The sequence below is a fragment of the Gavia stellata genome, chromosome 3 (genome assembly GCF_030936135.1).
Source record: "Gavia stellata isolate bGavSte3 chromosome 3, bGavSte3.hap2, whole genome shotgun sequence".
Lineage (NCBI taxonomy): Eukaryota > Metazoa > Chordata > Aves > Gaviiformes > Gaviidae > Gavia > Gavia stellata.
The window spans coordinates 38,678,978-38,800,873 of NC_082596.1; the positions used below are offsets into that span (position 1 = coordinate 38,678,978).

At 42.5% G+C, this 121,896-nt stretch overlaps 5 protein-coding genes and 1 non-coding gene across 7 annotated transcripts; 3 read left to right on the forward strand and 3 right to left on the reverse strand.

Moving 5' to 3' along the window:
* The first annotated feature begins 4,887 nt into the window (after positions 1–4,887).
* VCPIP1 (valosin containing protein interacting protein 1) lies at positions 4,888–17,142 on the forward strand. The gene is made up of 3 exons (XM_009809898.2): positions 4,888–7,594; positions 13,123–13,209; positions 16,251–17,142. Exons 1-3 carry the CDS (start codon positions 4,888–4,890, stop codon positions 17,120–17,122), a joined length of 3,666 nt encoding a protein of 1,221 aa, XP_009808200.2. The 3' UTR covers positions 17,123–17,142.
* Positions 17,143–30,996: 13,854 nt separating this feature from the next.
* TRNAY-GUA (transfer RNA tyrosine (anticodon GUA)) lies at positions 30,997–31,086 on the forward strand. Its single transcript is given in 2 exon segments — positions 30,997–31,033; positions 31,051–31,086. It is a non-coding gene; the product is annotated as a tRNA-Tyr (tRNA).
* Positions 31,087–31,886: 800 nt separating this feature from the next.
* Positions 31,887–53,754, forward strand: MYBL1 (MYB proto-oncogene like 1). Of its 2 annotated transcripts, XM_059815383.1 has the most exons (16): positions 31,887–31,942; positions 35,851–35,953; positions 36,080–36,151; positions 39,128–39,220; positions 40,257–40,477; positions 42,268–42,451; positions 42,675–42,749; positions 44,265–44,369; positions 45,610–45,843; positions 46,153–46,521; positions 47,009–47,151; positions 47,560–47,674; positions 49,388–49,504; positions 49,591–49,695; positions 51,696–51,875; positions 53,626–53,754. In XM_059815383.1, exons 1-16 carry the CDS (start codon positions 31,923–31,925, stop codon positions 53,752–53,754), a joined length of 2,265 nt encoding a protein of 754 aa, XP_059671366.1. In that variant the 5' UTR covers positions 31,887–31,922. The 2 variants fall into 2 exon arrangements, with proteins under 2 accessions (XP_059671366.1, XP_059671365.1); XM_059815382.1 differs by lacking the exon at positions 51,696–51,875 and having other exon boundaries at positions 31,905–31,942.
* A 17,616-nt stretch (positions 53,755–71,370) lies between these two features.
* VXN (vexin) lies at positions 71,371–87,496 on the reverse strand. Its single transcript, XM_009811046.2, has 6 exons — positions 87,430–87,496; positions 84,341–84,396; positions 78,323–78,485; positions 74,304–74,365; positions 72,542–72,627; positions 71,371–71,557 (listed from the first exon to the last, which is right to left on the reverse strand). Exons 1-6 carry the CDS (start codon positions 87,494–87,496, stop codon positions 71,371–71,373), a joined length of 621 nt encoding a protein of 206 aa, XP_009809348.2.
* A 9,077-nt stretch (positions 87,497–96,573) lies between these two features.
* Positions 96,574–118,132, reverse strand: ADHFE1 (alcohol dehydrogenase iron containing 1). The gene is made up of 15 exons (XM_059815244.1): positions 118,077–118,132; positions 117,530–117,567; positions 115,134–115,177; positions 114,910–114,963; positions 113,511–113,665; positions 113,148–113,344; positions 112,663–112,740; positions 111,393–111,498; positions 109,969–110,121; positions 108,755–108,853; positions 107,721–107,799; positions 107,482–107,578; positions 104,167–104,324; positions 100,333–100,461; positions 96,574–99,705 (listed from the first exon to the last, which is right to left on the reverse strand). The coding sequence occupies exons 1-14, from the start codon at positions 118,130–118,132 to the stop codon at positions 100,378–100,380; spliced, it is 1,398 nt and encodes a 465-aa protein (XP_059671227.1). The 3' UTR covers positions 96,574–99,705; positions 100,333–100,377.
* Positions 118,133–119,947: 1,815 nt separating this feature from the next.
* On the reverse strand, positions 119,948–121,093 carry RRS1 (ribosome biogenesis regulator 1 homolog). The gene has a single exon (XM_059815754.1). It carries the CDS (start codon positions 121,091–121,093, stop codon positions 120,017–120,019), a length of 1,077 nt encoding a protein of 358 aa, XP_059671737.1. The 3' UTR covers positions 119,948–120,016.
* Between the last annotated feature and the right edge of the window lie 803 nt (positions 121,094–121,896).

The following is a 121,896-nucleotide window of genomic DNA, read 5'->3' on the forward strand; positions in this document are numbered from 1 at the left end:
GAAATCAATTTAATTTGCTTGCAAGATAGGGCCTCAGAACCAGATTTTGAGCCAAGAAATAAAAGAAAAGCAAAGGTAAAAAAAACCTGTACCCATTGAGCAGCTTGTCTTGGATGCTGAGATTGTCCCTGCATGGGAGTCAGCTGTAGAGCTATTCTTACTGGACAAGGCTGTACCCGAACAAACATTGGGAACATTGACTTGGCAGCAGCAAAGCCTTTGAGCAGGTTATTTGTATAGCTGTAATTAGTATTAGAACCTCTGCCCAGTATTTCCCTTTTGCATGTTGTTTTCCTAACATGCTTAGGTTTTGCTAACACACATACCACATTTTGAGCAGCCCAAATCTGGTCTGGTGTGTAGGAATGACACCAATGTCAACAAAATGCATCTATTAGTGGCGTGAAATGCAGAACCTGTTGGAATGGCAGCCGTTCAAGCTCTGACTCTGTGAAAGCACTGAAGGAAAACAGTTTTTCGTTTTGGCAGTCATTGGAGGGCAGTAGAGAGGGATATGGGTTACTCAGTTGGATGTATCCAGGACAAGAGTTATCAGCCCAGGTCCTTAAAATAAGCCAGATGCTGTTCTGTAACCACCATCAACTAACTATTAATTAAGCCAAAGGTTTATGAAGGCTGAACTGAAGTTGCTCAGTGGTGATTCCTGTCCTTCCAGAACACGGTGCTGGGCTGCATGCTGCCTCTGAGGCCAAGGACGCGAGGAGGCCTGTGACCAACACCCCTGCGGCATACCGCAGTAAGCGTAGTGGTTACTGCTCAGGCTTTTAATAACGCCTGCTCAAGTGAAGGGCAACAAAATGTATGCAGTTCAGCAGCAGTTTGGAAGCGAGTGCAGAATTGGTTTGACGAGAGTGATAAATAGAAGAGTCCACACAGCATGGGACTCGAAGCTGCTCTGTGCGGTACAGCACATGCTGTTGTTGACTCTTTGTAGATAGCTGGTACTACTAATAGTACTTATGATATCTTAAGTACTATCCAGTCGGTGGCCTACCCATGCTTTTTAGACACTAGGGTGTCATATCTAAATAGAAAAAAGTTGCATTCATTGTGGGTTGTGATGATATTGCCATCTGCCCTCTAGCTCACACTTGCGTTTTCTCTCTCCACTTTCTCAAGCGTGAGGCTGAAATGTAGAGTGCTTTTAGGGTCAGGTCAGGCAAAACCGTGAGTCTTGCAGGCTAAGCAGGATCAGCTCTGCCACGGATTCGATGAAGATAACACCAGACTTTTAGCTATCCTTTCTCCATAATGTATGGTATGGAGAGCACGCTACTGCCTACAGAGTTGTAGCTGGAGGCTGATAATAACTTTCACTTCTTGACAAAATAGAGCACCTTCTAGTTCATCATGATCTGCTCTTTGGCACACTGCACAAGCCTTTTCTTTCTGTTAACTGGAAACTTCTGTCATTGCTATTCCAAACAAACAAGTCCCTGTGAGAAGTAATTGCTTTTACCTGGGAATGACCCATTTCCTGAGGGTGAATGACAAAGAAGAGACGGAGTAGCACTGGGTGAAAATCAAAATTTTAGATCTGAAATTTTCTGACATTTTAGGCCTGAAATGAATGCTTGGTATTTTGCCTGTCAGTGCTCGGTTCTCATCAACAAAGTAGCGTGGGTTCAGATATAACCTGTTGCTGGTAATTAATCCCTCTTCTGACCCATTATAAATAGATTTAACTTTGTAATCAGTGTGATCTTCAAGTATATGGTAGATTTGAAAGTAATCCTGCTTTACTGACTGTGATGTTGCCGTTCGCAGCATTGCCTTTGAAAATAGTGTAGTTATTGCTGTCATCTCTGGTAGGACTCATTGCTATACTTCTGCAGGGTATCTACTAGCAAGGCAGATACTGTATTTCCTGAATTTTCCTTTAAGGCTGCTTAAAGGTTTAGTTACTTGCATGACCTGTATTCAGTGATATAACACAGAACTTCCTTATCCTGTTTGCCAGAGACAGTGTATAAAGCTTGTAAATAAATATGCATTTAGTTTGCATAATTTTTTAGCTTGCCAGAGAATTGTGATTTTTATCAAATATTCTGCAATGAAAGTGTATTGTTGCAGAAATTGCTTGGGCAATTAATCATGATGGTAAGTTTGCATATAGCTGGAATACTTACAAATGTCATTCATTGAAAACATTCATGTTAATTAGGGTCAAGTCACCATAAAAAATAGATTTCTGTATTGAATATCATTTATCAGTGAAATTAATGTAGGGGATAGGAAGGACAAATGCTTTTGACTTTACAGTCATAGTTTATCAAGTGCTTTCATAAAAAATTCTAGCTAGAGAAGTAAACAAAACATCAAAATTTCTGTTGGCTTTGACAGTAAAAGCTAATTATTTCACCAGGGTGCTACCTATTATCTAACACAAAGTACTATTAAACAATGACAGAAGTGTTTATTTCGCATTTGTGAAGAAATGGATTGCTCCAGAGGCCAGCGATGTTACAGAAAAATTCTTTAACATTCCTTCAAAACACAGGCCGGGTTAGCACAGGGTTGTCACCATCCGATGCCCTGAATGGTGCCCATTCTCAATAGCTGCCACACAGTTTCACAGAGGACAGAGGCTTCCCTATTTGCATTTTTATTGCGTTCCTGCTACTCGTGAAGGGAAGACTAAGGAATGAATGGGCACAGACTGCTGATTTATCCCCAAGCACAAGGCACATTGGCAGGATTATGGAGCTGGTGATGCTGCTACCTTACTGTCATACGCATAAAAAAGAATTAGTAGCAGATAAGAATGAAAACCTGTCTCTTAATTTTCACCTTTTCCTCTTCAAACCTGTTCCAGATTTTGAAAGATCAGATAAAAGATTATGCTGTGGAATACATACATTTACACACACATATATATTTTCTATGCTTGACAAATTACTGTAACCAAGAAGGAATGAGCATGCACAGCTCTGCCCCCATCACTGGAAGGTGGCAGTGCTCAGTCTGTCACAGGGCCAGGCCTTGAGCCATTTTTTTCCTTAAGCCTGTGATAAAGCACACAAACAGAATTTTTCTATATGTATTAATCATCTGAATCTTTATAATTTAAATGTCAGCTGCATAAATTACTTTTCATGGCTTAATGAAAATGAAACATGCTCTTTGTATGGGAAAGTACAAGCACAGTATGTTCTCTAGAAGCCTCATTCTAATTTTAAATCATTTGGGTGACTATAGAATAGGTAAGGCCCCGGGGTGTAAATGCCAGGTGTTTGTTTGATGGAACCGGGATGACGGAGGTGGGAGGAAGCAGTCATTTTTGCCCTTGTATTTGTAGGGCTGGGTCACTCTGGTGCTTGGCAATACCCAGTGAGGTGCTACCTCGTCCTCCAGAAGTTGAGCTTCTGTTTTCCTTTATTAAAGGACAAATCTCTATCTGGAATGCTTTCCAGAGAACTTAAGAAGCCCTGTGCGCTGACAGTAACCCTCCCTGAGCTCTCCGCATGAACACGCTGCCGGCCCACTCTAATTCGCTTGGAAATCGTGAACATTATTCCCTTCCATTTTTGTGACGTATCATTTCAGACGGCCACTGGAGATAACGTGAGCGCCAGCTCCATTCCCTCATTATCTCCGTATGTAGCACCAGCAGGAGGGATGGCTTGTGTTAACACCTCGCTCTCGCGTCTCCTCCTGCCTTGTTTCGGTGCTATCAGCAGCCGGCAGCTGGGGAAGACCGCTCACCTCCCGGAGAAGCAGCCTGGCGTGGCTGCTCGGGAAGCGAAACCCCGCCGAGGGTACGCGGAGCCCCAGAAAGCCCGGGGAGAGCAGGCACAGCGCTGCCGCCGCCGCCAGCCCGTGCCAGCCAGGCCTGGCCACGGCGACTGAGGCGGGCGGACGTTCGGGGCCGGAGCCCGCGTGCCCCCATCTGCAGGGGATCGCTGCCTGGAGGGCCCGCTGCTTGTGGGGCTGCCTGAAGACCTCCACGCCCAGGAAGCCCTCGGGGCTCACCCTCAGGCACTCAGACCCTCCCTGGGCAGCAGCAGTGAGGTGCAGGCAGGGGCCTGGCTGCCCTGCCCCTTTCTGTCAGCCCCTTGGCGGCGGCCACCTGCTGCAGCTCGGCCAGGCAGCGCTGCGAGGAGATGGGGGACAAGGCCCGGCGGCGGCGCCGAGCCCCTCGGCTTGAGGCAGCGTGAGCAGCCTCCTTCCCGGGGCGCCTGCCCCAAGGGACAGGTGACACGGCACGGGAGGGAGCCTTGCTTCAGTGTTCGTACGGGGGGGCGGGGGGGGGGGGGGGCTCAGAGGACTGTACGCGTGTGGGTGTCACCTTAAACACAGCAGCCTGCCCTTCCCCCGCACCCTGAAACAGGAAGCGCAACAAGCGCTTGCAAGGCGCCCTAAGTGTGTCCCTCTCGGCTGCCCTCCTCCGCGGCCCACCCGGGAGAAGACTACGCTTCCCAGAAACCCCGCGGGGCGGTGCAGCCGGCCCGGCTCGCCCCGCCCCCGCCCTCCGTCTACCGCCTGGCATCACGGTCCTTGTAGTCTTCGCGCCCTCCCCGCTCCCTTCCCCACGCCGGGCCTTCGCGGCGGAGAAGACTACCGTTCCCGAGAGCTCTTGCGGCGCCGCGCCTGCGCCGTTAGTGTGGAAGTGCGAGAGGCCGTTGCGTTGCGGGCAACGACTAAGGCAGCGAAGAGGCAGTAAGCGGCGGCGCCGGCGGCTTCCGCGTTTGCCGGGGTGGGGGGGCGAGGAGCGGCAGCGGGAGGGCGCTCGGTGGATGGGCGGTTGGCGGACGGCGCCGGTGGCGGCGGCATCTGTCAGGCGCCGGTCGTTAGCCGGAGCGCAGGAGATGAGCCTGTGAGGGCGGAGGAGCGCGGGTGGGGGTAAAGCCCGGCCGGAGCAGAGCGATGTCCCAGCCTCAGCAGCAGCAGCAGCCGCCGCCGCCGCCACCGCCGTCTCCTCAGCAGCAGCCGCAGCCGCCGCCTCCAGCCGCCGCCAAGAAGCGGGACCGGCGCATCTTCTCGGGCACCTGCCCCGACCCCAAATGCCAGGCGCGGCTCTTCTTCCCGGCCCACGGGCCGCAGAGCAGCGGCAGCATCGAGTGCACGGACTGTGGGCAGCGCCACGAGCAGCGGCAGCTGCTGGCCGTGGAGGAGGTGACGGACCCCGACCTGGTGCTGCACAACCTGCTGCGAAACGCGCTGCTGGGCGTCAGCGGTGCCGGCCCGCCCCGCAGGAACACCGAGCTCGTCAAAGTCATGGGCCTCTCCAACTACCACTGCAAGCTCCTGGCCCCCATCCTGGCCCGCTACGGTATGGATAAGCAAACTGGCAAAGCCAAGCTCCTCACCGAGATGAACCAGGGAGACATCTTTGACTGCTCCCTCTTGGGTGACCGCGCCTTCCTCATTGAGCCGGAGCACGTTGAAACCATCGGTTACGGAAAGGACCGCTCTGGCAGCCTCATCTACCTGCATGACACCCTGGAAGATATCAAGAAGGCCAACAACAGTCAGGAGTGCCTCATTCCTGTGCATGTGGATGGAGATGGCCACTGTCTCGTCCACGCAGTCTCACGGGCGCTTGTTGGCAGGGAACTGTTCTGGCATGCTCTGCGAGAGAATCTAAAGAAACATTTTGAGGAGAATCTGAGTCACTACAAGGCGCTTTTCCATGATTTTATTGATGCAGCAGAGTGGGAGGACATTATCAATGAATGTGACCCTTTGTTTGTTCCTCCAGAAGGTGTGCCAATGGGCCTTAGGAATATTCACATCTTTGGTCTGGCCAACGTGCTTCACCGGCCTATCATCCTGTTAGACTCCTTGAGCGGAATGCGAAGCTCTGGAGATTATTCAGCAACGTTCCTCCCTGGTCTGGTACCTCTAGAAAAGTGCATGGGAAAAGACGGCATGTTGAACAAGCCGATCTGCATTGCATGGAGTAGCTCAGGACGTAACCATTATATTCCTCTAGTTGGAATAAAAGGTGCTGCTTTACCTAAGCTGCCTAGGAAGCTACTTCCTAAAGCCTGGGGAGTTCCTCAAGATCTCATCAAAAAGTACATCAAGTTAGAGGAGGACGGTGGTTGTGTTATTGGAGGAGACAGAAGTTTGCAAGATAAGTACTTGATGAGGCTCGTTGCTGCAATGGAGGAGGTTTTCATGAGTAAACACGGTATCCATCCCAGTCTTGTAGCTGATGTACATCAGTATTTCTACAGAAGGACTGGTGTAATCGGAGTCCAGCCTGAAGAAGTCACTGCAGCTGCCAAAAAAGCAGTGATGGACAACCGTCTTCACAGGTGCCTCATCTGCGGGGCCCTTTCAGAGCATCATGTTCCTCCAGAGTGGCTGGCTCCTGGGGGGAAACTCTATAACCTGGCAAAAAGTACCCACGGCCAACTGAGGCCTGACAAAAATTACAGTTTTCCCCTGAACAGTTTGGTGTGTTCTTACAACCCCACAAAGGATGTGCTGGTACCAGACTATAGCCTGAGTAGTTTGACTGCTTGTAACTGGTGTCATGGCAACTTAGTGCGTCGTGTCAGAGAAGATGGATCTGTTTCATATTTGGATGGAGACAGAACTAATACTAGATCTACAGGTGGCAAATGTGGCTGTGGATTCAAGCACTACTGGGAAGGTAAAGAATACGATAATCTCCCTGAAGCTTTTCCTATTACTCTAGAGTGGGGTGGAAGAGTGGTGAGAGAGACAGTCTACTGGTTCCAGTATGAAAGTGACACATCTCTGAACAGCAATGTGTATGATGTCGCTATGAAACTTGTTACCAAGCACTTCCCTGGTGAATTTGGTAGTGAGATTCTTGTTCAGAAAGTTGTCAACACAATATTGCATCAAACTGCCAAAAAGAACCCTGATGATTATACCCCTGTAAATATCGATGGTGCTCATGCCCAAAGAGCTGATGATGTACAGCAAGGACAAGAGTTAGAGTCACAACTTCCAACCAAAATTATTTTGACTGGCCAGAAGACAAAAACTTTGCACAAGGAGGAGTTGAATATGAGCAAAGCTGAAAGAACTATTCAGCAGAACATTGCAGACCAGGCTTCCGTAATGCAAAAACGGAAAAGTGAAAAATTGAAACAAGAGCATAAAGGGCAACCTAGGACTGTTTCTCCTGGGGCTGTTCGTGAGGGGCCATCATCTGCACCTGCTACACCAACAAAAACCCCATATTCTCCAACATCTACAAAAGAAAAGAAAATTCGAATAACCACAAATAATGGGAGGCAGTCAATGCTTACCCTAAAGTGCACAACCACCTTTTTGGAACTACAGGAAAGCATAGCGAGAGAATTTAATATTCCTCCGTATTTGCAGTGTATTCGCTATGGTTTTCCTCCTAAAGAGCTTCTGCCTCCCAAAGAAGGCATGGAAAATGAGCCTGTTCCTTTGCAGCATGGTGACAGGATTGCGATAGAAATCCTGAAAGGTAAGGAGGAAGGCAGGCAGTCTGCTTCAGCACACTCGGCCCATGCCGTGAAGCATGAAGACGTTGCTGTGACTAGTAAAATCTCATCAAAGGAACTGCAAGAGCAAGTCGATAAGGAGATGTATTCTCTCTGTCTTCTAGCAACACTAATGGGTAAGGCAGACTTCATGTTATACTTTAAAATTGTATTTTTAAGTAGAAGATAACATTTTACAAACTATAGTTACATACGTATCTTTTTTTTCCTTTTCTGTAACCATGGAGAAGGTTAGTTCCTTTATTCCTCTATTAGGAGAACATTTAACATGCTGTCAGTGATTTGTTGAGTGTCGTGACTTTTAAAAACGTGTACGAGATACTTGTTCTTTCTTTGCTATAAAGTCCTCTTTTAAAAATTGCTGTTTAGAAGTTGTTGCATTTCCTCTTCTGTCTGTCTCTCTATTTGTTTTTCCTGTCTCTCATTAGGCACAGATCTGATGTGTATGTGTGTGAGCTACATGCTGTCTTTTTTCCTACATCTCCCTCAGGTTTCAGGAAATAAATTCAGAGCAGAGGTGAGAAGGGGATGCTGAATGTCTGCTCATTGGAAGTTTGAGGACCAAATTGTCACTTTTGTAGTAGGATAAAGTCCTGGCATTTCTCCCCACAAGGACCTGTGTTGGTTTAAGCAAATCAACACAACATTGTATCCTTAACTAATCTGCTAATTTTAAGTGATGATCTAGTCTTTTTAAAGAGCTGTGAAAAGTATTATTTCAGAATGCAAGCAGAGGAGAAACTGAAAGAAGCTAAACACAGATTTGAATCCCAAAGGTGGACATAGGGTTGCAAAGCTATGCTTATAAATTGTCAGTCATGTAAACCTGACTAACTGTTACTCATTCAAGATGAAAGGACTTTTATCAGGTGCCTGTGGTTTTTATTTTCATATTTGGACTCAGGAGACTTGGACGTTCATTTGTGTACTTTCTTCATCAGGTTTCACAGTTCTTGCTGCTTACTGGCAGGAAGTAGAACAGTAATTATCATACATTTAGCTCTATGAACCAGTTTAATAGTAATGTTTACAGGTTTTTTTGTGGGAGCCTTCTCTTTTGCTGGAGGGATTTGGTGTGGCTAAAGCATGTGATGTTTTAGAAATGAAACTATTACATAATCACAGAGTGGTATGTCAGAAGTTCATCATGCAGAACTTTGATTCTTTTCCAAGCCTGATTGTTTACTCCTATGTCTCTCGCAAGATAGCGTGCTGAATCACTAGCCACCTCGTCACACTGACATTTACACCACAGTTCCAAAGTGCAGCAGGTTTAAAAGCTGTCTTAATTTTGAGATGAAGCTTAAAAGAGTGCTTTTGCATTTTCAGGAAATACTCCTGAAAATGTAGTTATTGGCTTACTTTTAAAGCACCTCAGAGTTGTGGGGTTTTTTTGTGTATCAGTGACTTCAGCATTAAGGTGTGTCATTTTTTTTTACAAGTATTTGTCTATAAACTGTGAGCTGATCTGGTATTCAAGAATCAATTTTTGTCTTTGACTCTCATTGCTGTTAGACTCTGCTTTCAAAGCACAGGTTAGAATAGAATTTACCTCACCCTTCTCTGACTGCATCCATTTTGCATTACTAATAGAAGTAAAAGTGTCAGCAAATGATAAACCAACCAGTTATAACAACTTACGCAGCTACTGAATAAGATGCTATTTTTATATAATCACTTTTCTCATCAGGGCTTCATTTTCCTTTAAAGATACTTGCGGAAAAAATCTAGACAGTTGACTATTTACAATTGTGATTTTTTTCAGTGGGGAAACAAACTCTAAGAAACTTCCTAAGTCCTTCAGTTCCTCAAGGTGGTATATTTGGCCTTTCTGGGACAATAAGCCTCAGTGTTTCTCAATTACATTTCTGTACTGCTAAAAAACAATGCTGCAAAGTTCTGAGAGTCAGCTTATCCTGCATGCTCTTGCTGTAACTGTTCTGCTAAAAGCTTTCATCTAATACAGTCAGATTAGAATGTGTAGAGGGGAGATGCTATTGAAATAGCTCTCTAGGCCAGACATGTTTTGCTTCCCCACCCCCCCCGCCCCCGTCCCCATAGTGAAAGAGTGTCTTCAAACATCTGTAACTATTCATTCTGGATGCTTAAAAGCTTTTCTTTTGTACAGGGTCTCCTGTAGGCTGACTTGATGCTTCTGTCATATTTCAGTTACTAGAATTTTTCTTTTCTGTTCTCAGCCAGTTAACTTATTAAAATTTTAGACCACGTTCTTTAATTTTTATGTATATAACTTAAAAATAAGCCTTGGGAAATTAGATACTGTAATTTCTGGACTACTTAGCTTTACCAAAAAAAAAAAAAAAGCACAATATTTTTTCTCCCCTATTTTTCTTTAGCTCAAAATACAGAATACTATAAGGAAATTACTAAAGGAATTTTAATTTTACATTAACATAGTCAAACCATTATATTTTTAAACTGATTTTATAGACACTCATGCAGAAGCACTCTGGATACGTGCAAGCCAAGTATGAATCTATTTTGATTGGTTTGTTTTGCATTGATGAATTCATCAGTGCACAAGAAGTCAAAATAGCCAGGTTTAAATTAAATGTATTAATTGATACCAGGATTTGCTTGGATTTAAACAGCTTGTTTTTAAGCCAACTGTCGTTCCCTGTAACCTATGTTTATCAACTGTGCTTTTGATTTGTTTTGCACTTGTGTCTGTCCTCTCTGCTGTAGGAAGTGATGGTCTTGGGCTTCCACTGGCATAGGGTAGTCTGCACCTGCTCTTTTTCAGCAGTGTATGAGGCATGCTTGTGGGTCGGATAGTCTTCATTTGTTGCCGTATCTTAATGTTGTGGGGCTGAGGTCTAGTCTGAGGGAGTGTGTTCTGGAGTGGGAATAGTGTCATCTCTTTGATAAATGTAGTGTCTTGGGGGAGTTTTTAATCTATCTAAATGATCACCCAAATGAACTTGTGACCTATAAACATCTTACTTCCATGGTAAACAAAACCAAAACAAACAGTAAAACCCAACTAGCAACAAAAATGTGCAAACCTCAAACATAGTTTAGTTGAATCACACACACTAGTTCCTCTGATCTGGGAAGGTCCAGTTGTAATTGTGGGGTTTTTTGGTGTTGCAATCTGAGATCTCTTTATCAAAACAGCATGGTTAGTTGGTATTTCTTCCAGTGGCTGATGCTTTTGTTTTGTGAGCCCTGCTCTCCACACTTTTCTGCATTTAGTCCTCGTTAGCGTTGCATAAAAGACTATCTAAACAACAATGCTGCCCTGGTGCAAGGCTTGAAAAATCACGCCTGGAGTGAATAGGGAATCTTTCCTTGGAGAATGCCACTAATGTGTAAAACTGGGCTTTTTCTAAAAGCCTGGTGGTTATCTTGTGGAAGGGAAGGGAATCCTTCAAATAAGAATGGATTGCTAGATGCAGCAGTATAGGAGTCCTTAGCATGGAGTCAGCCACTGTGGGGCTGCTGGCTCTGGCCTCCCCAAGCTTCAGTATACTGGTGACGGTATTCTATTACTTATCAGTGTAGTGGTTATTTTGATTCCTGTGAGCAGTATTTAAACCATCAGCAAGACTTCAGTTTGCTGCTGCTTGGGGGAAAATGAAGAGCCACAGCAGTGATACTCTGGTGCCATTGTGTATAGGGATGTGTATTTCAAAATGTAAATGAGAATAGGAGTGCAGGGCAGCAGTGAACACCTCTTGAAATAGCAAAAACGTGAGGGAGAGTGTTATCAGCAGTAATTGTCTTCCCTTCATGCAGCTGTTTGAAGAAGAGGGAAAGCAGTGGCAATAGTGGGGAGGAAAAGAGAATGCTCCTTTTACTTTTTTTTTTTTTTTAGTGGGTCAGTGAAAGCTGGGGAGGAGCTACAAATTTATTAACAAGTCAGTAGAGGAGAGTTATCAGGATAAAGTCAAAAGACAAGACCTCCTTCTTCAGTAGATCACGGAAAATAAGAAAGATGAGTAGTTGGTTTTACTTGGATGTTCTTGCTAGGGAGTTAAGGCCAAATCTGTGAGCTTGATGTGCAAATAAATGCAATAAACCAGAGCATATATGGTTCAAGGGAATGCATTTAAAATTAATCCGATTAGATGTTTAGAAAGGCAAGAGACCTACATAAAGACAAAACACGGTGAAGATGCACTGTACCTTTTTATAGAGAATGGGGACTTGAATAAAACCTGAGGTGGAGAGGTGAGCGACAGAATCCTTCTGGTGGGGGGACAGACAAGCAGGGGAGTGTGCAGAGTCCCATGTCTGTCATGGAAGGGAAACAGAAAAGTCGGAGAGTGGCTTGAAGGGTTTCAAAGCGTAATGTAGCACATAGTGCCACCATCATGAGGGTGAAACATTTTCTCACCTGAGGTGGGTGGGATAGGAGAGTAGCCACAGTTACCTTGTGGGATATGCAGTGAAGAAATGCAGGGAGGGATTTAGGTGTGCACTATATTCAGTATGTGGATGCTATTAAAAATAACTCTTTACTTTTATTTTGCTCTTGACAGCAAGCAAAGAAATATTGGTGGGTGATATTTTACAGCCTCACGCATTCCAGTTATCTCTATTCCAAGTAGTAAGTGCATCCAGTTAACTTTAGCTGATGATTTACATGCTCCAAGTTTAATAGAAAATTGAGAGACATGGTTATTGAGATTTTGATGCCTAAAGAAGGGTGCAATTTCTATTTAAAGTATCTCCGTATGTTCCCTGAATGTTTGATACAAAGTGGGAGAAGCAATTTTTTCTGGAAATGTATACGCACAGTAATTGTTTTTGCATCAGGAGAATGGAATTTATCAGCACTATTTGTTTACACTACTTTGACAGCTACATCATGTCACTTCTCTGAAGCAGATAAGTGGTTAGGAAAAAGAGGAAGAGGGTATAGGTAAAAATGCAGATCTGAACTGATTTAGCAGGTGCTGTTAGGTCACTGATATTCTGTCATTGTAACCCAATTTTTCTGTTCTTTATATTCCTTTCCTTACACAGTCTAGGTTTTCTTTTTCCTCTCAGCGGCATTTAAAGTTGTCACATTTCAAAGCCATTTTTGGCATCTTTGAAAAATGCCAGTTACGCAGGACTGCTGGGGCCTCACAGTTGGTATTTTGTTTCTAACTCTCAAGAAAAGCAAGGTCCAGACACGCAACTGCCTGTGTGGATGCTTGTGTCTCAGCTACAGTGTAAAGTCTGCTGTATGGCAGCTATGAAATTGAGATCTGATTTTTGAGAAGGTGTAGGGGCATAGAATTGAGGTTTTAATGTGCAAGGGTATGTGCTTGAATTTTGGAAGTGTGTTAGTAATTTCCTAGTTTTCTGTTGAAAGCATGGGTAGGAGGAGAATGGAGACTCGTGTGCAGGGCCTGGCAAAGAACCAGGAGCTGCAGCTTGGATCAAATAAAATTTGAGAACCTTTGTACTAGAACATGTAGGATATTTGACTGCAGACGGTGGTATGTTTTCCTGAAAGTTTCTCAATGTCCTGGGCTCCTGTTCTGTAAATTTGCAATAAAAATTCGAATTCTTAATTGCATAGAAGAGAGCGAGGATTCAGCTTTTAATTCAAGGAGTTACATTTTCAGCCATTGTCTATAATGTTAAAATACAACTGTTTAATTCTAATGATTGTGTTTGATTTTTACAGGAGAAGATGTCTGGTCTTACGCAAAGGGGCTTCCTCAATTGTTTCAGCAGGGTGGAGTATTCTACAGCATAATGAAGAAAACCACAGGTATTTTTTGTTTTTATCCCTTCCTTCCTCTGTTTTCAAATCTTTAAAATTGTAAAAATTATAAATTGGTATTGAGTCACTTGTAAGCATAAATACATTTTTATTTTATTACCATGGTACATTTTCATTTTCATAATATTGTAGAACTCCTTATGCTCCCTCAGAGAGCCTAACACTAGGGAATCTGAGTAAGACTAGTTCATCAACGTAAATATCTTTTCTGAAATTTTCTCTACAACCATACATCTCCATTTAAACTTCCTGAGTTGTACGAACAACTTCAATAAGTCAACTGATTATTTTTTTTTTCCCCCGGAAAGATGAAACAAAGAGAAGATCATAGGACTTATTCCTGTTATACTTTAAAACACTTACTGGATAAGCAGTTCATTTTCTAGTGTGCTTCTTAGTAGATATTTTATACAGGGGTATTACATGTTTTAAATTTAAATGTTTGGTTAAATTTGTCTTTCATATTCCTAAGATTGTTGTTCAAAAGCAAAGCTATCCCTCCCCTTCTTGGATTGACTATGTGCAGAATAACCAAGCAAGTATTTAGAATATATTTGATTTTTAGATGGCTTTACAAATACTACCTACAAATAATGACATCTGTTTCTTTAGAGAAGAAAGTACTATTCAGTTATTTTCTCTTATTTAAAGTTTATTTTCTTATTGAAGTCTTTGCATTCATAGTTTAGCTCTTGTGGTTTCATTTATAATAATGATTCCTTTGCTGCTTTCTTACTGTTTGATTTCTTCTTAGGCAGTTTTATCAACCTTAACTTAATCTTGATTATTTCTGGAAACAGGTATTTTGCAAAGTAATTTCTGTTCTGTTTGCAGTAATTAAAATGCATGGTATGCTCAATGCCCACTACCTCTCACTGAATTATTAGCCGGGGTAATAGAATTAGTATGCAAGTGTCTTATAGCAGATCTGTTTCCTTTTAGTTTTCTTTCTTTTACTATGCTTGTACAGTAAAGACTGGTGTATTGTGGCAAGTGAATTAGCTTAAACAGTGCCTGATGGAAAGGACATTTTGGACTGATTAATGATGAGCCAGAGTTGAGAACCTGAAACGAATCCAAGGGATTTTAACCCAGCTGGTAATTAACTCACAGAAAATGCCTGACTTAAAAGTAATTTTTGCTTACTGACTATGTGAGAACTAAGGCTGTGGGAGATGGTATTCTGTATTTGAACATTATTGCATTCCTGTGTGTGCAGGTATTTTACAGTACATTGGTAGGTAGAATTACTATTTTAGCATTAACATACTTGTACGATGTTAACATTTTATGAACTACTAAATTTCCTCATTAAACAATACAGTGTGCAACAGTCTAACTATTTTTTCACTTAAAGAAGCTCCTTACCTATTTGTAATATTTTAATTAGTGTAATAATGCAACTATTATATTGGACATTTGGAACAAAGCTTTCTATCAAGTGTAGGTACTGTTAATTGAAATTTGATTTAGTGGATCTTACTTAAGATCTTATTTTGAGACTTCAGGATTGCAATTTCAGAGGCAGTTTTGGTCTATCATAGAAGCTGTTATAGCTCTCTCTTTTGCAAATGAAGGTTTTGCTGGTAAATGATGTAGTTAAAATATGTTCTTCAGGCTAAGTGAGATGGATAGATGTTTGGGGTTAAATTTTGTTCCGTGTATGTTTTTGGCTGTTTGGTTATTGGTTCCCGTGGATACATAAAGAAAGGAGCTACCTGTCTGAAGTTCTCAAAATAAAATCTCATCTGTAGATTCTCTGCAACTGTAAAAGTGTGTGAATCAGAAGCTGTGGAGGATGAGTGAGATTGGTCAGTTGGTTCATCAGTACAAAAACAGTTTAATAACGTTTCAAATTATTTGAGTGATCTTTTTCACTGATGTCCAGAATACTTGTTTTGACTGCATTGTATTTGATAACACAGAAATAGGATTTGCTTGCTGTGTTTCTTCTGCATAATTTCTGGTGTTTTTCTTTAAGAATTGTGAGAGAATATGAGGAAAAATCCCATTAATTTACCTATTCCTGGCACTTTTTAAAGTGGGTTTTTTATTGTAGCTCTCCTTGCATAGCTGGTAGAACTGAAGCGAGTTGTTGCAGCCAAGTTTTCATCTGCAGATAGCTTTTAACTCACAGAAAGCTATTGTCACTAAAGTGATACCTACCTTGCTTTACCAAAACCTGTATGGGACAGAGTTGAAAGAGTTATGTTGTGTTTTATGATGATAAACTGGAAAACCAAATGTTGCCCATTTTTGACACAGAGCAGCTTCAGAATTTAAATTTGTCTAGTGAACTCTCAATTTTAGTAGATTGGTCAAATTGTAAGAGGGACAATGAAACAAACAGCAGATCAAAAATATTATGCCTCATGTTCGTTTTGTGAAGGTTAATAGTTAAAATCTCCAGGACTACTAAACATAGTGGTCTTGAAACACTTTCATTTATCTAGCAACACTTCCTCTCTCAGAGGAAGACAAATAGCAAATTTGAAATTCGTCAGGCTTAGCAGCAGTTGTACACCCTGAAATCCTACTACAATTCTAAGTAGTATGGAAGTGGTCCTAAATAGTACTTCTCCAGATAGACAGTGATTTGACATGTGCTCTTTGGCAGTTTTCTGGGGTTTTTTTATTGTTTGTTTGGTTTTGTGTGGTTTTGGGGTGGGGGGTGGTGGTGGTAGTGATGGGGTTTGGCTTGCTTTGTGTTACTGCAAGCATATACTATTTCTCTAACTTCTGTTGTATTAGAACCGCAAGTCCTAGCAAGGTGGTTATTTTATCTAGTAATACTACAGTCCTGTCTTTTCATTAGAATCGCCATAGAAGGCAGCAGCATCTTAGAGGGTATACTGTGATTGCTATCATATGACATACAAGCCTAAATAGTTTTTCTCCCACAGTAGTAAGTTTCAGTGTGTTTGTTTTTACATACTTGATGCAGTAAGTTTAGATACAATAATTACTGTGTATTCAGAGCATGCCTTAAAATATGTTAGCACTTTGAATGACTTTTTCTATCTTTATAGGTTTGGCTGATGGCAAGCACTGTACTTTTCCACATCTGCCTGGTAAAAACTTTGTGTACAATGCAGCAGAAGACAGATTAGAGCTGTGTGTGGATGCTGCTGGGCACTTCCCTATTGGTCCTGATGTTGAAGAGTTGGTTAAAGAGGCCTTAAGTCAAGTGCGAGCAGAAGCTACTTCAAGAAGCAGGGAAGGAAGTCCTTCACACGGAATGCTGAAGCTGGGTAGTGGTGGAGTAGTGAAGAAGAAATCTGAACAACTACATAACATAACTGCTTTTCAGGGAAAGGGCCATTCCCTAGGAACTGCATCTAGTAGTCAACAACATGATCAAAGAGCCAGGGAGACACCACTTTTAAGAAAGCATAGCACAGAAACGGACTTCAGTCCTTCTGCTAAAATTGAGCCTTCTGTATTCACAGCTGCTTCTGGTAACAGTGAGCTTATCCGAATTGCTCCGGGAGTTGTGACAATGAGAGACAGCAGGCAGCTTGACCCCACTTTGATTGAGGCACAGAGAAAAAAGTTGCAGGAAATGGTCTCTTCTATTCAGGCTTCAATGGATAGACATTTGCGGGATCAGAATACAGAGCAGTCAGCATCAGTTGATCTATCTCAAAGAAAAGTAGAGGCAGTGAGTTCAACTGCTAAAACTGGGAGCTTTCAGGCTGGCTTACCCGAATCATTTTCTGCACCAGGTGGTACTGAACACTTGAATACCGAATCAACTGATGGTAACATGGTGAATTCTGTGGGAACAACATTCCCTGCAAGGTCTAAAGCACAAAAGGGAAATTCTGTTGAGGAGCTTGAGGAGATGGATAGTCAAGATGCAGGAATCACTAATGCAACTGAGCCAATGGATCACTCATGATAGGTTAAAATCTAATAAGGGTAGAAGAAATTACTGTTCAAATGTAATGTTTATTGGCTGGGCCACACAAAGTGATTAGTTAATAAATCTTGTACGTATGTCGAAGATTATATCATCTTATTCAGTGCATGATAAGCGTGTGATTGGCAATAGCTTTCAATATTACCATACTGCTACCCAGGCTGGCTCTGTTACCTGTAAATTAGTTATTAGGAAATGCACTGAGATAAATATCTGCTGTAAATGTGGGTTCTTGAAAATTCTTTGCAATTTTTAATTCCTTAAAAGTCTTAAAATTTAAGCCCATGCAGGGTTCTTACCATGCTAGTTTAAGGTTACTGGAAAGGCTAGAACAGGCAAAACTAGAAATGTGACAAAGTTAATCCTGTCCCAGGTACTTAATTCCACTCAAAAATATGCTATAAACATGAATTATACACAAATTTAAAAAAGCAACTGAAACTAAACTTCTGCTAAATTTGATAATGCAGCATATACAGTACTTCAGTTACATTGTGCTGGCACTTCCTCCAATTTAAAAACTTTTTTATTCATACAGCTGTATACGCTTCTCAGAAATCTTGGAATAAGTGTAACTTTAGTAAACTCTCTAATTTCTGCATATTGTCAGTTTAAGCAAATTAGAAAAAAGGCTGCTTAGTGTATGATGAAGATAAAGTGAATGTGGTGTGGTTATGCATGGCTGTCCAAGCCAACACAACCATTTTGGTGCTCTGTTAGTAAGTGATAGCATGTTTTTATTTCCTCACAAATACTGAGCTGGTCAGATGTTGTGCAACTTTTAATACAACTACAGGAGAGAAGTTGGCAATTGCAAGAAACAACAAATGTTCAATGGCAAATCCATTTCTTTTAAAAGACTTTGATTACTAACATTGTTCAGTAATGGCAAAAATTAAATAATAGCTGTCCTCTTCAGAGCAAATTAACAATTTATTGGAAGGAAATGACTCTCTAACATACATTATCCTAACGTGTTCAGTGATAATTGAGCTTTTGGAAGCTCACTGTTTACTCCATGGAAACAAGGAATACATGCTGTTTCAGTGTCTGTAAAGACTACCCACCTCTATTAGCCTCACTTCAGCTTGTGATGCAGATTTCCCTGCATCAGTGATAATATAGCTGGTATCCCTTAAGTAGCATGCTCATCAGACCTGCAGTGCTAGTTCTGAAGAAGCAGCCATTGTGCTTGCTCCCTAAGGATGGAATGTGTATCTGACACTGCACTTTGCTTCCTATCTTCATAGTCATATTTAAGTGCACTATTGTTGCTTCCTCTAAAGGTAAAACATTGAGTGGATGGAAGATGTTAATACAGCTTCAAAGGAATTAAGAGCATTTAAATATTGAAGTCTGTGTTTGTGCACATGTGGGTTTTTACCAGTTCACAAATGTTGTTTGTATTGTATGTGTTTGTATTCAGAAAAGTCTCCTCACTTTTTACATTTCTAATCACTTAAACAGTTCTAAGCATTAGTATGATAAAATGTCACACGAGGGAGGATTTATTTTTGTATGTAAAAATTAACTGAAGCAAGTCACTTAAAGAATAGCCCCTGGTTTGTCAAAGTAAATTAAAATGCCTCTGTTGGTTAACTTTTTATGTAGAGGGAATAAATATTTTATGATTTAGTACAGTACTTATAGGTAAAAAAATAAGAATCACCTTTTCACAAATAAATAAAAAAATCTAAGGTCTCAAATTGCTAACCTGTAAGTTAGCAATGTGGAAGCTTGGAATGTATGAAGTAATTTGGCTCACCAGAACTGACCTTGCTGATGCACTGATTAACTGGCAGGGCTTATTCAATGAGAAACAGGATGCACATGCAGCAGCTGGAAGCCTGCCATGACTTCTGAAAACATTTAGCCTCCCATGAATCAGTCTAGCTGTCTGAAGGCTACTTCTATATAGAAAATGTTGAGTAGAGGCTTGCGCTTTGTCACAGTGTGAGGTTTAGAAAAGCATAGCAGTGGCATGTTCCTGGAAAGGAGTTTCAAGTCAGGGGAGACTGAGGGGGAGGAATCGCCTGGATCTCTTGCATTTTAGATGAGGTAACTATCACTTAGACATTTTTAACCTTTTCTTTAGAAACAGAAGTCTTCCTCGGCTGAAAAAAATATGGGCAGTGTATAAGAGAATTTTAAGTTCGAAATACATTGAAATATTTATTGCACATCATCCCTATTTCAAGGGAAGATGCTTACTTCTTTCATGCCTTTCTGGTAAGACTATAGAATTTTGTGTGCCTTTCACTGTGTAAAGAGGAAGGCTTGGTTTAATTTTGACACGCTTCCCATTTCAGCAGTAATCTGATGTTTTCCTTCTTATCTAAATAGAAATAGGCACAGATAATAGCTCTGTTTGATTCACCCTTAGTGTCACCTTGGGTCCACTCAAGTCATGTAGATCAGAACTCTCCAGTTCCTAGAACAAAATGGTCTCAAAAAGGAATGGTAAAATGGTGTCAAAATCACAAGATCCGCTGATGTGAATTTCTCTGGTGTAAAGCAGGATTGTGCATATTTCTTTGCAGTGTTCTTATTTCACGTAGCTTTCTCATGCATTTAAATATCAGTGTTTTTGAGAAAGATGGCTTTTGATTCTCTCAAGTGAAGCTAAACTTCATCTACATGCTGGTGAGATGTATAACTGTACAGGAGAAGTGAAATAAAGAACACCGAAGTGTAAGTTTGAACAGATGTTTCATTTGATTGCTAGCAGTGGGTGCAAATGTAAGTTGAGGCAAATCTGTGTGCCTGTCTTGTTAGATTTCCCTGTTAGAGCCAGGAAAATGGTGGTGGGGTACAAGGGCAGGGAAGATGTTGACTCGTTGTGGATGTGAAGCCCTGTCGATAGGACTTCTCAAATGGTGTGAAGAGCGTCCCTTTCTCAACAAGCCCCCAACTTCATGCTACTGAATTGCCTTTGGACTTAGGCTGTGGTTCTAAATTCGTCGTGCGTACCTGCCTTGATTACTTTCTTGTCTAGGGATCAACCACCTTCTACACAGTGTCTCATGGCAAAGAAGACTTAAATTATTTGAAAATCCTAAATTTTACTATGGCTTAGTATGTATAACCTAAATGAGAGATGATTACTGAAAATACAGGCCCAGTAAAAAACAAAACAACAAACAAAAACCCCAAAGGAGAATTAACTAGATTCCTGATGAGCATATGGGAAACCTCAGGAGAACAGATCAGTTTTCAAGGCAAATGTAAGATTTTCACTACTTCAAATGGCTGGCTGCTTGGTAAGGTTGACTTTTTGATACTGCTGTTTCTCTGAATTGTTTGCATTTCAGTGAGGGGAAAATAAATAGCTTTTCAAGTGAAATCATATAAATATATTTGGGATGTCTTCACTGTTACAGTCACAAAACAGCAATGTATATTGTTGGATTTCTGAATCCCATATAGTTTACTGGTCTTCTGATAGAAAATGTGAGCTAGACGTTGCCTCCGACAGAATGCTCTAGCAGCGTCACAGAGGCATAATGCCACAAGGCTGTATGCTAACAACTCTGTACAACAGGCATACTTTCAAGACCAAAATGCTTAATTTACAGTCTTTCAAAAAAAGGAATCTATTGTCACTGTCACAAGGTTAGCAGAGTTGCTTGCTACTTTTTTCAATGCACTGAAAATGCCAGGTAATAAAATTCATAGCATGCTTACAATTGGGAGAGTGATGCTCGATCTGAACTGTATGAAAAATGAACAATTTAATAAGATGACACTGTTATCTCTACATTTGTTTGGCTCCCATTTTCAAATAGCAGAATCTACATGCTTTTGTAAAATAACAATAATATGAAGTTGATCCTTCTGTTGAAAAAACACAACAGTAAGTTGGTTTCTTTGTTTTGCTTGTGGATATCAGTTTAGCTTCTTAAAATTGAAGAAGTTGCTTAAGATCTTTAGAATGCAGGATTCCCTCTGAGCCCTTATGCCTGCGGTTGAGCAATAAAAGGTTGAAACAAGAGTGGTATTTTCAGAATTATTTTATGTTTAACGAGGATTATTGCCAAGAAATGAAAGAGTGCACTTTTAAGAGGGAATGCTATTTAAAATGTATAAATAAGAATTAAAATAGTGTATATATTTAGAAAACAAATCTTTTTAAACAGTAAGTGCTTTACATGTTGAATTAAAAATAAATTAGCATAGAAACTATACCATATTCACAGTACTGGCTGTTATCCAGCACAGGTTGGTTTGTTTTATTTGTGATGGCTGTACTAATGATATTTTGATTTTTTTTATCTGTAATGTAACAATAGTGTATTATAACAGTATATAGTGTACTATACTACACTTCACTGTACAGTATTTGGAATTTTCTTTGATTGCTATATTAAAACTGTAAGTTAAAACATCTGCTTTGGTTTTATAAGTTGCAACTTTTACCTAGCCTTTCACACATTAGCCTGTTTAATTAACACTGATTTGGCTACAAATTGAATGACTTGTAATTATATTACCTTCTGCGTTCTACATATAAATTGCATTATACTTGCATACATGAATACTAGTACAGAAGTTGAAAAACTGGTACGAGTCTTAGAAAAGCAAACTCTGATGTCATCCATTTTGCTTTAGTTATGTTTCTGTTTAAAAGAAACTTTTTTGAAAGAAAAATTCTTTATGGAAAAGTTTTTTTTGACCTCATATCTGTTCTGAATATTACATTAACCACATAGGACCTTTGAATTTGAAAGATTTTTAAAACAGGTTTTTACATATTTGAGACCAAAATCTGAGATCTGAATCTTTTTCCAAAGCTGTCACCAAGAAGAAGGTGTAGAAAAACGCTGACCAACTCATACATGACATTTAAGATGACTTGCAATCTGTGGTTTGAAACGTTGGTCAAAATGTATTTCAAAGCAAAATTTTAATGCATGCATGTAATATGCAAGTATGAATAGTATAATCTGGAAGAACTAGGCTTTTGAATATTTGGCAATACTCAAAGATGAACATATTGACAACTACTTAAATGATCTCTCTGCTTTTTCCACCAGCTACATGTGGTACTTTGTTTCAAAAATTGGATGTAATCATAACTTTCGAGCCTAAAAATATCATAAAACCCATCTGCAAAACTCTTTGTTACTTCTTCCTGTATTTATTGAAAGGCTTTAATTCAAAGTGTGCTAGCATTAAAGCATTCTTTAAAATGATGGGTGTAAGTATACGGACTTAATTTTGATTGCATGTCGTATCATGAAGAATTGAAAATTATCCTTTGGAAGATTTGTATTTCAAAGGCTTAAATGCCTAACGCTAAGCTAGAAATTTACTCATCTTTATTAATGCAGTGTTTATAATCTGAGCCAAAACCAGTACTGAATGTATGAATCAACCAAGTTAAGAGTACTTTCAAAGTGTTTTCATTTCTCTTCTGCTATTAATTGTACAGCCTTTAATATCTATCTAATTATTTTTTTTAGGTTGGAGTTGTTGAGTTTGGGGTTTGTTTTTTTTTTCCTTTAGGTATGTCCATAGTAAATCTGTTCTAACATCCCTGCAAAACCCCAGCTTCCTGCCAGAACAAGAGCCCTCACAACATACTTTTCTCCCTAGGATCAGGGTGAGAGAACATTGGATGTTCATCAGCATGTGTAGTGAGTTGTGGAAGGTGCTTTTGGCATTACAAAGAGTCAATTCAAACATGCATACTGACTCCAAAAATGAATAGAAACTGCGTCACTTTGCTTGATGTGGAGTTTATTTTATTGAGGCTTTCATATGTGTTGGCTTCTACTGATCTGTGATGTTTTGAATATTTACTTCTTGATGATAGATAAAGTAGTAGTGTTTGGATCTGTAGTAGACTTGATGGCCGAGCTGACATTACAGAAACCTGGTTGCCACAACTGATTTGAAATGGGTTATTCTGATTTGAATGACTTAAACTGATGTATGCTGGGTGATTCTGAACATTTATTAATACCGTCAAAGGCATTAGGCTTCAGCGTAAGCATGACCTCTGTAGCAGTAACTTGCAGACACTTTAAGAGGCTTCAGAAAAGACTATTATTCTCTGTTCTGTTAATGAAAGGCATTGATTTGATGATAGTTGCACAGGCTTGTATTTGGACTTTATCCACCTCTGTTTTTTTAAATGACTACCGAATTTTGTTTTCTGCTGGAAATAATGCTTCTAGTGGCTTGTCTTGCTGGCAGCAAATCCATTTTCACTTCTAAAGTGATCCTGCAGATCTGGACTGAGTCTGTGCTGTTTGGAAACTTTTATTCAGTAAGTGAGAAATTAAAAAAAAGATGGCAGGTGGAAGGAAGTTGCCAGAAATTAGAAGAAGGTTTAGAAGGTGCTATGGTTCTTATTAGCCAACAGTCTGTGGAGTCTGGCTACATGAAATGCACAGTCGTTTCTTATAAACCTTTTAGGCCATGGTTCAAGCTGCTACTTTCAGAATAAGAAAACTTGATTTTATAGGCTATTCTGTCAATGCAGTATACAAGATTTTCTTTAAAATGAAGATTCTTTCAGATTGTCACATTGTTGTATAAATGTGGAGAGATACTTGCCAGATGCTACCTCCTAGTCCTAACCTCTCTCTTCTTCCCCACATGCATTTGTGCAGACTCTGCAAATACTAAAGAGGTCTCTCCTGATGTTGTGCTAGCTTTCCTGTTTGCTTTTCATCTGCCATTTGGACTTACATATTGAATCATTTTTACCATGGACGTTTTTGTAAGCTTATTGTCCTCTGTTTCTACTGTTGCTCTTAGAGACAGTAAGAGGCAATAGATAAATGATCCAATTTCACACAAATCAAATGAAAACCTTGTTTGACTTCCTCCAAGATCTGTATGTATAGGACAGAAAGGAATGAGGGGAGATTCTGAAGAGAGCAGAGAACTTGTGGGCATATTCAGGAGAGGGAAGAAGATGCATAAGGATTTATCAATGATTCTAAAAGACACTTGGTAGTTCTGTAGGGCAACCATGTTTCATGGTGTTCCACCTCCAGGGTGATTAGCTTTAGAAGCTGCAGTGGCTCGCTCTAAATCTGGGCATTTCCCTGAGATCCACCTTTCTTTTCTCCTAGGAGCAGAAGCTGCCAAATACATACTTTTCCCCCCAGAGGGAGAGAAGGGGTGAGACCTCACCAGTTGTTGCCACATGATGGTGTAGGGTTTTTGGCAGCAAGAAAAAAGCCAAAACACACAGAAAAGGCAAAGGCCTAACTTAAAATCGTGGGGAATGAAATAACTGCTATTTCTAGCTATTTGTATGTTCAAATCTGCTCAAGTATTGCTCAGTACATACCCAAGTCCTACATCTGAACATTGCATATACAAGAATACTTTTTCCCCCACTATGTCTTTCTTAAAATAAGGTCCTTCTTGGCTTCTGAAGACAGATACTGGAAATGGCAATTATTTTTGCAGACCACAGGAGGGATGCAGGAAATAAGTGTCAAGGGTACCTTCCTTTTGCTTTCAAAATAAGAAAATTCAAGGCATGGTACAATGGAAGAAACTAAATACCAGTATTTATTTCTCTGCTCCCCCTGTTTCTCCTAAACTTAACTACTTCTTTACCCTGCCATGTTCACTAACATTTTTTTTTTTTTGGTTTCTTCCCTGCATTTGAAGTCAACTGACCTAGCCCATTCCCTTCTTAGTTTGGAAGCTTTGAACTATCTCAGGCCTCTAGTAAGCCAGCAGCCCAAAAATCCCCAGTTACCTATTGTCTACTCTGAAAGTAGTCTTTTTTTATTTAACATTTTGGATCTTTCCAACCCTAACCCTGAGGTTCTATGTTTGAAACTCTCATAAACTCACATCCTTGCACAAACTTAGAAAATACATTTGCAATAACTAAGGACTTTTCATGGACACTCATTACTGACTGCAGAAGTGGAGCCAGGATGGAGGTGTGCAGTCTTTCGCATCTGTAAGCACTCTCTGCTCTCTCTCCTCTCCTCCTGCTGGAATTCCACAGGGCACGGGAGCAACACTGCCTTGGAAAAAGAGGTAAATGGCAGTTGTGCAAACAGCGGAGGCCGGCATCTCTGGGATTGCCGGTTATGACACTGGAACATTTCTCTCCGTGACTCCTGTTACTCTAATCAGTGTTAGGAGTGGGAAGGAGAGAGTCCTGTTGCTAGTTTGAAAGGTAGGTGATCAGAACACTATTATTTTTATAAAGTGTTTTTTCCTTTGGGGGTAGAAAGTCATGTCAGTGCTTCCCATTTATTACTGGGATGCTCTCGAACTTAGGCTGTTTCCTTGAATCAAGCTCAGGCTGCTGCTGGGACACTGTTATTGCTGCCTGATTACTGTTTACCCACGTGAACGTTTGGTTGTCTCAGTCTGGCTCCAACTGCTTTACAAAGCCCTTGCATTAGGACTAATTGTTTACTCCTGGGGTTGGCAAAATCTAAGGATTAAGTTGACCTCTCTTGCATTCATAGTGATGACTTTCTAGGGCATAATTCCAAAACAGCATGGAAAAATGTGTACTGCTAATATATGATTAACAGGTGACTTCCAAATGATCTCTTCAGTCTCCAAAGTTGTGTGTATGTTTGAAAGGAGTAAATCCTTTTTTTAAAACAATTTCATGGCTGACTAGAACTAGTAAAATTATCCCTCCCTGATTTCCAAAATAAACAAGTGGCGTTTGAGGAATTAGTAAAGCCTATTAATTGAGATTAATATTATAATCTAATCTTCCAGCAGTATCATTATTATTTATTGAGAGAGTTGATAGTGAGATCATAGGTAATGTCTGAGTGTAAATTTTGAAACTTTTTTTTCCCCCCTTTGATTGATTCAAGGCTGTTCCACTTTTAACCCCTGAAAAGTGATCTGTTTGCCTGTATAGTGCCTCATATAAATTAACACCCATGCCACTGAAGCCATAGGTGAAGTGGTTGCCAACCAGAAATTTGTCTCTTCAAAGGAGTGCTGTCAGCGTAGCTGCCACTGTACTTGTATAAGCAGGTGAGGTGAAGCTTAGGACTTGTTTTCTAAGTGCCAGTGTCCATCAGAGCCGTGCAGTGACACCATTTCCTCACACTCTGTGCAAGAGACAGTGTGAGCTCAGCATAACCTCAGTTTCTTCTCAGGCCAGTGCCAGCTGAGGATTGCCAGAAGCAGGGATACAGAGCAGCTCATGAGATCTGAAATATAATCTCATCCCTGAGAACTACAGTTATTCTACAGTAAGTAACTTGTTCTTCGTGTACATGCCTGAGCAGATCCTAGTGTACGTCCCTGGCAGGGCTACATCCCTGGAGCTGCTTTATTGATCTCCTGAACTTGGGAACTGCAGTTTTTTTCTTCAGTCCAAGGCTTGATCCAAAGGCCGCCTCAGAATTCTTTGAGTAGTCCTACAGCCTCCTTGAGAAGTTGATATAGGCTGCTTTGGGAATGTGCAAGAGGATGTTTTTTGTGCACGATTCTCAGGGAGGTTAATGCGCTAGTATAAATTCTAAGCCCATCCAGATATTCTCAGTTATTTTGGTATTTTTGTGATATGGTAGCCTTTAAGCCTTACATTTCCACCCTCCCTACATTAGCATGAATAAAGTAGAGCTGTCAATATAGTAAAGCAAAATTCATGAAATCACAAAGTCCGTATTCTTCTGTGTCATGGTTAACAGAACACAGGCTAATTGAGTTAGGCAGAGGTATTAGCACTTTTTCCCCTCTCTGAAAGGCTGTACAAATAGATTGAGTCAAAGTGCACAGATCTTGCTAACTCTCCTGGGTGAAATGGTTGATCCTGTAAGACTTAGCATCTCAGGAAAATATTGTAAGGAGCATTTAGAGAGAATTCCAGCAAAAGCAGATGATTTTCAAAAGCTATGAATGGAATATTGCCCTGCAGAACTTTGTTAAACTAAGAAATCTAAAAAAAGACTATATGAAATATGACTCTGAAAGCACACAGCAAGTTGAAATTGCCCTGAACTGCGGCTTCAGTGAACGGATTGTGACATGACTCAAGTATGAATGACAAGCTGGGATCTTCAGTACTGAGACATGGAGCAAATGCAGATAATAATGTGCTGTCCATATGAAGAACTACTTTAATTTAAAAGAGTATCTGGTGAATATCCTTGTGCTCTTCATCGGGAATTTCTCCAAACATGGGGAGGAAGCTCAACCCCCACAGGGCTGTTGCAAGCAAGATCACCTTGGGCGCTGAATGAGTGGTGCCATGACATTAAATCTAGATCAAGTCAAGTAGCTGGGCTGAAGACTTGATGGATGCTTGTGGTTTTGATTGACATATTTGGTGTTTCTGCCAATGTAGAGCTCTGAAGATTGTAGTCACTAGAAGAACTGGTGAGAAGGCACTGAAGGCTGTTAAAAGGAAAATATCTGGTAAAAAGCTGTAAGCTCACCTATGCCACTTGATGTTAGCGATCATCATGTGCTTCTTTTACTTTATAAACCTTGTTTGTATGAGACAGGCAGCAATTGCTTTTGAGTTGGGAAACTGTTTGCTGAGGAAATAAGCCACTTGTTTTCCACAATTCAAAAAACTAATTCCTGAGTTTACCTTGTAGGAGTTTTGCTAGATTCAAAGGTTGAAGCTCTCGTAGCAAGAAGTCAGTTGTGTGCCTTGTTGATTGTCTGTGCTGAGAATCAGCTTCACAAAGACTCTGGGTTCCTCCATTGCAACGTTTCCGAACAACTTACAGGGAGATCGTTCAGGACAGACTGATTATTCTTCACTTCATGTCAGTGGTGTTAAGCCCTGTGCTTTCTGCGGAATATCCTTGTATCGCTTAGTTGTCCAGATAAATGTTGAACTGGCTGCCTGAGTTCACAATGAGATTCTGATGAGCATAGCAGTGAAGAATTACAAACTTCTGCACATGACTTCAGAGTTTTCCCATCATTTCAGCTCTGTGACATTATGAAATGGGATCATGACTGGTATTTTTTTATTCATTAAAGGCTTTGCCAGGGAATAGATGGAACTCTCACAGAATTGGAGCAGTAACAAATGAGCCCGGTAATACGCATATGGACTTAACATACGACCTAATAGTGTGGTACCTTCATACCACTGCAGCTGGGTGAAATTTTTTCATGCATCAGCGGTGCACAGAAAGGGACCTGTTTCCCAGCAGGAACAGAGTTGCTGATCTGCTGTTGGTCAGGATCATAATGAATGCCTAATAGAATTTTTTTCCCTGCAGATCAGCGGGAAGCTTAGCAAGAAGGAATAAATAACAGGGCAAATTACAGGATCGTCACCGTCTCTTCCAGGGCACTTCACCTGTAAAATCATCTGGGTAAGAGTGTGAGTGAGTGTCCTGTCTTTGGAAGTGGGATGCCCACTGCTGCTAGCACTTGGGGAACACTACAAAAACCAAGCAGGATCCAAATAAATGCCAACAGGTAGTTCTAGTGATGTTTGGTTTTGATTTGTTAGGAGACCCAACTAAGCAGTCCTAAGGCACCGGGGAAGTGGCAAAGTGCCACCGGCAGTATGCCTGCTGTCATGCAAGGTCCATGAGCTTGGAGGGATGGTGACATTTGTCTCATCCTGCCACGCTGAACCTGCAGCAGTGCCTTTGCACATGGTCATGTTCTTCAGGTCTAGGCTGGAATCGAGCTCTCCTTTGTCACATGGGAGTCTTGGGAAGGACAAGCAAAGGCAGAAAGCAGGTCTTGCATAATGAGGTCAGATATTGCAGGCTGGTGAGTGTCCTACCACAAGTCTGCTGAGGCTGAGCCTGATGGCTTGTGGGCTGTGACAGTCTGGATGGGATGTGATGGGATAGGACAGTCCCTGAAAATGGTGGCATTTGGGGGAGACATTCCATATCCCACTACAGAAACAGACTGCCGGTTTGTGCCTTCTTTCTTAGGGATGCTCTTAAATGAACAGTTGGAAAAAATAACTTGTAGGGTCTCTGAAGACAGAAGTAGCTAGACCTCTGGCTTAGTTTTGTGAAGCTACTAGAAGCTGAGAAGACGTGGAGAGGGGGGTGCTTCTCCCAGCCTCTTTTTGTCATATAGGAGCACAAGAAACTCAGAATGTTAGACCTTGTCACACAGGACAGTAATAAAAAAAAAAAGTGAGGTGCGTATGTGCTTACTGATGTACTCCAAGGAGAATGGTTACTGGATGTCGTAAGAAACTGCATCTTTAGATTATTGGGGTTTTTTTAACAGGACCATCAGTACTTATTAATTTAGTAGTTTGACTCAGCTAATGCTTTCAGGATGTATTTCCTAGAAAGTAAGAACACGTATTACTCTGGGAATATAGAAGGAGGTACTTATTTAAACAACAATATTTTTATTTCAGGCTCCTTTCACTTTGAATTAAATATAAATGAGTGCTAAAAGATGACATTTTATACCATATGAGGCTGACGACACAAATCCTGTCTCAGGGTGGCTTTTATTCCACATACTTTTTGACTACAGCTTTTGTAGTTCAAAGGCTCCTGTCAGAGCTTTGATGTGGGGACACCTGCTGTGTTGTCATCTCCGGCCGCTAAAAGTGAACCACAGCGCATGCAGGTTGGCGATGAACACCTATTAATAAGTAGAAGGCAAAGACTACTTGTAAATAAAAAAAAAGGTCAACAAATTAGATTTTTTTTTTTTTTTTCTGTGAAAGATGCAACGGTACGAGTTCGCCCTCGTAACGGTGGGTTTGTAACGCGGGTAAGTTGGGGTTTTCGCGGGTGTTTTTCCCTCCTGTGCCTGACGGGCTGTGGCAGGGCCTGAGCTTCCCCCGCGCCTGCGCAGGGGGCGCTGCGAGCCAAGCTTTCCCGCTCGCCCTGCTCCCCTCGCAGGCCGGGCAGGGGCGGCCGGCACGGGGGTGGCCGTGTCTCAACGTATATCTGTGCATATACGTGTGTATGTACAAACTCCATCCATACAGGGCTTCGTTTATGCAAGTAACTTCCAGCCTAAGACTTTCGTGTGGGGGAATACTTAGAAGATAGATAGGTTATGCTCGAGTGTAGCTTGTGCTTCGTGACAGGGGTAGTTTCAGGAGGGTATTTCCTCTATGGTGGTGGTTAGCAATTTTCCGTAAGTAAACCATTAAAAATATATGTGGAGTAAGAAACCATATGCCGTTTCGATGGTTTGTTTTGACCATTAATGTAAAAATCCCAGTACAAAGCTGATGCTTGGGCCCGGTGATGGACTTGAGCACCCAAGAACTGGGCACCGGCTGTGGGTGAATACCGCCCGAGTGCCTGCCTCAGGGCTGCTGGGAGACCCCCTGCCCTTTGTTTTTTGGCTCTGTAAGTGCCAGCCCAGGTCTTTACGGCAGGTGCCCACACTCTTTTCTCCTAAAAGCTCCGCAGAGTTCATGTGTTTGTAAGTGCAGCCATAGAGGATGTGGTGCCATGTTTGGAGTGCCCTTTTTCTAATGTAACAGGGTAGTGGCTACAGCAGGTGACCCCTAAGCGGGATGGGGCGGTGCGATGAGACCCACGCTCCTCGCTTCTCAAGCACGCGTGTAACCATGGGGGATCAGTGCTTTGGAGAAGGAAAGAAAGCGGGAAGAGGGAAGGGCTGTCTTCGCACCCCGTGAGACTGCGCGCAGCGCGGCAGTGTGAGGGGCTGAGGGCTCCGTCCCCGCCCCCGGCGCTAACCGACCCGCCGGTAGCAGGGAGGGGGCCCAGGCTGCGCGAACCCTCCGCTGGGCCTTTGCTCTGCCAGGCTCGGGTCGCCTGCGGTTTCAGATCTCCGTCTAAGGCAGACCTTTACGCTCCGGCTGTTGCCGGGGCAGGGGGGCCCCGGCCCGCGGTGCGGCGCACACCACGCGCCGTGAAGAGTGGCGGGGCTGTCTGCCGCGGAATGGAAGCGGTTGCCAGCTCCCTTCGATAGCTCAGCTGGTAGAGCGGAGGACTGTAGAGGCGCGGCCCGCGGGAATCCTTAGGTCGCTGGTTCGATTCCGGCTCGAAGGAGCGATGCGCTTTTTGCGGGGCGGCCGCCGTTTTTTTTCCGTCAGGAGCCCCGCCGTTGCCTCTGCCGCTAGCGGCGCGCGGGTGCTCGCGCTGGGGGTTACGGGACGGTGGGTGGTGGAGAGCCGGGGTCCCCTCCGCCCCGCCCCGCCCCGCCCCGCCCCGCCAGCCGGGAAAACTCGCTCCCCCGTCATGCCTCGCCCACACCGCCCCTCCCCCTCCCCGCCCGCGGCTGGCGCGAGGCCCCGCCCCCCGGCCGGGTCGCGTGCGGCGGCGGCGGCCAATGGGGCGGCAGTCCGCCTGCGCAGATTCAAACGGTGGCTCTGGAAGGAGGCTGGGCGCGAGATTCGGCGGCACCGACTGAGCCCGCTGCGAGTGCGGCGGTAGCGGCGCAGCCCGGGCGGCGGGGGCTGTCTGGCAGCGGGGCCCGGGCGGGGCGGGGCAGGGCAGCAGCCCCGGGAGGGAAGGTGCCGCCGGAGCCCGCGGCTGCTCTGACAGGAGCGGGGGAGGCACAGCCGGGCGAGAAAGGTGCCGCTGCGCGCTCCGTCCTTGCGGGCAGGGGCCAGGCCGAGCCATGCCTGACGCGCCGGGGGCCGGGCCGGGCCGGGGTTGAGGGCGGCCGCCGGGGCGCTGTGGATACCGCGAAGCCCCGTGGGCAGGAGGGGGCCGTCGAAAGAGCCCTGCCCGCCTCAAGCCTTCCTGAGCCGCCAGTGTCCCTCTCCGTCCCCCGCCCGCCCTGCCGCGCCGCCCGGCTGTGAGAAAGGAGACCGGGCGGGGGCTCAGGGGTTCCGCGCTGCGCCCCGCTGCTGTGGCGGCCCCCTCTATGCTGCGCCCCGAGGATGGCGAAGAGACCGCGCAGGTGAGTGTGGCTCTGGGCCCGGCCCGGCCCGGGGATCTCTGCGCCTTCTGCCCCCCGCCCTCTCCCGGGCAGTCCCTGCCTTCCGCGCCGCCGCCCCGCGCCCAGGTACCCCCCCGCGCCCCGGGATCCCTGCCAGGTGCCGCCGCCCCGCCCCGCCCCGTGCCTGCCGCCCCTTACCCCCCCCCGCCGAGCTGTGCTGGCGCTGCTGTCGGCCTCCTTCCACCTCCCCGGCCTCGGCTGTCACTGCCCACCTCCCTTCCTCCGCCCTCTGATTCCTCCTTCGCCCTGCACCCGCACAGGTATCTGTCTTCCCTCTGGCTTACGAACAGCAGCTCTGGGGTATAAATCTCGCCTCTCGCTTGGAGGCTGCTTTCATTTCTGTGCGTTCACTCAGACCATCTTTGTTGTGGCTTACCTAGGCAACTCCTTCGCTTTTCTTTCCTGTGCTCACTGAGCGTGTCAGTAATGACTACGTTGTCCCCGCAGTAGCTTTTCCTGCTGGTTACTTTCCTTCTGCTGGAGTAATACTTCTTGCTTTTCTCCTCCCGAGTGGCTTTGGCACAGTCTTGATGTAACGTTCAGGGCTGTTCAGTTAGTGTTCAGGCCTGCTGATTCTTCCAATATCTTAAATGCACCTATTTCCTCTGATTTGGCACGTTCTTTGATTGAGGATGTCATAATGTAGCCTGAAATCTTCCTGAGAGAGAATGTTTTCCTCAAGAGCTTCAGCAGCAGCCCCAGATGGTTTTGATACCTCTTTTGTTTTATTGATATGAAAATGGGTGTGTCTTTGCTTTGTATTCAGAAGGTGGGTCTTGGAGAACTGTTTTATTGCTCTAAGTATTCTTGTCCTAAATAGAAAATCAGTTTCTGAAAAGTGATAAAGAAACGTAAAAGAAAGATTAGGATTGAGAAAGGAAAGGATACTCACTGAGTAATATTAATGCACGAGTTACCTATGGCATCAGGGGTTTACCATGACTCATACGTCTCATGGAATTGGGGGTGGTTTCACAGTTACAGATGTTAAAATTGCTTCTGCATCTTCCTCTGACATGAAAAGAGTTCGTAAGTTAATCTTTGTCTGCAAAACTGCAACTAAACCAAGAAAATAACGCTTTGGGGTTCTAGATTCAGTAAGGGGCTTTGCTTGCAGAGGCTAACTGCTGGAGCTGTCTATACTTAGCTATCTGCAAGAATCAGCTCAGAGAGAGAATGTTTCTTGTTACTCCTAATCTGCATTTTGTAATTTAAGAGACTTTCATCTGTTTCGTCTTTGCAAAGCTTTAGCTTGTGTTATCTTTCATGGCTATGGAGTGCTTTGATGTTGTCATTGAAAATACAGCTGGCTGTGGATAGCAGAGGAACATTTGGTTAGAGATCGATCAGTAGCCCTAGAAGAATACTGTGTCAGTGCATGATGATGATTATGATATCTCCCAAAATAAATCATTGTAGCTATGAGTTTACATAAAGGTGATTTCAAGATTGTTAATCTAGGTGTGGAGTATGGAGAAAATATAATTGTTTTGCACCAGATGGAATAAAGTTTAATTTTGTTAAACTGCTCTTGGTTTTTGCATTTGAAAGCTTATCTTTTTCCTTTAATGATTCTCAACTCAGAATTGTGAAGACAGCTAGCACAGAGCTCATGAAATACTAAATTGTTCCAGATTTCTTGGTGAAATTTGGTGGCTGTGTTCCACTTTCGTGCAGTATTGTGGCAGTTTCATAACTGCAAAAGAATTGTCAAATGAACTATAACAACCCCACGTGATGGAAAATCTTTTCTTTTAAAGCGAAAACTTAAGTTAGTAGCCACAACCATTCATGTATATTTAATTTATTTTCTACTGGTGTGCTCTTCTAAACAAGACCAAAGACTAAACAGTTATTCATGTGGAATCAAGGTGCAAGAGAGATTAGTGCCTGCTCGGCTGGCCCTCGTGCCCATGAAGTGCATGGAGGTGGCTAGCGTCTGTCCCAGTTTGGCTGTGGGACACGTGTGCTGCTGGAGAAGGGTTGTTAACTGCCGCTGCTGACGGGGACCCCATGTTGTCTAGTACCGGTGCTCTCATCAGTATCACTGCTGTGTACATGGAGCCCTTCCTCTTTTTTAAAATCCCCATGACTTTTCACATAACTGAAGACTGTTCTTGAACTAGTTTGCTGTGCAGTGGGTGAGTAAGGAGGTCGTGTTGACAAACAGCTTAACCACAGGCCAAATTTTAGTTATAAGTAAATTGTGTGGCTTGCTTGGTATGAAATAGGATTATAATATCAAGATATGCTCCTTATAATACCAAGATATACTCCTGAAGTTTGTTGAGAACCTGTGGAGAAGAGGAAAAAAATGGAGGTGGGAGGGGGAAGAGAAAACTTAGTTACCTGTGAATTTAAATGCTATTTTCTTAAGTCCTAAGCCGCTTAATGATTGTAAGAGTTTTGCATTGTGTTTGCAGCTTATTTTTTTGTAAGTACTGTGAAGAACTTGCTGTTGACCTTTCAACAAGCTTACTGCTTTGTATTTCACTGGCTCCACAAAGTTTTAATATGTTTACGTGTTACGATTTCTACTGCATCGTGAAGCTAAGTAGGGCAAATCCAGATGTGGTGTAGGATGTAGAAGCAATGTTAAATACACTGGGTCTGCAAGAGCTGGGTACATACTATTTTGTAGTAATGCTTTCAAGTAAGTAGTGCTCTTGAATAACTATATATTCATATTAGCTACAGAGAACATACTTACTTCATGGGGGATAACAAATATACATAAATGGTTGATCAGCATGCCATGTGGATGAATTGCATGTTCTGGAAAATAATGTAGAGATCTGCCATCTAATCAGTTCTTAGGGCACCAGCACAGGTTAATTTCATTACTGGGAAAGGATTTTTTTTTTTAACCTTTGTTTGAAAAATGGAAGTAATTTTCAAGGCTGAGCAGAACAAATAAATTTAGTTTTGAACATGAATTTAGGATATTTATATCGTGCTTTATACTGATAATAAAATGGAGAAAAATTAAGATTGCAGTGTGAAACTGTTTTTAATTAAAGCTGTGTATTTGGATGGGAGTCCCTTCTTTGTGTCTTTGCTATAACTGTTGCAGAGGAACTTCTCATTTTGTTAGGCCGAGATTTCCACGTGTTTGAATTTATGCTGTCTAACATGAGTCACTGACATCTAAGTTTTAAGTGATATTTCCATGAAATGTTTCCCTGTGCTGCTTGTTTGTAAGGCTTTGTTTATCAAGGCTGTGAAATATGCATCTCTCCAGTAGATGGAGTGTGATCTACATGGAGTCACAGAGGTTACCTGGCTTCCTGCCCCTCTGACTCTTAACTTGGAGGGTCAGCACTGATAAGGTAGCTATTTCTTGCTGGAATATTCCTGTCTTCAAAGATTTGTATCTAATTCCTGCAACATTGAGGCAATGCTTTTATTCAAGGCAGGTGCCCACTTAAAATCTCAAGTTGGTGCTACATTTTTGGCACCCTTGTTGTGTTTGTTGTTGAAGTTACGGAGGTGGAACATTAATGTATTTTGCAGACTAGCAAAACACTTTATCTTAAGATCATTTGTGTAAAATAAAGATTCATAAATGTGTTACAAAAACATGATCTTAAACAATAACTTTTGCTTCAAATTTAAGTCTTGACTTGGAATGAATTATCTGTCCATATCCCAGTACGTGGCCTTGATATTAAAATCAATTCTGTTCCTTTGACAAGGTGAATATAGGTCACTGCCGAAGGCAGATCTTATGTTCATGCAAATGAACATGTCATTTTAGAATAATAGGTACAAATTGGGAAAAAGCTACAAGTAGTTAGAAAAAAAAAAGTTACTCAGAGTTATTTTAAACTCTATTTCCATCTTTTTCACTCTTCTGTTGTACTCTGCAGTGAGGAAGATGATGACCTTCAATATGTGGATCATGACTATGAAGTACCACAGCAAAAAGGTTTGAAGAAGATATGTAACAGGGTGAAATGGACACGTGATGAGGTAATACTTTTTTTTTGGCTTTAGTTTCATTCCTATATGATATTGGTAGCATGTGAAATATGTTATTATTTAGTATCGTATTGGGATAGCATGTAACATTTACTGGCTGAGGTTATGTCTTAACAGGATGAAAGGCTTAAGAAGCTAGTGGAACAGAATGGTACAGATGATTGGGCTTTCATTGCTAGTCATCTACAGGTAAGTTGAATCTCTGTTTCAGTTAAGTTCCCTTTCAATATTTATTTACTCTGGTCATATGTCTAGTCTGGAAATGAGGTGAAATAGAAATCAGAAACACATAATAGTAAAAAATATTTTAAAGGATGCTTGTAAATTGGACTTGAGATCTAGCTCAGACCTTGAAGAACCTTATCAGCTCAGGCTGGGGCTCAAGTGATGGTCTGAAATGATCAAAAATAATTGATGCCTTCTGTCCACACTTGCTATTTGGTTGAATTCTGGAATATATTCCTGCTTCCTATTGGTTGCATCACTTGTGGTGGTTACATCCACAGTTCCCAGGTTGCTTCTGAAGCAGTTAGGAGAGTGGGTTGCATCTGAAAGATTGCTTGAAAGGAGCAGGATCAATTTCTTAAACGCCTTAGGAAAAGGGTGGTGGGTTTTTTTTGTTTGTTTGTTTTGGTGTTAGTTGTTTTTTTTGGTTTGTTTTGAGTTTTTACAGTGATATCTGCTCCCTAACATATGTAAATCTTTCCACCCAATGATATCGTCAGTTGCTATGAATGGAACCTTAGCGGGGTTCTTGGAAGTTTCTTAATGACACTTAAAATTTTGCGTTCTGTTCCAATGGTCAGCTGGAATGAGTAAAGGAGCTGTTGGTTCAAACATCAGATGACTCTGCAGCTGTATAAGTTGCACTGGTAGAAAATACCTACAACTAGAATCAATGATGTTTGTTTCTCTTCTGATTAAATGTTATAAAATGCCTACTACAAAAACATGGCTAGAATCTAAGGCTGAAATCACTATCTAGAAGTGGTATTGAATATTCAAATGTTAGAAATAAAAAAATTAACCCCCCACCTTTGTGGTTCTTATAATATTGAGTGGGATGATAAAGTTGTATTAAATTCCTGTGTAACCAGGTAAAAATAGGCTTGAATTCTAAATGCTGAACAGCTGTAACTTTTCATTGTTCTCATCATATTTGTGCAACTGTGGTGCTTCTTTATTTTTTTCCCCAGGTGGCAAAGTATAGATACCAGGGAACAAACTCAAAGCTTCTAAATTTAAGGAGTGCATAAGCAAACCGCTGTTCCTTACGTGTACATTGTTGCCTTCCAAAAAGCAGTGAAATAAGTGAATGGCAGAAAGAGATAATATCAAAAAGCTTTTGTATTAAACTGTTTAAAAATACAGTGTCTGGTGATACTGATCTGCAGGTGTAGTACGGAGTTGCATTTAACAGATCTAATGTCTTAATTTAATAAAAAGTTTTCTAGCTGAAAACAAATGCTGGAGACAGAAAGCTGTTTTTCAGCTGGGCCCAAGTGAGGTTGAAAAAAGGCTCCCCAGGTATCATGGGAAACATGCATGGAGGATCAGGTTGCCCATTGCAGAATCGTTGATGTTGGAAGGAACCTCTCAAGATCATATAGTCCGAGTCCACTGCTCAAGCAAGGTCAGCTGGAGCAGGCTGCCCAGGACAGTGTCCAGTTGAGTTTTGAGTATCTCCGTGGATGGAGACTCCACAGCCTCTCTGGGCGACGTATTACAGTGTTCAAAATATTAGCATAATTAGCACTTACCTTGTTAGTGATGGTCTTTTGCTGGGAAAACCAAGTGTATCTTGAGTTACTAGGATGTAAAGGCACTCAAACTGCCATGTTTTCAGAACCCCATTTCACTATTGGGCTGGGCACAAGTAAATCTTCTCTCTGTTCTGCCCCAAAAAACAAAGATGGCTTAAAGGGGACCCTCGAGAGGGAATGCAGCTTGTATTTTCTTTCTATTTATTGCAGCTAAGGCAGACTGGAAATTATTTTATTGTTTCATCCCATCATTTGTTTTGCTCTTCTCCCCCAAATATATCATGATTTGAGAAATGACTGGAAGGTAAAAACACTAAACGGCCACAATTTCAAAATTTTTCTTTCACCGAAAATGGGAACAGCTATCCTATATTGAGTCTATCTGTTACAGCTTATCTCCACCAGGAAATGATGATGTTTTGTAACAAACTCTAGTGTACTTTTAATCATACAGTGTCTACTTGTGATTAACTTGAAGGTACTGTGATCAATGTAATTTTAGATGTCACAGTGTTTTGGGTGTTTTTTCTGGTCTTGCAGACTGCTTCTTGTTTAACTTTATCTTAGCATGCTAATTCCTTTACTTGGTAGACAAGCCCAGCAAAACCTTGAAATCGGTACTTGCTATACAGCAGCTTGCACTGAAGAGAGTAAATCATCATGTCCCAGTGTTACAAAAGGTGTACTAGTATGCTGTGTTGGGGCATATCTGCATATTTCTGAGGATTGGACCAACTACCCTGAGAGTCCCAAACTTTCCTACACACAGTTTTTAGGAGGCTAAGTGAAAGCTTACTTCTCTTTCATAACTGGGAACAATATTTCAAAAGATCCTTAGTGAAGCTACAGAAAAGCACCATCTGTCCTGAGCAGAGAAAGCAATGTTGTTTAATTAGTATGTGTTAGCTAAACTTGATATAAATCTGTTTTCCTTAACACTCTAGTAAAGAGCTGAGAATATATTAATTTGAGACTTAGAAAAAAATTTATTCTTTTATTTGAAAGAAAAAGTATTTCCTTTAAAAATTTCTTTCCTTATATAGGTTGTAGATAATGTCAAAAGCATGTCAATCACATAAAGTTCAGAGAAGGTGTGGAGTAATGAGGACAAAAAATAATTCTAAGTTTTTCTTTAAAGAAGAGTAAGTTCTGAATTTGATTATCAAGTAAGAACATTGAAGTAATTAGGTTAGAGCTTTGTGTAAAGCTGTTTTTTCTGGAGAAGTTTTCATAAGCAAATGGAATAAGAAATAATAAGGAAGAATTTAACTGTTATACTTAGAACAATGGTCTGAATAAGTCTTTTTATTTGAAATAAGCTAATAATTCTGGCTAGCTAATATTTACAGTTTTATGTATTCAAGAGTTTAACAGCTACACCGGTCTTTTAAAACTATTTCAGAATCGTTCAGATTTTCAGTGCCAGCATCGATGGCAGAAGGTACTAAACCCAGAATTGATTAAAGGTCCCTGGACTAAAGAAGAAGATCAGAGGGTAATCAAAACTAATTGATACTGTACTCTTTTACTGTAATAAAATTGGCATATGACTGCTAAGAATGCATACTTTGTCTTAAGTTTCATCCCCACAAAGATGATGTCTGATGCATCTTGTGACATAGATAATTACATTACATTATGCTGTGTGAAAAGAAAAAAAAAAAATGCAGCTGCTCTTAAGTAGATGGAATGTCTGGTCTGCTCAAGTGTTTCATTTCCCTTTGCTCAGATTGCTAGCTGAACTCCTCTAGCTTACCAAGTAGAGGAGATCTCTTTACAGCACTAAAGATCAAAGGTCTCATTTACATCTTTTGTTCCTCAAACCCACCAGACTTAAAGGGGTTGGGAATAAGGGAAATTATTTCATACTCTACTGTTAAAGAAGTTAGCAATGGTGTTTTAGACTCCTTTTCCCCATCTCTGTTAATCCACACTGCAGCCTTTCTGCCTGCAAAACCTGGACTGCCCTGTAAGGAGCTGCACATGTAGCTTTCAGATACAATATTTCAAATCGACTGCTTATTCCCACTGTTTAAAATTGTTTTAAGATGTTTAAAACTAGTATTTGTCAACTTGTGAATATGGTCTTCCTAATCTATTTTTTTTACAGTTCTCATCAGTCTTTTAAGAAAAAGCTTCTTATGTGTAAAAACATGTAGAAATGGGATGAAGGCTGGGAGTAGAGGTGTGGGTTTTTTCTCAGGTGTATATTGTTGAAAAAAAAGTCAAACCAAGCATCTTTACCAGCTTCTTTTTTGTTTTTTCCTAATGTCGGTTTATGCAATGGGTGACAGAAAGGAAACTTCCAAATGAATGTTTTCATCAGTATATACTTATATTCTAAACACAGTGAATTTGAAGCTAATAAGCAATTTTTTGAACCCCAAGTCACTGTCTGCCTCCTTAGGCCTAGTATCTTATCAAGTTGACTATTATAATCCTATTCTAAAATGTAAGTTTACCAATGTTCTCAGTCTTTGATTAGGAAAATTAGGGTTTGGAATTATAGCGTGCTTTCATCTGTGTTCCAGGTTATTGAATTAGTTCAGAAGTATGGTCCAAAGCGCTGGTCTCTAATTGCAAAACACCTGAAAGGAAGAATAGGCAAGCAATGCAGAGAGAGGTGGCATAACCATCTCAATCCTGAGGTAAAAAAGTCTTCATGGACAGAAGAAGAGGACAGAATAATCTATGAAGCTCACAAACGTTTGGGAAACCGATGGGCTGAAATAGCAAAACTTCTTCCTGGAAGGTGCTTTTCAACTCTATTTGTGTTAAATATTGGAATATAGAAAGCAGTCATTGCACAACTCTTTCCAATGTAATTTGTTAGTCAGAGAGCATCTGTTGAAACTTATGTCACATCTTTATCTTGATAGATACTGAAATTTTTTAAGATCTTTTGCATTTGATGATGTATTCTTAAAAAGCCATAAAACCAATAAAAAGACCTCTAAAACCCTCGGGTTCCTTCAGAAATCCTCCTGTTCACTTAGAAAAAACTGTAGTAGAGCTGAAGAGTAACTGCAAGTAATAGTAGACGAATACCTTAACAACCTATGACTTTGATATCAAAGTGCCTTCATTTAATATGCATTTGGGGGTGACTTTTTCTTTTTGGTTTAAGATCAGAAATCCTTTTATTTATTTTTTGTGGAACACTTCTTGTTAAACAGGACACTGGAAAAAGAGAATCTTAGTAACCTGCAAAAGTCCAGGCTTAGGAGTCATGCATTGCAAAGCTAGTTGGTTACCAGTTAAGTTAAGAAGTAATTGTAAGCATTGTGCTCCTTATCTTTGTTTCAAGTGTGACTGCCAACTTATATGCTTGTGGAAAAAAAAAAAAATAGTGTATAAAGAGTTTAATGAAATAAATTTTTTACCTTGTACTGTTAATTGAAATGCAATGTTAAGCTGTCCCTCTCTGAATTCAGTCTGTGTGTTCAGGAGGTGACTGTCTAGCTGTGCCTAAGGAATGTCAGCACTTGTTACATTGGGAGAATGAGTCCTTAGAGACGTGTGTTTAAAAATTTTACATTTTGATCAAGTACACAATCCATGAATCACAGGAAATCCTTTGGAGGAATGGGAAGGGAATCGATTGCATCTTAATAAAATTTCAGAGAGGGAAGATGAGTTTATAAGGACAGAGGCATTCCTAATTCAGGAACTTTTTTGTTGAAAATAAATCCAGGATGACTCTTTGCTAAAGAATGGATCCTAGACCTAGAAGATTTGTAAAGAGTCTAACACTAGTGGGATGAAAAAGGGGAATGCTTCTTGGAGTTGAGCTTAAATGAAGAATGGGTCTCAAAGCAATTTTTATTTCTATGTACCTCTCTCAAAGGCTAGTAATAATATTGCTAGTATTTTAGACTGTAATACATTCATACTCTACTCTTGCCTTAATGCTTGTCTAGTGTTAAAAGTGATTTCAGCCTGCCTGTCATACTGCAGGCATTTTCTTTCCAAGGGGAGTGCCGATGGGTGCCATGCCTGCTTTCCCTATACAATATCAAGGGCACCAAGAGGTAGTGGGACGTTCTTCCACAAAACTGCACATAAAACTCAGAGCTGGGAATGCAGGCTGTCATTTTTTTTTTTTTTTTTAAAGATATGTCTTCCAGTGGCAAACACTAGCCACAGTGCCCTTATGCTGTGGGACAGTAGGGTTATTGCCTTAGCTTCCTGTTCCACACATTTGTAGCAGAGGGTGAATAATGTAGTGACAGAGAACACATGGTTATTCCAAGTATCCAAGAAAAAAGGTTCTCATCCATGGTAAGAGCCAGAACCAAGCCCTTCTTTTTTGCTACTTTTAATTTTCTGCAGACTTAAAGTTTAGTAGAAGGAAGTTTTCAAAAGAGTAGCTTTCTAGTCATTATGCCAAAACCCCACTGATAATAGAACTTTCATTCCAAGCTGCTGGAGCTTTCTGGATTTCTGGCTTCAGATTAGCCTTCTGTACAAACCCTGTAAATTATGCCCTATATTAAACTTTGAGATATGGAAACCAGTCACTGTTGTACACTTTCATTTTAGGACTGATAATTCAATTAAAAATCACTGGAATTCAACAATGCGAAGAAAGGTGGAACAGGAAGGATATTTACAAGATGGTATAAAGTCTGAAAGAGCTAGTTCATCCGAACTTCAGCCCCAACCTTGTCTGACTATGGAACACTTGCACACTCAGAATCAATTTTACATACCTGTTCAGACACATGTAAGTTACAAATCCAGAATAATTAGTATTTCCCAGTTTCAAATATTTTATTGGGTTTGGAATAAGAAACAAATCTGAAAGAATGAAGATCTGTTGAGGGTTTTTGTGATATTGTAACTTTAGGATTTGTAAACCATAATAAATAGTTCAAGCATAATAAACTAGAGGTAATTTTATAGCCTTCTTTTCTTTAGGGTTTGTAAAATGGTTTATGTCTTTTTAGATTCCAGCCTACCAGTATGCCTCACCAGAAGGCAGCTGTCTAGAACATGGTTCAACTTCTTCCAACTTAGTTCAGGTAAATTGTTAACAGGCATTGTAAATGAAGAGAAGGTACTGTGTATTATGCTGTAAAATGGAGAGTTTAAAACCTGTAACTTCAAAATGTCTTTAAGTCTTTATCATTCACCTAGATTTATGTAAGTCTTCCTCTGTAAGTAGGCTTGCTAGCTTAATTGGTAGTTCTAGATAGGAAAAAAGGAGCTGTCTTTATACATCCCAGAAACGTTGTGCTTATTTCTGACAGAAGTATGGCTTAAAACATAGTCTACTAGTTAAATCTTTAGGTTTAAATTATAACCTGTTAGTATTACCTAGCTTCTGAGATATTTAAAGACAAGATTTTACTACTTTATATATGTAATAAATATAACCCTATCTGAAAGACTCAGTTCAAATAACTTACTGAGAATTACACTTATGGCTGTGCTTTTTTGTTCTCAATAGTTTTTAGTTTTTTCTGACTGATAAACTGTCGATCAGTTGAAGATGCTCTTTTGCAACATTCTAAATGCTGAAGTATTGAGAAACTTTTAAAACAAACAAAAAAAATTGTCTATATTTATTGCTCCTTTGGGCTCACTTAGAATATATCTGAAATTCCTCATGTGTTGCAGGCTGAATGTAGATCTTGGTTTGTAATATGACTTCCTGGAAAAATTTCTGTGAATTTGAAATTAGTAAAAAAATTATTTTGACACAGGGAATAATACATATTTTGTTTGTGCTAGATCTGTTAGAGGCATTCTGCAAAAGTCTGTACCTAACCTTAAGTTTCCCTGTGCAGGTCATCTGTTTCATGTTGCATTGTCTTCCCTGATCTCAGTATAAGAATACAAATCATAACAAAGCCTCATATGGCCTTTGACACTCTGGGTTGCCCTATACAGAAAAGTATAAGATATTTTCTGTTCCTTGAAGTCCTTCCTAAACTGGGGAGTATAACTAGTTTTGAAACTCATGGCATATACCCTCACATACCTAGATTTGTAGCAATAATAGAAAGTTTTAAGGAGTTTAAAAACCAACCAACCAACCCAAACCAATTAGTTAATTTTCCTTTCTGATGGTAGTGGTAGAATTGCTTGTGTAGACACTCTGTCAGCAAATGCTGATTCGAAACACTTTGTTGCATCCTGAGTTAGGATAAATAACTCAAAATTCTAGAAAGCACATGAAAACACAAACACACCTACCATGGTGCCAACATTGTTTCTTCTATTAAAGATAGAACTGAGTGACATTTGGTTAAAAAGTGCTATAGCGTACTGAGCATTTATAGGACGTATTAGAAACCTGTTAAAACATCAGCTTGCATACCACTTTAACATTGGATCCATCTCCTAGTAATTGCTGGAGTTGTTTCGCTTGGGAGTGCCTACTGTATTACAAAACATGATACAGCTTGAACAGCTCTGTTACCACTATGTGTGGATTTCTGTTAAAAATATAGCTGTGTTATAATGTAGAATCTTTACGGTGGAGGGGTGGTGGAGGTGGAAAATAGTAATGGCTTCTTTCTTAAATTTTTCAGCAGTCATTTATTGATGATGATCCTGATAAAGAAAAGAAAATAAAGGAACTTGAATTGCTACTTATGTCAGCAGAGAATGAAATCAGAAGAAAACGAGTGTCTTCTGTAAGGACTGTAAATTTCTGTAACTATTTGATTATGTTTTACTGAGTTTAATCCTCAGCAATTTAGTAATGGATGTTTGGTTTTGTGTGGTGTTTTTTCACTCAACCTTCTAAAATCAAACCTATGGCTGTTGGGTTGTAAAGCAAAGTTTGTATATTAGAATTGAGGCAAATTATTTTCAGTGCAGTTTTCTAAACTGGGAAAACAGCAGAAATATGATCTGCAATTTGGCAGTTGTTCCTAAGACCCAGGATTTTAATCCTTTTGAAGAGGTAGCACGTCTGTTGATATCACCACCATTCAGTTTTATAGATCAGCAATGTTGATCATCTGTTCAACAGAGAAAGGTGAAAAATACATGGGTTTTGCCCTATTTGATTTCAAAACATCCTGTAGATTATATTTTTATCAAACTTCTGCATGAGTGCTTGCAATAGTTAATATCCACATTTGGACATGACAAAGAGTGTATAAATCTGCAGTATAAAAAATTTACATTTACTTCAGTGGAATGAGGGAAACTTGCAGATGACAGTCACTTATTTCCTTAGGAACAGAGGGCTGTGAACATCAGACACTTAACCAACCCATCCATATTGATAGCTAATTTAGATCACAGGTGAACTTCTGTTTTTTTGTGGTGGAGCTATTCCTGGCATTCTCTTGAAACAGCGCAACATTCTGCTTATCTAGTGGAATCTGCTTTGCTTCTAGATTTCCCATGAAAATTAAAATCTGTTTCTTGAGTACTAAGCAGTGTACTAAAATGGGATAACCATTACTTAGTTAAGTAAACTATCAATGCAGAATCTGCGTTTAAAAAAATTTGGATCAAACAAGAAGTATTTCACATTCTAGAAACAGTTTCTAGTCTTAAAATGTACCTGTGTTCTGTAGTGAAGATGACTTCTTAATATACTGATGTTCAGGAACACAGGCAACTTGCATCAGAGATGGCTTCCAATACAACCCATAATTATCTAAGTTATAAGCATGTATAAGACGAATGAGAGGTAAGATAAAAATCTTACACAATCTATGAGAATGTTGAGTATGTTAATGTAAAGAGAAGACTAACTGCATTAATGCAAACAGATAATTAGTGTTTGAAAAAGCAAAAATTAATAGTGATGCTTAGTCTTTCCACATGCTACTCTTTTTTTCCTCCTCACGGTCACATAATTGACTCTTTTCAACTTCTAAGTTGAATAAGATTAACATGTTTCTTCACACGTTTTAGCAAGCTGGAAACTTACCTTGTTGGTCTGGAAGTTTTGTCACTGAAGATTGTGTGTCTAATACACTAAATAGCCTTGGGGAACAAACAAGTGAGTTCTACAGTATGGATGAGACCCATGGCACATCTGTTCAGCAGAATTCACCAGCTAAGTATTTGGCTGTGGAAGCAAATACAATGTTATCATCTCTACAAACCATTCCAGAATTTGCAGAGACACTAGAGCTTATTGAATCTGTAAGTCTGTATTTATTCTAAAAAAATGTTTATTTAGGAACATGAACTTACACAATATGTGTAAAATACTCTTAAAATTACCTTATTCTTGTCTATAGTTTCACCCATATCGAGTGATTTGTTTTGTTGCCTGTTTTAAAAGAATTGTGTTTTAAAATATTCAGTGATTTAGGATTGTGTGAAAGATACTGAATTATTCTCCCTGTATATGGCTTCTGGAGGTAGAGAGCTGTTAGATTGGCTTGGACTTTATGAAATAATCTTGGATAAGCCTGCTAGTGTTTCAGTGTTTTGCATCTTGCCTCATAGGATCCTGTAGCGTGGAGTGATGTCACCAGTTTTGAGCTTTCAGAGGCTGTTGCATCTCCTGTCAAGCCAGCTCCAGTAAAACTAATGCGGATTCAACACAATGAAGGGGCTGCTGAGTGCCAGTATAATGTCAGTGTTGTGCTTGATGGCAAAAAACATAGTAGCATCAGTGGCGAGGAAGAAGCAGTTTTTCCAACAACCCCAAACTTAACTAAATTCAGCACTCCACCTACTATCCTAAGAAAGAAAAAGAGATTGCGTGTTGGGCAATCACCAGTTAATGAACTGAATGATGGCTTGTGTAATGATGCCGTCAATGTTGCACTAAAGCATACACCAGTGAAAACACTACCATTTTCTCCATCACAGGTGAGTTTATTTTTAAATAGGGCTAAACTATGAAGACTGTAGTGGGTGGATTATAAATTACAAGTACTTTCTTCCCTAGTCATACATTGTAGCCTAAACAAGTATGTCCAAAAATTTCTTAAAACATCTGCATAAGGGTAGATATATTAAAAAGAAATTGTTAAAAAACCTATTTCCTCTGTTTTGAAGACTAAGTGGGGGGACGGGGACAGCGACTTATGTCTCAGCTCACACTTTCTCATGCAAGTAATTGTTGATAGAGACCTATTGTCTCTGTGACCTAATTAAGCAGTAGGAATTTTAAGGAGAAAATCAAGGTTTCAGCAATAAATATTGCAAATGTCTCGGAGTATAGGTCAATAGTTTTTTGGGATTTGTCTTACTAAAAGCCCTTCAGATATATACATATAATTTTTTTTATTACTCAGTACAGTGGTGAAGTTTTGTTCTTTAAGGTTGCTGAGGTTTTTTTCTCTCTTGCGCTTAGTTTTTCAACACTTGCTCTGGGAATGAACAGTTTAACCTTGAAAATCCTGCATTTACATCGACACCAATCTGTGGGCAGAAAGTTCTTATTACGACTCCTCTACACAAGGAAATGACACCAAAAGATCAAAAGGAAAATGTGGGGTAAGATTATTACATTAAACATCTGGTGGTGTTGCTCAAATAAAAACCAGTTTTTCTAAACATTGAGAAATTAGTCTACCTGTATGCATACTGTGAATGAGTTTTAAACCCCCTAACACTTAAATACTTGTGTACAAACAAACTGGCTTCCTGTTTTTAACTTAACAGAAAGTGACTTGTACTCATTAAAAGTTTTTTCTTTTTTAATATACTGAACAAAATCCAATTAAAGTTTAATATACCTGGGGTAATGCTATGGTGATCTTAATACTTTCAGGTTCATGGTGGTGATACCTGTTGTGTAAATTAAGGTATTTTAAAATGTTTCTTATACTCATTTTATTACATTACTCTTGATAAAGTAAAATATTAAAATGCATGTATGAACACTTTTCTATGCTTGAATAGTTTTAGAACTCCCACAATTAGAAGATCCCTTTTGGGTTCAACACCAAGGACACCAACTCCTTTTAAAAATGCTTTGGCTGCTCAGGAAAAAAAGTATGGTCCCCTCAAACTTACGGTATGTAATGACATGGTTTATTTTCTTCTTTGTTAAAGTCTAAATGCCCTCTTGTTTTTGAGATATTGTAATCCTCAGCATGATCTTACAAAGCATTTTCTAACAATGCTGCTGTTTCACTGAGAATCCGTATTATCCTAGAGAACAGCTAGAATGTGAAGCAAAAATGTTTCAGATTTTGTATGTTAGACTAGTATCCTTCAGTGTAGTATTGGAGGCATTGTCTTTTTGAATGGTATTTGGTACATATAATCATTTGATCCACATAGTAATCTTAAACACATTGGTTCTGCATTTGTGAGTTGTTTTAAATTTGTGTAGCCTTGCCAACACTGTACCTCTTATGAGGTGGTAACATTGTTGTCTGAGATTTTGATTTTAATGCTGTATCATTCTGTTTTTTCAAAAGAAAAATTGTAAGTGAGACAGTGAATGGGTGTGGGTCCTCCAACCGGATAATCTAGTAAAAGCAAACTGGTGCAGATGAATGTGACTGACCGTTATTTTAAGCAACTTTCACATTTGACTTGAAAAACTGCATTGTCTTTGAATCCTCTGGACTATGTAAGAGCTGAGTTGTTTTCTGGTTTTGGTTCTTCTACGGTGCTAGGATTGAAACTAGATGTTTACCACAGCATGCTAGTATTCTGAGAATTTTGTTGATGGGAAGATGGTTGGAAGTGTTTTACCCTTCCTAGGGGCTTACTTGAGTGATGTCTACAATTTTCTTCATCCTAAAAACCAAAATCTTAATACAGCAATTCATGATTCCTCTGACAGTCTTCTGGCTGTCACAGAAGACTTTTTTTTGGTTGACTATGGATAATGTTATGGTTTTATTTTGGTTGTATGTTCCAAATGAATTCAATTTTTGCTCTCTTCCTAGCCTAGCTAAGGTATGTTAATGCATAATAACTTTTGGAATTCAGTAGACATATGCTTTTCAAGTTCTGAAAAAATTCCAGCCAATATATATTGACTACTTCTTTTCTGCAAACACAGAAGGTAGCTCAGACTTTGCCACAGGGCTTGGCACCATCTGTGTTACCGTATAGATTCACGGTCTCTCACTATGCAAATGGAGTGGTTTGGCATTCCTGTTTCTGTCCACTATTAACCTCCTGTTCAAAATCAAATTTTGAGGGCTTAAGAGAATTCTTCTCCTGTTGGTACACAAAGGAGCCATCTGTATGGCTTCTGTGAAATTCTGTACTGTACTTAGGACCATCAATGTCTTATTCAAAGGTTTGTGTTAAGATTGATATAAATTCCTTTCCCAACAACAGTCATACTTTTATAGTACAGTTTTTTAGTATGTTTATATGCATGTATATATACATATATGTGTTTATGTATGCATTTAGGATATATAAAGTATTTTTATCCCTTTTGTCAGTGGATAACCGTTGCTAATAAATGCAAACAAGTAGTTTGCATGTCATCTTCAATGCTGCCTTGCATTTTTTGAGGTACTGTGTGCATGTATATGTTTTATCTGGCTAGAAATAATGTGGAGTAAAATGAATTAAAAAAATCTGCATAGCCTTGAAATGTTGATCTGTAGTTGTTAACAACAATAGCTTAATTCCTTTTATCTTTTGCTATATTTTGCAAGATCTCTTTTCTGGCCTACATTAGCTGAAAGTAGAATATGGTAAAAACTAGCAACTAATAGACTTCCTATATTTTCTTCTCCAATTTTCATTAACTTAGTCACAACCACTTGCCTTCTTGGAGGAAGACATTAGGGAAGTTTTGAAAGAGGAAACTGGAACAGATATATTTCTCAAGGAGGAAGATGACACTGTGCATAAAAGCTGCAAGCAGGAGGTAACATTACAATAATAATTTCAAATAGGAGATAACTGCTTTTAAATAATGTTTTACAATTTTTCTCTGCAAAATGTTTATTGCAGCACAACTCTTCTAAAAAAGTCAGAAAATCACTGGTCCTAGATCCATGGGAAAAGGAAGAGGTTGGTGCCCAGCTCTTCACAGAAGATAATAGTTTAGATGTACAGGTAAGTATTAAACTACTGAAGAGCATCACTGGCAGGAACATTAACATAGAGCTGAGTATCTTTCATTCTATCAACTAAAATAAAGTGTTTGGGTTGAGGCTAGATTCATAAATCCAGAAAGTGAAAATCATCTTCAGTTTGACAATACTACTTTAAGTACTTAAGTAATACTTGAACATTGGGCTTGAATTCATGCATGAATTCTTCCTTTCAGGACTTCAGAGCAGGACTGGTAAAGTCATGTGGATGCTTTTCAGATTTGCTGTTATAGCAAAGCTGCTTCCATGCTGGTTACGTATAAACTTTAGCATATACGGCACGCTGAAGCTCTCTGTAATACACCAGGAAGATGTCGTTTGCCCCTGTGTTTTGCATGCTTGACAGTCTGTCAGACATGTTCTGAAGATACCTAACTGCATATTAGGCAGCATGTTTTTCCTTTTCCCACTTCACATAGTAGGGGAATACTTTAAGAAATATCAAGCATGTAGAAGATGAGGTTTGTAGGCTTCTTCTGCCTGAAGGAATTTGAATAGTTCTGCCCCAACAACTAAGACATCAGGAGTTCAGAGATGGGGCTGTTTTGGTCCCTCTTTCCTTTAAAAAGTAGCCCAATATTTTTCCAGTTGAGTGATTGTACGGATTAATCTTTAGTCTTGTAGTTTGTAGGAAAACTTTATTCTAATCTAGTTCTTAAATTAATGTATGTATGTGATTAATTCTGAAAGAGCAGATGTCTGTGACTCTTGACCAGGTATAAAGCTATATTCAAGAGGTAGGAGCCAAGGTCCCTAAAAAGAACAGGTGCTTAAGTCATACCCCTTTCTGATTATGGTAGCTGATTTTCTAAATTCCCTTCTTAAACGCCCCGCAGACTCTGCCAAGCCTCGGTGTCTGTCCGCTGGGTGGTAGGTGCTCTGCCACCTAGTGGAAACTCCCCGCTTCCCCAAGAACACCTCTGTCTTGTGAGAGCACCATTGCTGCAGCCATTCAAAACAGAAACAAAATGCCTGGTGTTTTCTCTTAGTAATGTCTTGTTATGACATATTATGTTGTGCATCACTGATGTTCAGGTTATTAAGCTAAAACCAAGATACACAATGATGTTGTGGTATATTAAAGGCAGTAGATGGGGGAAAAAATTGCTTTTCCTCCATTTTAATGAGGGATGCTGGTGCAACAGGAACATTCGCTCTTAACAAGAGACGTAGCGGGTAGTATCTGATTTAAAAATGAAAAATGTAGTAATCCTTAAGTGGAAATTGTGTGTCCACATGGCAGTAAGTTAGGAGTAAGGTCTGAGGTAGAATAAATATGTAAAGGTAGTTTAATGCAGTTTAATGGGGTGTTTTTGTAAGCAAACAAATACATATATCACTGTTACTCTCATCTAATTTCGCTCTACAAAATTGCCGTACACCTTTCTTCTGCTTTGCTGTCATGAAGCTGGATTAATTTCTTTTTATTTCCATAAACGTTATCAGCATATAAAACTCTTTTGGAATGATCAATCCAGTGCTTATTTCAGTTCTTAAAGCAGGTTCTCCCCTTGATACTGATGCGATCTTAAATTTTTTTTTTTTTACTCCAGTCTCCTTGTGCTTAGTTTCACAAGGCTTGTACTAGAAGTGAATTTCAAGTTTTTTTTCTTTAAAACTGTTCTGTAGTTATCACTTTATCAAGTCTTGTTCTTAACAAAATGTAATCAGCTGTAGTGTGGCTTTATATGAAAGAAACCATCTATTCAGCAATGCTTAAATCATGCTAGCAGCTACTTGTTTTACTGTGCTCAGTATTGACTATGAATCCCAGTATAGACCGGGCTAGTTTTTCATATACTGTTCATTCCTTTTTCTTTTCAGATTCTTTCCTAGGGTCTTTCTGATAGTATTTGCTTTGTTTACATTTTGGCTTCTCTGATCACAGCAGTTGAAGATTTTTTTTTTTTTAATTAAATACTAATAATTGTCCCTGTTCCCTACCTTCTTTTTTGTCAATAGTCAGAAAATGCATATACCACATCTTTATTAATGATCCCATTGTTGGAAATACATGACAACAGATGTAACCTGACATCAGAAAACCAGGATACAAATCCAGCAAACAAAGCAAATGCAGTAATTCAGAAGAAACTGAATGCATGTACTTCAAAAAATGTCAAAATGGAGAAAGCTCTTCAGGTCTGCATGCAAAGAATTCTGTTAGTTTTGTTAACAGGTTAACAAAGAATTTCTTTTTGGTTCTGTCTTGTACTAGTGTCTAGAATTGTTCAATTCAGTAATCTAGTTTTGGTCAGTGCTTCCACGATCCTTATTTCTTGTAAGTTGGTCATTTGTCCACAAAGTGTTTATTCATAGCTGAGTTCTTTAAATACAACCCTGATGTTTCACTGAGTGGCCTCTAAGATTTACACGTGGGGAAAAAAAATCAGGAAAGGGTAGATCTACAAAACAGGTTTGGGTACCGAAGTCTAGCAGCAAGAAAACTTGACTTGGTGCAAACTAAACCTCTATAGCACCTAAGTTTCTCAAATTTGGCTGGTGCTTACTTCATAATAAGCCCAGTGGGATTCATTAAGCAGAGTTCATCCACAGGTACTGTTTGGTGCTTGTTCTTGTACATCCATATATTTTCCATACTGTTAAAACTGTGGAACCTAGTTTTTCCTCTGTGTGTGTCTTGACCACCAGGTTTAGGGAGAGATTCTCTTTGATCTGACTTGATACCTGTTCCAGTTTGCCCCATAGGGAGTTGATGTATAAAGTTTTGGTGTCTTCTCAGAATATCTACAGCTCTGTATTAATTAAAAAAAAAAAAAAAAAAGGCAGGGCACCTAGAGCCTGATCTTCCATGTCTCACTTAATTGCTTTAATGATGATGTGTTTTTAAGTACAGAGACAACAGTATTACTTTCTGATCCTTTCTTACGTGAAGAAAGTACAAACCTCATTTAATTGTGATATTCCAACAAAAGAATTAACTGCTGTGAATTGCAGCAAAAGTGAATAGATCTGTCTGGCCCAGAATTATGCTCTTAAGAATACTTAAAAGGGGAGCTTAGTCATACTGTACTCACAAATATTCTCTTTCCCCTGAGAAATTCCCTCTCAATTTAGTGGCCTCTCTAACTAGGAGTCCCTTCCATGAATCACGTCCTGCTAAATTTATAGAGAAACTCAAATTGCTAATTTTCTCTGTGCATCTATATGTGAAACTGATCCTTTGGATCAGTTTCTAGCTCAATGTGGGAGGGAGACAATCTTGCATTCTTCATTATGCTACACTCTGCTAGTGTCAGGTCCAATTTAGAGCTGCTACAAATTAGCTGAGATTCAATAAATGATGTAAACATGCAGAGTTTGCTTCATGGAAGAAGCAGGACTAGTGGCTCAATTATTCTTCCATTCATTATTTTTATTCCTAATTCCTTTGCCATTTCTAATATATTCCCAAAACATCTGACTGTTCTTCCAGGGCTGCCACTTCGGTTCAGTGAAGTCCTCCCCAGTATTCTTTGTCAGCTGCCAAACCATTTTGCCTTCTTTGGTGTCTCCAGACAGCTGCCAATAATGTATTTTTCTGCCTGTTGAACTTAGCACATTTAAAGGGGAAGATATCCAAAGAGAAGATGACTTAATTAACTTCCCTTTTATGTATCAACTGTTGAGCTAGTCTTTTTTAAGAGTGTTTTTCATTTTGTGTGTTAGAACTGAAAGCGTAACACAGATGCACTGCTGGGGAGCTGGATTAAGGGGTGGAGAGGGAGCTTTGTCACAGGTTTTAGGTACTGTATTGTAGAACTGAATCCTTCTCAGTAAAATACAGTATTGCTAGACTTTGATAATTTATTATTACTCTGAAAAGTTGTATGAGAATTGCTCATGTAGTTTAGTTAAAACAATCTTTTTAACTGAATTTTATTTTATGCAGTCAAATTGTGAATGGGAAGCAGTTGTTTACGGAAAAACAGAAGACCAGCTTATAATGACAGAACAAGCGAGAAGATATCTGAGCACATACACAGCTACCAACAACACTTCAAGGGCTCTGATACTGTGATCGTCACTGCAACTGACAACCATCTCTTTCCATTGAAACTGACACAATGTTGAAGGCGATTCCAGCACAATACTTGTGAATTAAGTCTTTACTTTGAGACAGTCTGCCAAGGGAAACCTTAAAGCTACCTTAAAGCTTCCTTTCTTATTTTGACTGACAAAGAACAGACATGAAGCTCTCATATTCTCTACGAAGGGATAGTACAAACAGTTCTGCAATGAATGTCTTAAATATTAAAAAAGTAACACCCTAAAATATGACAAAGAATGGTAAAATACATTGCAGTACTGACAACATACAGTTTTTAGGTCTAGTTTTCATATTTATTCTTTTGACATGCATTGCTTTTTTTCTGTTAGTGCATTTTCAATATAGAATAGGTTTATAGGTTGTTACTGGTTTCCAAATGAGCAACATACATGACTGAATGTGCTTTTGCTTATGTAGCATTTTTCTAGTATATAAAGAAACACAATGGAAAGGAGTATAAAGGAAGGATAGAAAGTTGCACTACTAATTTTTTTGGTATGCTGCAAAACAATGAAATTAACTACAGTGTTAAATATATTTATTTGCAAATGGTACTAGAAGTAGGCAGAGGGGGGTGAATTAGGTTTTAGTGTAAAGCATCAGTATTTTCTTCATAAATCTCAAAATGAGATGATTGTTGAATGTATTGTACAGTATGTAGGAACAGGGAAAATTTTGTAAATTGGAAAGGAGTCTGTTTTTATAATTTATTTTCATTTTAAAGCTTAAATGTAGATATTTATATGTATGCAGGTTGTCTAGAAGCCAACGTTGTTTCCTGTTAAAACAGCTAAAATGAAAAAAGGACAAGTTTAAAGCATGGAATAGCAGAAGAATTACAGTGGTGAAGTGTACAAATCTACTATATCTTACATCTACGTAAAGATTGCACTATAACCCTTAAATCATGTTGGTCTACAAAATAATTACAAGGTATACCTGTATTATACAGCAATTATTCCTGTACCTTGTTTAAATATATTTAGAAAGGAATGGTGGGGTCCTATATGTGACCCAGGAGTACTTTGTCCTGCATAGGAACTAAAAACTAATGCATTTTAAATATATTTAAAAAAAAAAAAAAGAAACTTGGCACCTTGGATCTCAAAACAATTGTATCTGCACTTAAGTTTGACCATTATATACTTACTAAATGTTTGAAGAGCAAAGAGAACATTCTTTTATTTATGAAAAATCTTTGTCCTTATTTAAAGGTATACAGGTCACAACAGTTGCTTTAGTTGCCTATTTTAGGTATTTGCACTTATTTTATGTCTTTTTTTTTTTTTGAAGGAATGTTTTGGTTTGCTTTTGTTGTAGAGATTTTTATGTAGTTAATTTCGAGCAAGTTGTAATGGTGTGCTATCAACAAATACTGACAGGTAAATAGACTTGTACACTGTAGTTTTAGTTATTTATAATTCAAACACTCTTCCTCTCCACTCCCGGGTGTGCTGCTACAGATAGTGGCAGAATCGGCTTGCTGCTATGAGAGATGGAAAGAGCGAGCATCATATGCACTGTATGTAAAATTACAAAAATGATGTCAGGTTCTCTAGTTAACTTTATGAGATCAACCAGTACTATGCAGGGTGTGGAAAGTATTCCTATCACTTTAATATCAAAGATGGTAGAGAATAATTTATTAATGGAGAATTTTAACATGTGATGAGTGGCACAAGGAAGGTAATGGGTTATTACACTTTTTTAAACATCTCAAAGCTTATACAATCCTTATTTTTAGGAGCTTTTTGATATTAAATATTTGCCTGGCTATGATAGTAGTAGGCATAAATATTTTTAGCAGTTTTTAATTCACAGCAAAATTTTAAGAGGGGGAATCCTATATAAGTAAGGGGATCAGAAATACCTGTCATGCCAGGATTACTCCTCACCTATGAAAATTGAGAGGAGGCAATTGGAATTCTTGGCAGTACTAGATTTAGGTGTGCATTACCAAAATGGATTTAACAGCAACATTTAATGCTGGAGACAGCATTTAGTTCACAAAAAATGAAATAAGACATTGAGAGAGAATGAATATGTAGAATCTGGGTGATATATTTCAGTAGAAGTGATATCACCAAAACTGCCTATACCAAGTTTAAGCACAGATTTATGGTAAGTAGTATTAATTTGTGTTGGTATTGGTTGGATCGTTCAGTTAACTCCTACTTTGTTGCTTTAGCAGGAAGGTTTTAATCTTTCATATGTCAGGCATCTTTTATTACTTTTTGAATGTTGCGTGCGTTTGCATTTCTTTCAGTTTATAAGTAGATTGTACATGCAGCAGCCAAACTTGCATGAAACCTAAATACATATTACTCCATATTTTTGTTTTAAGGTTTGACATAATGTGCAACAAATGCCTTGTTTATCTTAGTTTGTGTTGTACTACAAACTTTTCTTTTATGTAAGAGAATCTCACATACAATACAGACCATATTAATGTCAGAAATAAAGCATCTATGTACCAGGTTACTGTAAGTGCCTTTTATTTGAGAACTTAAACAATCAGTGCTTGTTAAAGCAACATGTATGTATGTGTGCATGTGAAACTGCAAGAAACCTACCTTTTCTGGGCTGGGCAGAGACAAATGACAATCGTGGGAATCAGTGGGTTACACAGCAGGATGGACTCCCAAGGGACAATACATACTTCAACCCAATCGACTTGTATGCCTCCTTGTATTTGGTTAACAGTTTGTATTTGTCTCTCAAAGCTTTAACACAAAGATTTATGTATAGGGACAGTTTGAAGGATGAATCACAGAATCACACAGAATCACTAAGGTTGGAAAAGACCTGTAAGATCATCAAGTCTAACCATCAGCTAACACCACCATGCCCATTAAACCATGTCCCACAATGCCTCATCCACATGTTCCTTGAACATCTCCAGCGATGGTGACTCCACCACTTCCCTGGGCAGCTTATTCCAGTGTTTCACCACTCTCTCAGTAAAGAAATTTTTCCTAATATCCAGCCTGAACCTCCCTGGCGCAACTTGAAGAATGTTGCTAGTGTAAATCTTTTTTACACTCCTTTCATTTGTATGGTAGATGTGATATTTTAGTATGTGTGCCTGGGTCTTGGGAGGTAAATGCCAGTCTAAGCTGTGCAGTGTTTTATTTCCCCCCCCCCCCCCCCAACTAGTACTGTCAAACATGTATTAATCTGAATTAGTGTTAAACTTTGACTTCTTATTTTGCTAGAAACATGGGCATTCAATAGATAATATCTATTGCCTTTCCCAGTTATGTGACAAAGTAAAAATGGCAAATAATTAAAATAAGATAATCTGTTGAAAGAAAAGGACAAGAGGGACTAATACAAGCCAATTCCTTCGGAAATATGTCCTGGTAATTTGTATCACCTAGCTTTAAGCTGTACAGGCAAACTGTGACTGTTACTGGGGCTTTGCTGGGGTTCCGGCTGTCATAGCCAGGCTACGATATGAATATCCTGCAGACCTGCTCGCGTTTGCATGTGTGAAGTTTTTCCATTGCTTGGGACAAGCGAAGTGGGATGACTGTAGAGCATTTGTTCTTGTTGTGGCTGGCTGCTGATGTCTGAAATCGGGGCGAAGTGTAGGCAGATGAAAAGTGAAGTCTTTAATGATAGGACTAGTTCATTTTTCTATGACAGCTTTGCTCAGTGAAAGAAAGTAGAGCTGATGGACAGCCAGTAAGCCAAACTTGGGAGGAACTACAATCCTAAGTTTGGTTATATGAAGACTCTGGAATCCTTACTCATGGGCCTGGCTTTTACTTGGAAGAAATGGTCTTCAAGGAATTGACTGGTGGGAATAAGCCCAGTTCCTACCACTATTATTCTGGGTTTACATGAGAATAACTCTATTACAGTTGCACAAAACTAAGACTGATGCAATGTTGTGAGTGAATCAAGCTTCATGAAATAAGGGTTTTAACACTGGATATTAACTGATAACGGTTGCACCATACCTGTGACCAAGGTCCAACACAACGCAAACAACAAAAATGCTGAAACTGGAATTGATTCTTGCATTTGGTTTTGTGGCAAACATTCAGACGAAAGTTCAGTACCTAGGCAGAAAATACATTGATGTCTTCTAATGCTAGACCTCATTTAATTTTTTTTTCATAATTTTCCTTGACCTTGGAAAAGCTGAAGCTTTACAGGCTTAAATGCCTACTTTCATGAGGAAGCTGTGGATTACTGTTTCTGTGCTAGCTGAGCCAAAAGATCGGTCCCTCTTGAAGCCGCAGCATGCTGGTCTGTGTGGCTTCCCCTGGAGACAGCCAGCTTATCCCTTGAGTGGTTTGGATTCTTGCCCTGCAGCTGAAGGGAATGATAGGATCCTTGTAGTTCTGCTAGCATGAGGTGTTGGAAGAACAGGTAAGCATTGGACATTTACACATAATCGTACATTTTTGTATAAAGTAAAGATCTGAATGCTCATACCCACTGTATTCCACCTTAATGATTATGAAGAAACCTCAATAGTGCAGCTTCTGTTTGCATCTGGAGCAAGAGATGTGCAACATGGCATTCTTCAGTATCAACTTGTGTTGGTGGTTTGTTTTTTTTTTTAATTTCATTTGCTCTTCTTCTTCATTGCTGTGTGTGTTTTTTGTGAGATACAGAACTGAAAGGAGTCCTCTGATGGTGCCTGCTGTTGGGCTGCATGACCCCAGTGATACAGTTGCTATTGCAAAGGGAATTCTGTCTACTTGCTACTACCTTTTACAGAAATTTGGGTTTCTTTGAGTTTATTTTTAGAGAGTCCTCTGGATTATTTACCTGACTTCTGATTTCCTGTGTTGTTGCACCCTCTGGTTACAGAGAAGATGGGTGTTAATGGCCTTAGCACAAGCAAGATGGGAATGGGCTGTGTATTGGCTGGCGGTGATGTACGTCTGCGACTCTCCTGTGTCACACTGTGAGGGGAAAAGGTGCTTTTGTCTTTTGGGGAGGGAGAATTCTGCTTATTCAGCATTTACTTCCTTGCTGACTGTTGGCCAGTTGCTTGGTCTTAGTTACTCCTCGTAAAAGTGATGTTTGGTGGTTGCACAACCACAGAACTTTAAAGCACGCTGTAGTGCATGTCGTGCACTCTGCTTTAAAAAGGTCTATCCCATAGGTTAAAAAATATTCATTCAGTTTTCTAAGGGTATCAAGTTCTTACTGTAGGAATTAAATAAAAAATAATTAAAAAAAACCCAGTAGAACAAACCCATAAAACAGACAAAGAAAACCCAGAGAAAACTGCTCATTGCAAGACCATGCTTATAAGCCATGATATGAAGTGCCTCAAAAGTCTTTGTAGGAACTATATGAACAAAATGAGCTGTGCAGATACATTAGATGGAAAGACAAAGTTTGGAACAGCAATCAGCTTTGTAAATCAGAGCAGCTGAGGATGTGTTTGCATGTACGTGTAGGGACGAGTTGGCTTGATGCGCTCATCTTAAAGCCGAGTGGCGTATGAAAGGACAGCGACCTTGTTTGCCTACTTCTCACGCCGGCAAGCGTGCATTTGCGGCAACTCGGTGCCAGTGCAGTGGCCGCAGGTCGGAGAGGACTGTGGCAGCACCGGGGCTTGGGCTGCGCCACGCAGCAAAGGGGAAGCACGTTAGCTGTGCTGAGCGGCGGGCCCGAATAGCTGGATAAATCAGCCGCCGGCAATTTACAAATGAATGCCACGTTCTCCTCAGCCATACGGAAAGGAGCAGATCAGCGGTGTCTGGAGGGCCTGTGTCACCAGAAGTAGGCCAGTTTGTGCGTCGTCCTGCGCTGGCAAACGGCCAGGCTTTGTGTGCTCCAGACACCAGATGGGAAGCAATTACGAGTGTGACAAGCGGGTCATCTGGCAGACACTCTGTGGACCTGCTGCCGCATAATTTTTGGCGGGAAGAGGAGAGCTTTTTCTCCCCCCCCCCCTTTTTTTTTTTGTTTTGTTGTTGATGTTGTTAACACAACCTCTCCCTTAGCGAACTCGCAGTGACCGGGTATGGACCATCCTGTGTTTGCAGAGTTTATGCTCCTTTTGTGCCCTTGCTGGTGCCTACCAGAGTGCAAGGGTTTTTCCTTGGCCAGCAGTAAGCAATGGTTACACTTGCGTTTGTGCGTCGTGTAGTTTGCAAATACTGGCCTGCAGTGCTGGCACGGATGTTTTAGCAACTTGGCAAGCCAGGCTGGGGTGGGAGACCTCCGGCCCAGGTCGGGAGAACGGGGGATCCTGACAATTCCTCCAGCATGCGCCTGGTCATCCAAGAGGGAGCCCGAGGGAGAAAGAACCCCAGCGCTCTTCAAAACTTCCCATCTCCCTGTCGAGCCAGGTGGAGGGGGTGGACCTTTCAGCAGCTGGGGCCAAGATGGGACCTTGTCAGTTTGTCCTTTGACCGTAGTCACTGGCCTGTGAAAGGGGAGTTTTGCGAGCCCGGACAAATCAGCTTAGCTGGCTCCAGCTGAGTGTGACAATACAGCCCCTCGACCGAGAGCCTGTCGCTAATTGCGTTGGGCAAATGTGTAAAATGTATTACATCTTCCATTGCTTTTGTCCGGCCGGCTGGGGAAAAATGGCAAACGTGGCCTGGGTCGCCCAAGGTCACGCTTTCAGGGTGCAGCTGGAGATGGCAAAGGTGCGAGCAGGCGCAGGGGCTCTGTCAGCACTGACCCCGGAGAGGAGAGCGGGCGCTCGCTGCGGTGCAAGGCTGGCTGGCGGCGGGTGCTTCTCCCCCTGCAGAGCTCCTGAGGAGCTTGGTGACAGCGGGCGGCATCTGACTCCCTCCCTCAGCAGCGGCTCAGTAGCAAGCATGGGTATAAATACAGAGCGGGGGGACCTGAAGCTTTCGCAGCTCATGCGTATAGAGAGTGACCCTCAGCAGCATGTCTGTGAATAGCTGCAGAGTTTGAATCCACCTCTGGAAATCATGTTCGAAAGACTTTTTAGGTCCAGCACCTCAGTTCACCTCACGACAGACGCTATCAATATTTTTACGTCTAATGTTTCCTGCTGGTAAAGGATTGCCCAGAATTCATCGGGCTCTGTGTTTATAACCCAGCCTGGCCCTTCATCATGGCTTAGCATCACGTTCCTCACCCTTGGGGAAGGTGGGATTAAGCATGCATGTTTCTCTCATTTCCAGCTTTAAATGAGCAGGTAACAGCCAGGTAAGAAGAGAAATGTTGCCCTGAAGGATTTAGTGGTTGCAAGAGCAATTTCAGGGGAGAAGCACCTGCAGCCTCTGATCCTGTGCAGCTTCCCACTTCCCACAGTTCGGTGCCAGGCTCTGCGACAAGGGCAGCTTGAGCACCCCGCTTCCAGCCCACCTCCCTGTCCCACGGCAGCTCAGCTCTGCCCTTGGAAAAGCCAGCAGCAGGTCCAGCTGTCGGCAGCAGTCCCAGTCTACCTTGTCCTTCTACCTATTGCTGGAGACTGCTTGCATCGCAGCAAAGGCATGTCCTGTGAAGGTGCTTGGAGCCAGCCCTGCTTAAACAGTCAAAAATGCAAATAATTAAAAATGTTTGAAAAATTCACTATGAGTGTGCAAGGTACACTGTGAGTGTGCAAAATACCCTCTCTGTGCCTTCGTCCTCATACCCAGTAGCAGTCAGGCAGTGATGCTAAAAACTCTGCTTGGGTTTGATGCCAGTGAAGAAGAAGGGTTTCAGTCCAGAAAGGCTGGTGAGGGATTGAAATGAACAGGGAAGCTGAGGGGTGCGGGCACCGCCCCAGCTCTGTACTGCCTGGCCCGTCCAAGTGGTGCTCAGGGGTGCTGCCAGCTGTGGCCTAGAGCCTGTGCAGGTGGAAACTGAGAAATATTTAGTTTTTACTTTTTAGAGCAGTTTAAATCCACAGCTGCATGCCTTATGGCATTGGAAGATGTAAAGCATTTGGAGGGAAAGGGAATGTTTTTCTTGTCATGCTTTGCCGTGTGAAATGGCATTTCCAATGGGGAGTTTGCACATCCAGACCATGCACAGAGAACAAGCTGAGGTTTGTGCCACCTAAATATAACGTAGTGAGAGCCTCAGAGCTGGCTGTTCACACGGGCACAAACACGAGGGCCTTTTTTGGCACGCTTTCCCTCCCCTGCAGCTTGTGGTACATGGGTGACCCTCGTGTCCCGAGGTGTCCCACTGACCGTGGGTCACCGCGCACAGTCAGTCTCTGGCAGTGGTGGTGAGGGGCACCCTCTTACTCAGCTGTGTGTGGCATAAGGTGACATGTGTCCAGCTATCCTGTCGGGATATTTATGAAACAGCAGTAGTGTAACTTCACCTAATGCTATTTCCAACATACGAGGAAAGTCTTTTCATTTCCCGATGTGTGGCATCTGCCGGGTCTCCGTGGCTGCGCTGGTTATCAAGATGCAGTAAAACTTGATAATAGCTGTGTGCATTTGACTCATGATGAACTTTATGCTGTTTTCTCATGGTAAATAAAAGGAAATAAAGCAATTTCTTTTGCAGCAGGTGATGGTGGTTTAGCAGTAGGGTTGCTGGCTGGGAGAGGGTGTAGCCAGGCACTCCCTGGCTCGGTGCCCCGGGGAGACCTCGCTGGCCTGCCTGCGCTGTCTTTTGGGAGCGGGTGTCAAGCCACAGGGGAAAATGTGCATGTCAGTGGGTGGTTTTGTACAACACGTACCCTCTAAGTAGCAAGTGTGAGGCAAGAAGGTTTCCTTGATCGTGTGAAGTGTTTCTCTTAGGTGCTGCCTGCGTCCATCTATAAGGCAGTTGTTTTGTCCTGTGTTGCAGAGGGCTGTTGCAGGCTTCATGCACGTGCTACTTCCTCTCTGAAATATTCTGCTTAAACTAACAACGTCCAGCTGGGAGCACAACTGAATGTGAAGGAGATGACTTGGGAGTTTTCCTTCTGTTGTGGGTTGTGTGGGGGAACGACCAAAGGGGTTTTGCTGTTGACCTGATGATTTCTAGGGACAAAAGTGACCGCTGTAACTGGCTGACCTGACTCTTGCATAAAACTGGCTCCATAACCTCATTTATCTCCAACTTCACCCCAAACATCTGTTAAATAGTTTATTATGGTGCATCAAAAAGGAGATTGGAGGGCAGAGGGTTTGGCTGTTTTGCGTTTGTCAGATCCTGGAGGAAGAAAGCGTTCAAGCTGCCTTGAGGTTCTTCCGAAAATATCGGTCCTCATGCAAAGTACCAGAAGTACCAGTTCCAAACCAGTGAGCAACTAAATGCAGACTGTGCCGAGGTTTGCACCACTGACCCCCTTTTCTGAAGACAAGGCTTCTCCTTCGGCACAAGGGTGAGCCCCCTCCCCTGGAGCCTGTGGAGGAGGCTTCCGTGATGGCAGGGCACAGTCCCAGAGGTCTGAACAGGCCGGAGACTCCTTCAGCATTTTGATGACTGCATCATGTGCTGGCTTTAAATTTCAGGTGAACTACTGAAAATTGGGCCGTCAATGGGCCATCGGGAGCTGTGTGTAAAATTTTACACCTGTTGTGTCTGAATTTTGAATCTTCGTTTTCCCCATCTTCTATTAATAATTATTGTTGAAGTGTTCAGCTCGGAGGCTGTAGTGCAATTCATACCTATGACTTTATAAAGGCAAGGAGGTTTATTGCAGCAGAGCAATTTTTCTCCCCTATTTTAGGCACTTGGATTAGCTGGAGTATATTTTTATTTTGCTAAAGTCTGCTTTTGCTGAGCCTTTAAATGTCTTGCAGAGCAGCAATTTGCAAGCCTGCTAATACCAACACTCTCCTAATAAAAATGCAGCCACCTATGAGGCAGAAGGTACCAGCCAGGTTAGCCGGTGACGTAGGGAGAGATACGAAGATGGAACCCGTGTCTAGGGAAAGCAGCATTTACCTCTGCACACTGAGTAGTTGCCCTCTTCTCTGTTAGAGGATACAAAGGAAGGGCAGGGATTTCCCACCCTCTGGGCAGAGCATCCAGCACCCTCCCGCATCCTTGCAGGGTTTCTGGGGGGCGACGCACCCCCGAAAGCTGGGTATGGATCTGGGCAGCCCGGTGAGGTGACCTGAAGGCTCCTGCGTGTGTCAGCAGCTGTAGGTGGAGACCTCCTCTCCCTGCTGAAATGTGGTGTTACATTGCAGAGCTGAGCGAATCTGGGTGAAGCTGACCTGGTCTCAGAGCCGTGCTCTGTGTCAGTATGATGCTGGTGTGCGATGGTTGCACTGGTAATTCATACAATACCTCGGACACCTGCTGGGGGCTGTTGTGTAGCGGCGAGTCTGGTGTAAGGCAGCTGGCTACGCCGAAAAGCAAGAGTTGTGTGACTAAGCTCTTTCTCTTGCTTTTGCAGAAAGGTCACTGTCAGCCTGAATGTGCAGTCTTCCTCCTTACCGTGCTATCTGCGCGGAGCTGCTGGCACCTGCTTTAGTGGCTGGACCAGGTGAGGAAGGGTTTTATTGACCCTCCGCGGGGGCTGAGCCTGCTGACCCCCATGCTTTTTGGATTCGGAGGGTTTCTGTTTCCGTCTCTGCTGATCACCCTGGTTGAGCTTTCATCACACATGTGTCTCCAGCCCAGCAGTGATCACATGCAGTAAGAAGGTATTTTTAACTCTGGGAGCTGAAGGTGAGGCGATGGTCTGCAGAGAGGCCCTTGATGTGTCCAGCTGCTGTGGCTGCTATGCAAATCGGGCCAGACCCAGTTCTGCATGCTCGCACCGACAGACATGCGGGCGCTGCACATACATGTCCTCCCTGGCATAAGGAGGCATGTGGGGCCGGCTGCAGCACGGTTGGGAATGCCGTTGGCCAGGGAGGAAGGCAGCCTGGGCCGAGCCCTCCCACTCCTCGGGGTCCCTGGCAAGGGACCGCATGGCTGGTTCCCGCGCCTTGCCCGCAGGGAGGGTTGACATGGGGCAAAACAGGTGCCGGAGTGGTGGCAACCAGACCGTAGCTGTTTTGCACATGCGAGGCGACTCTTCTGTCACACTGGTGGAGTTCGTCTCATTTCTTTAGGTGGCAAGGGTCAGGAAGAAAGGGCATCACCTGAGGCACCACATAGTTACTGAGCATCTCTGTTTTCCACCTGGAGACCTGACGTCCGGTGACGGCCTCATGGCTGGCTGCAAAAGGAACAACTACCTTAGTGTGTGTGAGTTGGGCGTCAGCTGAGGTGGGTGCAACAGTCACGAAATAAAGGCTCCCTTGCAAAATCCCAGGCTGAATGATAGCACCATGTGTTCACATCCTTGCCTACCCCATGGCGGCTTTTCACAGACCTTTGCCTTTGCTGCATGTGGCTGGTGCACTGAGGCATGGGAGCCTGGCATGCCGGTCGCTGGTGGTTTCTGTGTCAAAGGGTCTGTCCGTGGAGGAAAATGATCAGAGGCTTATTTCGTGTTCTTTTTTTTTTTCCTAGAATATTTGCGTCTCTTCCACTAATGGGTTAACCCACCATGAATACATGGTAGTCAGCTAAATAACTTGATATTTCTGTTCATAATGTAAACAATTAAAAAAATGATTAGCCAAGCTTGGATTTTAGATGTTACCATTGTGATTAAAACAATAGACATTGTGAGAGTCTGCGTGTTGGGGTGATGAACCCCATTTATAAGGGTTCATTATAGATAAATCTTTATCCAACTTGCTTCAAATCTGATCAAAAAATCTGCTTGCATCCTAACTTACAAGGACAAACGTCAGATATCCAGTATTACAAGGCCTCTGGGACAGAGTTATAAAGACGTTATAGGGTTGCAGTTTTCACGGGAAAGGTTAATGTGTTTATTAGAAAAAAATCTCTTGCAGGACTTTCCGTGCAGTCTAGCAGTTAAATACAGCCTTGCTAGGCTCATCACTGCGCTCCCAGGCTAAAGTAGCCTGTAACTTCTGAAGTTTGTGCTGCGTGTTTAGTGATGCTTGTTACTCGGACAGCTGCTTTGACGAGGATGCTGTTGCTTCCTGAACCCCACCTTCGCTTTTGCTGGCACAGCGCAGGAGCAGACAATGCCTCGGCAGAGCGGTTGGTTTCGCAGCGTCAGCTCCTGGCACAGCTGCGCTGAGGGCTCACTCCACCAAAAAGTGCCTCGTCAGTGGTGGTGGGGAAGGACCGTGCACGCTGCGGGGCCCTTTGCATGTCTCTTCTGCTTTATGGTCCGGTGCACCCCCCCTCCCAAAAAAAGGGAGCATCAAGCAAATAGATGCTGCGCTGCCTCTTACTGTTTCACTGCTATGCAAACCGTGACAGCGCAGTAGGAAAACGTTGGTCTAAAATAAAGCAGAGTAAGCTGTTAGGGCAGGTGAATGTGCAGGGTGGGAGGTCTGGCGGGGTGAAACACCTGGGACCGGGGGCTGCCAGCCAGTGTCTGCACTGATCTCCTGCCTTCGGGTCAGCTGGGGGGCCCTTGGCTGCTCCACAGGGCTTGTTAATAAGGCTGTTAAATATGATGCCTTTTTTTGTAGTGAATCCAACCTGATAGCTGAGAAGCAGGGCATTGTTCGCATGTGCTTCCATTTCATGTTCTCCTTTGAGCTCAGCTGCTTGTTTTTTCTGGGCCTTCATCTAACTTAATTAAATATTCAACTCTCTTTTCCTTCTAAACACTTCAGTTTTTATTTTAGTGATCTGTGTGTCCGTTCATTTAAATAATAGTTCTGGCACTTTAAAAAAAAAAAGCTTTTCAATACCATGTAGGGTCAAGCTTCTCACTCATGAATAATCTATGGAGTTAAGCCTGAGATTTTAAAATTCTCTCATAAAATATTTATGGCTATTTGACATCTGCATTGTTTGTAGAGTTCGCGTACGACTTTCTGAGCAGGGGTTTCATCTAAGAAATCTGACTTGTTTCAGTTTTGTTTGTGTGTGCAAGTCCTGATATCGCAACTTTTCTGGCTGGGTAACTCTCAGATGTGAAATTATTCTGCAAATGCCAATGTTTGAGTTAAAAATGTTTTCTGTAAAGAGTGTGCGGTATTCCCCCAAGCAGTGATGTGTCTGTGATCAACTCTTCTGGCAAACCTGTTTGCTACAGGATCTGTACAGTGAGTGCAAAAGGGGAAGAAAGGCGGGCAAAGCATAGCTGAGATTTTTTTTTTCATGCATCAGTAAGATTTGTTTTATATAGTAGCTTAGCTTTAAATTCACTACAGTTTATTTAAATAAAGTGGTATGCAAAGTAATGATGGATATTTTAATGAGTATCTCTATCACAAAGGTGTTCTTGAAATGGTGAGAAGACATTAGAAACCTTTTTTTTTGGAAATGAAATATAAATTACTGTAATTGTGACCGACTGTCATCATGCAGTCTATTTCAGTCAGGTCAGTGCCCCAGTTAGTCTCTAGTTCTGGGGAACCCAAAACTGTAAAATGACATGAAACACATCTGAAAAATGCATCCTCATAGATGTTATAAAGTATGACAATATGCATGGGTCAGGCAGTGCCAGCTGGCTGCACAGTTAATAACTTTTCTGTCTTTGATGGAAAACCAGTACAGTTCACTTATTTTTTTAAACACTATTTCACATTTTTCTGATGGTGCGCTGGAATCGACCCAACGTTGCTTTCTGTACCTTTTCATCTGGAAAATGTATTGCATATCCACATCCTGTTCCATACTCATGCTGATATTTTTAACACATGACTAAGAGTCGGGTATTTGCAGAGGAATTCCCAGCAGAGGCCAGGTTGTTACCCCATGTCCCAGAAAAAATCTGTGCCAAGTCCTGTGGTGTGGACACTCACGGAGAGGACAGTCCCCAGTTGCTCATTTTAAACGTAGACACGGTCTGTAATGGAAGGACCAGAAATGTGGCATCCTTTCACCAGAGCTGCACAGGGTACAGGCAGTGCAGCAGACAGGGGGAGAAGCCATCCTATAATGGACGGGCTTTCCAAAGTCCGGTTAGTGAAGGATGCCAACACCATAGGTTTTCTTTCCTTGTTGTATCTTAAAGTCTTTCCCTTTGCAGTCCTGAGTCAGGTCCCCTAGCCTGGGCTCCTGCATCCCTGTGCGACCCACCTCGTGCTGGGCCATGGTTCAGCATATGGTCTCCGAAGCCCATGTTGCGTTAAGTGACGTGACTTTGGTTTCAACTGGTAGAACTGAAGACGAGGAGCACTTGGTTTTATTCTCTACCAGAGCCTTAGCCACCCTTGAGGAGTCTCTGTCTTGGTGGTCTTATTTGATGGGAGGGAGGGAGGTGACACTGCTTACCTCCCAGGGATGCAGTGAGACTAAACGTCTTGTCCGTAATGCTCTTGAGGTTATGTGTGTAAATATGTATCTGATGCTGGCAGTGCCAGGGCTTTTCTCTGAGTATCTGATAACAAACAATGATTCTAACACCCCTAAAATACTGGAGCCGCTCACAAACGTACATTTCCAGGCTCTCCCTCTGGGGAGCTAAATTTGGGTTCTTTGCCATCAGGTGTTCATGTTCTTCAGTGTCATAAACCCTGCCTTTACTTTCCACTAAATGCTTCCCAAAAGCTTTTAAGTCACTGAGACCCGTATGTTATCACATGCTATTTGTCTCTTTTATTTTTTTTTTTATGAATAGGACATATTTTATTTGAATCAATAAAATAGGTATCTACTACAATACAAGAAATCTCCACAGCAGTTTCTGGAATACAGAGAAATTAAATATGCTTCCTGTAAATCTCTCTTCCTCCTGTAGATCCAAATTATAAATTAAATAAATAAGAAAACCATAAATACACATTTCAAGATACAGCAATTAATAGGTAGAAACATTAATCATGTCCTCTTTACCTCCATCCTCACACTGCTTAAAGCTATTAATTGACAAAGGAAATACTATGATACAGCTTTCTCAACAGACAAAAATCTTGCTGCCCTGGACTGCGTGTTGGGTGCTCTATGGGTCACGTTAGCTTCAGGGGCAGGTACCACAAATGCTCACTGTCTTAATTACTCCAAATGCAGCAAATGGACTTTTCCCAGTGTCCGTCCATCTTCTTTATTTTTGCTTTGCTAAGGGAATGAGACCAAAAAAGGGAACTGGTGATTATTATTCTCCCTACTCCTTGAGCGTATACATAGCTGTGCAAGAGAGTAGTCCCACTGAGTTGACTATGTTTACCTTCTGGCAGGATTGCTATGGGCTGGGGAGGGGGGTGTAGTGTGGTTGGTGATATTTGTAAAAGACGTTTCAGGAAAATATTGGCCATGTCTCCAGCTTGGGTGAGTCATGGAGGACCTGATGTTGGCAGGGTCATGGTGTCCTGGCTATCACACAGGGGCAATGTGTCAGGGTCTAATTTGAAGGTGGGGTGGACCCCTTTGAGAAAACTGCTCTGGTGCTGTTCAGGTGTGCAGCCTTCAGCGGGCATCGGCATTGCTCTCGCATGCCGTGGCTGGCGAGACATGGTCAATAGCAGACCACCATCGCCTCTTTTCCTTGCCTTGCCAGCAGCCAGGGCCTTTCAGTGTGTGGTTAACGAGGAGCTGTGTTCTCCTTCTTTCCCAGGAGGAAGAAAGAAATGCAGGAGAGCAAATCATCCCTCTGTCAGGCTGCTGCGCCAGAGAAGGACTTTTGCCTTTGGTAAGGAGGAGGGGAGAGTCTCTGTGATTTCTAGCTGCAAGGCTGTCCTCTGTGAGTTGTTGAGCACCTCTGAAGGAGAAGCCTGTGACTGAAGCGGTGATGGACAGCTGAACACAAGGGCTGACAGAGATATTTTATGAAGGGCTAGTGCCGCTGTCCTCCTTGGCAGACTCGGGACTGAGTTGGCTCTGGCCGTATGAAAAGCCATAGTACCTTTTTAAATGACACCTTCCTTCCCCATCCTACTGCCTTCTCCAGCACATCCAGCCCCACAGAGGTGTCCCCTGCCGCCCTCCTTGGAGCCACTGGGGACATTTGCTCTGTAAAGCTACCGGGCTGCTCCAGTTGCTTTCTAATCCCACGGACTTTGGTTGCTCAGGTTGTCAAGCTGCGAACCTTTCCTGTGTGCTGCTGCACCCCGCTCACCCCAAAGCCAGAGGACCTGGCTGCTTTAGCAGCCTTTCCCTCCTGCCCAGGTGGTACTCTGGTACCTCTGAGCTCCTGATCCCTGACCGGGGATAACTGCCAAAGCTCCCTCAGTCCTGGGCTGTAAGAGAAATTCAGAATACGCTTTTTTCTAAGTCCAGGTTGAAGATGATCTTAATACAAGCAGTGGATGAAGTCAGCAGGTACCCCAAGCGCAGAGTTGCCCAGGTGGTTGTGGTAGGAGGGGAAGGAGCTGTAACTGCCATTAACGCTGCCAACATATGGTTCAGACCTTTGGTGGGTTCACGGCTCTGGAGCCTCCTCACCTCGGTACCGTGGCACTGTGTATGGCGGCATCTCAGTGTGTTTTACTACACTGGCTGCAGGCAAGCAATTTTCAGATGGGAGCTTCTTTCCTCTGCCTCTGTCGTAGAGTAAGACCTTTATTTTTCATTTGTGCTTTGGAGCACTGGCAGTTAGATCAGAGAAGATCGTCATTACTATGAGCAACAGGAGATATGCTTCATCTAATTTTATATTTAAAGTTCTGTATTTGGGCAAATAAAAGTATTTTATAATAACCAGGGGAGTACTCATATGAGGCAATTACTGTTCGTGACTAACATAATATTGTCTGTAACACTGCTGAAACCTTTTTCGGAAAACTTTTTTTTTTTTTTTTTGAGAGGAAAACCCAAGGGGCCATGACCGGCAATTTCTAAATTAAAAAAAAAACTTTGGGAAAAATTTTTTGAGCAAATTCCATTAAATCCATTTATTCATAAGCACAGGTCTCCTATATGCAAATATCTCATGTTTAGTCACCTAGCTGCACCATTTACATATTTTCTTTCCCCCTAGTATTTTGTGCACTTAGTGAAATATCCTGTACCACATGGGTAGAGAATAAGTTGCTGACTACCACTTAACATATAAGCAGGTTCTATAGAAGAAAGTATCTCTTGAGGTTATCCAGTTGCTCATAGCTTGATCTCGCAGGACACTTTGAAACACCAATCACTTGTCACGTAGCAAAGTTTGGTAAATGCATGTTTGCAAACTTGCTCAGATCTGACCCATTCTTTTAAAATTTTTGCATCTTTTACTCCTGTCTCGAAACACCGGAACTGAAGAAAAAAAGATGTTTAGCATATGTCATTCAACCAAGCATACCGGAAGATGTGGTTTTTGTCTCATGATATGAGCGGGGGAAGAGGACGAGCAGTGGTACACAATGAGCAGACCCCTGGGATTTAATGGCATGCTGTAACCGATCTGTTACCTTGCAGGAATACCCAAACCTCTTGGTGGGCTTTTCTTGTTGCAAGTCCGAGCTGATTCGGACAGGACATGTAAAACGGTGAATGGGCCAGCAGTAGTTTCAGCATTATTGAGTCAAGATGTAAATCTAGTGGGATACTTGGGATTTTAGCATATTGCAACAAAGAAAGGCCAGTGAGTTGCATCACGTTCACCATTTTTACCTTAGTTAGCCTTTCTCCCACTGCTCTGAGGCAATGGCATCAAGTAATAAAAAGGATATCATTTTCCTGGATGAGCTGCTCTATGCCTGTTCCCTCATGGATCCTAGAGCACCTTGTCCTGGCTGAAGGACCTTCTGTCTTTCCAGGTGATGCTGAGCCTTATCAGTCCGCCTCAAAGGCACTGTTTGTTGCCCCCAGGTACTCTGACTTCTTCTTGTGCTTCATCCACATCTTCCTCAGGAGGCTGGGCGTCCCGCACAGGTTGCCTCCCGTCAGCGGTAGGGAAGCTTCCGCTCCCAGTGGCAGGGTCAGGTTGTACTCTGCCGTCTTCCTCCAGTGCTGCGTGTGGCTAGCGAATAAAGCACAGATGCATAAAGCATTCATCTCTGTGGCCTTTCTTCCCCGCTTATGATGGCTGGCCAGTGAAAACCAAGGGCTGCCCCTTTGCACATGGCCAGTCCCTGGGACTGGCGAGTCCGGGGGGAGTAGGGGCTGTGCGGGGCAGTGGGCTTGGACACCGCAGCTGCCACCTCCCTGCTGCACCGGCTCCCCTTGGAGACCCTCGCTGACTTGCTATCAGGGTGAACACTCACACGAGGGGATGGGCTACAAGCGGGACTGCATCCTCTTTAGTGTTTGCCACCAGAGAAAAAGCTGGTAGGTGGCCTGGAGACAGAGCTGAGCCCTTCCACCAAAGTGCCGGGGACCACGCGGCAGCGCCCAGGCGGGTGAGCTCCACCTGGCCGAGGGGGCTACACTGGCTTACACCTGCTACAAAGTGTGAGGACACTGTGACAATGAGCTTGTTACTGTCTCTCAGGTGGCAATGGTGGCATCTCAAATAGCACCGTGTTGGGGTTAACTGTCTACTCATGAGTGCATTGGTACTACGGTCAAGCTGTTCCTTAATGACACTTGAAGACAATGAAGTTTTCTTTAAAAAATATTTAATTACATTTTCTAAACTGCCTGAGGGCAAATATTATAGACTTCTTAAGGGGAAAATACTTAAATCTTGAATTTAGATGCTTTTCTTTCTAGTGATAAAACAGAGCTGTAACTGGCACTGGGGCAGCTGTATAAACGGCCATGGCTGGCGATATAATCAGCGTGTCCTTTAGCCGATCTCTCCCTGCCTTTGGGAAGCAAGGGGCTTTACTGTGAATCACCGAGGTTTTACAGCTGCGAGTCAGAGGAGATCTGCGGCTGAGCACTTCTTTGTGTTTCTGGTGAGAGGGTGACCTGTGGCGGACGTGCCTCATCCCCTTCCCTGCCCAGCAGCACCCCACGCACAGCCCCCCAGGCTTGGCTGGAGGGGTGGGAAGGGACTTACTCGTCCGTAGGAGTGCTGTCGCCTGCGGGAGAGTCTGTGACAGCCGCCGCTTTTGCTGTGATGTGGGCAACTGGCGATGGTGGGAACTGCGGGAGGAAAAAGCACGTCATTAGGAAACACCACCGATGAGTAGGGACCCCAGGTTTGTCTGAGGAAAGAAGCTGTCTTAGGAAAATGAGCAAATACTGTAAATCTCTTAACAAGAGAAAGCAGGCTGGCTAAGGACTTGACTGCCCAACTCTTACCCACACAAATACCGATCGCTCACGTGAATGGTCTCACTGAGCTCAGCACAGCGCTCGTATGAGCAAGAGTTACACCTCCCATCAAAGGAGGGAGGCTTGCAAAACTTTTTATTCCCTAGTTTTTACATCTAGCTTCCCAAGGAGGCGAGGCTGTGTGCAGGCTGAGCAGCCTGCCTCTTGCAGCTCTTCACAGGCCACCTCTACCGCTGGCTGGGAAGCAGCTGTCCCAGCCATCGCTGTTTCTTGAGCATTCAGAAATGTTTCCCTGTTTTGCTGGGTGCTGCTCTGTGGCGTGGGGGGCCCTGGTTCATGCCTCAGTTCTGCCACAGTCCCACAAGTGCCTAATCATCGACTTCCTCCTTGTCTTATTTGATCATAAATTGCCCACCAGAACTCAGTCACATTTTCCCATAAACAGGCCACTGAGACTGGCATATCCTCCAAGATGGGAAGCTAAAGTGTGGGTTGCCCAGAAATAGAAAAAAAATGTCAAAAATTGTGACGTCCTCTCATCATTTCAGGCAATAAAGACACTTACTGATTTTACTGGCAATACTGAAAAATGTCTTCATATTATTGTCACTACTAGAACTGGCCTAAAGCTGTCTATGGCTATTTCCTCTGGGATTAATCTGAGACTGGATACGTTTAGGTGTGCTCTGCTAATATCCCAAGGCTTAAAGATGTTTGAAATCACTTTTGCAAGCAACCTTTGAAATTTAACCAGGTTAATTATTGGTAGGTGCAATTAGTTTCATTACACTGAATACCATTAATTTTGACCATCCTTCAATATTGCACAGTCATTTTTCTCGAGTGTAGCCCAGCTACTAGCTAGCAAGTATATTGCAGCTATCCAGAAGAGCATTTGAAACCATGAAATTTCTATAGCATGGTCTGGTGCTGGTCAGAAACTTTTCAAAGAACTATTTTCTCTTTGAAAATCAAGTTTTTATAAAACCTAGGAACTTTGAAAATTGTTTTTTGGTAAGGAAAAGAAGGGAGGGAAAACATTTTAGTAAAGCTGAGTCATTTTTAAGCAAAACATTTTGTTTGCCATTACAGAACAAATTTTTGGGTTTTGTATGATGATTTTCCCATCAACTTTTTATTGACATTTTTGATTGATCTGATTATCATGTCAGGTTGGCATTCTGGAGAATATTTGATGCTTGTTCCACTTCAGAAATTAATTTTTCCCCAATTTGTGAAATTCCCTGAGAAACCAGAGGCTAATTCCTCCCAGCTCTTGCAGGTGGCTGAGCATTCGGACCAGGAGCTCGCCTGCTTCCATCCCACAACCCTTCCTGGTTCGCTGAGGGGCAGCCATCCTGTGCCAGTCTCTGCTCCCAGCTGAGGATCCTTTGGCATAAATCATGTCTCAAAGCCTTAGTGAAGACTGTAAAATCTGCACGTACTGTGGCAGACGGACATGCTGTTAATGTGGGACATGCTGACAGATATTAGGTTTTAAGATGTATCAGACAGTAGTAGTTGGTCTTGCTGTATTTACTTACAAAAGATTTTCCATCCAACAGGTGATTACAGGACTTGGATGACTCTCGTTCAGTAATTCCCACTGCAAAGCATAAGGAATATGGCATTATCGGTAATAATCCCATTGGCAGAGCATGTATTAAAAGCCTCCTTCCATGCAGTTAAATCCAGATAAGAACAGAGCCCAGATCGAGGTTGTAGTCCCACTAGATTTGATTATAGCCAAAAGTGCAGAAGTTTCTTTATTATGAACATCTACTGTGATGTCAAAATAAGTGATTTTGGAACTGCTTAAGTCATTCTGGAAAGTCACTCAACTGCTTGCTCCTAGACTTTTCAAATGAGATGATGAACTGTCCTTAGCAGACCAAGCTAAGCGGGAGCCCTTCCCCTCTGTGAACGCTCATGTGTATGTATGCACAAAGAGCGGTCCCATCTGCAGCTCCTCAGCAGAGGTTGGGTAACGCAGTTTTTGCATTTCTTGGAGCCCCCACTGCCAGGTTTCTCCTGCCTAGGAGATAGTTCTCCGTTCTGGATTGCCCTGGGGAGTTATTCTTACCTGGGCAGAGGTGTGTGCTACATTCACCCCATCACAGGGAGGGATTTCAACCTTCCTGTCTGCTTGTGGCTGACTGGCACACCTCCCTGCTGTCCTCAAACCTGGAGGTTACCTTTCAGTTACAACCGAGCACTCAGCCGGTAATTTACCCACAGGTAAATGCTCACTGACATTCCTGCTAGCTGTGCTGAGGAAATAAATGAGTGAGGGATGCCACATGTTTTCATAGAGCCAAATCCTCCCATTTGGCTGTGGGAATGTGGATCTCTCTTTTTTTTCTTTCTTTCTGTTCCTGGCTGGTTTTGGTTGTCTGCTGTTTTTTAAAAGGATATTCAGGTAAGTGAAGAGCAAGGATTTACAGAAACACCAGGATTCGCCAAGACAGAGGATAGAATACGATTCACAACTGCTGTGACCAATGGAATATAAATAATGACAGCAAACATCAGAAATAGCCAAGGTGCTGCTTATAGTGCTGTCTCCAGTATGAGTTAGCAGTCAGAACTGTCTTCTCCTTCTGGGGGCAATTTTTGACCATGATAAATATCTCAACTAGCCTCTGTCTTCCCGCTCCCTGCACCCCAGTAATTCCATTAGGTACCTAGCTGTATCCCTCATGTCAAAGTTTAATTCAATTACCTCCTCTCATCTTGCATATTAGGTACTAACAGTATTCATCAAGTGGCTCCAGGCATTAGTACTTCAGCTAATGTCCTTTTTTTTTTTTTGTTTGCTCTTATATTGTCTGATTCTTCCCTTCGGCATGTCCCTCTTCTCATTAGATACAGAAAGTGTTCTTGCAAAGTTTTAGCAAAATATGTAAGCAAAAGTAAGTTCTCATGGCTTCAGGTTTTTAAGTGCTCCTCAGGTCAGTGATGGCTGGGTGCAGTGTGAATTCCACTTCGAAAAAGGTCCTATGGATGTCCAGGCCTGCGACAAGGGTTGCTCCACATCTGTTGTTCTGACTTGCCCTGTATTTCCAAATTGACTACTTGTACAAAAACTTGGTACAAAACCGAGTGCTTCTTTCCTGGAGAAGTAGTACTTTTTTTTTTAACCTATCCATCCTGTGAAGCAAAGCACAGCTTTGAGTGCAGTCAGATGTTTCTTGTTCCAGCCTGCCACTAGACTTACTTGACCTCCTGCATGCTGGAATGGACTGTCCTTATGCTTTGATATTTGTGTAGGGTTTCCAATGCTAGCAACAATTGTGCTGACACTCTCATCTACACTCTTCTTTATGCATTTTTCACTTACCCTGGATGTTGAACTGTTCACTCTATTACCCAGATTTCAAGTTGTGCTTTACCCAAATCTGAAGCCTCCTGAGCAAGCATGGAAAACACTACAAACACAAATACTTCCAGTAAGGAATTTGAAGGATGTTTTTGAATGGTGAAATTTATGTGGAGCTCACATTTATACAGAGAGTATTGAAATTAGATGATACATACCCATATATACACCTCACTTTATATCACATTATGTTGGATCTCCAGCTGTTGAGAAACAGCTGGAGAAACCTTTCTGGACTCTTTCATGGCGCCCTATTCTCTGTGTAGGTACTATTTGTACAGTGCTTACTGAAACTGGAAGGTGCAGCACATTATAGCAAAGAGCTATTTTTATTTTCATGCAAATATTTGCAAATGCTTCTACTTTCCTCCCATTAAAATGTTAAATCTGTAAAGTCAGGCATTCAAAAGTTATGAAACACCAGAACTGGACCCAAGTTGTTTCATCCCCCAAGGATATAGACATTGAGATTCAGTCTCTAATTTGTGACCAGAAAACATTTTTCTACAGACTTTCTGCTTCACTCATATAGGCAGTGTTCACTCAGAAAGGAGTTGTTCATCCTTAGCTTATATTGCTCAGTGCACAGTCCTGTACCTACTTTCTCCACCAGTGAACCCTCTGAGGACAGAACTATTAATATTTTCACGGGCTTTTCTGTGATCGCTGATTGCTGTGGTGCACAAAATGTTTTAAAAATACAGCTTCATCACCTCCTGGAGGAAAAGGAGTTATGCCAGGGAAACAGAGGTAGGTACTGAGTTTAAGATTAGAAGTTCCTGGGATCCGTTTTTTCAGAGGGCTTGCGCAGTAGCACAGTTCGTAAGGATCCAGCGAACAGCCTTGCCATGCCGCACAAGCTTGGGCAGCCCTGCAGTAGCTCTGCTGTCTTGTCCAGATGCTCCTGGTGAAGTTGTCCTGTCCCGTTCTCCTCCTTGCTCCCTCTCCCTTGCTCCTCAGTCAGTCCCTTTTGTCCCTCTCTTGTTCTAATCGAACCTTAGCTTTCCCATTCAGCATCCCAGTTTGTTTGCCCGATGGCTTCCCTTTTCTCCCCTTAAGAGAACTGCTTCCCCCTTTTCTGCTCTTCTTTTCGGATTCCGACATCCTTTCTCCTGTTTGCACCTGTCTGTCATCCTTTACCTCCTGTTTCCCCTAACAGCAGAGACCAGCAGTCCCTCCCTTCTCCCCGCTGGCTCTCTGCCACCCACTGCCCCACTGCTGGTCCCAGCCACTCCTCCTCCTCCTCTCCTCCCACCCCCCCAGCCCTGAAGCCCCATTCTTTGTTCAGCCATTTCCTGGCTCTGGTCCCAGTTTGGGATCTTTCCCTATGGTCCCAAGCTCAGTTTGCTCCTTCCCAGTTTCCCAGGCCCCTCTCTTGCCTGGTCTACGTTCAAACGGGATGGCTTATGAGCAGTGCAGTTGCAGACGCGGGTGGTGGTGGTGTGAAGAACATGTACCTTCATGGCGGTATCTGCTTTACAGATTTAGCATCTTTCAACAGCTGAATGTCCAATGTCTCTACCAAACACGTGCTATATGGGATTTTTTCAAAGGCTTATGACTTGGCTGCATCTGGGTGGTTTTTCAAGGGAGAGCAAAAGATGCGTTTTTGATTAAAAGGCCACCCCTTGCCAAACTGCATGGCCCTGCTCCAGCTTTGACCTTCCAAACATAACACACCAGCATTGAAGGAGCTGAGTGACCAGTCTATTTATGTTTACTCATTTCCTTGGTTTTGCATTGGCAAACTCTATTTTTCCTTCACGGGTTCTCACAAATATGCCGAACAAGTTTTGATTGAAAAAACAAAATCAGGTCTGTGGCTGACATCCAGAATCTAAAATTTCATCCCAAATAATTATGTTCTGGCAAGTTCTAAGAAGGGATCTTATATAATCAGATGACTCAGGCAAACTCAGTAATATGCAATCTATCATCTCTAAAATATTGTCAGCCTTTGGAAAGGGAATAGTTATGACTGAATAAAGCAAGTTTATGACTGTGAATAAAGCGAGAGCTCTGCAATGCCATGGTCGTTATTTCATTAATTCCACCAGACATTTTAAGCATGGCAATATCCTTCAGGTACATAACAAAGTGTCTGCTTCACCGCAAACTGGAAGACTGCAATATCTAAAAATGTTCTGAAGCCACAGAGGAATAAAGCCATTTCTGCGGACTTACCGTGCTGGGCAGTGCCCTTGGTGGGGCAGGGTCCCCGCTGCCCGTTCTGCAGGCGGCCCAAGCCCCGCACCTCGTCTTCGCTGTACAGCACCTGGAGGAGGTCACCCTGGTGGGGCTGCAGCTTCTCTGGCCTGTGGGGCCGATGATCAGATATGGCTACCACCTTCAGGGAAGAGGCAAATCCATCCCGTTACACCTGGCCTTGGAGATTAGGCAGGTCTGTCAATGTCACGGTGGAGCAGCATGGCACTTGCTCTTCCTGCTGCTTTACTGTCCTCCAAAGGGGATTTTGTTGGGTGAGGACTGTGGGATTTGAGGGGTCTGGTTTGTTTGGGTCCTGCCTCCGTGCATGAAAATATAAAAGTATGGAAAAATCAAGTGCAGTCTCTCTGGGACCCAGCTACTCAGTTGCATCTTTTTGTATTCTCCTCAGGAGACTGAAATGCGGTCCTTTTCAAGATCTACTGAATAGGATACGCCTTTGAGACAGCTTAAATTTAATTTCTTATTGCATCATATCTTGGGCAGTCAGTTAAATTTATGCAACGTGAATTAAAAATGCTATTTTTTCAGGCCTCTCCTGTCTCTTCGACTTATTTATATTTTATACCCGGTAAATGACTACAGAGGATACAAGGTGGTGAATAATTGTGCTCCTAGATACGCATTTTCACAAACATTAGCTCGCACAAACAAAACTAACTGAGAGCTGCCCCTTGGAACATTAGGCCCCCTGTATCTCAAACAGAGTCCCTGAAGATAAGTGCGAACTTTTGTTCAAGTTCTTTTCTACAGCAGTCATGCCTAAGCCATGGAACTCACTGTGCCGCCACAGGCAACTGGGGAGGCCAGAGCTAATGTGAGCTTAAAAAGAAGGGAATAGGCTCCAAGCAGCTGGATCCATCGGTGACTGTTATCCAGGATGGTCCGGAAACAATTTCCTCAAGAAGATTAAAGTCCCGACAGCAGGGAAAGGGCAGTTCATACTTTGGTTTTTTTTATTCTTCTCTGAAGACTTGTTACTGTCATACTGAGAATAAGTTAAACAGGGCAAAGATCCAAACCAGCAAGGAACCAAGACACGTGGCAACTATTCAAACTGTTTCCTATTAGACTTACTTATGTTGGAAGACCAGGAGAAAAGCAGTTACTTGCACCTAACTGATGACTGATAGTTGGCATCTACCTGTTTTATATATAAATACAGTTATTTTGTCTCGTGACTGAGACCAGCAACAGACCAGCCTGTGACTGGCATAGAAAAAGCCTTATTCCATCTATTGATCTGCCTTTTGACACACACTCAAGATAAAAGCAAGACGGCATTCAAGCATGTCCCTTGATGTAAAATTGTTAATTTTCTTTAATTAAGCTTGAATTCAATTTACCATTAATCTGCAATATTCTGTCTATGTGAATTTTTACACAGATATAAAAACACATGCAAACCGATGTTTTCCAAAACAGGAAAAAAGAAAAACCCCAACCTGACCACTTTTTACTTTCGACTCCATGTACCCTCAGGAGTCTGGAGAAGGCTACGTGGCCTAGATCCTACTGACCAGCAGGACAAGGAGCAGAAACTGCCCAACAGCAGGCAAAAATACTGCTGGAAAGGGCTGGTGGGGGAACCAAAGCCTAAACCAAGAGCTAAGAAGGGTTTTCTCTTAGTTCTGTGGATTTTGGCACACAGCCTAACACAGTCCCTGCTTCCTAAGCTACTTAAGGATATGCCCAGTGTTAAGTTAAAGTCCAAGGGACTACTGGTGTCCTTGAAGACAAGCACGTGCTAAAGGAGGCTGCGAATGGGGCCCAGCTCTGCTGACCACGAATCTGGCGCTGCTGGACAGAGCCCAGCCTCAGCATCGCCCCAGTAATTCAGAAATGACAGTGATGCTGGTGGCGGGAGGCCTCCTGTTGCTACTTAAGCAGTTGGTGTTGGCTCTTTCCCAGCTGCCCCTGGCCCAGTTCCAGGACGTCCCCATCCCTCTGCAGCAGCTCCTCGCGGGCTGCAGGCTCCCGTGTCCACAGACGGGTGTACAGCCACCGCATCGCCCTGACCACCCGAACCTTGCAAGCTGCTTACCAGAGGCGTTACCCCCCCATCACCGCCGCGACGTCGGTGGAGACACCTGTCTTCATTACGAATACGATGAGGCGGTGGCTGGCTGGGGTCTCTCACGGCAGCCCTTGGAGTCTGCCTCGTGCGAACCGAGCTCTTCCAGTTATCCAGAAATGCTACAAAGCTCACCTTTCTCACCAGCGCTGGAAATGTGCGCAGTGCTCTGGGTCACACTAATAACTTCTTTGGTGCGTGTCAGAAAATGTCTGCACCCCTCTCCTACCGAGGCAGCTGAGGTCGCTTCTTTTGCATGGTCATGGAAAGAGCCTTTTTGGTAAGTAGGATGCTGGCTGCAGTTGCCTCTAATCCTGAAAGTGGCTTATTTGATCAGTGTAAACCACCACTGACTTGAAAATTAACAATCTGCCTATGTATTGCAAAGGGTTAAATATAGTTTGGGGAAAGGAAGCGGGATTTTTCACTCCATTACTAGCAGGAATTATTTAGGTGCGTTGTCTATGTTTTTGAGATTCCTTGTTACATGTCATATCAGTAATGCCAAAATGCCTTCAATCAGTAGAACCTGTATAAATAGGTTACAATGCCATTTTCCATTAAAGCTGGAGACAACAGCGCAACCTCTATAGCACATCTTCAGTTAACATCTTTGTTTGCAGCATTTGGCTGTAGTACACTTTTGGAGCTTCTTAACTCCTAATTCAAGATTTCACCGTGACTTTGGCTACCTCACCCATTACTGTAATACGTAAAGACTTATCTAGGTCAGGAAACTAAACCCGCTGTAGCGCAGTTTTGATCTAAACTGGAGCTGACATTTCTCTAGGGTACCTAGGGTAAGGCAGAAGGATCAGCTGGAAGTCACTTTTCTTTGCTAGATGTACCAGGAAATTTAAATCTGTGTGAATGGCAGAGTGAGCCAAACTATGCAGAATTAGTAAATCGCTTTCTAAAAAAACTACTGTTTTTAGAACCTGTAAGTCCCTTGACCGGCTCAGTCTGCTTGCAGGATGCTGACTCTGAATTCAGCACTCAGCAAAGTCTCTTTTTTGTGGACTTTACTGCCTGGCATATCCGCTGTTGGAATTAGCTGTGTTAAGCAGGGGGCACGGAGGATGGAGGAGAGCTGCAGAGCAGCGTGGAGGCTGTTCCAACAACCCTGCTCCTGGACCCAAAATCCCACCACCAAATTAACGACCAACCAGAAAAGGTGACAATTAAGCATCTGGTTTTGGATAAAACTTTCACTCTTAGAGGCTGAACAATGAAGTGCTTGTTAGTGGAGGAAATGCCAGGTTTGCAGAGATAAGCTCTTTTTGATGGTCTAATGTTGATCTAGTTTTTAATGCAGCAGCACTAGCATGAACAGAGGGATTTCCCATTTTTCTGCAAAGTAGCCAGGTACTGGTGTCCAGACTGGTTTTAGAGTTCTAACCAAAGGATTTTGGGGCTGGGTGAGCAAGGGAAGAGAAAGGAAGGATCTACTATCCCTGGAAATAACTCTTAATAGGGCAATAGGAACTGCAAATAAGCATGTTGGTGAAACACTCAAAAAAAAGGTGTTTCCCCCTTTCTCTCACCCTTCCACAGTCATGATTATGGTCCTTGAATGTGGTGGAAGCTACCCCCCCAAAGTCAGTCATTCAGGTGTTAAATCACTTAATACTACACTGCTTGAGTATTTCTGCTGCGAAAAAAAGTCTGGCAGATGTCCACGTTGCTTGCTATTTTTGCCCTTGTCGAGGATTAAAGTTGTGCATCCACTGCAATCACCAGAGCAGAAGATCTCTTGTTAGCTGAGGCATTTCTACAGCACTGACTGCAGGTGCAGAGGTACAAGTGAAAAATAAATAATCATTCTGCTACTTTTGTGTGGGTCTAGAAATTGGCAATCACAACTTTCTCACAGGCACGTACATTCCAGTACGCACTATTTATTTGAATGCTTGCGCATGAGCTGTAAGCAGCTGCATCACACTGAAGAAGGGGAATGCACAAGTCTAAGAGTTGACTGTGCCAATTGCTTTTGTTTGAGAGCCTTGCTTGTTTTCTTAGCTGGAGCCACAGACCACTCCTCAGGCTCGGTGCTCCCACTGCTAATAAGATGCTGCCTGCATCATGAGTAAGGGCCAATCAAAGGACATCTTTAATTGGGGTCAGGAAAGCCCCAAAGGAAAACAAAAGTCATCTAAAACTACAGCAACAAACAAGGGACTTTCTTATCTTGTTTTCTTAGACCTTTATGAGTATAGTGCTGCTACAGCAGCTGATCCAATCAAAATTAAATATTAGAGGCTCCTATTTAGCAGAAACAACAACTGTCTATCTGCTGAGATTCGGAACATGATAACAGACATATATTTGCCCTAGATTTCAATGAGAGCTAGCTGAAAATTTTCCAGCTGAATAGTTTTATGAGAAAAATCTGGTTACAGATATGGGGATTTTATTGGAAAAGTATCTATTTTGTCAAAAAACTTGAGAAATTATCTGAGCATTCTTGTTTTATTAATTCAGAATAGTTCACTTTTTGTTTGGACTTTTCTGCTATTTTTATATTACACGGAAAACAAAATATACCAAAGGCATAACAAATAAAAAAGGGGTATCTCAAAATGGCTTATTTGGAGTAACACTCTGGCACTGTGACTTTCATACTCATTTGGAATGAAGAGTCATTTTGAAACCTCAGTCTGAGTTACAGGACAAAAATAAGATTTTCACAATTTGAGAACATACACACGTACATAGTTTCTACCCAAACACAACAAGCGTATTATTGACCCTTCCTGGGGTCCACTTCAGGCATCCTGCGAAGTATTGGGATCCTGTGATACGTTTTAATAACAGAGAGGGGATGGGAGTGAATGTGCTGAGGTTTTTTCCCAGTGCATGGGTAAGCGTGGTAAGCTGCGGGGACCTACGGTGCTGTAGGGAGATCAGGGAATCAGGAATACAAAGAGGAGGCTATTGACAAATGAGGATGGGTCTGGGAAGTGGGATAGGGCGTGGAAAAAGGAAGGGTCGTGGAGCAAAATATTTCAACAAAATGCTAGAGAAGAGAGAAGTCTGTAGTGACAAGAAATGCTTTGGCAGAAGAGTCTCAAAGCTTGTAAAGAAAGTGCTTTGGTATGCACAACAGAAAGAGGCCGTCATTCCTGCAAGTCAGAACTGCGATGAAAGGATTGTGGAAGGGGTTGTGAATAGCCCAAGTGGATTTAAGGAGGGAAAACTGGCTCTGAAGACAAGAAACCTCACACCCACGTGTCAAAGTGTCCAAACTTGGGGAACATTTTCTCAGAGCATGAAAAATGTTCAGTTGTTTGAATCTGGGGGGGTACCTCACCTGCAGGGAGTGGGTAAAGCTCCGACTGTGCCCTCTGTGCCTGTGCACCAGGGGTGAGTCGAGGACAGGCAAGCACCGCAGGGATAAGGGACAAGCATCCTCCCGTGGCTCTCTCAGAGCCATCTTTTTGAGTTGAGGTTACAGTCCATTGCTTGGTGTTTTTCTCCCAAATTCCCCAGGGAATGGGATACTGGCTCCTTGATTAACATGTATATGTATTGATATGATTTGTTTGCTTTTCATTCCTGCCTGTCCCTCTGGCACTATTATTAAGGCTTTATGGATAAGAATTAAGTCCGCGATTCCTACAGATGACACATGTTAATAAGCTGCTATGTTAATTTTGACTGGCTCTGCACAGCAAGACCGTATTTTTTGAAGTTTCAAAGCATTTCTGCAAATAAACTGTAGCTTTACAGAAACTACCCTTTCTGTTTCCCGCCCCACTCACTTCATCAGACACCGATGCACTTCTTTGCCCTGAAAGATCTGCTTCCCATTTATCCATGGCATTTTTAAGGATAAGTGTAGCCAACTAGACTTAAAAAAAAAAAAAAAAAAAAAGAAGGAGAGAAAGGGAGATTTTTCTTACACTCTTTGTTAGGATGTGCTGCGTACTTTTGGCTCGTCTTCGGGCAGGACTACATGCTGTGAAAAGAAGAATAGGAACACGGTCAGGGTGCTGCGGAGGTGGACAAGATGAGGTTACACAGGCTTCTAAAAGTCCTCCATGAGGATACATTGGGGGCACGGTGGGGAGGGGGGGAAGAAGAAAGGCTTTAACAAGGATTCCAGCTGAAACAACCCAAAAGAAAGCCCTTTTCAATGTCATCTCAGAGGCCATGCTCTAGCTATACAACACAGACATCTGTGGGCACAGGGCAACAGCCTTCCCCAAGTTTCTGTATCTCTTCCATAGGCTTCCAGAAGGAACCATCCTTCTCCTTCCTAAGTTTTGATCTGGCCTCCCACTTGGCAATGTTTCAGAAGGAAACGAGCGTCTCTTTCCATCCAGTCACCTTCAAGCATGACTAGTGTATACATTAACTTTGGAGACGCCTTTCATTTTATCTACATAGGGACTTTTTCAATAAGCTCAAACTCCGTCATGACGTCATTTCACTTTTACTGCATGATGTCCAAAGCACAACATTTGCACTAAGCCTAGGCTTTTCTTTTCAATCCTCAAAATGACCCATTCGGTTCTTTAACTTGGGGCATTTTGCTTAAAGTCTGTTTCTCAATTTTATTTCTTAGACCCATGAAGACATCAAAATCATGGGCAAAACAGAATCACTAGCCACTAGACACACAAGGACCATAAGCCAAGCTTTTGATTGGACTGAAGCGATTGCTTTTGGGTGAGGGGTTTTGTTGGACAAAGTGAAGATTGTTTAAACACTTGTTGTTTCAGTTTGACTTGAAACTGGCCTGAAAGACTTTGTGATACTCCCAGCTCTCCCTCTCATCATATTTTACCCTTTGCTCTTTAAAATTATTACCCTCCCCTGTGTTCAGGCTACAGGAGCTACAGGATTTAGCAGCCAATGACAGAAACAGGCCTGCAAAAACATGCCAAATTTGGAGAATTAACTCCGATTCTAAAGGCTGACCCCAAGGGCAAGGCACATGAACGGGGGTTTCCTATTCAGGTTCCATGTATATTCCAAAGGCTTTGAAGAGCCAGGCAGGTTTGTTATGGGATGACGGGTGACTCTTACTCTCCAGGTGAGCTTTCCTTTACATTTTTGACATGCATTCACCTCCAGGAGTTGCAGCGCTTATCACTGCTATGTATTAAAGTTTGCAAAGAGTTTTGAAGCTGTGGAAGCAGCTGGAGGTCATCCAAGGCTGCTCATTACTGCAGTCAAACTCCTCTCCTCTGATGGCAAGAATAACAAGTGACCGGGCTTTCCAGGGCTCCAGTACAAGCAGAGCTGGCAGTGAGACCAAAGTCACTCTTCCTAGACAGCTTGTGTTTGTCTAGAAGCCATCCCTTGATACCCCAGTGAGGGTATAAGTGATGAGCATTTGGACCCCACTGGACAGAAATAAAGTTTTGGCCTATGCTCTGCCCATAGTGAAACAGGAGAGCAACATGGGAGGTGCTCAATCTTGTCCAGGGTCCCTGCCAGCGACCCGTTGCAGCACAGGGTACTTCCAAACTGAACTCATCACAGTAAAGTATCTGCCTGTATAGCGCTTGAGAGTGTGCTAAGCTGTCAGGTCGATTACAGTCTGTTTTGCATGGCGTGATATCCTCAGGGATCCCTACTGCCTTCTCCTGCAGGACACGTCTTATATTTTAAAACCTGGTGAGTGTGGGATGGAAACCAGACAAACATAATGAAGGTGGTTTTTTTCCTAGGAACATGTTGTAACTCGGTTTTGAAGCTGCTGCAACCACCTTTACTTCTGGAATGACTAAACTAATTGCTTGCAAGCAAGACTCTCAAGTGCAGGGAAGTTTAGTGATGCAAGGAATTACCTTCTCGTCTCTCTGGTATTTCATGTGTTTTACTGGACAGTGTGAGGAGCACAGTTTATACAGATTTCTACCAGAAGTAAGTACTGTCGTGCTGTTATTGGTACCCAGGCTGGTGCACAAGGAACAACACATAAATGTGCCTAACGGTAATATATTTGCCTATCTTCAGAGTACGTATGATCCACAGTCCAACTTACTGCCTGTCGTCTGCCAGAGCGAGTGGCAAATGGCTTACAGGGGCTGAAGAAAGGCAACACTTGAAAGGGAAGTCACAGCACCAGCAAACATGCAATTACTTGAATAGCTATTGAAAGAAGAGGAGGTAGCCCGAAGTGACCCACTTGCGCAGGAGCACAATGGCAGCCATGCAAATGGTGGGGCTGCAGGGCTCTCCCTGCAAACATGTTTTTCTGCAGGGAGTGGGAACAGGAAGGGAAGAATGAATCCTTGCAGATGATGCTTCTGGATTTGCCTGCAAAAGGATGTTTGTACGTACAGCCCAGCTTTGGGGCAACAAAAAAAATTACAGTGATGGTTCACTTTGTCATTTCCACTTACATTCTGAAATTAAGCAGCTGAGAGCTCATGCTCGCAGCTTGCAAGTAAAGATCTGATCTGGCCCCACAATTTGTTTTCCCTGCTTTTACCTGCTTTCTTGTTGCTGAAATATGCAGCCATTGAGTTTAAACTAATTTGTTCAATCAAATGCAGACTGGGCTTTGTCCGGTTCTTACTCTTCATTACAAGCAATTAATGTTAATCATGCATTCATTTCCAGGGCATGGCTTTGGAAATGTTCCACTTATTGAGCCAGCAGACTTAAATTCAACATTCATGCAGTTCACCCCGTTCATCTGAGCTGCTAACTGCTCGCAGAACTTCATTTTCTTTTCTATTAGGCAGAATAGCCACACAGTTGCAAGCTGTCACTTTAGCAATTACCTCATAGGTATATCAACACCGATTCCAGATCTCCCGCTTTTGCCAGTGCAAAGATTTTACACAGCCACAATGTCGAAGCACCTGCACGGATTAGCTCCAGATACAAGCAGCGAGCGCTGGACTGCAAGCAGAGCACGGCACGGCACGGCAGAACAGATGAGCTGCTCACTTCAGAGATTTCCCCGATGCTAAACACCCCATCCATCTAAAAGACAACACCGTGGCGGTTGTTACAGTTTTGATGTACTCACATTTGGATGAAATCACAGTGGTGAAAACTTCTAAATTTTCGTCGCTGCAGCTGTAAATCTGGTGCATTTTCCACCTCTCCCTTCTGACTGCCTTTCAGCTTCATGCAACCGCTCTGAACTTCTGGTAAATAGGTTTCACTAATCCAATCTGGCTCTGTGATCATTGTCCAGATCTACAAAGGACAGACTGATGCTGTGATCTCATCTCATTCCATATTCTTCATTGCAACATTTTCTGCTCCCATCTGCCTTTCTGTGAATACTATTAATGCAAAGATTTAATTTAGCTGTTACTTAACCCTCTATTCAGATAGGAACGTTTTATTTTATGTCTCCTTTTACCAGTTTGGAGAATCCTCTGCAATAAATGGCTAATAATTAAAGTCTGTTCTGTGCAGCCAATGTATAGGCAAATAAATGTTTACAGAAGTACTGCAAGGATTTTTAAAATAAGTTGGGTTAATACTTTAACACATTTATTGTAAAAATTTGCTCCTCCCATATGAGGAGCTGATTCTAGGTGTATTAAAAAAAGCTTTTTGTGCTTTACCTTTTAAGTTCATAAACTAGTACCGGAATCCTGGACATTCAGTGTAAAATCTGAAATGCAGATGACCAAAGAATGGCATGTTAGGCAGACATACGTAGGTCTATATGCCCCCTGCACTTCAGCTGTTGCAGAGGGAGGGCAGGTGGCTCAGTCATAGATGGGTTCCTACAGGACTTGATGGTTCTGGGGCCTAATTCCATATTTATACACTTCAATAAAGGGTCTTCTTGCCAAAGCTTTTCATTCCTTAATGCTCCCATCAGAAATTGTTCCTTTCCACATCTACAAAAATCATCCCCCTCAACTTCTGGTGACTTACTGCTGCCATGGACACCTAAGATGACAGAAAATTTTGGCTTGCAGGCTCCAGCAACTGATGTAGCAGAAACACTTTCAAGTGTGAATAATGATATTGAATTGTATCAGTCTAATGAATAGCCTTCATTACCAGCACGTGTGTGTAATTAACACAAAACTAGTGCTGCCTTCTCCTATAGACGTCTGCCACCAACAGTCCCAGATGGAAAGTGCCAGCAAACATGGGCTGTCACTGTCATACTCACGTAACGTTTCTTCTTTGAAATAATAAATATTGGTCAAATACACATCCCGAGCCTGGAAACATTTTGGTTGAGTGGGAGATGTCACTGTTTCAAGAAAGAAACGAGTGAAGAGAAGCTGGTGTCACTTGTCACCTCCCAGGGCAGCCTCCTGCTGTCCAGGGGCAGCAAAGCCATTGCGGGGCTGGAGGCATTGTCCCAGGAAACTGTACCGTGTTTGAAACGGGCGGTGGGATGGCAATATAATCAAGCAAAAGTTCAATTAGTTTTTGATTTATTGCACCACATGTTCTGCTTGTATGACTGATGTCATTAACATCAGGCTCGGCTGGCGTGTTCATCTGTCCCTGCCCGGCTCCCTCTGAAGGCGCACACACTCAACAGATGGGGAGCTGCACGGGCGCGAATGCAATTGTTTATCCCCCTATTGTTCCTGTGTCAAGCAATCAAACCAAATCCATTACCCACCGAGAAAAAGATCAGCGCACCATCCATTCAGCAGTGAATGGAGCAGAGGCGGTTATGCAGGGAGGCTTTAAAGCTTTCAAAAGGATAAAAAAAATAATGAAGAGCAACACTGAATAGTTGACCAAAAAAAAAAAAAAAAAAAAAGCTATAACAAATCTAACTCACCCTTTATTTCACCTTTGGATATTCGGAGTCCTATGAGAAGAGGCACTTTTAGATCTGAGTCATTGTTTTCCTACTTACAGGTATGACTTAAAGACTTTTTAAAATCATATCTAGGGTTTAACATTAGAACAAATATTTGGTGTTTCATCATGTTGAGGTGTGGTGGGGATGTGGAAGCTGAAGTGAGACTTAAGAGCTGGTTACCAGCTGGCATTCACTGCGTTATAGGTTAGGTTTTGAGCAGGTAGGCTTTGAACACCTATCTTTACAAGGGACATGGTGCTCTGCATGAGTCAGTCTGCGCAGAAAGCTGATAAAAGGCTCTCACGTCACTTCCAGACAGAAAAATAGGGCTCGGGAGGGCCAATATAATATGCTTCATCTGCGATCCTCACCTGGGAGGATCCTCACCCTGTTCACAAAAGGGAGTTTGCCGCTTCATTCTGCCCAGATCTTGCAAGGTAGTCGAGCACTGTGAATGCCCAGGGTCTTGCAGGACATCTTAATGTGGCTTCAAGAGAAGGACTGCACATACTGGGCTACATTTTTCTAGTTGTCCATGAGTTATTTTGGACAAATGTCTTGGTTTATCTAGCTATAAAGTAAGTGTGATAATACCTGCCAGGGAAGTGTACTATGAAGCTCAGCTGCATGCAACCTGCTGAAGACTAGCAAGACAGCAATTTTAGACTTGAGGAAGATACTCTCCACAATGTTCAACCTAGGGACTGCTTGCAAAGCCACATCAGACGATTTCACATAGTATCTCCCCCTGGCTCCCTCCCGACCTAACAAGAGCACAGTCTGTGGTGGGAGCAGGAAACCAGACATTTATTGATTTTATGAATAATTTTTTGTCCCCCAAATTACATAAAATGTCTAGAAACTAGGCTCAAATTTTTCCTCACTGCTGAACACAATTAATAAGCTATTAATTTAATTCACGTGGTGCCAATGCAGCCATGAGAAGATCCAAAAGAGTTTTTGCACTGGGATATATCTTTGGCTGAAGACTCCCAAGCTGATCTGTGGAATCCAAATTCCTTGCTGTGGGCTGTGATATATCTCTGTTTATGAAACACCTGAACTCCCAGCGTTGTCAATAAATGATCAAAATGTTTTCTGGAGGAAGAACTTGGTGACCAAAGGTGAATGGGGACAACTGAGGAGGAGAACTCAGGACACAAGAACAGACATATGGTATCTGACAAAACATTGATCTAACCTGGTCTGCAGGTCTGGGACAGGGAAGGTATTTGATTTTTTGGAACGTGGGCAGAAAGGAGGGAGAGGTGGAGAAGGGGAAGAGATGTATGCTGGGGCTAAGGTAAAAACAACTCACAAAACCAGCGTAAGGATCAGTGAATCTTGTCAACATGGCAGAAGATCCCATAACTTGGCAAAATGTTCCTCTGGGGAGGCAGCGAGGGTGCTTTTCCCATGGGCTGGATCTGTTCAGCCACATTTGGAAGAAAAGAGTGTAGATGCTTGTCCTGTTTACCAAGTATGCCAGAGCTGGTAAGCTTAAAATGAATCAAATGAAGCCAAGTTTTAATTATGGTTACAAAAAATGCAATTAAAACTTTGAGTGATTTAAGATAAGTATCAGAAACATCTAGACCTTATTTATCCTAGGCTTCGTAAACAAATTAATGCCTTTCCAGCACAGCATTTTCTTCCAGTGAAGTCGGTGGGAAGCATCCCAGTACTCTCAGCATATGCAAGGGATATTGCCAAGGGATTCCCTGGCCCGCAGAGGACAGAGCTCTTCCCAAGGCAGGTCTCTGGCTTCTCCCTGGATCTCGTACCCTGTTGTGTAATAGGTGTATCTAATCTGTACCAGCCACTTGAGCCTATTTCTTACTGTTAGCTGGGCAATATGATAAGGATAAACCCCAGGTATTTTTAGAATAGGATTGTGAACTAGAGGTATGCACAGTTAACCATTTAAAAATGAGATGGGATAAAACTGCACATGCATACTGTGGACATTTAGTCTAAAAATGCAAGCAGCTTTTTTTGTGGAAGGAAAATCGCTTTGTTTCATTTTAGGGCCACACAGTTGTATCTGCCAATGACTGAAAAGGAATACCAACAAAAAAAGCAAAATATAAAGTGAGCTTCTCATACAAAATCTGTTATTTTTCTCTAAATGAAAGGAATAGAGAGACAGATGTGCTATCAACAACCTCACCTGATACTTATAGCAGCCTGCAAAACTGGTTCAAAGTTACTACTTAAAGTAGCACTGCATGGCTGAAAGGTCCGTGAATAAGGGAAGATCTGGCTGGAAGCTGCTGTGACAGATTTTACCCAAATGGGAATAAGATCTAGGCATTTAAAAAACAGTCTGAACTTTAAATTCACTGTAGGGGACCAGGAGAGAGGGATGCAAAAGTTGTGCAGTTTGAAAGGGCTAGTGCACAGACTTCTCTGCTAGTCAGGAAGGGAAATACCAGCCAGACCTGGAAGCCAGGCTAAAAGCATCCCACTGCTAGTTACAGAAAGATACTGCAGGATCTCGAGAGAAAAAAACCAAGCCTGGTTGGCTCCTCTTAAATAGTTACATAGAGATAATTGGACATTCACAAATTTGCCCTAAGCCTGTAAAACACACTTGAGTAAGTCCATACAATGATTAGCAAGAAGCACAATGCCCAGCACTGCAAGGTTCAAGTCCCACAGAGCTTGTGCCAGCAGCAGGGATTGCACTGAGACAGCATTAAAGCTAGGGCCAGGCTGAGCACGTGGAGGCTTAACAAGCTTTCGTATACCGGTCATGTACTGGTAATCCACAGAAAGCATTAAAAATGTCAACAAAAGAGCGATATGTCCAAACTGGGCTGTGACAACAATAGCTTATTAAGATGCTGACCTTCAATTACATTTGTCCTTGATTTATTAATTTTTCCAGCTAATTGATCAGTGAGCTCTTTATTCCCCTGATAAAGCACAATAATTTTTGGATGGTGCTTTTTCACTCCCGATTTTTTCTTTTAAAACATTTTAAGATTATTTTGACTATGGCTCCTGATACAAACATAACCATTTTTGGATGAACAAGCACATTAATTAAAGTTTGTCCTGTGGTTCCTGGATTTGTGCAGTGGTAGCCCTCTTGCTGCATCTGCATACTACATCTCACACCATAAGGAGGAAAATCCACTGCCTGGGTAACCAGGCACAAACTACTTAGGACTTCTCCCATGGATAAGTCTAAAGAATGAGGCAACCTGAACTGTCACCTTACTTGTCTCTCGTGTGTCCTCATGCAGCCATCAAGCTCCTTTTGCTGCGTGCAACACACGTGCTCTGCGGGATGAAGGTCTTTGGAGGGTATCAGATGGCATTGCCTCCTCTGGCTTAAGTTCTGTGTGAAAATGAGATTACATTTAAAACAAGGACCAACATTATTGGCACTCAGAGACCTCAGTGCTAGAAACTTAGAAAACAGGAATAGGAAGTAGGAGAAGCTGCACTAAAGGCACAGAAGCAGGATCAAATTTGTGAGTCCCCTTTTGATCCAGTGTTAAGTTATGGTGCCTGCGTGAAGCAGCAAGATAGCGCAGGAGATGGCACTGCGACAGAAGAGGTTTTAGAACTGAGTGGGAGCACCAGTATGGAATTGCTGTGTCTTTGAAATGTGAGACTTTTGAGGGAGCTCTTGTGCAAGAAGTACGTTAAATGACCATAGAGCATACAGCTATGAGTCTGGAGGGGGAAACTGGGGGACTCCCTCTGATGCCAATTATCCTAAAAAGGTTTTTGGAGAGATGAAACGGGTTGTCTGGTCTCCCTGCTGGTTTGGTCTTTGGCATCTCTACTGACGCTGCCAGCAGGGGTGTCAAAGATCTTCTGCTGTTAAGTACCTGACTTGTTTGTAGGAATCTGATTAAAGTGGATCACCTCAGATAACAAGAGGAATTAATGCTGCAAATACATAGGAGAGGATTTTCAAGCTCATAAGCTACATAGAGGTCAGTCCTTTTCAAGTCACACAGCCTCTGAGATCTTTAATTTTCGCAGAACTGATGATCTTTACTTGTCCTTTTCCTCTGTCCTGTTAGCCTTTACACTTAAACACTTAGCTTTATTAATTCAGTTCTAGTTGTAATGTGTTCAGTTGCTCTGTCCACTCCAAGGAATGTCCTGTGCAGAGGTAAGCCTGTGAGAGAGGAAACCAAAAGGGAACAGAAAAGAGTTTTTGGGGGCTTTGCAATAGACATGGCACATTCTCCTTAATAATTACATAGTTATAGTTTCTACATCCTTCAGGTTTTTACAATGTTTTGTAAAATGCGTATTCTCATCTTAGATGTTCTCCTCAAGTCTGACGTTTTTCTATCCTCTCAACTTGGCCAGCTGAAAAGAGGTAGACTTCTCGATCCTAGATCTTCAACTTTTTATACTCTCTAGCACGTAACCATATTATATATTCAGGCTCAGTGTCTCAGAGGTAAGCAACTGTATACATATGTCTGCACACATACCAGGTTTTTTTACCAATGCCTTGTTTGCTATGCACATGCAGATGTCTCCAGTGAAGGGCATGCTTAGACCTTTAGCACCCACCAGCTGACCCTGTGCTGCCTTTGTTCAGCAGGTTGGCATTTTTAGCTTGGCTCTGTTGGGTAGGTCCCTGAACTGTGCTTTACAGTTGGTGACGTTATAATTTCTGATATGAGAAGTCACAAATGGTTACTTTACTATAAAAATCTGCCCCCTAGCTCTGTGCTCAGTTTTACGAACTGAGTAGTCCTAATTTTAGAACTTCCATTTAAAGTGCAAATACAGTAGGTATGAAGTACATCAGCCTGACCACACCAAGAACTAAACTTGGGAGATGGCTATATGAAGGCTGTGGGATGCGCTGTTCTAGGATGTCCTAACTGCCAGAAACGCGAGTGGCGCCACTGTGAGTGTGTCTGAATGGGACCCGCGACCTCCAGAAGTGGGAGCAGAGGCTGTAGCCCTCCGGGAGGGAACACCAAAGTGCCACCGCTCACAGCACAGCACTGACACGGCTTCAACCCTTCCTGGCTTGGAAAGACGACCTTGGAGAAGGACTGCTCCACTGACACAAATGTTACAGAGGCTCTGAGGTTTTAGTAGTGCAAGGCAAGTGCAATTCAGGCTCTCTTCATGTTAATTGCCATTTCTCGCTGCTCAGATAAACACATAGTGACAGCTTTAACGAGGCAGGGACCTGTCCATTGGAAAATGGATTATGACCACCAACTCTTGCACACAAACTACTGAGCAATCATCTAATGGTCACTAGAGAGACACCATAGGTCTGTGCTGGTGACCTAGAAGTGAAATGGCTTTCTTTGTCCATCTGAATCCCTGAAGCATTCAGACCCCTCAACGGGGAGAAGTTCTGATCTAAATGACCATTAATCTTCCTTAAGGTCAAAAGGTCAGAAGAGCAAGTTATTCCGTGTTAACTGGTTTTTACACCAGCAAAAAAGCGTCTTTATTTCCAACACTGTCTTAAAATATACAGCAACACTTAAACATCCAAACTTTCACAGTGATTTTTTGAACGTGATGTCAGCTTTTAGATAGATGACAAAGTCCACACACAGTGTCAGCCCCTCCACCCCAGCTGTGTCCATAGCCATACCAACAATGCCACACAATGGTGTCCTTAAATCCCATAAAGGCAAGCAACAATGCCGTAGAATGAAGCAATAATGTATTGGAGCTGCTCACAATCAGTCTTTAACATGTGTTGTCCATTTGACTACAGGTGTAAATCAGCATTTCAATGTCAAGTTGCTAATTTAAGACTGTATGGTCAAACATCCAAATAGCGTACCCCAGAAAAAACACAAGTGCATTGTTAAAGTAGGTCAAAGTCACTGAACACAGAGTAAAAGTTCCACATCAATGAATCAGTGTTTGTGCTATGATATATATATTTCATGATACAGTAGTATTAGATTAAATTAAACATTTAACGGGAGCTCAGATTACAGTGTGGGCACAGCCATCATTCTGTTGCCGGTCAGTTGACTTTGGTGGCACACGTGCTGCCAGTGTACATGGCGGCAGAACCAAGCTCTGTGGCTCTACGGTGTGACGTGAATTAACACGGCTCTCCAAAGGATACATGTCACATTTCCTCTCCTTTCACTTAACTGTGCCACCTCATGGATGTGCGTTAACTTTTCCCCCTTTAATTCCTGTGTTCAGAGAAATAAGGAAAATATCTGCTGTCATTTGTTGTATTTAGAGTTCTCTGAAAAGCGAGTACATGTAATTTTTCAAAAGAAACCAAAGACTGAAAGGATTTTTTTCTTCCCCTCTCCTATTACTAGGAAAGTAGTTAACTTAAGACCCTGATTAACATTCCACTGAGCTGTGTCAAATGGTTCTTCCTCTTATTGTTATTATTTGGCTGTACAATGTTTTCTACCAACTCACTCGTGGCAGCTGTTTCAGTACAATGGGGAAAAAAGAAAATGAATGGCATTTTAGTGGGTTATTTAATGGGAGCCTAGAACTGCAGCATTCCTAGCCCAGGTTTTGGGGTTTTTTTGTCTCAGTTTCACTGAGAAATTCAGAAAAATGGTAGAAGCTTCTGCTTAGTCTCATGGACAGCTACACATAAAAAATATGCACAAAACAATTTGTAACAAACTGACCCTGCTTGATTTCTCATAAGTACACTGCAGGTTAAGTACAAAGGTAACAGCCTGCAGAAAAAAATGCATGCGCAAAGAGAGCTGAGACTTCTGCAAATTCAGCCACTGACAGTCCTGCCACACCATTGCTCAAAGAGGATCCTCTTCTTCTGCAGGTGGCCTGCTGACGAGTCAAAGATGGACCCAGGTTTCAAGGCAGGATTAGCAGGGGTGGGTGGGTGTGGAAGACCCTCTTCTTACTGCTCAGGGCTGACACTGGGGCAGACAAGCAGTCCGTGTACCGCTGCGTGAGCTACAGCTCCTGGAGAGATCAGGAAAATGGTCGCATCACTTTCTGTATTCACCAGCTGGTGTTTGAATTTAAGTTAAGTTCCTTTTTATTTAGGAAGCACACAGGGGTGGTCTGAGGAAAAATGGAGACCATACCTTCAGGCCTCCTGCTGCATTGCATCAGGTGGCCCTTGTCCCTTCTGCACAGACATACTTAATGCAGTGACAGATTTATTAGGTTGGAGCCGTTGAACCCAAGGCATACTGCACATGTCCTGGAGCACTGTGATGCTTAAGCAGATTTACTCGGCGGTTATGGAAAGTGCCTAGACATAGCTTGGCTGTGTCTCTTAATCATCACTCTTTCTCATCCATTTTTCAGGTCTCATGGGGATGGAAAGCCAACCACAAGATAGAAGATGACAGCCTTGGCACACTGCCTTAAAACGAAGCCCATGCAACGAGGAAAGAGCATACACACCAACCTACCAGTGGTTTCTTCCAAGTTTATTCACACAGGATGACGGTGAGAGTTTTTGCAGATTTAGGCACATTGGTTACATACTTTTCACTTCATTCTCTTTTTGCTTTAGCTGCTGGGAAAATCAGCACTGAAATGGGAAAAGGCAAGGGAAAAGACGGCCCAGACAAACTATTGTACCAGCTGTCCTCATTTCTATTGGTGCCAAGCAGCAATCCTGCGAGCTCCCAGTACCTTGTGAGGGGAGTGGGCTTTTCATTTTGTACTCCAGGTAAAACTATACCCACGGGTAAACTATTTTCACCAGTGCTACATGTGCACTTCTTCATGCTTGCTCCCCAAAGCTAACCTTATCACTGTAGATGGAGTGAGTGAGTAACCAGATGGGCCAAGATTTGGTTTCTGTTTGCCTGCACAGAACTCTGAGAATACAGAACTAGGGGAGAGAAGTAGCAGGTCAACATCCACAGGAAGAATCATGAATGTGGTAACTCCTACTCTAATAGGAGTCCCTAAAGCCTCTTCAAACCATTCTTCTGTCACGACTGAATAGCTGCCATTTATGCTTACTTAAAACCTATTCAAAAAACATGGTCGAGATAAACTGGGCATTTGTTCTTCTTTATATAAAGACTGACAAATCCTTTTACATAGTTACAGCTGTTTAAGGCAGAAGGTAAATCTCTGACTCCACAAGGAAGAGGAGGGACTCAATCAAGCCCTGCTGCTAACAAGTATGACATACAAGGATTGATAGTGTTATCATGAAATACGTAATAATACTTATAACTATGTACTGATTATGCAGAGTGAGGCGTGCAGAAACAGTTTTAAATGTTCACAGAAATACCGTGCAGCATTTCGGATGCTTTATTTCTGGAATGCCTCTTCCATTGCTCTCAGCTGTCACCCACGATACAACGGCTTTGTCTGCGCAGCGCCAAGCTCACCAGGCAAACAACTTTGCGGGAGGAATTACTACGGTCTGTGAAGCTAGTGAAAGCCTACTTTCTCTGAATGGTTTTGGTTCATAGTTGCTTTATAGGATTGAAGTTAACATGACAGAGATAAACGCTGCTCTCAAACACTTTCAAACAAGCTTGTGTTTATAGCAAGTACAATATTATTTGCTATTTGCATTTCAGTATCATCTAAAGGCAATAACAGCTCCGTCACGGAGGGCTTGAGTAACAGAGCAGTAAGAGGAGCCACAAGAACAAGCCGCCCAGATTTCACACACGTGTCCAACCCCCGCCAGACACTCACAATTACAGTGCCACCCCAGCTCCCCACACAAATGCCAGGCTTACGTGCACAAAATAGACATGTTCAAAGATACAAAGATACTATGTTGTCTCAGTACAGAGTAATTTAGTAAGATAATAGATGAAAAACCCCAGTAACTCTTCAGTTATGAATAAAACTACTATTGCCTGGGAGTCAGGGCATGACTCCCTATCACACCATCACTATTTAAAAGACAGCGCTGTGGGGCAACTTGAGCTCCCTTGATTCTTCCTCGGAAAATTTCCACTAGTAACTAGTAATTGGTGGTGGGAGAACACTTGTGTAGCTGAGATTTCACAATCAGTTTAAGCCAGTCAAAGTCCCTGATGCTGCCAAAGGGGTGTGGGAAACAGAAATAGCCCTTCTTACAGCAGCATGTGCTTATGTTGGGCTAGGTACTGTATCAAACCCTTTGTCTCATCTACAAAATATGGATAAAACCTACTATATTGGGTGTATGTGTGAGGCTTAATTTAAAAACTAGCAAGAGCTCTGGGTTACCTGGTATAGGAAGTTAAGTGCGAGGTTTTGTCAGTTGAAAAAGCAGCCTGCTAGTAACTGCCATACTGGCATGAACGGCAAATAAAAAGTGTGCTGGAAGGGAATACCCTACGTTCCTGCCTATCAAAGTGCTCTGCCGCAGTGATGAAACCTACGTGCTGTTCAGTTCCCCAGAAAGTATATTCTCCCCAAACACAGCATGGCTGCCATGAATTAGGCTCCTGGAAAAAAGATTCTTTCTTCAGGACTCTGTACTGCTACCACAGCCTGGAGACAGACAGGAGTAGAAAGATGAAATAGGCCAAAAGGTTATATACAAAAGGGCTTGACAAAAAGTTTTTTTCCAAACATGGCAGCTTTGCATAATACAATAAAGTGAATCCCTCGCCCCTTGCTATTACAACATCAGCCTTCGTGACAGAGGTTCTCATGGGCAATTTCAGCAGAGGAAAAGATTCAGAAGGACATGGAAATCAAATGTGTGTCCCAGCACAGGCTGAGGCATACCGGCAGTGCAGTCCCTATGGCCACTAAACCAGTTCTGTGGTTAAAAACAAAATCTCCAGTCTTCAACAAGTATCCATCCATCTATTTTAACAGCATTAAAACAGATCCAATGTCAATATCCAGTACACAGCTGTCCTCAGATGCTAGGACAGCACTAGTTTTATCAGACAAACACAAGAATACAAAGGTGTAAGTACAGAGCCTTCTACTTCAGCAGGTTGACTGAAAAGTGCTCCCTCCCCAGCAGAAAAAAATAAGCACACCAAAGGTTATGGGGCTGTTCTCACATTTGTCTTGTGCTGTGGTAGATGCATGAATCAGACACCGAAAGGGTCCAACATGGAGCAAAATCTCATTTAAATGAACTGTACACACAACCATGTGCACTTTTTAAAAAAAGAAAAATAGTATTAAAATTTTAGTTTCATTTCTCCCTTTCCCACTTCCCCTTCTCAGTTGACAGACAACCAGCTGGTTAACTGCTCTGAACGTGCACACTCATTCCCACGTTTAACCAGCGCTCCCAGTGGGGCACTCTGCAGCCATATGCTACACCACCACTTTTTAATATTGAACCACAGCACACTGCCACTTCCTTAAGCTGGTGGCTGTGCTCTGAGTGACAGTGCCTGCAGGAGCTCAGCAGAAGCCATTTCTTCACAGAGAAGCAAGATACAGTTGATAGCTTCTTTCCACAGAACGCAGCAGGAAGAGGGAGCTGTTGCCTCCACAGAGACAAAATGACAATGATAATGTCTTGCTGTTACACGGTTCCTGTTGAGCGTGTGACCATGCTTTACTCTGGTTTTACTTCTCCTGTCAATGCTTCATATAGATCTTAAAAGGAAAGATAAATATCTGACAATACACGTCAAAATTTTAACCCAAAGCAAACTTTCAGGAAGCCTTTTCCAAACAGGTATGAAGTGTGTAGATTTTTTTCTTAACCAAACAACAAAAAGTACCCCAGTTCAATAGACTTCTTAGCAAAGCCAGATGGTAAGAGGATGATAAAGTGGAACAGAATACAGCAAACTGACATTTTCCGCAAGGTAACTCCCCTTCCCTATTTAAAAATGCCCCCAGTTATTTCTTAAATAGCATGACATTAAAAAAAAAAAAAAAAAAAAAAAAAAAAAATCACAATATCACAATTTTAATGAAAACCATAATTTGTAAAATATTTTGGAATATCCCTTAAAACACTTTTCCACCTTTAACCACCTCTAAAGCACAAGAGAGCCTCCAGTAAAGCAAGAAGTCTGCTCCAACTTTTATGCAAGTTAACATCACTGACTACTGAGCAAGAAAAAAAACGCACAGTCAATCCTTCACTTCCAGAACACTATTTAGTTAAAGATGAATTACTTGACCTTTTGGCAGTGTACAATTGAACAGCAGTCAAAGACACACAAGTTCTTCCATTCTCTAAACAAATTCAGCCCCATATCTATAAGAAATTACCTTTGTGTTAGAATAGAGCACACTTCTTGCAACAAAATGTTTAAGCTAATAAAGCTTCATTGAAGCCTCAAAGAGGGCAGATAAGTCTTCTTCTGTTTGGGGACGTGGTGATAGTTTAGTCACTCTCTCCTGCAAGATTAAAGAAAAACTGGATTACAGAAGGTTGCCAATAAAATTAATCAAACAGTAGATGAACTATGTGCTTTTGTACTAAGGTACTTCACAGAGAATAACAAGGTTTTGCAAATAAGTAATCAAGTAATTAAGGTTGAAGCATCATCAACTGTACAGCACTTTCAAGAATGTATTAGTTTAAATTGCCTATAATTAAATACACAGAAGCAAGATTAAAATGCAGTTCTGTTGCAAAGTCAAGTACTTCAAACACAGTCTTGTCAGTCACAGATGTCAGTACAGTGGTGGGTAGTATCGTGGGAATACAGTCCATTTTAAAATTCATTTGCCAGCATTGGAACTAGGAGGTCTGTTTTTAGGGACCGAGATTTTCAAAATACAACATCTCTCCAAGCCCAGGAACTGCCACAGATGGGGAGAGTAAACAGTGCTTGCAACTCAGGCTCCAAAAAAAGAGACACAGCAAGGGACAGTAGTGAAACTGCTTAATAAATAGCCTGACGCTTTGGAATCAGAATACAAAATAGTTGTGGTTGGTCTTCATTTGGATGGTGATTCAACAGAATTTTCAGGTGCTGAAGTCCCACCGACTGAAATGAAACTCAGGTATATGCTTCACTGCTCTGCTTGACAAAATAACCACAAAGGCAGGGATGGCAACTCAGAAAAGCCCCACACTACTGAGGATGAGGAGCTGTATTAGTATTCAGTTACTGCAGAAACACTCAGCTGAAAGGGCCTAACATTAATGTACTCATACTGGTTATGATTAGTAATTTTATGCTTTCAACAATCAATGATTTTAACATTTATTGAAAGATTGGGGAGAGTTAAAATCATCCGCAAAGACAGAGGCCAGGCCTACACTAGGCACGTGTTATCTTTAGATGAATACGGTGTATTTGGGCAAGATGGAGTTTCTTCTGCTACAACCTGTTTCAACATCTCCCTCATGGAAGAGGCTGTCCCAGTAAAAGCTCTAAATTTCCCCCCGCTTTTTTCACATGTGAGACAATGGATGTAATTTGCTAGGGGCCTTGCCTCACGCACCAAGTGGGATGGTGGGGAAGGGGCTCCTCCAGCCCCCTGCCTCAGGAGGAGGCCTAGCTCAGACGCCCTCCCAAGCAGAGCACACGCCGCTGCCGCAGCTCAATGCTGCAGTGCAATGCTGCAGCCGCTCCACTTCCCTCTCAACCCACGGGGCTGCGATTTGTGGACAGGCTGGATGTGGTTATACAGCAAGAGAGGCCACCACACTGTGAACTTAACGTGTGAAGTATTGGTCTAGCATGGTGAGGAAGTCAGCTGTGAGATACTCACAGTTCAGAATCATGCTCACCATGGTTAGCATGGCTTGTGATGAATCTGAAAAGTGCAGCTTTGCATGCATAACTTCACCTACACGAGAAGCTTTGCTGGTGAGCAGTAGCAATCAAATGACACCTCTTTCCCCATCCCTGACTAGCACTGCTACACACACAGATCCAGCCAAAGAAAAGGCTAAGATTCTTCTATGCAGTTTTAAAACCAAATGGAAAATTCAAACAGTGCTAGGGCAAAAGTATGTTGTTTTTTTCAGACTCGCAATATGCAAAATATAACAGCTCAGTGCTCAAGTACTCAGTAAATTCATCAGGCTTATATTAGGACACTCTGGGCACCGAGATGGACAGAGTTATCTGTAGAGTCACACTGGGTGACAGGAGATGATCACCCTGACAGACTGTAGCATTTCCCAGCTGTATCGACTGAAGGCTGCAAATGGATGCTCCTCCTGTATGCCTCGACACAGAGGCACCAGCACTCCCTCTGCACAAGCCTGCTGCTATTTGCTGGTGCCCAGACAGCAAGGCCCCAGCTTCCCCAGTCTGACTCAGTGCATTCTGGTATAGTGCCAAAAATGAGCAACTCCTGGCTCATCGGTGGTTCAGCCCCACTGTAGCTGCCTCTGGAATGTCTCCAGGGGGTGGGTGTGTTAGAGAACAGCCCTTCCACCGTCTGTCATTTTCAGTCCTCCCCATCTCCCTCAAACATCATCACAGGGCTGGCCACCTTAGACCTTGGGACAGCATCTTCTTTGCTAGACTCCCTGCTCTTTGTAAATAGGATCAATTTCAATAGACTCACTTAGAAAGGAAAATAAAATTCTGTTTTATCTTCAAGTTCGTTCCAGTACAGTTCCCACCCCAAATCTTGGCAGTTAGAGTAGATTAGTTTTGTTTTCCTGCAGCCTGCACTTCACAGTGTGGAATACACCTCGCACACCTATTAGTGCTATCACCACTGCACCACACTGCCTTGACGACCTGAATGGGTCAGTGCTGTATTTCAAAGAAAACCTACTGCAAGACAAAAAGAAAAAATATACTAAAGATTAAACTGTATGGACTACCTCTGTGGGTAATAATGGACTATTAAGGAACACTAATACATTTTCATCATGCTACATCTCATATACAAAAATGAGGTTTGAGAAACTATTAGGTCATCTGATTTTGCACAGTACAATTACTCATCAATGCCATGAGACTATGGTAAATGAATTAAAAGTCAATTTGAGCTAAGCTAACAAACAAACAAAACCCTCCTTCAACATCTTTTGATGAAGAACCTTCCCCCTCCCCCAGCTATGCAAAACATGCTTTCAGTGAGATGTTGTGAATGTGATGACCCAAACCCAATTGTTTTAAAGGAACATATTCATCAAAACAAACCTCCAAAATGCCCCATAACAATTTACATGCATAACCTATTTGATGGGTGCTCAGAGACCTTTGTTTTCTTCCTGGCTTTGCCACTGCTCTGTTGTGTGTGTTTCTAAATAGTTGCACCTTGGTGTCATTTTCTCAGGTATAAAATAGGAAAATTAATATTTACACTCTGTTATAAGTTGCTCTGAGATTTATGAATGAGAAGAACTAGACATGGTAAGAGGTACTGCTATTAAAAAGTGAATAACCTTTCAGCCCATAAAATTTTCATTTTCTCCATAGAGTTTTTCCCTTGCTACTTGGCGGAAGTAAATCCTAAGTAGACAGAACAGTCCATAGCATATGAATCAAACTGTCTTTTTACAAGGAAGATACTGGATTTTGCTTTTGGAGTGGTGTGTTGCTTTTTGCAGTGTCTTTGTGAGCACTGAAACAATAAAGAGTATTACAAGTTTAATCTGTATCATCCCAGAGGACCTTATTTCAAATTCTGATGGGGGTCAATGGAACAAAAAAGCCATCTGGGAAGAAAAGTGCAACTTCTCAATATGGAAAAGTTTAATGCAAAGTGAGCTTGATCACTCTTACCAGATAGCATTTGGTATTAAGGCTTTATCTATAACTCATTCTGCACACATAATTAACAGAGATAGTTACAAAAAAGCAGTATCTTCTACAAAGATCAAACATCTATGAAAAACATCCTCTTTTTTGAAAATGTGATGTTTTAAAAAAAAACCCAAACATCTAGACATTCTTTCTCAATCCACGCAAAGAACAGACTGCAGCATGCACTCCATCTCACTGAAAAGAAAAACCTAAACTGTGCAGAGAAACAAAATACAGTTGACTATCCATAATCTTCTCCATTTTAATTGTTTTCATGTAGGACCAGAAATAACATTTGCTTGAGAAGAAACACTTCTGTTCTTTCAAAGATCTGTTCTATGTTATTTGAGAAGAAAAACTGTTTTGCTTTCTGTCTTACCTGAGGCAGAGTGCCTTTGACTAATGCAGGGATGTCTGCTTTAGAATAACCAATTGCAGCTAAGCCATCATCAACATTCAGATCAAATAGGAATTTCCGGAGTGTGTCTGCCAAAATAAACCCCGCATCTTTGATTCTGGCAGTGCGGATGTCAGCTCCTAAAATAAGACATAATGCCTTGACTGTAGGGTGGAGAGAGCAGAGGAAGCCTGTTCTGGACTTAATTAAAACATAATATCAGCTGAATACATATCCATACATAACAGTCGCTTCCCTAAAAGCAACATGAAGTAAAAAGAGGAATGAGTCTTCATTTTACATTTGGAATAGTTTGTAAAAGGTGAAATAAAACAAGATCAGGAGAAGCAAGTAACTGCTGCCAGAAAGACTAACTGCCACATGAGATTAACCTCTGTGCTTACAGGGAGAAGCACTTTTTAGTCTGACTAACTGCTGGGAAGAAAGAAGCTAACGCATGAACGTCAACGGTATTTATTTTTATGGACAGTGTGCCAAATGTTAACTTTATTTTAAGGCCTTGAGTTTGCTGACATCTAGAGGACATGGAAACCACTGACTATTCTGTTCAATTACACATTCAAAGAGGACTAGAGCATGTAGGCTGAGAAAGACAGGAGATGGCAGGGCAGTGTTCAAGCGTTAAGTAAATCGTAAACAATGCTATTTGAACATGTGCTGACTTGTGTAGAATAATGTAGAACTGAAGAGGAAGAACTGGTATCTTTGAAACACCTACTGAACAGAAATGAAAGCATCAATGTAAAATGAAAGATTACCAATATTTCTTACAGAATAGCTTGCTTCCCCTTCTTCAATGAATGGTCAGGACTTATTTAAAGGTAATAATAAAAACATGTCGAGATAGACGACACAGGTTCCTACATATGATTTCTTTTCAAAGTAAACTGAGCTAAACTTGTTCTCTGTATAACCTCTATGATGTTACACCAGAACTATGTTAGGTCCAAGTGCCATTCTGAGAGATGAATAAGAGCACAACATAGCTATAGGAAAAATATTTTCCGTATCCTTACGCAGTTCACTGTAACATTCAAAGGGGACTAAGTGAACAGGAGACCAACAAGCTCATTTGAGGAGATCAGATATTTGGGTAGTAAGACTGGCAGTATTGTAGTAGACAAAGTCTCAGAGAAATTGACAAATAAGGTATGACAGTCTTGTATGAAGTCTTGTGCTATTGGGATTATGCCATGCAGTCTGAGTTTATCCTGGGTTTTGCTGTAGAGGAGTAACTGGGACATAAATCCAGTATCTTCAGATAGTAAAGTTAGAGGAAAAGGGAGGAGGGAAAAAAAGGACAGTAAACGTGAAGGGCAGTTTTCAAATATTGCTATAGTTCTAGTACTTTCTTTTTGCTCAACCTAAAGGATACATCAGTCTTTGATTGCACTTAGAAAATTTCTGGCCACACGCACACCTATTTCAACTGTTTAAGAATCCACCCAGGGAGGTATTAAGCTGTTTCTGGCTGTACCCAAATTCACAGCTGTACACACACACAAAATAACTATTTAGTAATCTGCTTCATGTCATAAAAAACCTTCTTAGTCATTGCATTTGGCAACATGACAGATTTGAATCAGCCACTGTAGTCAGTTGGACTCTGAACTGGAATCAGAAGTAAACACCCCAGGTGGGAATTTACAAATTCAATTCCATGTGACATTTTTTCAGCAGAGTCCCTTTACAGCAAGGCAGACAATAACATAGTTCAAATTTCTATTGAGAAAATTAACAGAGCTTTTAGAGACAGAATTTATGGCAGCAGTTCATACCATAAAACTTAAAGGAACTGCTTTTCAAACACTTGTTTTAAAATCAAAGAGCCAGAGTTCAAATTCTCTGATATGCTGTGCTGGCCAGTTATGCAGAAACATTTTCTTAGTTTACTTTGAGTTGTGTGTTACTGCTGTAGGAACACAGACATTTGGTAGCTTAGTATATGATTTCAACTAGCTTTGTGTTCTGGTTTTGACCACAGGCAGGACTGCATACTTCGGAGGAAGGCTGAACCAACCTCATAGGCAACATTTATAAAATAAACGGAATTTTCCCTTGATGTAGTTTTTCTGACCATGTTGTTTTACATCCTCTCTAAAATACTGTGATATTTTCATTGTCTATATAGAAGTCCCACTCTTTCTTGAAACCCACAATACTTTCAGATTACTTATACAAGGAAGTCATACATGTGACTAGATTGCTGTGACTTGCATACAGAAGGCTGACCATACAAGGTACTGAACACAAATTTTCCAAATACCAGAAGAGTTGCCCTAACCACTTTCTCTCTACTCTCTACACTGCTGCGCACGTGACTGTAATTGCTCATTAGCAAGCATGGGTATTAGCAGAAGTTCAGCTATAACAGAGTCTAGTGCAGACAAAACCACCTGACCTTAGATATAAATAGATTAGCCCACCGCAGAGCCATGCTGTCACAGCTAGACTGCTAACAGCTCCAAGATTACACACAGTCATGCTAGGGGTGCATTGAAGAGGTATCCTTTCTGTAGGACACCTTCTGGTGATGGGTTGCACAGATAACAAAGCACTGTATGAAAAGGTAATCTTTAAACGAGCTGTCAGCTCGCAGCATTTACTTTTATTCTGCTAGGAAGCAGAAAAGGCCACTTTGTTCATTAACCCACTTCTGAGCCATCACAGATGTGTCCACAGAATAGCTACTCCATGTTTTCCCTTGACATTGGCCACTGAGAAATTCTAACATCTACAAATAAGCTTAGTCCTACATTAGAAAGACCAAAACCCACAGATGTGGGCAACGGAAAATGAGCAGGAGTGATTCAGAACATAACTCTGTCCTAATCCATTGCCTAATCCAGAGCAGGGAATTTGTTAGGCAAAATGCTTCCTTTTAGCTAACAGATGCACCTGAGTACTGGTTTGTTGTATGGTATCTACTCTAAAGTATCTACTCTCCATAAAGCACCAGAAGATGCCAATCACAGTTACTCTCTCCTGATTCGTAACAGATCTACAGTTAATTTCAGGTGTCCAGTTTTCTAGCCAAGAAGCAGATTTCTCCAGCTTGCTTCTCTAACTACATCATCCAACATAAAAATTTAGCATTATTCTACCTAAGTTTGCATTATGTGTAACTCAGTCAGACTCCAGAATCTTGGTTTTTAAACTTAAAACCCCCGCAACCACCAACTACAAGTGCTTGCACGCATTTTTTTTTCCTCCCAAAAAGACATTTTGGAAAGAATTCCATTTGTCTAAGTAAGCTGTATCCATAGAGATTCCTACCTAGTATCTCTGCAGCTTCCAAGTGCCGCTCAGGATGTACCTGTGCTGTGAAAGCAAACACTGCTGGGGATGTCAGCACCACAGAAAGGCCATGTGGCTGGGAAAAAAAAAGAAAAAAAGAATAAAAACATTTCAACAGAACATGTACTTTCAACTTCAATGTGCTTTAATGCTCATTAATGTGAGATACCAGAGAATTGAAATGTATTATATAAAAACAAAGATAAACCAAGTTTTACCACTAAGGAGTGATCCACATTATAATCCTTCGGTTTGTAAGTTTTCACCAAACCAGAAATAGGGTAAGACATTCCATGGCTGGAACAGAGTAGAGAGAAAGTGGTTAGGGCAGCTCTCCCGGTATTTGGAAAATTTGTGGTCAGTACCTTGTGCAGTCAGTCTTCTGTATGCACGTCTTCTTAGGTACAGATACTCAAAAGGTATTTAGGTACAGGTATGGTACAGATATTAGGTACAGACAACCCTCACCCCTCAGCACCTTAGGGACCTCACTGTAAAAACCAGTACCTCCTTACTTTGTGAGTGTGAAGTTATATTACTCCACTGACTGGACTGAAAGATGCTCAGTTACTGAAGTAATACAGATACGCCAAAATTAGCATAATCTGCATCCCTACCTGATCACACTGCCTGAGAAAAATAAGCATTAATTTAAAAGTATAATTAAAGAATGTATTTGCTCAAACAAAAGGAACGAAAGGTAGGTCTCTGAAGAGAATGACTGCTAATAACTTCCCCGCACAATTCAGGCTTAAGCTTTGCTTCTCCGAGGTTTCCACCCATATGAAACTACATTGCCTTGCAATGTTAATTACAGCTCATTTCAGCCTGCTGAATGCCTACCCCACAAACTTACAGACAATTGCATCGGTTCAGGAATGGCACAAGATTACCTCATTGCTGTCTCACTGCAGAACAGCTGGCATGAAATGCAATATTTTAAATTCCATTGATGGGGTTTTTTTCTAACTATGGTTTTTACTATCAAGGAAGGTAAAGAAGGCCATGTTCTGTAATTTTCATGATTGGATTTGAGTATCACAAGCCAGAATACACAATCCTCATATTCATAAATGCCAAGAGGCCATCAATTTCTCACAACACATGGCTCCCCCTGCATCACAGGCCAGGCTACAATGTCTCAATGTCTTACTATATATTCAGCAACAAAGGCAGCGATGTCTTTGACAATTTGAAACAAACACTAGGTAGAAGCTGACTTTGGATGGGGTTAGTATTTTTCTGTACTCACCAGAGATGAACACCAGCATTGCCAAAGCCAATACCAGCAAAAGCACTTGCTAGGTGCATGCTGGCTCTTGCTTCACGGTCTTCAGGGTTTCTGATGGCTCTGTGCACCATGGAGACAATGGTACCAGTGAATTCACAAACAGATTGGTATTTCAGGATGGAGAAGGGAGAGTGGGCTTTTTTATGGACAGATACACAAAAGCCTCTAAGATAAGCTGAGATAAAAATACTGGAAATAGGATCAAACCACACTTCAGCCCGAGAACAATCCTGCTTCTGGAGGAGTAAGTTGATCAAACTGGTTCAGTGAAGGGCAAGTTTCCTTTCACTTTTCCAAAAACTGAGTAAATAGAGTGAATTTAGCCTTATTCACCTCAGTGGTGGTTTAAACAATTCTACTTAAGAGCTTTGGCAATCCTATGTACGGCTCCAAGATCACTCCAGCTTTCTCACCATCCCATTAGGTGGTGGTCTGGATCCCACCGTCTGTGCGGGAAGAGGAAAGGGCTACTTGCCTTCCTACACACCAGACTGCTTGGGTCTGGTGAAAAAGTCTCATGAATAGATTCCACAGGAACAATAAACAACTACTTTGACTAGCTAGCTACTGTAAAAAGTCTTCTACAAAAAACCCCACATTGATCCTTAATAGAAGTGGTACACAAAAGCTGTATACAGACTAAAACTTCATGGGTAGGGATCAAAACAAACTCCCAGTTAAGTCAAAACTTAATCTAAATTGAAGGTCTTCTAAGTATGAACTAGTTTTCAGTAAATGCATAATTTTGCACATTTGTAAGTGCATGTGGTTAATTTACACTGAAGACCACAGAAATTACACCAGCAGTATTTCCTTCAGTTTGTTACATATTCCCCTTATACTGCCATAGAAAGAGGATTCTTGAAAAAAAATATGTGAATGCTACTCCCGCATTAACTGAACAGCTTGAAATACCTTTAACTGAGGACTTATAAAATAGGTTGAGAGAAGAATTAAAAAGCTACTTCCTCAGGACAACCTAATAACTCTAATTTTACTTTCAACTTTATTGGAAAAACTTTTTGCTTTATTTAAGAGAAATCCAGGGTAGAAAATGAAGGTTCAGTGTAGTAGCTTGCCTTATTTTAGCCTAAAATTCAAGTTCTTCTAAGCATCCCTTTTTGGGCACTGAAGACCAAACATAGTATGAAGGGGGTGGCTGTTAAACATACTACCTTTTCAAATATTTAGCCACAATGCGCAGAGCATGAAGAGCCCAGACATCACTGATGGGGTTGCTTCCTTGGTAAGCTGGTCGGTTGATTGGATTTGAAGGGCAGGGTCTGCGCATGTTGTAAGGAAGAGCGGTGTACGATTCTAGAGCATGGCTAAAAGAAAGATTAAAAAATTACTTATTTAAGTGGGAGAGCTCCATTTTACTGCCCTGCTGCCCTTTGAATGCATGTTCTTCTTATATACTTCTGGTGTTTAACTGTTGCCAAAAATAGAAATACAATCTCACAGACAACTGGGAGAATGCTGGGCGGGCACCTCCAGACACAGAGAAGGCAATCCAAACACAGTTACAATCTCTCAGCTCACACCATGCTTAAAGTTAGGTTGGATGAACTGGCACCTTGTGGTGTAACGCTTTTCACTAAAGAGCCCTGTGCATCTGCAATGGCTGCGTTTCCTTTCTGTAGGATGGGAACCATAAGGAGCTTTAGCACTGGAAGCATTGTAAGCCACCTTTCTTTTAAAAGTATTGACATTTAAAAAATTAGGAGTATGATACTTAAGCTAAGGGGAACTGCCAACAGTATCATCTCCCAGATACTCGTGAATCTGACTACATGAAGAAGGGGCACTGCCTACATTGCTACATTTAGATGTACAAAACTACAGACAAACCATTTTCATTTATGAACAAATGCCTCAATTCCATTACAGACATTGTAGTTCAGGATACTTCACCAAGCTTGAGAAATCACACAGTTTCATTATCTTCACTACACCTTTATTACATCTTTACTACAATCCTTATTACATCTATTACTTTAATATACACAGCACCCAGAAGCAAAGTAAGATCTGGCCCTCTGAATAGAAACTTCCATGCATTTTGTGCGGTTAAAAGCTGTAGGTTTAAGATGAAGAAAATTTTGTGCTAAGTGAAAAGCAGATTATGAGAGAGGTTCTGAAGATGGTCATAATTGGGTAAGACCCGCCAGCATTCCACAAGCCTTCACAAATTTTTGTTGACACATTGTGGCTTTTATCCTTGTTCTCCAGATTCCCTGCCATGTCTGTGAGACATGCTAAATGCTGTCGCAATTGTGATTAATCATCTACTTGATCTCTTAAAAAGGGACACCTGGACTCTCTTCCCTGACAACAACTATCCCAGAAGCAAATGGTTTCTCCAATGCACTGCAAAAACATTAAAATTTCTGCAAATGAGTGATTTGTTTCCATACATTCTGAGGGAAGTAGTGAAATTAAGTAAGAGGAAAGTATAACGGAGACCACATTAACCAGAACAGGAAAGGGAGAAAAAAGATCATCCGTTTCTGCTCCTGAAATATATTTTTTCTACAATCATCACAGTAAAATACAAAACTTTAATAAATTCAAGTAGCAGCCTACACAGAAAACTCACCAAAGCACATCAAAGCCACTGTTGGCCACTATTCGCTCAGGCATAGACAGTGTGTGTAAAGGATCAATGACGCCTAATGTTGGCTTAATGGCTCTTGAAGCAATACCTGCAATATGTAAGTGAGGAAAATGAGTTAAAGATTTTTTGCAACAAAATAGGACAAGACAAGCTTAAGGTTCAAAACATAAAAGTAATGAGGGGAAATTATTTGAAACTATGAAGATAAAAGCAAAGAGAGAGAAGGGAGAGTAAGAAGTATCTATGAATCTAAGTCTTACTGATGGTGAAGTCCCTGCAAGAGAGTTACATGATTTGAGACTGTTGCCTGAAGTGAATTATACCAGACAATGTTCTCTCTCCATTTGTAACCCTCCCTGAGTGGCCTATACTTTCAAAATGTCTGTGCTGAATGGCATCTGCAACATTATTCTTAGATTTGTATCTTCTGTGAACAATCAGAAGGCAAGACTGGTTTGTGTCTGCAATCAATTGCTATTGCTAATTGCTGTCTTCAGCATCTGTAATAACCATGCCTTCATATTTTGGTTAAGGGGGCACAGATGTAGCTTTGAGAGAGAGAGAGAGGACATAAAAACAGACACACACAAACAGACTGATTGACTACATATAGACTAGAAAACTCTGAACTATGGTCAGAGCTCCTTAGCACACCCATTCAGGTCCCAAGTACTGTAGACTGTGTGGCACATAAAATCCACATGTTTAGAACTAAAACCTCAAAACAGCTATGAAGCTTAAGATGACATTTTACCCCTAATCTTTATTTGCCAGCAATGAAAAGGACAAAGGAAGACAGTGCCCCTCACTTGCACAGCATCTCAGGCCTGAGGTTTCAAAAGTCAGGAAAAGAAACATTTGGTTGCAATTATACAACAAAGACACAGAAGTCTTGAAAGCCGAAAGCAAAATACAGAGGAAATAAGGAACAGTTGGTTGACCCTGAATGTAAGTAGAAATTTCCTTTGCAATTAACATTTTCTGCCATTTAAGAACTTGAAAGATTTTAGTTTCCTGTTTTGCCTTCAAACTATAATCCACTGTATTACATAGATATTTCATTATGTTAATATGCTATAAATTTTATTCAAGGAGGAAACCTTTAAGCTCTTCAAATTTGCCTGTGGCAGTTGAATCAAACAAAATGACACCTGAAATGACATGCAGCATCCCTTTCCTTCAAGGCAGGGAAATAATGAGGACATTGGAAAAGCAATTGTCTTGAATAGCAGACAAAAAAAAAAAATCTCACCAGTTTTTACTTTTAGTTCTTTGAAGTCAAAAATGGCAACACCAGTGGTTTCACTTCCAGTTCCAGCTGTTGTAGGAACTTAAAAAGAAGAATGGGGATAACAACAAATAGTAAGTAATACATAATATCGCAAAATAAATAAATAAAACCACAATACTAACACCACCAAAAATACAGGATCCAGGAAAACTCAGAGGTATCCCTGATATGAAGCCAGTGGCTCAAAGAGAAACTGCCACTTTGATCTCTTTTCTCAGTAAAAGGAGTCAAACTCAGCTAAACAAGACAAACTAATGACAAAACCTCCGATTTTACTTCCACTGAAGTAAAAAGCAAAATTACTGCTGCATACAACTACTGGAGAAGTAAGCCCACAGGTAGGTGAAACAGTCGTGGTAAACTGATTTCAGTAGAAATATCATACAGCATAGAATGACTCCCCTTCTCCCAGCCCTCACTCTCCACATCCCCTGCTCCTGCTTTACCTGCAATGAGTGGCTTGAGGGGCACAGTGACAGGCTTTCCTTTCCCAATAGGAGCATTGACGTAATCCAAAAACTCTGATGTGGGGCTGGACGCATACAGGTTGGCAGCTTTACAGGTGTCTATTACAGACCCACCTCCAACAGCAACATAGGCATCAAACTCTCCCTTTTTAGCAAATTTAATGGCGTCCAGGAAACTTGGAAAACAAGAAAAGCTTTCCGATCAGTCAGGAGAAAAACAGCACATACAGAAACTAACTATTAAGACCAGTGTACAGGTCACAAAGAGGTGTTTAAACAGCTGTATGGCATGCTGTAAGAGCCTAGGCACTACTTTGAGAAGCGCACTGTCAGAAGTAGTACCTTTGGTCTGTTGGTTCCACCCGAACATTATCATACATCTGAAAGTTTATACTGTATTTTGCCAAGGAATTCAATACTGCATTTACAGGAGGGAGTTGGGAGAGGTTTTTATCTGTCATCAAACAAACTCTTCTAGCACCAAGATTCTGCAGGTCCTACAATAACAATGAAATTAAAACCCAAACAACTGGTATAAAATCACACACTGAACTATTTGAATACTAATGCAAATCAACTGCATCATTTAATAGTAATAAAAAGAACCAACTTAAAACCAGTTGGTTATTGTAATATTTTTGAAACAGTATCAGCTAAAGAAAAAGAAGATTAACAACATACATATAGGATACAGAAAACAGTATAAAGTATAAAGCCGCCAAACTTATATAGTCTTATATAGTCTTATGATAGAAGAAAACTAATGATAATGATGTTGAACAAATGAAAACCATGTGGAACCATTTAAGACTACAGTAAAATGTAAAATACTTTTTCAAAATATTTTTTCCTACACAATTCCTGTGACATAAAAAGGCTTTTCCACAGGTTAGGCCTTCCCTAACTGCCTACCAAAGCATGGCAATAAAATATTGAAAATTTAATATTGAATATTAATTTATTGATGAAAAAATCAAACTAAGATGGCAAAAAGAAGAAAAATAATACTACATCCTAACCTTTGCTAAATTAATTGTCACAAGGTATACAATACATGCAATTCTAAATAATCCTAATGCTGTTTAAAGACAGAAATTCTGTCTAACTTCATTTACTATCTGACTATTAATTTACTTCACAAATTTGCAAATAAAAAAAGAGAACTGTTAATGCCATAAATGCTAAGAAGACAGGAAAAAATTATAAATGAAAAAACCCAGTGATAAAGGCAAACTGGAAAAATGAACTCAGGTGAACCATCTCACACTGCTGAAACAAAAAATCTACGCTTTCACAGTGCAAACTCAGAGCTGAACGAATATCCACCTAATTTAATGGAAAGTCTCTGATTCATTTTAATGAGCACTGGAAGAGACAAAAGCGATCTTGAGAAAATCCTGGTGAGTCACCAGGATCCAAAACTTTTTGAATTAAATTCCCTCTCAGAGAAAAATATTGTTGCATAATCCTGGCAAATCATCAATGATCTAATTATCCACTAAGCTGCATGTCATGTACTCACTTATACCACAGCAAAATTGATGTAACATGCTTCTGTTCTTTACCCAATAGTAGTTCATGACCTTTTTTACATTGGTATATATGACTACACATACTGCAAAGCAGTGGAGATTCAGATACACTATATTTAAGCTTTCCCTTATAAAATGGATTAATAGCACCAGCAGCCCTTTAGAAAATAACTTTTCACCAGTGATGGACTTACACTATGGAAACTTACCATGCCAATCTCTTTAGTAACTCCTTCTCCATATCGGATGTTCGAAACGGCCATCTACAAAAAAAAAAGAACATTTTTTCTGGACAAATGGAGAAATGGCATCTAGTCCCAAGCAGTCAAAGTGAAATATAAATATTTACTAATGTAAATATTTGTTAAATGCCATATTTGGAAGTATACAAAATACTACTTTTAAATCAAATATATTTTATTATTAAATCTACCTCAAATGCATAGTCTGTATTTCCCAGGGTAGGCCGTTCAGGGACTGCAATGGAAATGAAACAGTAAAATTAGGGAACAAAAAGTAACTTCAATCTATCTCAATACTAGAGTTGACAGATTCCCTTTGCTTTTAAAATCACTAATACATTTGCACAAGTCATCTGGGCTTGTTTGGGTAACAGTTACCCATTTCATCCCTTGGTGTTTGTGAGATTAAATGATCCGAATACTTAATTTGATTCATGTAATTCAGCAAAACAAGAGTGTTTTCTCCTTCTTTCACAAATTACTCCTTCCTATAAAAACTGAGTAAGTTAAGAGGAAGTTTGCATGAGAATTTGTCTGCAGTCTGCAAAGACCAGAACAGCACATAATAACTAGAACTGAGTATCTGCAGAGTATACAGGCTGCTAAATACAGGTTGAGAGGTGTTACAAATGTGTAGGGGCTACATGATAACCTTCAGAACAACTTTTAAGATAAATCCATGAGACATCCTCCATATGCACCTGGAAAGAGAACATCTTTTGTATGTGTGAGAGTAATACTAACAGGTGTTTACACTTTTTTACTTCTGCCTAGTCCTAAACTTGCAGGTGACACTAAATTGCTTGCTTGAAAATTAAGAAACTGCACACGTTGCTAATAATTAACAGTTTTAGTAAGAATCGGTGTGTCGCTATCAACTTTATTTAGTAGAAGAGAGAAGATATTTACAAAGATAGTATTTCAGTCACATCCTCTCTCTGCCATGTCATTCTTGCCCGAACTTCCACAAAACTCTCCATTTCTCGCATATCCTGATTTTGCCACAAAGTGAAGCAAACTGCATCAACTGAAACAGCCCGTTCTTCTCCAAGAAAAGATGAGATGAAGCATTCTGCTCTTCCTGCTGAAGTCATGCCTTCCGTCTGTTATATTAATTGAAAATATGCAATTTGGATTCAGATCCAATGAGTGTAGCCACGATAATGAGTCTTACAGACACTCTGGGGTGCACTGAAGCACTGACCCACAACAGTAACAGATAGATGTATTAAAATCCTTTATGCGCTTTCTATTCAAGCCCAGGCCAGCTGCTATCAGCTCTTTCATTGCCATCTCTTGCCGGGCTGTATATGTTTGACCTCTCCTGGAGTTTGAGTCTGCTGTACTCTCAGTCATTAATTTGACAGGCTAAGAACATGTCCACGCCATTTACTCTCTTGCTTTCTGATAGTATAATAGGTGCCCTGCTGTTATATTCTTGAGCCAAACTTAACTTTCAGGAAGAATTTTACTAAGTTCAAAAATTGTACTATTTCTTCAGACACTGTCAAGAAACACAATGAGCATTTTTTTTCTGCTACAGTCACTGTTAAATCAATTCCCACTATTTAGAGACTTACTGAACTGATACCGTCTCGCTACATTACAGACTCAATTGCTGCCTAAAACTCACAGAGAGGGTTCTTAACTAAGACTTCTATTTAACAAGGGCTTAGTTTGAATTGACTGAGTAGGTCATCAAGCAGAAGAATAAGATTCTATTTCTCAGCTGCGCTATTGTCTTGCTGTATGATGATCTGGAGCAAAACAAATATCTGAACATATATTAGCTTTTCCATATGTAAGGTAATGGTAATTCTTTAAAAAGTATCTTAAGTAAAGCATGTGAAACCAAGCCACTCAGAATTACACATTGCTCAAATTATGGCCAAAAATACTAATTTTTATAGAAAATATACCTATCGTATCTTCTAGGTACCTTCAGTGTATTAAACATGGAATATGTGGGATGTATTAAAAGATTAAGAACATCTGGAGGCTGACCGGCACACAGATAGCCATTCCCATTGACTCCCTACAGTCAACGCAAGCAGAAGTTCCTCCCAGGGTGACTCTGTCACTCGGGGCAGCTCACCTGCTCTCACCCCACAAGCCTGGCCTAAGTGAGTGGTGTTCTTGGGACTGACTGTATAAAAAGCCTATGGAGATTACATTCCCCAAGCCAAAGCAGACCTTTGTGAATAGCTCCTTTTTATTCACATCACTTCCCATTACTTCTAATGTAACAGATGTATATTTTTTCCCTCGAAAGCAGATCTAAAGTTGAGATGGCTCAGGTGATGACAGCAGCAGTAGCAGCAATAGCAAATTTCTGATCAACTTGCCTTAGGGCAAGGGGAGGGAGGGAGAGGATGCATTAGCTGTGGCTTACGTGGAAACGGCGCATCTCTCCAACAACAACTATCATTGTACAGTTGCAAAATAACAGACTGCTTACCTTATACTTTGAACTGTTCTCTTTCCTACCTGTTACCTGCACCCTCTGCCCAGGTTACACTGATACGTACGGGTCTACTGGGTCACGGTCTCCTACAGAATTATTTTGGAGACACAAATTAAGTCTTACCTTGGGAATAAGTGTGGCAATGGCTCGGGCACCGACATCTAGTTAAAAGGTAAAAAAAAAAGGCGTGGTTAAAAGGAAAAACTAAAGCAGAAAAGCCAGTCTGTCCTTGCCTAAAAGTCTCCCGCATGTACCCGTTCACCGTGCCCGACCCCGCAAAGGCCTGCCGGCGGAGCCTGGCCGTGGAGGCGGCCGGGCTGACCCCCGGGGAGTGGCAGGCCGGCAGCGGGGGTCCCACCGACGGAGGAACACGCGTGGGCCCCGGTAGCCGGCCCGCGGGGTGCCCGTGTGGGGCGGGAGGTCGGCGCTAGGGAGGGGGCATTAGGAGACCCCCACGGCCCCTCGGTAGGGAGCGGTCGCTGCTTTTCACCTTCCAAAAGCGGCGGCCGCCCGGCCTCACCCCCCGCCCCGCTGCAGGGAGGAAAACCAGCGGCCCCAGGGGCGGCCCCGCCGGGCTCCGGGGCCGCCGCCGGCGGGGAGGCCGGTCCCGCCGCCGTCCCCCCGCTGAGGCGGCGGCTCCCCTCAGCCGCCCCGGCCCACCCGCACTCACGCGGCCCGTTGCAGCTGCCGCAGGAGGCGAGCGGCCCGCTCCCGCCCGGCCGCCATCGCCGCGGGTCCGGAGGGCCGGCCGGGCCGGGGGCCGAGGCAGCGCCTCCGCCGGGGGCAGGCGCCCGGGCAGCGCGGGCTCCCACCCGCTCCCCGACCCCCGTTTCAGTCACTCGGTTGACCACAGCCAAGGACTTCGCACGGCTGGACTAAGAACTGTCCTCACGCCGGCCAGGGCCCCCGCCTGCAGCCGTGAAACCATTCTCCGCTTGGGACAGCCAGAAAGCGGCAGCAGCCCCGGAGTGCCCCCACCTCCGCTCGGGTTACCCCATCGCTGCTGGAAATGCACGACCTGCCCAGGAGTTTAGTGGAGAAAGTTCACCAATAACGTCGGCGGCAGCATAAAATACTTACGGGGGGGTGCGCATGTGGGGAAAAAAAGCCATGCTCTCTGGTTGAGCAGGTACAAGACGAATGGCAGGAAGATCGGAGGTCTGGAACGTATCTCAAAACAACTTCTTCCACTTGTCCAAGTACCTGTTGCCCCTGCTTTGCCCAGCTGAATATACTTACGCTGAAGGCTTGGTATCAGCGGGTTGTGTCCGTAAGACCATTCCTGCCACCGGCAAGTCCAAAGCAGCCCGTGGTGGTGCAGACCACTCAGCACAGCAGCGAGAAACGTTTAAGAGGCAAAGAGCACATCTTACACAAAGTCCATAGGTTGAGCACTATAGTTACTCCATCAATGCCACCCAAATCCCTTCAGCTCCAAGGTGTACATACCCCTTCTGCCCTCAGCAGCCGCCTTACACAGGTCTTGCTTTTTCATCGTGCTCAAGCTGCCATCCTACTGAACTGCTACATAATTGAGATAACAGAACCGCTAGACAGTCACCTAGCTTTTTCAAAAACTCATTTGCAGAGAAATACTCTGTCATCATTAACCGCTCACAAATTTACTACTTGAAAGTTTGAGAACGTAATTTACTTGAGATTGCTGGAACTTGTTTTACCACCCCTCTTACCAGGAATGGCCCCAGGGAACAGCATCCTTCTGGTACCTGAGCCACACATTAGGACAGCAAATTGTATTTTTTATTTCAAGTGTACATGAGGCACTACAGAGTTCAAAAGAGTAATAAGCAGAAGTCTGAGATTATTTCCAGTATCTGCTCTCAAACTGCTTGGTAAAGAAAAACACTGTGAAACTATTTCTATGACATGATGGATTACTGTTAATACAGGGTGAAATTTAGGTTTTAACCTGTTCAATACCAACATTTTCCTGTTGAATTCAATGGCTGGTCATCAGCTTTGACTTATTTTGTTAATCAACAGAACTCCCTAGGAAATCTGTACAATTTCTTACGCCCTGCAATAAATCCTAGAGTAAGTTTTCATGTTCCTTTTGTAACTGAGCCCGAATATCACAAAGCTGAGCGGCTGAAGTTGATTTACAGAGCAAGAGCTCCACCATCAGGCCACTTGCCCAGAGCAAAGAGCAGCAGCCACATTCTTGGACTGCATCTGTGTCTGAGCAGGCTGCTACTCGGATCAAAATACAGGTTACAGCTGCGGTCCACCCCCAGTCCCAGCTAGCAGCTACCTGAGCAAGGGGCAGCTTTTCTCAGCTTCAGTCCTGCCTGGAAATGCTGCAGCCACGGCCAGACGTGAAGCAATGTTACCTGGCGGTCCCTGCAAAACTGGGGTGAACTGGGGCTCCCAACCCCCTCGATGCACCACCAGCTCCCCTTGGATGGAGAACACAGCCCTCCTTGACTGCCAGCTAAGAGCCAAACGCAGGACATTTTAGAAAGGCCAAAGCGTATTTATTGACAAGTAGGTGTGGGAATAGAGTACCGGGCAGGAGGCTGGCAGTGACAGTTCCTTCCCACACCTCGGCGGCCATCCCCAGCCCCATACTGCAGGCAGTCCCTCTGTCTCTCATGCCTTCTTTCTCCTGCCACCGCCAGCGCTGCTGCTTGTGGGCCGCTGCTGCTGCCGGGCTCTGCTCTTCTTGCTGCTGCGGCCAGCCCGCTGCTGCCGGCGGCCACGCTTCCCCCGCTGCGACTGCTTCTTGCCCTTGGCGGCGGCCGCCTCGGCTTCCTCCTGCCGCAGCTGCTTGTTGACGGCGCGGGTGATGTCGAGGACCGGCTTCTTGCTGCCCATGTCCCGCAGCAGCTCCAGCTGCCGGCTGCGCTCGGCCGCCAGGTTGCCCAGCAGCGGCTCGAAGCGGCGCTTCCTGCCGCCGCTGCGGGACGGCGGCTCCGCCGGCTCCTTGGGCAGCCGGGGCTGGAAGCGGCCGAGCGAGGCGGTGGAGACGCGGGCGACGCGGGCAACGTGGCCCAGCTCCTCCCGGCTCTGGTGGCCGGTGGGGTGGAGGGGCGCAGCGGGGACGGCGGTGCCGGCCCGGTGGGCGCGGGCCAGGTTGCGCAGGCGGTTGAGCTCGTTGCGCGCCACCCGCTCCCGCTTCTCCCGCCGTAGCCTGGCGAACTGGTCCTCCTCCGGGTCGGCGCCCTCCGGCACCTCCGCCAGCCAGGCACGGGCCGGGTCGCCGCCCGCCCGCCGGTAGCCCCAGCGCCGCCGCCACTCCTTGGCCTGCTCGTCCCACACCAGCGAGGTCCGCTTGCGCCGGCGGATGCCCTTCAGCCGCGCGAATTGCTCCCAGCGCGTCGGCGGCCGCGGTCGCGGCGGCGGCTTCTCCCGCGGCAGGCGGAAGGCCGGCTCGGGCAGCCGCGCCACCAGCGGCCCCCCCGCCCCGCCGGCGCGCTCGGCCGGCAGCTCCCAGAGCCGGGCCACCAGCAGCTGCGTGTTGTCGCGGGCGAGCGCCCGCAGCAGCGCCTCCCGCCGCAGGCCGGCCCCGCGCAGCCCCGCCGCCGGCGGCGGGTTGCGGTCCAGCGCCAGCAGGTTGCCCAGGTCGAACTCCAGTTCCAGCTCCTTTTCCACCGTGACGCTCCGCCGCTTATCCGCCTCCTGCTCCTCGGCGGCCGCCAGCACCTCCTCCACCCGCACAGCCGCCATGGCGGCGGGCGGGCGGGCCGGGCCGGGCCGGGCCGCTCGCCACACGTGGAAGCAGCTGCCGCCGGCAGCACCGGAAGTGCAGCAGAGCCCTTCCGGTTCAGTGCACCGGAAGCGCGCCTCCGCGCCCGGAACGGCAGTGCCCGGGAGGCACCGCCCCGCAGGGGCGGGTCCGGCGCACTGCCTGCCGGGAGCTGTAGTCCCGTCTGCGCCGGCCCGCGGGGCCCGGAGGCAGCGGAGGGTGCTGGGAGCTGAAGGCCCCGCCCGAGGGAGGGCTGTTACCCCCGGCAGGCGGTCCTTGGGCCTTCTCCCAGCTGCTGGAGTGTCCCCGCGCGTTAATTCCGCTCGGTTCCTGTCAGGGGAGGCCTGCGGCCGTGACTTACGGACAGGCGCTTCCAGTGATGCCGATTAAATCTCCAGCGACCCCCAGGCTGGGGCTGTGCGTGGGATGGGGCAGCCCCAAACCCTTCCCACCCTGCGTCTGAGGGGAGGCAGACATCAAAAGCAGCTTGTGCTCTGTGGTGCAGAGAGATGTGGCCACTGTGGAGCCAACAGGGCCTCGCAGCTTCCCTTACCGCTGTCTGTGTAAGGGGTGTGCCATGGCATTCACACATTTGGCGGGTTTAAGACTGAGAAACAGTAAAATACTTTTTCCATGAGTTTTTGGGGGTTTTTTTGGTGGCATATCATTATGCTTGACAGTCACTGCTGTAGAGCAATGCATGTAAGTGCCCTTCACAGGACCAAAATTCAAGTACTGTATTGCAGCTCCCCGCAGACAGACACAGGTCTTGTGAGCAAGTCTC

Bases quoted from the DNA above. Each gene is read 5' to 3' on its own strand.
- VXN (XM_009811046.2), bottom strand. From the start codon at position 87,496: ATGCACCAGATTTACAGCTGCAGCGACGAAAATTTAGAAGTTTTCACC. The intron at 72,628-74,303 runs GTAAGTAAATAC...TTCCTCCCGCAG, and splicing joins TGTTGGATGGAAAATCTTTT to TTCCCACCATCGCCAGTTGC. The intron at 71,558-72,541 runs GTAAGTCCCTTC...TTTATTCGCTAG, and splicing joins GACAGCACTCCTACGGACGA to CCACACGCAGCACTGGAGGA.
- RRS1 (XM_059815754.1), bottom strand. From the start codon at position 121,093: ATGGCGGCTGTGCGGGTGGAGGAGGTGCTGGCGGCCGCCGAGGAGCAG.
- ADHFE1 (XM_059815244.1), bottom strand. From the start codon at position 118,132: ATGGCGGCCGGGCGGGAGCGGGCCGCTCGCCTCCTGCGGCAGCTGCAA. The intron at 114,964-115,133 runs GTAGATTTAATA...TTTTTTTTGTAG, and splicing joins ATACAGACTATGCATTTGAG to ATGGCCGTTTCGAACATCCG. The intron at 107,800-108,754 runs GTGAGTACAGAA...ACTCTGTTCCAG, and splicing joins AATGCTGGTGTTCATCTCTG to CCATGGAATGTCTTACCCTA.
- VCPIP1 (XM_009809898.2), top strand. From the start codon at position 4,888: ATGTCCCAGCCTCAGCAGCAGCAGCAGCCGCCGCCGCCGCCACCGCCG. The intron at 7,595-13,122 runs GTAAGGCAGACT...TGATTTTTACAG, and splicing joins TCTTCTAGCAACACTAATGG to GAGAAGATGTCTGGTCTTAC. The intron at 13,210-16,250 runs GTATTTTTTGTT...CTATCTTTATAG, and splicing joins CATAATGAAGAAAACCACAG to GTTTGGCTGATGGCAAGCAC.
- MYBL1 (XM_059815383.1), top strand. From the start codon at position 31,923: ATGGCGAAGAGACCGCGCAG. The intron at 42,750-44,264 runs GTAAATTGTTAA...TAAATTTTTCAG, and splicing joins CTTCTTCCAACTTAGTTCAG to CAGTCATTTATTGATGATGA. The intron at 49,696-51,695 runs GTAAGTATTAAA...TTTTGTCAATAG, and splicing joins ATAATAGTTTAGATGTACAG to TCAGAAAATGCATATACCAC.